The 127,221-nt window shown below is 42.3% G+C and overlaps 1 protein-coding gene and 1 long non-coding RNA gene across 6 annotated transcripts; one reads left to right on the top strand and one right to left on the bottom strand.

The window, feature by feature from the left end:
• Positions 1 to 34,196: 34,196 nt before the first annotated feature.
• Positions 34,197 to 100,987, bottom strand: NDFIP2 (Nedd4 family interacting protein 2). 4 transcript variants are annotated; one of them, XR_010597737.1, is made up of 10 exons: positions 100,697 to 100,927; positions 72,353 to 72,506; positions 70,965 to 71,098; positions 65,672 to 65,759; positions 65,508 to 65,537; positions 46,375 to 46,499; positions 42,932 to 42,998; positions 37,975 to 38,080; positions 36,905 to 37,099; positions 34,197 to 35,973 (listed from the first exon to the last, which is right to left on the bottom strand). XR_010597737.1 is itself a non-coding variant. In XM_042861667.2 (9 exons), exons 1-8 carry the CDS (start codon positions 100,730 to 100,732, stop codon positions 37,977 to 37,979), a joined length of 738 nt encoding a protein of 245 aa, XP_042717601.2. In that variant the 5' UTR covers positions 100,733 to 100,927; the 3' UTR covers positions 34,197 to 35,973; positions 37,975 to 37,976. The 4 variants fall into 4 exon arrangements, 2 of the variants coding, with proteins under 2 accessions (XP_042717601.2, XP_005307720.2); XR_010597738.1 differs by lacking the exon at positions 65,508 to 65,537; XM_042861667.2 differs by lacking the exon at positions 36,905 to 37,099.
• Positions 100,838 to 120,236, top strand: LOC135980842 (uncharacterized). 2 transcript variants are annotated; one of them, XR_010597739.1, is made up of 8 exons: positions 100,838 to 100,973; positions 107,085 to 107,308; positions 109,074 to 109,173; positions 110,974 to 111,069; positions 112,240 to 112,353; positions 118,180 to 118,285; positions 118,495 to 118,590; positions 119,195 to 120,236. It is a non-coding gene; the product is annotated as an uncharacterized LOC135980842 (long non-coding RNA). The 2 variants fall into 2 exon arrangements; XR_010597740.1 differs by lacking the exons at positions 100,838 to 100,973; positions 119,195 to 120,236 and adding an exon at positions 118,724 to 118,820 and having other exon boundaries at positions 107,168 to 107,308.
• Positions 120,237 to 127,221: the final 6,985 nt, after the last annotated feature.

Here is a 127,221-nt window from a genome sequence, read left to right on the forward strand (position 1 = left end):
CAGTCTCTCAGATGCTCTTGCTTTTATTTTGTATTTCTGGCTGTGGTAACTTTTTATCCTACATCATCAAAGTGTGGCTTAAACAACATTCACTTTGCCAGTGCCAGATCTCTCACTTGCCTCTGTTCAGATTAACTTCTTTGAGAAATCCAAAACATTCTGGCACAAACATTTACTGCTGCTTGCAAAAATGCATGATAACCCCTTTCTACACATTCATTCGACCTAAATTTGTGTGCTTGTCACATGACAAAAAATGGGAACCACTTTTTATTGCAATATAAATTAAATTAATTGGACTTCTCATAATAGCCATGATATACAACCCAATACTAATTCAAATACTGGGATAGATTCTCAGCTGAAACCACTCAATGCTTGATATAGTTGAAGTAGGGAGATGGTTACAGCTACCTGATTCTGGGGGCCACTTCTATGCCAGCCCTGACCATGGTATAAAACTAGAGCAGCCTAAGATTGGCAGTAAAGTACCACAGTTAGCTAGTGGAGGAGCAGCTGAAATGTGGTAGCACTGAAGTCATACTCTCCATTACTCAAACACATCTCTTGCACCAAAGGGCTGCAGGAGGAGATGGTACAGACAACTAACAGCCAGAATGGGACTCCCGATCACCCAGGGAAATCCAATGGCCTTCCATCTCCTTTCCTGTGCTTCAACAGCACAAAGAACGTCATGATATTTTTCTGTTTTTTTACTCCTGACAGCCAACCACCCTTGATTACATCCAATTCTTTGGCTCTCACCATCTTGGTGAGCAATAGGATACATGCCAAGAAAATCAAAATTCCCACAAAACACAGGTTAACGTATGCTTCTGGATTATAGTGACTATTGATTTTTAAAAGATGTGACTAATATACACTAATTGACTGTGTGCACAGCTAAAAATGGGCCACAGGAAATCCACCTGAAAGCTAATGATGCAGAATTTTTTAATGTGGCTCTGCAAGAGGGTTGTGAGTTGTAGGGAACAAACACAGTTAATGATCATTTTCTAGGAACAGACATCTATTAATAGTGCATACACCAAAATAGTTTTTCCACTTTGTTTAAAGAACCATTGTGGTTTCAAGTCCCCTTTTTGTCAACAGAAGGGCTGTGTAATGCAAAGAAACCAACTCTATAGACAATGCTAACTGGAGGTAAGAAAGGGCTTTGTTATTTAGAGCTGTATTTTTAAATCTTATGCACTTATGTTTTGTGTCTGTTTTAAAATTAACAATTTAGCACCACACATACTCTTCTGTAGCAGTCATTACTATATTCAAAGACAATCATGTATAAATAGTATCAATGGTTTATTTTGGGGGTTAAAGATTCTGTTAATCTGATTCCCCAGTGTCTGTACAAATGCATAAAAATAGGAAGACTAAATAAATGTTTGTTGTTTTTTTAAAAAAGATTGAACTATTGTACATAATTTTGCTTTCAAGCCATAGATGTCTGCAGTATTGGGCCTGACTCTCCTCCCAGTTAGACTGGTGTAAATCCGGAGTAGTTCTATTGAACTCAGTAGAGTTTTACCAGTGTGAGTGAAAAGAGAGTAAGGCTCTTTGTGCTTTTGATTTTGTTTAATGTAAACTAGAGGGGAGAAAATTGTTTTTAGCCTTGATCCTTTTTTCTCATACATGTCATTGGTGAAGTTTCATCCCTTGGAGAATTGGTGAATGTGGGAATACAGACTCTAATACAAAACACTTGGCCTGTTTTCAGTTCCTAACACATACTCCAGAGTTCATGTTATGGTTATCAGAAAGAATCTATGAAAAATGAAGCTGCACACAACTGCAGATCATCAGCATGGCTTAACCTTGTCAAGTGGGGATGAAACAGGAAGTGCTTTGTGACACTGACTGGCAGAAATACAAACTGATGAAGAAAACACACTGCAGGAAAGAGGATCTCAGACAGTGAGTTAAAGCACAGGATGTTAACTGGAGCAATAGTCTACCGTGGCCAAGATCAGAGAAAGTTGACACACTTGTTAGATGTTTCAGCAAAAGAATCAGTTCCAGCAATTTTTTAAAATCTTTCTTACAACACAATTTATCAAAAGGTGGCAGAGGGCAACAGGGGTTGCCCTGAGCGATAACATTTTTAATTGTACAAATGCCATTCTTAATGTCATAATCCAAAGGTCAATGCAGCTGCAGGCCTTAACAGATGTGCCCTACATCTGCTAAGTAATATGGAGAAGTGGGTGTATGGTCCAAGTAAGGTTAAAAACATTGGAAGATCAGTGGTGCCACTCATGTGGGTATTTGCCTCCTTTCCTTCCAACATCTTCCATGTATTTCTATCCTTCATTAAGAAACCATAGCAAAACAAACAAAAAAGCCCATATGCACAGTTTATTGCTGAACAAGGGCCAATGTCCAGATGAAGTCATTGTGTGAAGAAAAATATCCCATGTCTTCAAACTAAGGGCAAAATCTTGCCCTTCTTTGCACTGGCTGTGAAAGTGACTGGGAGCAGAATGGGTACCAATCACTCAATCAGTCCCTGAACCTGAGCTTCAAAACACCTTCAAATTCAAACAGTTGTACTGCATCATCGTATTGTTAAAAAATGCTGAGATGTCCTGTTAAAATTTAAATTCAATTGATAGATCTGTTTGCATAGGTCATATTTCCACATGCAAACATGAAGAAGAATTTGTGGTAGGTCAAGTGGTTTTCAGCTTTTCTTGCAATCAGCGCATTCTTTTTTGAGTAAGAAGAAACATTTTCTTAGGAAATTTCACAATAGGTGCAACGAGCAAAGTCATCTTCAGCTTTAAATAGAATACTGTTTTATTCTATGTGCTAAACCACTGTTCATACAGAGTGTTCAAAATGAGTGTTACACCTTACTTACTCTTTTCCTGTTTGTCTGATAAACTATGCTGTGAGATTTAACACAATGATAAAAGTATACTAACGTGCTGACCACAAAAATATTAGCCCCAAGGTTATACTTTGTATTAAAGAATGTTTTCAGGTATTTCTTGTTTCCTAAATTGACATCATTGTTTCAAATATCAACATGGCTTCATTGCAAAGGAGTCTGTGGTCATGATACACATTGGTGCCAATGACAGAGGGAGGGGTAAAAGAGAGGTCAAGGAAGCTACACTTAGATTATTAGGAGAAAGGCTTAAGTCCAGGGTCTCTTCAATCCTTCCAGATCCCCATGCAGAGTCAACTGGAAAGCGGGAACTTCAGGGTCTTGGGCCTCATCTACATTAGAAAGGGTTTGCTGATATCACTGTACTGACAAACCCTTCTTGTGGAGACATGGCTTACACTGGCAATTTTATTTGCTGGTATAGCCTATATCAGTTCCCTGAATGAAGCAAGTTATACTGTCAAAAGGACTTTTTTGCTAGTGTAACTGTGTCGACTCTGGGGCTCTTGGCAGTGCAGAAAGGTTGCCAAAAAATCATTCCCCACAACCAACATTGTTATACCAGCAAAAACCTCTAATGTCGACTTGGCGCTAGTGTGTGGATAGGAAGATATTGTAAAGAGAAGGGGGTTACGTGCACTGAAGAATTTTTTGGGAAGCAAAAAGCTCATACAAAAGGAATGGTTCTAAACATAGTGGAGCCAGGCTGCTGGTCCAGAAACTGACAACTTTTAGGGGGAATACTAGGACTAGGACCTGGGGAAAAAGCTGACAGGTGCTGAGGAGTACACAGGTCAGACAAAGACATCTGCTAGAGATGTTGATAATGCAAAGGTAACTCTGTATCTGATAGTAAAGGGTATGACAGAAATGACAACTGAACAGAAGGAGAGAAAGACAGATTACAGAGGTGCATTCCAGAAAAGTAGCAAGGAGTAAAGCACAAATAGGCAAATGAGCAAAAATAAAAACTATGCATGTCTGTAACATACTGTGGGAAGCATAAAGCAAAACACCAAGGTATTATAATGCCTGGCAATGGAAGAGAGTGGTGACAATCAACACTTCTGAAACACGGTGGAATGGTTAAAATGAAAGTAATAGTGTACTGCATTTAAACAATGTCAGTCAAGCCTGGATGTTTTGCTAAAAGATGTGCTCTAGCTCATTTAGAGACTATGGGCCTGGTGCAAGAACCACTTGCTGATGTTCTATGGCCTGTGTTACACAGCCGGTCAGCGGGAAGGATCATAATCTCCTGGGGGAAAAAAAAATCAATGCATGACCGAGGTATAAATTATCCTGAAAGGACAGATTTACTCATACAGATGAGGAAGTAGCCGTTTACCTAAAAGATTCCACAGAATCTAATGCTTTACCAAATTTTCTGGTCAGTTTATTCAACTTTTATTATAACATATTGCAACACCACCTAGTGTTAATTTACTTATATGAGCAACTCAGAAAATATTAGAATAAGTTAAAAAAACCCACTAAAGTCTTTGTGCAATATATTTTTGCTCTAATACAACATGTACAGAACCCTTCCAGTTAATTGTATGTTTGATAATCAATTTCCTGTCTTTCGCAAGTAAATACTCCCACACAGGAAACACAAATATAATACTTTTGAGTATAGTAGCTTTCAACCACTTTTAGTTTATTTTGTGGTCATTCTACATGCTTGTGTTGGTCTCTCTTCTCATAACGGGACCTTAAACCAATCATCTTAATGAGCTTTAATAAAAGGCAATAAACAGTGCTAACAATATAAATTGAAAGTAAACACATAATATGAGATATACAATACTGTTCACCACTCTATCAAGAGCAACAATTGATTAGATTTCTGTTTACAAACTATCAATGCCTACATTGAGTGAACATGTGAGTGAACATTACCAAATTTCCAGATTTCTACAGAAGTGGCTCAGGCCTATTCCATAGTGTTCTGCAAAGAAATCTTAGCATGCTACTGAGCGAGGGTCTGATCCAACTCCAATACAATTCAATAGCAAAACTCCCATTGACTTCAGTGGTGAAGGATTGAGCTCCTGAAGATGTTAGATACTTACCAGAGGCTCCCCACCCCCTCAAAAGCGTTAGAAATCTCCTGCTTAAGCAGTTTTGTCAAAACCCATCTTAACTGGATTCAATAAAAAATGGACAATAACTTGGACACAACAGAACCTCTAGATCTTAAGCAGGAAATTTCTGTATCTGTCTATCTATATATATGATTGGATGTTTAATTTCAGGGATTTTTGCTCACAATAATACAATAGAATAAAATAACATCCGAGCAGTAAGAAATTTCCCCCTGCTTGTCTCAGGTCATACTGGGAGGGATTTTGGCTTAATCTATATCACTATGACCAGGTAGGTATAAAATCAGATAATTACTGTGACTGCAGAGTCTAGGCACTGGGGAAGCTCAAATCTACCCATGTACTATATGTTCCAAATCAATGTTACATAAGACTTTTCAGTCACAAACAATGAATATTGCAATCTCAAGAGCCTGTGCAATTTGGAGCCAAGCACTGACAACATTTGAAGTCAAGGACAAAAATACAGCCAGTGTCCAGATTCCAAACAAGGCATACCACAATCATAGATGGTTGTATGGGGCTCAGTAGCAGGGCTACAGGTACGTACGTATGTACGTACACACACACACACACACACACACACAGTGAGACAATGGAATACAATCCTTTGGTTTCATGGAAATAGCAGCTAATCCACTTCAGCTCATTTCCTCAAATTTCTTATTAAAATTTTTTTTACATTCTTTCTAAATGATCTATATTATAGAGCTGGCACCAAGGAATGCTACAGCTTGCACTACAAAGGGCCTGGCTCACCAATGCATTACTTCAGTTTTATGCCAGGTAACTCCATTGATTTAAGAGGAGTTATTCCACTGAATAATGAGTAAAACAGTGGTGATTTCAGATGTCCCATTATAACCCCCCATTTGCACTCAGTTTTGTGAAGAATTTTCTTTTGGGGCTTAGTCTGTGACCTCTGTCCACAAGTGAATTTTTTCCCAAGAGTTTGAAGATAATCTGGTCAGCCATTTCTGAGGGCCGTGCAAAGGCTTCTGGGATTTTCTGTTCCAGTAAGTAGCACAAGCAGTGGGAAGCAGATTATGCTGTTATCCCCACTCTCCATGGCCCATAAGTAAGGCTCCGTGTTTGCCAAGGAGGTCACAGATTCTGAGACTTTCTGTGACCACCGGGACTTCTTCAGTGGCCCGTGCAGCTGCCCCAGGAGCCACCTGAGTAGCTCGAACAGCCCCTGGGCCAATCACATTGGCTGCTGCAGGGGCAGTCTCAGGCCCTCCCCACCCCCCAGCAGCAGGAGCTTGGGTGGGTGGGTGGGGGCTCAGGGCTGAGATTGGGTGTGGGGCAGAGCTTACCTGGAAGGGCGACAGGAAATCCCCTCCCTCAGCTCCTAGCTCCACATGCTGCATCCGCAGGCACTGCCTCTGCAGCTCCCATTGGTCGCGGTTCCCAGCTAATGGGAGCTGCAGAACCGGGGCTTGGGATGGAGCGGAGGCAGCACGAGATAGGAGCTGGAGGTCGCCGCTTCCCAGGAGCCGGGTAGGGAACTTGCTCCGGCCCTGCCACACACACCCCAGCACCTGCAACCCCCCCCCCCCCGCCCCCCACGAGCACCCCCAGGCCTCCGTGGCACCCCCTGGGCTGCCCCCTCAGCACCCCCAAGCCACACACCCCCCCCCGAGCTACCATCCCCATGTTTTAGTCAGGGGTATATAGTAAAAGTCATGGACAGGTCACAGGCTGTGAATTTTTGTGACCTGTCCATGACTTACTAAAAATACCTGTGACTAAAACACAGCCCTATCCATAAGTACATGCTGGACTTACTAACACCTATGAAAGCCCTTTGAATTAGGAGATGGGAAGGTCTGAATGGAAAGTCCAACTGAACAACCAGTTGGAAAGGGCACCTCTCGAGATACCCAGACGGTTGATGGATGGCTGTGGACCTGACCCTCAAAAGACAACAAAGGTTGGGATGAGGGAACAAGGGATAGGAAGGGTGCTGAAGGAAAGGAGAAATAAGGGACCTCATCAGAAAAATGTGTTCTCATTAATTTTTCACCATTTTGGTTCACAGACTAGACCTGCATTTGAAACTGGCCCACTGTCAGGATTCAGATAAAAATTAACCCTCCTTGTTTTGATAGCATCTGGTTCCAGACATCAGCCTATCTCTGCTCTTTCAACTGAACACAAGACTCAATTCTGGGGCAGAGTTGCTTCCTGGGAACCAGGCATTGGTATTTGGCTGTGATTTATGAAAGGGAGGATTTGCCCTGCATTCCCTTTTGGGACCACTTCTGTTCCAGGACTGTTGTATGTGTGTAAATAAAACAACTCATGCTAAGCAAAGACAGAGCCTCTGTTTCCCTGATTGCTCCTTGAATGAGAAGCCAACTTGCAGGGCCTTGCTACCACTCAGCAGATGGGTGACAATATTAATAAGTTCTCTTAATGCTTTTTTCCTATTTGTGTTCTTAACTTGGGCAAAACTAGAGCTGTTTGACTCAGCCTCATATCAATGGCTACACATTTTATGTACCTACCTTGCAGAGACTTTTGAGGCTTAATTAATGCTTTTGCATTGCTTTGAAAATGTAAGATACTATGTCAGTGCTAAGTATTATAATTAGGATCTGAATTCAGTCTAACTGCAAGACGATGAACAATTTTGCAAGAATTCTTCACATTGAGCCACTAGTTCAACCAAGACATATACAGGGTTTAAAGGGCCTGATACCAAACCCATTGGTAAGGCCTAAAGTGAATTGACTTATGGTGGGTCACAGACCTAGGAAATATTTGTCCAATCTGAGGCAAGGCTTAAAAGGAAGCGCATGCTGCACTCGGGAGAAGAGGGGGAGAGTAGCAGAACTCCCCGAGGGCCCCAGAGGGATGGTGGTTGAGTCAATCAGCACACTTCTTGGGGCTCCTTCTGCACAGTAGTCCCCTCTGCATTCCCTTAACTTAACTTACTGCAGAGCTATGCCTTAAAGGAATAGGCCAGCCCTGAGGAAGGATTTGAGAGTCTGGCTCTGTGGAAATATGAGGAAAGTTAAAAAAAAAATAAAGAGAAGAGACACAAATGTGTGATAAAAAATATAAATAAATGTAAAATGAACAAAGAACTGATCTCCTAAGAAACTTGAAGCACAAAGAAATGAAGTCAGCAGAGTCTTTCACAAGGGAAGTCCTTCACTTCCCCAATAAGTTGGAACATGCACAGAAAGCAAAACAATTCCACAAGGCCTACGTATATGGGTTTCTAATCCAGTGAAAGTAATACATGCTCTGTTTTCAAATCCAGAGTCAACAGTGTTTTCCCTTAACAGACCCAGCACAGTTAAACTATTTGTCTAACACTGATAAGGTTATCACCCAGGAATTTTTTTCAGAAAGGGTCATGTTTCCTTTGCAGAATTAAAACGCATGTTCAAAAAAAAAAAAGTATGTTTAATTGGGTTCTCTCTCTTTCCACTTAATTTACAGGATACAGTGTAGATGATACTTAAAGTTAATATGCTGGCAGCCCTGAGGGACAACAAATATGATGACCCTAAATTGTATCTGCTTTGGAATCATTGGTCATAGCAAGCCATGCACTGTAAATTACCGGAATTAAGACAACAGGACATTTGCAGAACTTCCCTTATTCACTGCAGTGAAATACTAGCAGGATCTGTATTAATTGCTAGGTACAGTTCTTGTTTTTCAGCCAATCTCTTACAAAACAAGATATACGGGATCAGACTTTCTGGGTTGTCATAATTCTTCTAACAGCTCCAACCTCTTAGAAAGTATGTGGGAAATAAAAATTAATGAGCCATTGATCTTGAGCCAGAGGGCCCAGAGAAATAAATAAATAAAGCAGAAAGCTGATCTTCCCATTTGTTATAACTTCAGGTCAAGAATGAAACGATACCTGCCTAGAGCTAATTTTACATTTTTTTGACGCGGGAGCATACCTGTTTTTGACAGCTGCAAATGCAGGCATATGCTGAGGAAGAAAGGAGAAAGGAACTACAATTCCCAATGCGGGAATGTCAAGCTCATTCAGTGGAAGGAGTGGAGTTCCATTTTTAATTATGGTCAGTGGCCAGTGCAGGATTGCATAGTATCTTCAATGCAAAGCTGAGCCCCCACTGGCAACAATGGGAGGTTTGCACAAATATCAAGTGTTGAATCTGGCCTTTAACTAAATGTTCAATTTGTATTGTTTACACTGTACTTTATTGTCATATGATATCTTGCTGAGAAGATATGCCAACCTTTAGGACCAGCACTACTTTTGCCCTTTGTTTCTGTTCCTTCCCCATCCTTCTTTGTCTGTTTCTGTCCAATTCCATGCTACTCAGCACGGTCCCCTCTCAGTCCTCATTCAGCAGTTCCTGCCAACTGTAGTGGTCAGTGATTAGTCAGTGCTTAATGTGCTTGCAAGAGATCTGCTTTACTCGGCTTCTGGTTTAAAGTTGCTGGCTGGGCATAACAAGTGCTTCACAGCGTCCTGCCCAAACTCACCATCTGGGATGCTCTGTCCTTAAAGGTACACTCCCTAATACCAGGCCTAGTACTAGGTTTGTCTGTCTACCTATTTCTAGTAAGAGCAATCGCACTGGAATCTCAGCACTGTTATGCTACCTAGGCCAACTCCTCTCCATCTGAGGCTAGGTCTACACTACGGGGTGGGGGAGGTCGACCTAAGATACGCAACTTCAGCTACGTGAATAGCGTAGCTGAAGTTGCATATTTTAGGTCGACTTACCTGGCTGTGAGGACGGCAGCGAGTCGACCGCTGCCACGCTGCCGTCGACTCCACTTCCGCCTCTTGCTGCGGTGGATTTCCGGAGTCGATGGCAGAGCCATTGGGGATCGATTTTATCGCATCTTCACTAGACGCGATAAGTCGATCCCCAATAGATTGATTGCTAACTGCCGATCCAGCGGGTAGCGAAGACGTGCCCTGAGCATCCAAGAAGAAAGCCACTGATCCCATCTGGCCTTCTTTCCCCTTTCTGCCCCCCGCCCTCCCCAAGTGACTCCTGAGGTCCTGCTAGCATCCTCCAGAGCCTGGACCGTCTCCTGGAGCAGCAGCAGTGGAGAGACCCTGTGAAGGTCCCCAAATTATTATCTCATGAGCCAGATTGGAGTGAGAGCTGCTTCACATTCTATGTGCAGGGTAAAGAGTTTTGCCTGTGGCGGACATGAGGATAACATGCTGGGATGGGAGAGTGAAAGCTGAATGAGTGTGGAGAATAATTCACCCCCTCAGCGTAGGTGGAAAACAATAAAACACAAACATACCAGAGTTTTGTAACTTGCCCCAGCAGCCACATGAGAAATGATACATATGGCATTCTCTCCCACCCCACATACATACACCTCACTGTATATTTTACCATCTGGCATAATATACCGTCCCAAAAACTACAGGAAGGAAACTCAACAAGTATTCTTTTCTTCAGAAAGGATGTGCATATTTCTTTAAGTGGAAAAAGAAAAAAGGATCTAAGTCTTTTTTTCCACACTTCGCTTCTGAAGGGTTAACATCAATGCTTTTTTTTTTTTTTTAAACTAAAATAAAAGCTCTCAGCTCCCAAGATATTATCAGTCTGCTAAACATAGGTAAGAATATGAGAGGGAAAGAGAAAGGAACAGATATATATGTAAGGAAAATTAAAACTCAGCATGTTGGGTGTGGGGGGAATGTGCTTTGAAGTACAAAAGATCCATTGTTAATGTGGGACAAAACCTCCCCAGTATGGGACAGAGATAAAAAGGAGGGAGTTTCTAGCAGATCAAGGTCAACCAAGATATATGAATAACATAAATGCTATTAATCTCGTGCAGCATGAATCAGAGAATTGCAACAGGGTAGAGTTGTGTGGTGGGGTTCATGGCATGAGTGTTCTATGCCACTTTGTATTAGATAATGAATGTATTCATCACAGACTCCTACATACCATCCAAACTGGCAGAGAAGTAGCTTTAAGGAGCTTGAGAGAACAAATCAAAGAGCTGGCTCGACAGCTCAGAAAGGTAATAGGGATGTTCAAATGCTGCCCCACGTTTAGATATTTGCGGCTATCCATACAATCTCACTCTGCAGGAAATAGCGTGAGAAAGGAGTTCTGAGTTGGACAGCTTGCCGCTTATTATGTCTGATGCCGCCTCTGTCATTATAGCTATTTTAACCGTTAGAAAAGATGCAGAGTAATGCATGAAAAGACCGTACACTGGAAAATGTCACTTTTTTTTCTTCTCATGACTAATTCCAAGTACAAAATGAACCATTGCAGAGGGCTAAATCTAAACATGGCAGAGCAGCAAGAGACTGAGTCACATGTGAGTCAAAACATTCATAACCAAATGCAATACTGAAATCCCAGCTCCAACTAATTCCCTCCCTCTAAAGTTCCCAAGGGTTTCTCAAAGTGAACCTAGATTTGTATTCCGATCTGTAGCTCAGTGCTGTGCAATTAGTGGAATAGGGCAACCTTCACAATGGGCCAAACTCCCCAACTAGGAGTACATCCAACTTTTTAAATTTAGGGTGTTTCAATCTCTAGATCTTGCAGCCTGGGCTCATCTCTAAATTATTTGTTATTATTTGTATTACAGTAACACCTAGAGGGTATGACAGATGTGGAGCTGCTCTGAAAGAGTTTGTGAATACCTCCTATTGACCTGGTTATAGGGCTATTTTGCTGTATGAATATATTGATTTAGTTTGTGGGAGAGTGCTCAAGAAAAACAAGCAGGAAAGAAATAATGGTTCAAAATAAGCCACCCACAGCAAACACTCGAGGGCTGTTAAGGGACAATACCAGGACTATTAACTTAGGAGATTTTGCCTCCTGTGCAGCTAACCTACAAAACTGGTTTGAACTAGGACATGAAGAGGGCCACACTCACAGGAAATTTTAAAAAACCATGGCAGGTTTAAAAAAGGAACACTCACTCAAGGGATGGGGGGGAGGGGAGGGGAGGGGAGTGTTTGGGGAAAAGTAGACAGACACAGAGACCTGACAAGGGTGACTGCAGAAGTTGGGATTGCCAAGGTTATAATCACCAATTTCAAGATAAAAAAAATCATGAGCTGAACCCCCCCCCCCCCCCCCCCAAATCATGAGATTAATAAGAACATGACTTTTTGGCCAAAGGCTAGACTTTCTATTATAATTTTTGAACTCCTCCGTGCACGCATGAGAGAGAGAGAGACTGGGAAAGAGACAGACTTATGCCCACTCTCCAAATGTATTAGGTAGGGTTATTTTGGCCCCCTGCTGAAGGAGTTCTCAACCCCGCACATCCCCTGCTCAGCAATTAATTCTGCCTCCATCCAACCCCTGCCTCCTCATCAATTTAGCCCTCCAGCAGCCCCAATTCCACCCCAACACAGCACCCATCAGTTCAGTCCCCCAGTCTCCCTTCTGCTCCTGCTGGGGTTCTTCAGCCTCCTTCCAAGCCTGGAGTGGCTACAGCAAGATTCTTTCTCCTCCTTCCCAGGCTGGAGGAGGCATCTCCAAGGGCTCTTTGCATCAGGAGAGGTAAAGGCATAAGGCCAGACACCTGAGGGGATCCATTCAAAGAGACCACAAAGAAAATGTAGGCACAGCTGCCCTGTAACTGTGACAGAGGGCCCAACCACGATCTAGGTACCATTGTTCTATATAAGCCTAGCAAAAGGTACACCTTGCCTCAAATTACTCACAATCTAAATAGACAAGACAGAAAAAGAAAAAGAGGAAGTGACTTGCCCATGATCAGACACCAGGTTAGTGGCAAAACCAGGAATAAAACCCAGGTGTTCTCACTCCCAGGTGCCTTATCCAGTGGTCCACACAGCCTCTCCCCAGGTGAAAAGTAAAATATTAATGATATCCTAAATATAGAAAGTCATGTTACACAACCATTTGAGTGCTGCAAAATGAACTATTTAGGTTCATATGTTCCTGTGGTTCATGTACAGATTATTTCTAAATTACTCTCAATGTTTCCATACCTGTACCATAAGATGGACCCCCAAATCAAACCTAGAGATGGTGATGCCACTATAGACTAGCTGAAAAAACAAAATCTAATGGAGATGTGGCCTAAGAGAAAGAGGAAGGCATGATGGGAAAACACACATACTATGCAACATTTGATTCCCTATATGAAACCTACTATAATATACTATATTACAAGTTCACAAGTTAGGATCATCTTAAGCACTAGCTTGCCATAGGCTACCAATGTAAGTCAAAGGTGGCCCCCATAACAGTACTACCTCCCCACAGAGAAGTTAAGAATAGGAAAGACTGTTTCTTACCTCTCCGTGCTGCAAAGAACCAGTTCAACCTATTGCTGTGTGCCTTTTTCTGAGTTACTTCTTAGGCTTGGTCTACACTAAACCCCCAAATCGAACTAAGGTACGCAACTTCAGCTACGTGAATAACGTAGCTGAAGTAGACGTACCTTAGTTCGAACTTACCGCGGTCCAGACCCGGCAGGCAGGCTCCCCCGTCGACTCCGCGTACTCCTCGCGGCGAGCAGGATTACCGGAGTCGACGGGGAGCACTTCTGAGTTCAATTTATCGCGTCCAGACAAGACGCGATAAATCGAACCCAGAAGTTCGATTGTCTGCCGCCGAACCAGCGCGTAAGTATAGACAAGCCCTTAGGCATAGGGTTAATAGGTACCTCCAAGAATGCTTCACTTAATGGTATGAAATCCTGGGGACAATGTAGGAAGAGACTCCACAGAGTAGGCTGAAGTTCTCCTCTGTATGTTTTGATCTCAGTTTACCTTCTTTACCAATGCAAGGAGCCTAGGGAACAAAATGGAGGAACTAGAATTACTGGTGCAGGAAGTGAAACCGGATATTATAGGGATAACAGAAACATGGTGGAATAGTAGTCATGACTGGAGTACAGGTATTGAAGGGTATGTGCTGTTTAGGAAAGACAGAAATAAAGGCAAAGGTGGTGAAGTAGCATTGTATATCAATGATGAGATAGACTGTAAAGAAATAAGAAGGGATGGACTGGATAAGACAGAGTCTGTCTGGACAAAAATCACACTGGGGAAGAAACCTACTAGAGCCTCCCCTGAGATAGTGCTTGGGGTGTGCTATAGACCACCGGGATCTGATTTGGATATGGATAGAGACCTTTTTAATGTTTTTAATGAAGTAAATACTAATGGGAGACTAACTTCCCAGATATAGACTGGAGGAAAAGTGCTACTAATAGTAATAGGACTCATTTTCCTAGATGCAGTAGCCAGGGCCGGCTCCAGGCACCAGCCCACCAAGCATGTGCTTGGGGCGGCACCTGCAGGGGGGCAGCGCGACGCTCTGGCCCGAGAGCGGGACTGCAACTGTGCTCGCCGCCCTCCCCCCGGTGTTCCAGCCGGTCAGGGAAGAGCGGGCCCACGGCCGGGCTCGGCGCCCTCCCCTGCCGCGCTCCCCGCGGGGGGGGGGGGGGGGGGAGGGGGGCGGGGGGGGCGGCGGGAGGCTTTTTTTGCCTGGGGCAGCAAAAAAGCCAGAGATGGCCCTGGCAGTAGCTGATGGATTCCTTCACCAAGTAGTTGAAGAACCAACAAGAGGGGATGCCATTTTAGATTTGGTTTTGGTGAGTAGTGAGGACCTCATAGAAGAAATGGTTGTTGTAGGGTACAACCTTGGTTTGAGCGATCATGAGCCAATTCAGTTTAAACTAAACGGAAGGATAAACAAAAAATAGATCTGTGACTAGGGTTTTTTATTTCAAAAGGACTAACTTTAAAAAATTAAGGAAATTAGTTAGGGAAGTGGATTGGACTGAAGAACTTGGGGATCTAAAGGCGGAGGAGGCCTGGAATTACTTTAAGTCAAAGTTGCAGAAACTATTAGAAGCCTGCATCCCAAGAAAGGGGAAAAAATTCAGAGGCAGGAGTTGTAGACCAAGCTGGAAGAGCAAGCATCTCAGAGAGGGGATTAAGAAAAAGCAGAAAGCCTACAAGGAGCGGAAGATGGGAGTGATCACCAAGGAAAGCTACCTTATTGAGGTCAGAACATGTAGGGATAAAGTGAGAAAGGCCAAAAGCCATGTAGAGTTGGACCTTGCAAAGGGAATTAAAACCAATAGTAAAAGGTTCTATAGCCATATAAATAAGAAGAAAACCAAGAAAGAAGAAGTGGGACCGCTAACCATGGAGGATGGAGTGGAGGTTAAGGATAATCTAGGCATGGCCCAATATCTAAACAAATACTTTGCCTCAGTCTTTAATGAGGCTAATGAGGAGCTTAGGGATAATGGTAGGATGACAAATGGGAATGAGGATATGGAGGTAGATATTACCACATCCGAGGTAGAAGCCAAACTCGAACAGTTTAATGGGACTAAATCGGGGGGCCCAGATAATCTTCATCCAAGAATATTAAAGGAACTGGCACATGAAATTGCAAGCCTATTAGCAAGAATTTTTAATGAATCTGTAAACTCACGGGTTGTATCGTATCACTGGAGAATTGCTAACATAATTCCTGTCTTTAAGAAAGGGAAAAAAGTGATCCAGGCAACTATAGGCCTGTTAGTTTGACATCTGTAGTATGCAAGGTCTTGGAAAAAATTTTGAAAGAGAAAGTAGTTAAGGACATTGAGGTCAATGGTAATTGGGACAAAATACAACATGGTTTTACAAAAGGTAGATTGTGCCAAACCAACCTGATCTCCTTCTTTGAGAAGGTAACAGATTATGGGGAGGGATAGCTCAGTGGTTTGAGCATTGGCCTGCTAAACCCAGGGTTGTGAGTTCAATCCTTGAGGAGGCCATTTAGGGATCTGGGGCAAAATCAGTACTTGGTCCTGCTAGTGGAGGCAGGGGGCTGGACTCGATGACCTTTCGGGGTCCCTTCCAGCTCTATGAGATAGGTATATCTCCATATATTATTATTTTTTATTAGATAAAGGAAACACAGTGGGTCTAATTTACCTCGATTTCAGTAAGGCATTTGATACAGTTCCACTTGGGGAATTATTAGCTAAATTGGAAAAGATGGGGATCAATATGAAAATTGAAAGGTGGATAAGGAACTTGTTAAAGGGGAGACTACAACGGATTGTACTGAAAAGTGAACTGTCAGGCTGGAAGGAGGTTACTAGTGGAGTTCCTCAGGGATCAGTTTTGGGACCAATCTTATTTAATCTTTTTATTACTGACTTTGGCACAAAAAGTGGGAATGTGCTAATAAAGTTTGCAGATGACACGAAGCTGGGAGGTATTGCCAATACAGAGAAGGACCAGGATATCATACAGGAAGATCTGGATGACCTTGTAAACTGGAGTAATGGTAATAGGATGAAATTTAATAGCGAAAAGTGCAAGGTCGTGCATTTAGGGATTAATAAGAATTATTGTTATAAGCTAGGGACACATCAGTTGGAAGTAACAGAGGAGGAGAAGGACCTTGGAGTATTGGTTGATCACAGGAGGACTATGAGCTGCCAATGGAATCATGAGTAAGTTTGTTTATAGTAATATTAAGTCCACTGGTGCTGGTTGGTGCAACATTTCAGTCTTCTCCTCCAAGTCTGCATCATTTTGTTGCGACTTCAAAGTGATGTATGCTTACTTAATTAGTGCTAGATGTAGGCCAAATGAGAGCCCAGTTGTTGGCAAACAGGAGTTAACTCAAGGCTTTGTGTATTCCATGAGTCCCCAAAATTCACCCCTTGTTGCAGAACTATGCTCCAGAACCTCAGATTACATTGAAAACAACATTGTTTTTCTAGCCTTTCTGGTGGCAGAGAGAAGCTTGAAAACATGAACTTGGTGTAAAACTGCTGTAGTGATGTCTGCCTGTGCCTGCAGACAGCCTGAAACAATAGCTCTTAGACATATGAACTTCTCCACTCAGCTCCTTCAGGGTCACATCGGGTCTGTGATTCTACAACCATGACATTTGGCATTTTTCCAAGATCACAAGGAATTCACCAATTTGCTGCAAGCAGTTCACAATATTTAATTTTCAATCTCCCTTTCTCATGGGGAAATGCCTGCAGCTGCCTCTCACTCTCTGGCTTTCCTCTGCTCCCTGCATTGTTTCATGGAGCCAGGCAGTAGGGGTCTGGGGAACCAAAGCTAGCCTCCAGCTTGTAACCAGTGAGTGGAAGAAGCCAGAAGTATAGGCTGGCCAGCTGAGGCCCAGGGAGCTGGGGAGATGAGCTGCTGAAGCCAACTACAAGCTTCCCCACATGACGGGAAAGAGCGTCTGAGCTGTTCTGTCTGGACAACATCACTGCTCCCTTCTGGGGAGCCAGAACCATTGGAGAATAGTGGGGGGGAGACATCCACAGTAGAAAGCATTGTTGCAAAAAAGACATCAAGGAATTTTACATCCCATGAGTGTTTTTAGCTATAAGCTATAGCTATGAATGCTTCTATGGGAGGGAAGATGGTTACAAAGAGTAGGTCAAGGTGATGAAATAATGTTGTATAATTTAGGAGTTCCTGCAGCAGAATGTGGTCCCATCATGTCATGGAGTGTACAGGCCCCTGCTCATGGTAAGTTTTGCTCTGACCTTTGGAGCCTGGAAAGTTGCCATCAGTTCTCACTTGACAAAAACTAATTTTACCTTTTCCATTTATTATAAACTGTTTTCAAGTTATGTCGGCTCAAAATGTGTAGAGTGCAACAGTTAATTTCTCCAGCCAGCTAATGCTAATAACATATGGAAAGAAGGGTCTGCCGGGCCAGCTCTATAAATCTAGTTTTGCCCCCTTAGTTTTCTCACCGAACCGCCACTCTATTACCTCATGTTCCTGCAGAGAACTTCACGAAGGCTTTTGACAGCAAAGCTCCAGAAGACCTTACCTGAGTCCAAATACATGCACACAGCAGGACAGAAAGGGACTGAAAAGGCTGAGTCTCTCCCTCTCTAATCCCCAGATGATTGATAAACCACATCTTCCTTTGCAGTTTCATATAAACGTTTACGAAGTTGCTGGGGTTTTCTTTATTTTGTTTTTTTATTTGTGGGTGCAGAATTTCTTGTTCATGACAGTAAGGGACTATTGGTACTGACTAGAGCCAGAAACTCTGTGGGGAGGTATTGTGCAAGCTTCCTCACAGCTCTGCCAATTGACCTCGATTCTTGACCTGCAAAATCTCAGCTATTCATGACCTGTGCCAAATTATGCAGTGGTTTTGAGAGGCACACAACTAAACCAGCAAACTCTTTCTGACATGTGACCAAACTAGTATTTGAACTCAAGTTTAAAGGTGACAGACGGCTATGCAAACCCCAGCATTACATAGCCACCAAAAAGTTGGCATTTTAGGGCCAAACTTTCAAAAACAATCTAATTTTGTGCCTGAAGTCAACTGCTGAAGGAATATTCAGACACAATCAACTGCACGTGCAAATCATCATTTAATACTCCCAGAGTAAATATTTTTATATTGTACTTCTGAACTGCTGATGTACGCACAGGGCGGCTGACTGGCAGGAACTAGATACTAAGAGTGTCTCAGTGGATATTTAAAACAGGCACTTTACACTCATTGTGTAAGTAGAACCTCAAGGCAAGTCTGGATGTCTTCTTCCCTATTTCCTGTCCATGATATCAAAGCACTTAATTGTAAGCACTTGTGCAGTGATGCTCTTCTTGCAATATTTGATGGAGTGCCATAGGATATGTTGGCTGTTCCATTAGAAACTACTTCTACCATAGAGACTAACAAATTTATTTCGGCATAAGCCCACAAAAGCTTATGCCCAAATAAATTTGTTAGTCTCTAAGGTTCCACAAGTACTCGTTCTTTTTGCTAATACAGACTAACACGGCTATCACTCTGAAGCCTACTTCTATCATGGTTTCCTGCATAGTCTGAAGCCAGGGCAACTCAACTACTTTTTAAAAGTCACTTTTTATCCATTATTCTAGTCCTTTTTTTAAAATTTATGGTCCACAATACCCATTTAAGCAATTAATATACTACGTCTGAAGAATTTAAGTGTACAGTAAACAGTACCACAGGTAAAGAGCCTTTTCTTTGTATGGACAAACTAAAAAAAAAGTTTCCTATGTTTGCAGCAAGAAAAAGAAAGACTGTTTTTAAACATTGTTATCCCTATCAAGATGAACACTAGTGCTTTCCTTTTAAAGAAGGCATTCCAGCTCCAAATCCATTGCTCTTTTAGTTCCAGGAGTCACTACACCTTTTTTTTAAAAAGGAATCGAGCACTGAAAGAAAACACTGTACTCTATGAATGCTGCTTTATCGTTATAATCAACAATTGCACAGGGCCCAGCATTTAGCAAGAGCTATTTACTTTCAGCCTAAAAACTTCCACATAGACCAAAGCAGACAGCACACACAACATCAGGATCAATACAATGTGCCTAATTTGCTGCACAGTGAGAGCAAAGTGCAGAAATGCTGTGGACAGCTGTTGTCAGCACTATATTTCATTGCTGTTAAGTTTACTTTATGCTATTCCTGCCTTGGTCATGTTCCAGCCAGAGGGGAAAGAGAGGAAAGGGAGGTTACAAAACAAAAGGCATTAAAAGTTCCATATCAACTCTTATTTGCCAATCCGGAAAAGAGTTTCGCAAATAGGTCACTCATTAAAAGTTTATATAGCTGAATTCAGGAAGGCCACCTCTAAGTTGAACAACCGTAAAGAAAAAAGGGTTTTATTGAGCCTTCTGGGTGGGCACAACCATCAGGCAGAATCCAAAGCTTACATAAAACATTACCTTTCAGATACTTATCTAGCCACTCAGTAAGCATTCAGTTATTATTTACCCTTATGCAAACAACTCAGTAATCATTTTTGTTCCTTTTTACGGAAACCTTAAGTAGTAAAACTTGGCTACAATATTAAGCAAGTCACCTTCATGCTGCTTCTTACCAATAAGGGAATGTTATAAAGCAACCGGAAAAACAAAGGAAGGACCCTAACAAATTAGGCCCCAATCCTACAAACACCTACCCTTGTGCTTAACTCTATGCACACAAGTAGTCTCACTGACATCAATAGAACTACTCGCACGTATAACGCTAAGCATGCAAGTGTTTGTACGACGGGGGCCTTAGAATTTGTGAAACTAGTTATACAGTCTCACACTGGAATTTGAAACTTTCCTTATTTGAAAACAATCAAAACACAAGTTACTCTACATAGCCCCCAAAACAATGGCCCAAGTATTAGTGTTGCCCCACTGACTTCAATGGGGCTATGACAAATTTACACCACCTAAAGTTCTACTCTGAGAATACTGGTTAGGAATTGATACTACAGAAAAAGATTTGGGGCCTGATAGTAAATAAAATGTGAATGCCTATCAATCTAGACTGCACAATGTGCATCTCCAGCTACCTGACTTGCATTTTGCAAACTTAATGGTTTTGGAGGTTTTAAAATATTCTATAATCCTGGATCCCATATACTGACCTTTGTGGAGTACTGCTTGACATCTCTCCATATTTTATTACAGTATTAGTAATTTCCGTCTTCATGCTCCTTGACCTTGTTCTCATTTCACAAATAAATAAAAAAATGTTCAGATTTAGTCATTACAATACACAAAAGAATCTGAAGAAATACCTTAAAGAAATCTCTCTTTTATTAGTGCTGGTTGTATTCAGCTCGATATTGAATTGGCTCCCAGTAGCTCAGAAAGACAGGTTTAAAAGTTTTATTGTTACCTATTTAATGCTTGTATGGCCTTGCTCCAGGATTACCTGCCTGAACTTGCAACTGAGTAAATTCACAGAATAAATTTACGGTAAGTAGACAAGGGTCTAAAAAAGTCCCCCAAAACACATGCGAAAACAAGTTTTACTAGTAACAAACTGAACATCTCATACCTTCCTAAACCTTGCTCATACACTGTTTACTAATATTTTCAGAGCAACCCTTTTTCACTGGGATTCAACAATCCTTATATGACAAGCTGCATTTTAGGACTTATCACTGGCAGAGCCCTTGCCTTTTTTTGCGGTGAGATTAATTCAGGAATGTAAGGGACCTGCATCATTTTAGATCTTAAATTTATCCAGCAAGTGATCAGCTGATAAATACATTACAAATAGGGCTGTCAAGTAATTGCAGTTAACTCACGCGATTAACTTAAAAAAAAATTAACTACGATTAAAAATTTTTATTGTGATTAATCACACTATTAAACAATAGAACACCAATTGAAATGTATTAAATATTTTTGGATGTTTTTCTACATTTTCAAATATATTGATTTCTATTACAACACAGAGTACAAAGTGTACAGTGCTCACATTATTTTTGATTACAAATATTTGCACTGTAAAAATGATAAAATAGTATTATTCAATTCACCTCATACACATACTGTAGTGCAATCTCTATCATGAAAGTGTAACTTACAAATGTAGATTTTTTTTACATAACTGCACTCAAAAACAAAATGTACAATATTAGAGCCTACAAGTCCACTCAGTCATACATCTTGTTCAAGTTTGTTTACATTTACAGAAGATACTGCTGCCTGCTTCTTATTTACAATGTACCCTGAGAGAGAGAGAGAGAGAGAGAGAGAGAACAGGAGTTCGCATGGGACTTTTGTAGCCAGCGTTGCAAGGTATTTATGTGCCAGATATGCTAAACATTCGTGTACCCCTTCATGCTTCGACCACCATTCCAGAGGACATGCTTCCCTGCTGATGATACACATTAATTAAATTTGTGACTGAATTCCTTGGGGGAGAACTGTATGTCTTCTGTTCTGTTTTACTCACATTCTGCCATATATTTCATGTTATAGCAGTCTCGGATGATGACTCAGCACATGTTGTTCATTTTAAGAACATTTTCACTGCAGTTTTCACAAAAAAATGCAAAGAAGGTACCAATGCGAGATTTCTAAAAATAGCCATAGAACTCGACCCAAGGTTTAAGAATCTGAAGTGCTGTCCAAAATCTAAGAGGGACAAGGTGTGGAGCATGCTTCAGAAGTCTTAGAAGAGCAACACTCAGATGTGGAAACTACAAAACCTGAACCACCAAAAAAGAAAATCAACCTTCTGCTGGTGGCATCTGACTCAGATGATGAAAATGAACATGCATCAGTCCGCTTTGCTTTGGATTGTTATCGAGCAGAACCCATCATCAGCATGGATGCATGTCCTCTGAAATGGTGGTTGAAGCATGAAGGGACATATGAATCTTTAACGCATCTGGCACGTAAATATCTTGTGTTGCCAGCTACAACAGTGCCACATGAACGCCTGTTCTCACGTTCAGGTGACATTGTAAACAAGAAGCAGGCAGCATTATCTCCTGCAAATTGTAACCAAACTGGTTTGTCTGAGCGATTAGGTGAAGTAGGACTGAGTAGACTGGTAGGCTCTAAAGTTTTACATTGTTTTATTTCTGAATGCAGTTATTTTTTTGAATATAATTCTACATTTGTAAGTTCAACTTTCATGATAAAGAGATTGCACTACAGTATTCACATTAGGTGAATTGAAATATACTATTTCTTTTGTTTTTTACAGTGCAAATATTTGTAATCAAAAATAAATATAAAGTGAGCACTGTACACTTTGTATTCTGTTATAATTGAAATCAATATATTTGAAAATGTAGAAAACATTCACAAATATTTAAATAAATGTTATTCTATTATTGTTTAGCAGTGTGATTAATCGCGATTATTTTTTTTCATGGCTTGACCGCCCTAATTACAAATACCATCCAAAAATTGGGTAGGAGTCTTGTGAGATGATAAATTCTTAGCAGAATCTGAGCATCAAAGTAGTTATCAGTGGTTCACAGTCAAGCTAGTAAATGACAGTAAATAAACACAACTATGACATAGTTGGCATCACGGAAATTTGGTGGGATAATACGCTTGACTGGAATATTGGTATAGAAGGGTACAGCTTGCTCAGGAAGGACAGGCAGGGAAAAAAGGGAGGTGGTGTTGCCTTATATATTAAAAATGTATACACTTGGACAGAGGTTGAGATAGAAATAAGAGACAGACTTGTTGAAAATCTCTGGGTAAGGATAAAAGGGGTAAAAATACAAGGGTGATATCGTGGTAGGGATACTACAGACCACCAAACCAGGAAGAAGAGGTGGATGAGGCTTTTTTTAAACAACCAACAAAATCATCCCAAGCACAGGACATGGTGGTGATGGGGGGCTTCAACTACCCAGACATCTGTTGGGAAAATAACACAGGAGGGCGTAGATTATCCAACAAGTTCTTGGAATGTATTGGAGACAATTTTTTATTTCAGAAAGCTACTGGGGGGAGGCTGTTCTAGATTTGTTTTTGACAAATAGGGAGGAACTGGTTGAGAATTTGAATGTGGAAGGCAACTTGAGTGAAAGTGATCATGAAATGGTAGAGTTCATGTTTCTAAAGAATGGTAGGAGGGAGAACAGCAAAATAAAGACAATGGATTTCAAGAAGGCAGACACTAGCAAACTCGGGGAGTTGGTAAGTAAAATCCCATGGGAACCAAGTCTAAGGGGAAAAACAATTGAAGACAGTTGGCAGTTTTTCAAAGAGACATTATTAAGGGCACAAGAGTAAACTATCCCACTCTGTAGGAAAGATAGGAAGGATGGCAAGAGTCCATGCAGGCTTATCCAGGAGATCTTCAATGATCTAAAACTCAAAAACGAGTCCTACAAAAAGTGGAAAGTTGGTCAAATTACAAAGGATGAATATAAACAAACAACACAAGTATGTAGGGACAAAATTAGAAGGGCCAAGGCACAAAATGAGATCAAACTAGCTAGGGACATAAAGGGTAACAAGAAAACATTCTACAAATATATAAGAAGCAAGAGAAAGACCAAGGAGACAGTAGGCCTGTTACTCAATGAGGAGGAAAGACAATAAGATAAAATGTGGAAATGGCAGAGGTGCCTAATGACTTTTGTTTCAGCTTTCACCAAGAAGGTTGGTGGCAATTGGATATCTAACGTAGTGAATGCCAGTGAAAATGGGAGAGGAATAGATCCGAAAATAGGGAAAGAACAAGTCAAAAATTACTTAGGGAATGTCTACACTACCCGCCAGATTGGCAGGCAGCGATCGATCCACCGGGGATCGTCTAGATTAGACGCAATAAATCGACCCCCGAGCGCTCTCCTGTCGACTCCTGTACTCCACCGCGGCGAGAGGTGCAGGCAGAGTCGATGGGGGAGTGGCAGCAGTCGACTCACAGCAGTGAAGACACCACGGTGCGTGGATCTAAGTACATCGATTTCAGCTATGTAGCTGAAGTTATTCATGTAGCTGAAGTTGCGTAACTTAGATCCATTCTTTCCCCCTTTCTTCCCCCACCCACCCCAGTGTAGACCAGGCCTTAGACAAGTTAGATGTATTCAAATCACCAGGGCCTGATGAAATGCATCCTAGAATACTCAAGGAGCTGACTGAGGAGATATCTGAGCCATTAGCAATTATCTCTGAAAAGTCATGGAAGATAGGAGACATTCCAGAAGACTGGAAAAGGGCAAATATAGTGCCCATCTATAAAAATAAGGACAACCTGGAGAATTACTGATCAGTCAGCTTAACTTCTGTACCTGGAAAGATAATGGAGCAAATAATTAAGAAATCAATTTTCAAACACCTAGAAGATAATGTGGTGATAAGTAACAGTCAGCATGGATTTGTCAAGAACAAATTGTGTCAAGCCAACCGGATAGCTTTCTTTGACAGGGTAACAAGCCTTGTGGATGGGGGGGGAAGCGGTAAATGTGGTATATCATGACTTTAGTAAGGCTTTTGATACTGTCTCGCATGACCTTCTCATAAACAAACTAGGGAAATGCAACCTAGATGAATCTACTATAAGGTGGGTGCATAACCGGTTGGAAAATCTTTCCCAGAGAGTAGTTATCAGTGGTTCACAGTAATGCTAGAAGGCATAACACGTGGAGTCCTGCAGGGATCAACTCTGTTCAATATCTTCATCAATTATTTAGATAATGACATACAGAGTATACTTATAAAGTTTGCAGATGTACCAAGCTGGGAGGGGTTGCAAATGCTTTGGAGGATAGGATTAAAATTCAAAATGATCTGGGCAAACTGAAGAAATGGTCTGAAGTAAATAGAATGAAATTCAATAAGGACAAATGCAAAGTACTTGACTTAGGAAGGAACAATCAGTTGCACACCTACAAAATGGGAAATGACTGCCCAGGAAGGAATATTGTGGGAAAGGGACCTGGGGGTCATAATGGACTGCAAGCTAAATATGAGTCAACAGTGTAACACTGTTGTAAAAAAAGCAAACATCATTCTGGGATATATTAGCAGGCGTGTTGTAAGCAAGACACAAGAAGTAATTCTTCCGCTGTATTCTGCACTGAGGAGGCCTCAGCTGGAGTCTTGCATCAAGTTCTGAGCGCCACATTTCAAGAAAGATGTGGACAAATTGGAGAAAGTCCAGAGAAGAGCCACAAAAATTATTTAAAGTCTAGAAAACACGACCTATGAGGGAAGATTGAAAAAATTGGTTTGTTTAGTCTGGAAAAGAAAACAGAGGGGACATAACAGTTTTCAAGTACATAAAAGGTTGTTACAAGGAGGAGGGAGAAGAATTGTTCTTCTTAACCTTTGAGGATAGGACAAGAAGCAATGAGCTTAAACTGCAGCAAAGGAGGTTTAGGTTGAACATTAGGAAAAACTTCCTGTCAAGATAGTTAAACCCTGGGATAAATTGCATAGGGAGGTTGTGGAATCTCCATCATTGGAGATTTTAAGAGCAGGTTAAACAAAAACCTGTCAGGGATGGTCTAGATAATACTTAATTCTGCCTTGAATGAAGGGGACTGGACTAGAAGACATCCCGAGGTCCCTTCAAATCCTGTGATTCTGGGCTAGGTTCACAAGGGGGATTTAGGCATCCGAGTCCAACATTTAGGTACTTCTGGCACTCACAAAACCACTGGCTCAGCTGCTGTCTAATCCTGTAGGCACCTAAAGACATGTTAGAATTTGGTGTGATAGAGGATAGAACATTGAACAGAGCACCTTGGAGGAGAGGACTCAGAGTTGACCCCATTGGATGGGATTAAAATGAGGAAGACAAGAACTAGTATCTAGCAGCCCCAAAGTAAGACCAGGGACCGATTATGCTAAATATTGTACAAAACACATAGGCTTTGCTGCAAAGAGCTTTTAGCCTAAATAGTGAAAACATAAAAATGGTGGGAGAAAGGGAGTATTATTCCCATCTTAGAGATGGGGAAGAGAGGCAGAGAGAGAGATCACATGGCCTGTTGAAGTTCACACAGGAAGTCTGGAAATGAACCCAGATTTCGTAAGCCCCCATCTTGTGTCAGACAAAGGCCTCTCTCTCATAAGCTACAGTTTAGTCCTTTTCCACACACACACACACACACACACACACACACCCCAGTTTTTACTGATTTTTACTTTAAAATTCCCAGATTTTACTAAAGCTATTTGGTTTTTACTGATTTTCACCTGAATTTTGGACCACTTACATACATGAAAATGCTGATTATGTTATGAAAATCCAATACTTTACATTACATACATGTGTGTATGTTAATAAACCAGTCCAAGTGCAAATGTGAGGCTGTATCCTAAGGTAAGGCAATGTAGTGGAAGATACACACATGTACATACACACATACATGTACTGTTATGTACAATCCATGAAATAAACCATAGTATTAAACTACTTTTACTTTCACGCTTACTTAGCTGTTTTTATCTCCATCCTTCCATCCCCAGATATTGACCCCAAGATTAACTATGAAGTTAATTTTTTGCACTGGCTCATCTGTTTTTTAATTTTTGTAATAAGCACTGAAATTCCCAGGAAACTTTAATTGTGATTAATCACAAGATTAAAAAAGTAACCATGCTTAGTCGCAGTTTTAATTGCGCTGTTAAAGAATAATAAAATACCACTTATTTAAATATTTTTGGATGGGGGGGGGAAGCATGTGTGTGGGAGAGAGACGGTTAGTGGCTGAGAGAGAGGGAGAGAGAGAGAGAGAGTGTGTGTGTGGGGGTTGGGGGCATGTATGAGAGACAGAGTGTGTGCTGGGGGAAGTGAGCGTGTCAGCATGCTGCCTCTTTAAACAGAGCACTACGTTTGCGCCACAGCACCTGAAGGCTTGTTCAGACAGCAGCAGCTCCCACTTCTGAACCACAGGCAGCAGCACACAGGTTCCTTGTCCCTCCATCCCAGCTCAGTGGAGTTCGTCTCTAAGGTGCCACAAGGACTCCTCACTGTTTTTGCTGATACAGACTAACACTGCTACCCCTCTGAAACCTGTCACTTTGCTAATATAGTTATACTTGGCTATCTATACCAGCAGAGGCAACGTGTGCAGGAACATGTGCCACCCAGATTTGGTGCTTGGCTTGCACGGCGCATGCTCAGTAACACTCCTGAAGCCAGCTGCCTTCACTCTGCCACCCCACTATTTGCAGGCCTGGGTTGTCTCTATATACTAGCAAATGCTGTCTAGTGTAGACAAAGCCTCAGAGTATTACTGGGCAACAAATGGGAAGCCTCCCTCAGTGTCCAGAATGCAGGGAAGGTTGTTCCATAGCTGCTGGTCTCCAGCAAGTCAAAATTACTGCTAGTTATTTATTTTGCACACTTCTCTGACAAAATAATGGAAAATAAACTAACGGCAATATCTCAGGTTTGCAATACCCTAACATATCCAGGATGTGTAATGTGGCAAACTTAACACTACATGAAAAACAATGTGCCAAATAGGGACCTGATGTAATTCCACCAGGTCTGAATTTGGTCCCTTAACTGGGTTTCCTGAATACCTATACTTGGATTCCTCAACTACAGCATTACATTAGCATTCCAAAAGTATGTATTAAATGAAAAAAGTAAGTCCAAATGTTATGGACTTCATTAAACAGGGTTACAGTGCTGAGCACCAAGGTAAGAAACCTAGATAGATATTTTGAATGGATGCTCTAACCAGCAAATTTGAACACTTGACTCTCCAGCACGCTAACGGCAAAAGTGACACCACTTCAAAAATGTAGGGAAATAGAATGTTAGCTAGCTAGTAACAAGATAATTATTTATAAACGCAAATTCCAGTTCGCATTGAATCACAGACCAAGACCATGCTCTGAAATAGTTTGGGACCTAGAACAGACTTCATTCTAAATCTACCACAAATAAATGTCTTTGGGTTGTCAATGAGATGCACAATGACTTTGAAAAGCAAGAAGTATACAGAAAATTAACACATTGGTCCAAATTCAGCAGTAATATATTGCCACTGATTTAACTGGAATTACATAAGGGATTAATTTGATCCAGGCAAAATAATTAGCTCTCCCTTCCTTCATTCATATAGATCAGGGGTGGGCAAAATACAGCCTGGATCCAGCCCGTCTAACATTTCTGTCCGGCCCACCAGGCTCTTTGGCTGCCCCCTCACGATCTCCAGGCCGCTAAAAGTCCCCCATGGCCCCAAGCTGCTCCCAGCAGTGGTCGACTACTGCTAGAATGTCTGTGCGCGCCCTTGGTGGGGGAGAGTGGGGGGGGGGGTAAGGCAGCTCTGTGCGCTGCCCTGCCCCCAGCACCGTCATCACAGCTCCCATTGGCCAGAAAACGGCCAATGGGAGCTGCAGGGGTGGTGCTTGCGGGCATGGGCAGCACACAGAGACCCGCTGTCCCCCTGCCCCTAAGGAGCATGCAGAGACATGCCAGCAGCAGCACAGCTGCTTCCAGGAGCAGTATGGGGCCATGGCATGCAGGCAGCCTGCCTGAGCCCTGCTGCGCCGCCAGCCGGGAGCCCTCTGTGGTAAGCACCTCCCAGCCAGAGTCTGCATCTCGCACCCCCTCCTGCACCCCAATCCAAAACCCTCCTGCACCCCAACTCCCTCCCAGACCCTGCACCCCCCTCCTGCACCCGAATCCCCTGCCCCAGGTCAGAACCCCCTCCTGCACCCAATTCCCTCCCAGACCCCACACTCCCTCCATTAATATAGTAGAAATGTGCAGCCCGTGATGACTTACCAAAATTCGTGGAGTGGCCCTCCTGTGAAAATTATTGCCCACCCCTGATGTAATTATAAAATAAATCTGCACATTAAGCTTCTAAGGAAATTGCAGAAGACATTCTCAAATGCAGGGGTAAATAAGTTAAAGAAAAAATCTTGGAAGACAAAAACTAGCTGCAGACTGATCCCACAGACATTCCCATCAGTAGTTTTACAATAGTTAAGCAGCGACTTCTTCCAATAGATGCCCCAGAAAGGCCTGCCAACTTAGCTCTGCAACACCCAGACACCACTGAAAAATATAATACACACTTCAGAATGTGGATTGTGAAGCAGCCAAGAACACTACAGTGGCTGCAGCACCTGCTGACTGATACTACAGCAGACAGAAGGAAGAAAGGGAGCACATTTAACAAAGCCAGCAATGGGGAAATGCCAAATGAGTATTGCAGATGAAGGTGTATGTGTGCCAATTTGCTTTATAGCTATGTTATTTTTAAACAGAACAAATTATGCCAGCAACAGTCTGTATTTATGAGGCCACATCTGGACATTTGCAAATCACAGTATGATACCAATCTACAAGACTACAAGCAAGAGGGACATGCGTCTGAGTAGTCATGTATAATGAGGAACCAATGAGTAACTGCTCATTTGTTTAAGGGTCCCACCCAAAACAGACAGGTTTTTAGGCCACAGGAAAAGAAAAAATCAACAACAAAAACAGGCAGATAGAAGAAGAGGTATAAGGTTGCTATATCCAACCAAAAATAGTTTAAAATGTGGTCTTTAATCAGGTATCCATTCTCATTTTAAGTGAGATGGATATTAACTAGAGCCGTCAAGCAATTAAAAAATTAATCACAATTAATCACATTATTAAACAATAAAAGAATACCATTTATTTAAATATTTTTGGACGTTTTCTACATCTTCAAACGTATTAATTTCAATTACAAGGTGTACAGTGCTCACTTTATTTTTGATTAGTATTTGCACTGTAAAAAATAGTATATTTCAAATCACCTAATACAAGTACTGTAGTGCAATCTCTATCATGAAGGTTGAACTTACTAACGTAGAATTATGTACAAAAAACAGCATTCAAAAATAAAACTATATAAAATTTTAGAGCCTCCAAGTCCACTCAGTCCTACTTCTTGTTCAGCAAATCATTCAAACATGTTTGCTTACATTTGCAGGAGATAATGCTGCCTGCTTCTTGTTTACAATGTCACATGAAAGTGAGAAGAGGCATTCTCATGACACTGTTGTAGCCAGCGTCACAGATATTTATGTGCCAGATGCACTAAAGATTCATATGTCCCTGGATGTTTCAACCATCATTCCAGAGGACGAGTCCATACTGATGACGGGTTCTGCTCGATCACAATCCAAAGCAGCATGGACCGACGCATGTTCATTTTCATTATCTGAGTCAGATGCCACCAGCAGAAGGTTGATTTTCTTTTTTGGTGGTTCGGGTTCTGTAGTTTCCGTACTGGAGTGTTGTTCTTTTAAGACTTCTGAAAACATGCTCCACACCTCATCCCTCTCAGATTTTGGAAGGCACTTCAGATTCTTAAACCTTGGGTTGAGTGCTGTAGTTATCTTTAGAAATCTCCATTGGTACCTTCTTTGCGTTTTGTCAAATCTGCAGTGAAAGTCTTCTTAAAATGAAGAACAGTCATCATCCGAGATTTCTAGAACATGAAATATATGGTAGAATATATAGAGCATCATTAGCATGATAGCATGTCCTCTAGAATGGTGACATGAAGCATGAAGGGACATATGAATCTTTAGTGCATCTGGCACGTAAATATCTTGCAACATCGGCTACAACGTCATGCAAATGCCTGTTCTCACTTTCTGATGCTGTAAATAAGAAGAGGATAGCATTATCTCCTGTAAATGTAAACAAACTTGTTTGTCTTAGCGATTGGCTGAACAAGGAAGTAGGACTGAGTGGACTTGCAGGCTCTGAATTTTTTCATTGTTGTGTTTTTGAGTGCAGTTGTGTAACCAAAACAATTCTACATTTGTAAATTGCACTTTCACGCCAAAAAGAGATTGCACTGCAGTACCTGTATGAGGTGAACTGAAAAATACTATTTCTTGTGTATCATTTTTACAGTGCAAATATTGATAATCAAAAATATACACTTTGATTTCAATTACAACACAGAATAGAATATATGAAAATGTAGAAAAACATCCAAAACATTTAATAAATTTAAATTGGTATTCTATTCTTCAACAGTGTGATTAAAACTGTGATTCATTTTTTTAATCCCGATTCTTTTTTTGAGTTAATAGTGTGAGTTACCTGTGATTAATCGACAGACCTAATATTAACCACTGCTGCACAGCCTTTGCTATTTGTAATAGTCTAACATCTCACTGGTAACTAGTTTGCTAATGTAGAAAGAGGTTACAAACAGGGAGCACAAGATACAGAAAAGGAGTATGAGATTGTCACCGTTTAATTGTTCTTTCTTGTGTGATATCAGAAGGCATGATGTTGACCATGCAGCAGAAGCAAAGGAAAACCCACCCAAACCATAATTCAAGCCGGTTCGGACTTGCAGTATTGTGTGGTCACTCACAGATGTAACAATTCTAGGAGGTGGAGAATGGCAACCACACGGTGGCTATGTGTAAAATTTCCACTAGTTCAAAAGTCACTGGTTTGAGAGAGTTCCCTTTATAAATAAGGGTCTATGCATAAAGAATAAGCAATACCAATAATGTTAGTAAAAACTATCAAACTGGTGGAAAAATGTTTAACTGCAACCACGGTATTACACCTACCCATGTACCATCACACAAATTATGTTTGAAAATATCTGCATGGATACAAGCCTGACATTGCTATCTGACAACTGCTTTCTGTTGGTATTACAGAACAGAGATCCATTAGACTAGCTGTCAAGCCAGGAATAGATATATTAGTGCTTGATTAATATATTTTAAACGGTTTAACTTTCTATAGTGAAAAATACATAAACATGTGACGAGAGTTTCCTAGATTACTTTGTGGAGTAATATAGTCTGTCACACTTTAGGTGAAAAGAAACATACAATAAAAAATAAAATAAAAAAATAATCAGATTGTGGACCAGAGTTCATTTGTGTGAAGGGTTTCCCCCTTAAAAGCTTAGGCAAAATTTTCAGTAGTAGAAGTAAGTTAAAATTAAGCTCCCAAATACATATGTAGGCCCCTAAGTAGTCTGCTTTTCAAGTGTGCTGATGGACCTAGGAGACTTTAGCTACCCATATTTAGTATTCGCTTCAATATGTATTAAAACCAAATCAGCTAGAAATTGGTAAAAAAACAAAACAAAAAAAAAACCCACAAAAAACAAAAAACACACACACCAATCCAGCCATTTATAAATATCAAAACAATGCAGCACAATGGCTGACAGTGAGTAGGCTCCTACTGTAGTTACATTATCAGAATACCCTAAGTATTATCCAAGACAGATTTGCCATATGGCTAAAATTCTCTCCACTCCAAACTTCAGGGGTGGGGAAACTGTCTGGGTCAGTAGGGGGAAAGAAAACTCTAGTGCACCTTTAAGGATTGCTCCCCTCCCCTTCCACTCCTTGTGGGAGCTCAGCTTTGTTATGGGCATCTGGGGGTTCCTAATGAACTGGCTGGATGGAAGGGCATATCAGAAGCCCACTGGCTCCCGTGCATCCAGGAAGGTGGTTTTCTTCATTTTTATATGCCCTTTCCCCTGCTTGGGGACCATTCTGTAGTGGGGAGCAATAGCTACCATCCTTTCACCCTTTGGGATTAGTTGTCCTTACAGTGGGCACCACACTAGTTGCTTTTGCCTGGAAAGAATATTTCCCTCACTGCCTGATTGGCCTGCAGCAACCCAGGAGCCAGTGGCTAGGGTCAGTTGTAAAGTTCATGTTCTGGCAATCTGGTAGATGTCCAGAACAAGTCTGGTCCCTCGATAAACCAGAACTGGATTAGGGGAAGGCATTTCTAAAAGAATGTGGAGAATGGGGCCGAGGTTCCTAATGACTGGTACAACGAGGGGTCAACCCCTCTACGTCCATCTCATTAACTTGTGTACATGGCAAGGGCAGTATAGGTCCCAGCAACAGCAGTGGGACCAGCTTAAATGGGTTGAGGAGGATGGGTGAAGGGAGCCCTCACCAGGTGGTACGGATTACGAAAGGATGATCTGCATCTGACAGGTTATTGCCAGATTGTTTCCCAGATGCATTAATAAACTGTGGCCTAGCTGAACCACATTCCTGGTGGACAAAGGAAACAGGCAAGAAGAAAGCTATATAAATAGGGTTTGTGCAAGTTACTCAAAAATTTAATGTTTTTTCCCCTCAAACATCAAAACCCTATTCTGCATTTATGCAAAACTGTTTACAGCTAACCTCACTCTATCTGTTTATTTTCTAACTGTAAGGCACAAAGCAAAGCTGGCCAAATTTCTCCCAACCATGGAGACAGCTGCTCCTACCCAAGTTCACAGGAAATAGCAAGAAAAGTACACAGCATTTGACACATCTGGAAGAGATTGCATAGTCTTTGAAAATATTGTCCTAATTCCTTTCCTCCTGCTGATGAGATTTCAGGCTACTAAAGTGCTACATCAACTACAGAGGATTAGATAACATGTAGGCTTTAACTCTACCCATTCTTTTTGTCAGAACAAAGGAGAATTTTTTCAAGCTAGCCTGGAAATAACAAACATTCTGATTCAGAAGAAAGAATATTGTAAAATGTACTGGCGTAAACAGAGAAATGAACTGGAAGGTTGATATTTAACTTGGGAAAATTGGTATTTACTGCACTAGGTGATCAAGGTAAATTTAAAAAGGAAATCAGCATTACGTGCTTTTCATGTTTGTACTAAGTAGTGAAAAGAAATGTCAATATAGTAGTTTTAAGTAAGAAAGCATGGAATGAAGGGGAGAATAAGTATAGAAGGCTGGGATTTGTACTCATTTAGCCAGAAATTTACTTGTAATTGCATGCTAACTGACATGCGTGAATACTGCAAATATGTAAATCTCTAATGTAAGGTGCAAAATCCAAAAGCAATCATCATAATTAGCAAAACAAAACGTAATGCTTTATTTGCGCGCTCTCTCTCTCTCTCTCTCTCGCTCTCTCACATAAGGACAATGAATGCAAAAAAATACAGATGAAATTCAAAGGGAAATGCAAATCAACTATTAAACATAATGAATTTTATTTTTTTTCAGGAAAGACTGGAAAGAGGAGTTTTACCCTGAAGTGTTAGTCCATGATCATTTACCTTATGTAGTTTTGAAAGATTAAGAATAATGAACAATGTGACCAGTTTACATATGCATTTTTTAAAACATTCAGTATAGATACAAAATTGAATATAGCACTAACTTAAGACAACATAAATCTCATTCTTTTAATGTTAGCATTAAAGCAAAGTTCCAATAAAAAAACAGAAAGAAAATAAATGTTTTTCAAAGATGCAAAATATATTGATTACTGGCTGCAACTGAGATTCCAGTTGTAGTAAAGAATTAAGAGGTCTAATTCTCCCATTGTGTCAGAATCATAAGTCTCACAGACATTATTGGGAGTTATGTATGTGTATGAACAGGAGAATGCACCCTTCTAGAGATGATATATTTTAGAGTAATACCTCTATTTTAAGTAAATACTATCAAGAGCCCACTGTTCCTATTTTTGCTAATAGAGCCTTAAATAAAAACACCCATGAAGAAAAAAATGTTATTTCCAAAGTGACAAAAATGTACTCATCAGCTTCATTCTTATGTAACACTGGAGTATTTATTCTAAACAAGCATGATAAGACAGCTATAAAAGCCCTTTTGAGAAATTTAAATAAAACAGATTGCCTTTATATAACACAAACCTTCTTAAGTAAGATGATCAATGTTACAAACCAAGTAACTGATCTGCAATTGCACCTGTGCAGAAGCAGAGGCCCAATACACAGATCCAATTGCAGGATCAGGGCCTGATGGCCCAATGCTTGCTTGTGAAAGTAGCACCATCCCTTTTAATGGGACTTTCCATGTGAGTAAGGGTTTTCAGGATCAGGCCCAAATTAGTTATTCAAATCATACTGTGAGGAAACTAAATTGTTCAGATGGACATTTAAAAGCTTTTGCCCTCTTTTAGAATTATACCCAAAATAAAATTATACTTTAACATCCAAATTAGCAAAAAATAGTGTGTATATATATTGTCCATATAAGATTAAACAAAATTTACAGTGAATGAGAAAATACTGTGGTTACAAATATATTTTGACATAATTCCTAAGAAGCAATCTAAACAGTAATCTAGGCATAGTTATTTACACAGGAGCTAGAAGGGGTATTTCATTTTTAAATCAATTGATATTTTGGTCAGAGTTTGATAAAAGCTGATCGATACAGGTTTATAATAATCAGGAGCTGTAGGTTTTAGTAAACTTTATAACAAAAAGGTTGTATGTTGCACAATCATTAGATGAACCTAAATTACATAAAAAACTAACTACAAGTCTGACCTGGTTAATCTGAATCATTTAGTATATCCCATTTTTACTCTCAATTTAACTTCAGATCAACAAGACAATGGTACATACATGCTATGAGACAAACCGCCACTTAAATCTTTCACAAACAACAAGCACAGATTAACCAAGTCTGACTGTACTTAAGCTCTATCATCAGACTGTATGTATGGTTTGTTCTCATTTCAATCCTATCCTTTAGTTAGCACATATGCAAATGTGCAAAAACAAAGGCAATACTTAATATAAATATTTACTAGAATGAACAGAACTGGCACTTAAGCAAAAACCACCCTGTCATTCATTTTAGAAGCTGTATCTTTTCTTCACAAATTTGTCTTCTGTTTTTAGTAGTCTTCTATCCTATTAACTTGGAGGGCTACCGATCATCTGGAAATTTCACATTGGTAAAGGAAAGGAATGTCTGGTTGATGCAGTCTGGAGATAAAGAAAGAATCATACTTCAGTTCATCAGACTGATTACCTGTAAGTAACACTGATAATTGAGTTAAGATTTACAGAGGGGGAGCAGTTACTCCCCAAATCAGGATAACAGAAGAAAGTGACAGGATTAAAAAAAACCCAACCTTTAACTTTCAAAAATATTCTATAGTTTTTCTCTTGAAAGATGTGTGTGTGTCATGTTATTTTAGAGCTGCTAACATTGACAGGTAAGTAACTTTCTGTCCAGTGCAATTATTCCTTGTATTAAATTAATAAAATACATTATTTTATGCTTGTTGGCATTTGCTTGGAGTGTATTATTTCAATTTAATACTTAAAACATCTGAACAAATATAAACTCTCTCCAGCTCTTGAAGAGCGTTTTTCCCCACAGCCCTCACTGTGATTAGGTCAGAAGTCTGGGGCCCAACCCAGCACCCACTGAAGTCAATAAGTTGACTTCAGTGGGTGCTGCATAAATCCCTCATCTTCCATCCTATACCAGATTTCAGTCTCAGATGAAAGAATCACAGATCAAACCATCACAGGTTCTCCTAGTTCTTCCTTAAAGCCACTGTGTTCAGATACAATGTATGCAGTTAATTTTTAGTACCCCTGAGTTTTAAAAGTTTTATGCCTGCACATATATTTTGTTCATCACCATAACTTAATTATTTAGCAAATAGTTACTAGATGTTTTCATGCAGTGTTTACTGAACTTTTCCTTACTATGTAGAGCCACTGTTCTGCTTGGAAAATGAAAGATGTTATTGCTATAAAAAGAATAAAATACTGCAGTGTGGACACCACTAACTTAGACTAATTTTTAAACGACATATTTCTTTATTATTAGGAGTTTACCTTACTGCATAGTTTTGACAAAATGGCACAAAGTAAAAACATAGTACATTGCAATTTCGCTCACTTAGATTTATTTCTTGATCAAGATCTGTAAAGCACAGCACAAGTAATTATTTTTCATATTTTATCTGTAGGTGTCTGAGTGGATGCCACCATCTTAAATAAAAGACCCATCATTTCTAGACTAAGTGTCTCAGTTTTTCCCCCCAGACTTCCAATACTGTGTTGCTGGTTACTTCATACTGATCCTGCGGCCAATCTTGAAAAAAAAAAAAAGTTAAGAAAATCATCTTTATTAAATTAAATATAGTTTCTAAATGAAATAAAATTAAGAACCAATACCAAACATTTCAAGTTGTTCATGAAATAAGGAAAATGCTACAATAGTTACTTATGGACATGAAGATAGTGTTTAGTAATGCTAAAGGCAAAGGAATCTCCCTGTATTAAGCAAAATCCAAAAGATCTACCTAATGGATAAAAAGTCTACAGGAGCCTAAAAGTGGACATGTGCCAAACTGATTAGTCAGCTAACTTAAGGTTATACAGAGCACACTGTGAGATACATAACAAAAATCATGGCTCACAAGTGGCTTAAAACTGTCATGTACAGAGTCAATACATGTCAATCAGATTGAATATTGAGATTGCCAGTAAGGAAGCATTGATCTGACTGATGAGCCAAATCAGTTCACATTTGCTAATGACTATCCTGATTGGCTGTAGATTGATTATGCAAGATGAACAATTTTCACCTTAACGTCTAAGTTTGTTTTAGCTTTAGAATCCTAGTTTCAAAAGAAAACAATAGTTTTACTTTCAAAATGTAGAGTTATAAAAAGCATCATACTTCTAAAGTACTTTCAGAATGCATGGCACAACACAATTCTTTTTTTGGTGACCAAGATTTAATGTTCCTTGAAATAAATCTTGATATCAGCTTCTTTGTGCTCAGCATTTACCTCTAGAGCAGTGGTTCTCAACCTATTTACCATTGTGCGCCGCATGCAATACTACCTGTATGGCCCCAGGGAGGTCATGTGGGCAGCAGCTGTGTGCTGATTGGGCCACAGGTTGAGAACCACTGTTCTAGAGACATAAGTTTTAATATTAAATATTTACAAAATTGCTTACCTCTAATACAAGAAGAAAAATCTTGTTCTATGAGCAGCTGCCATGCTTTCAGACATGTTTCTGACTTTAAGGTAATTGACAAACCCTCGGAAGAACAGGAGGAGACCTGAAAATATTTAAAATACACATCATGAGAAGTGCTAAAGGTACTTAGTCATATTAATAGTTTAGATTATTTTAATTTAATAATGTAATAAGTCAGTATTATTTGTATAACCCTGATCTTCCACAAATCAACCCATGAGTTATGAGTCTCATAAATTTAGTGTCTCGTCCCATTATATCTAGATATATAAATTATATGAATATGATAGTTCTAACATCAGGAAAGAATTTAAAATGAATTTCAGGGTTTTAGGTTACTAAACATGTAAAGTATCAACATACAAAACAATTTTTTTTGAAGTACACAAAGGATGTTTGCAATACAGTTTTACAGCATTGCTCTAGGTTTCTTCCTTTTTTTTAAATATAGCTTTTAATTCAGAACAATAAAACTGCTGCTGTGTCAGAAGACCATCTGAATTCTAAAACATAACCAGAAATATATAGATGATGTAGGAGAGTAAATGTACTTCCAGCCAAATAAATAAATAGAATGCTCTGGCAGGAAGATAATAAATGGCAGTAGATGACCACTTGATGTTTGGACAGGTGAAGTTTTTTGGCTGGCTAAAAGAAGAGGCAGAGTGTTGACTGATTAACACAAGATTTGTTGAGCATTAGTTGTAAACATGTGCTTTTTTGGTGTAAGTCATTTAGAAATTAACACCACACTTTCTCGAAATTATTAGAGCTGAAAGATGAGGGAGTTACTTATAACAGTAGGTAGAAACTGGTCAGGTGGAAGTTATTTTTCAAGTTTCAATGCATAATTAGATGAACTCACTTTCATATGATGATGATGACAATTTAGCAATTCAATGACAGACTGGACATTTTTTGACTAAAAAGACTATCAAGGAGTATAAGTCAGGTAGTATGGCCTAGGGGATAAACAATACTGGGACTCAGGAAACCTTGGTTCTATTCCCAGCTCTGCTACTCCCCTGCTGGGTGACCTTGAGCAACTCACTTTACCTCCCTGTGCTTCAATTTCCCCATCTGTGAGATGTGGATAATGATATAAAGGAGGTAAGTAAAACATTTTGAAATCTACTGATGAAAAGGGCTATTTAAGAGCTGGGTGGTATTATTAATTATTATTATTACAGTAAATACTGAAAAAAGTAGTTGTAGAAGGTACCATTCTGGTTTTAAAGCAATCTCTAACTTTTAGGCATTAAGAGGACACTAATACTACATCTGCCTATTGTGAGGGTTTTTTTGCAATTTCTTCCATGCTACTGGCCATTGTCAGAGACAGTATAATGGACTAGATGGATTCTGGGTATGATCTAGCACAGCAACTCCTACGTTCAAGTTGATGGTGCCCCTTTAGGGCTAGCAAGCTTCTTTTAGAATATTGAAAAATTAATTTCACCAGCCCATGTAGATATTTCTCACTAGTATAGCTAAGCTTACATGGGGCAAGTCTACACTATAAAATTAAGTCAACCTAAGTTACGTCGACGTACCACCAGCACAGTAATTCAATTGATTTTACACATCCACACTATGCCTCGTGTTAGTGGTGCACATCCTCACCAGGAATGTTTGTACCAATTTAACTGCTAGTGTAGGGCATTGTGGGAGAACTCTTTTGCTTTTTGTTGTGTAGAAATTTAGTTTACTAAAGTAGTAAACTCATTCACCCAGCCACCACCAAATGGTGCCAGGGGCTATGGAAAGTTTTGTGGATTGTTGACTTAGAGTAATGTGAATAACTCATTTTTTGGTTCATTGGCAGTTCCAAAAACATCTGGAAAATAATTAATTTCAGATCAACCCAAAACCAAAATTTTCCTGAGTTTTCAGCCAACAGAAAAAAAAATAGTTTAGGGTCAAATTAAACATTTGTTTGACTTGAAATTAAATGTTTCATGTCTGGGCATTTTTAACCTTTTAAAACAAAAACAAAAAAAATTTGGAAACAAAAAGGCTAAGTTCACAAGGGAACTTCGGTACCATTTACAAGATTGAGTAGGTAGAGATGCCCTCCACATGCCTAATAACCCAGTGATCAGGGCACTCACCCCTTGGGATGTGGAAGATCCAGATTCAAATTCCCATTCTAGAGCAAGGACTTGAACCAAGTCTCCCACCTCCAGGTGAGAGTGCCCTAACCACCAGCCTATTCTGTGGTGGTCTCTCTCCCATTGCAGCTGTTCTGCTTTGTATAAATTAAATATTCATTCAAGTAGGGACTGGAACCTAGGTGTCTCCCTACCAATCCCTAAAGTGCGTACCTTGTTAACTGGACTAAAAAAAATAAAATAAAATTGTCACGTACTCTTTCTGGCCCAATGAACATTTAATTTTTTCAACTGAAACAATTCACCAAAATCAACATGAATTCATGAAATATTTCGGTTGACCCGATTCTGCATTTTCCGGTGAAAAAAAGTTTTAGCTAAAATATTTCACCCAGCTCTACCCAAGATCAGGTCATATGTTTTTGTGATTAAGTTGAATGCTGTGGGAACAGAAAAGAGAAGTTTAGACTGGTATTCTACTGCATGAACCTGCAACCATGAACACAAACTGCTTCCATGTCCAGCTGTAGGGGTTGTGCAAGAGCAGGAAGGGAAGACAGGTGGCTTTCAAGGAGCCACAGCTGAAAGCTCTTTTTTGCATAGCATGTATATTGAGCAGCAGATCCAAGCTCAATCAACTTTCTGCATTTCTCCCAGTTGGGAAACTTAGCCAGCAGTGCATTTTATATATATATATATTGGGGGGGAGGAGGGAGGAAGAGAAGAAACAAAGCAACTTTTTTTAAAATTAGTATTTTCTCTTTTTTTCAGTGTGTTTACTTTGTGCATTTGACAGTACTTCGTGAGCAGCCAGTCTGACTCTTTTGGGGTAATACACCCCTCTCTTCAGACCCTAAAAAAGAGAAGTATGCATGCAACAGGCATCTAACCATGAAAAAAAGAAAAGGGAGATGATGAGTGAGCTTGAGCATGTTTGATGGTGCTACTCAAAGTATTGTCCAAAAGATCCTTCTGAATATAAGCAGGACAGCAGAAAAAATTTCCGTTTTTCCTTTTTAAAAAGGATTTAAAAAAAAAAAAGGACAGATCATGCCCTTTAAACCATGTTCCAACCAGAAAGGTTTTTTTTTGAAGTAATAATAAATCAATAAAAATAAACATTTCTATGTCCCTTCAAGCTCAGAGTATTCTTTTCTATGTTCTGTTAAGAGTATCTACTTGACAAAAAAATTACAGGGTCAGAATGTAGCCAATGTAACACATAGCCCAAGATGTTAAAAAAAGACTGTACTTTTAAAATATTCACATAAATTAATATTTGGACTGATGTAGCTATCTTTAGAAAGTGTGAATTCTAATTATTCAATACATCTAAATGCCAGGTAGTGCCTTTCATCCCAAAAGGATTCCAAAAAATATTATAAATATTACAGATTAAGGTCAAAATTTTCAAACTTGAGAGACTGTACTTAAGCTTCTTAATTTGTATCTGGCATCTAAACAAAAGTGGCCTGATTTTTTATTTTTTTTTTTTTTGGAGGTCCTGAGTACCCACAAGATGTTACTGAAATTAATGGGAGTTGCAGGTGCACAGAACCTCTGAAAAGCACCCTCCTTTTATATAGGTGGGCAAAGATGAGTTAAGAGTCCTTACTTTAGGAACCCAAGTTTGAAAATTTTGGCTTAAAATTATTTTATATGTATGCACGGAATCCTTTCATCCACTGCGGAAATGTAGTCACCTCTGGCATAAAACATTAAAGCTATTTAAAGACCTGTTGCTAAGAGGTTTTCAGCAACTGCAATTCCCATTGATTTCTGGCCCCAACAGTGCACCGCAACAGAACAAAAGCAAGTTGAGGATAAAAAGTGAAGAATACCCCTCATAGGCAACTGAAAGCGAAAGGGGAAATGTTAGGTTGCTAGAGTGTTCCAAGGATCTTTAATGATCATAAACAGTCAATATCTGGGTTTTACATCTCGCCAACAGCGTAAGGCCCTAACATACTGTTGCTAGGTCCCTTACATCTCAGAGGAAAGAGTGCCACCTACTGATTCAGCAACATCACATTTTAATGCATTTCTCCAGTTAGAAAATGGCAGGAATTAAAATAAATTAATGGTATAGACTGAACTCTCACGTAAGGAAAAAGCTACAATGGTACTATGTTTATACATCATAATTATTTAACTAAAGCAGAGACAAAAGGAGCAAAAATTAGAAGTCTATGAAAACTTATCAGAAGTCTGTTTAGCTTCATGCTCAAGAAAAAACAGACTGAACGGAAGTACTGTGATCAAAAAGCATGACGCCTTTCCCCTTGCCTGACTGAATAATGATTAATGTAATATGCATTTCAAAGGCAAAAAAGGATACTTTCATGACTCAAAGACTGATTTTGGATGGTAGTATCTGTCATATCCCTTAAAATCTTCTGAGAACTTTAACGTACAAGTTACACATGTAGATATTGAAAATTAACGCCTATAGCTAACATGTTTTTTAATTTAAAGTTTATAGTTTTAACTGCGTAACTCTATAATCTTATCAGCCATGTTTGTTTATTTTTGTTTTAAAACACAAGTTACAAATCAAACGTCTGCATAATTATAATATTTCCAGCATAGAACTCTGAACTAAAGAGCAATACAGCAATCAGAAATTCACACAGGAATAGGACGGCAACCAAGACTTTGGTGAAAGCAATGGAAAAAGTACGAAAGAAGATTTTTAATAGATGGAGAAAAAACATACAGCTTTCTAGTATTTACTGTAATGTTTTGATTTTTTTAAACATATACTCAACTCATCTTTAAGAAATTCTCCACCAAAATAAGATGTGTTTTGAATTATAACTTACCAAGTACAAGAAATATCCACCAAAGCCAGTACTGTCCATTGAAATATCCAGTAAAGTAGTCTGAGAACTAAAACAGACAAGGATTAGCCACAGTAATACACAAAATAAATTACATTTAATATTTTAAATGCATCTAGGACAAAAGAAAAAAACAGTGAACTAGCACATTTAAATATAAAATAATGCATTGGAGTAGAAAAGCAAAAATATTTGAAGAAGCTGTAAAATACACAAATAGCTTCAGTGTTGTGTTTTTCAAACAAAGAATTTCCAGGCTCTCTTGTGAAAAAGTATCATATTACTCATTTGAATCATCTGACATTTTCTATTATAATGAATTACTGTCAGCTCTTTTTCAATTTCTGCCATCCCAAACACACTACAGCAGCCTGCTGCTTTAGATATTAACACTAAAAGCCACATTTGTTTAATCTTATCAGACGGGGATGTTCTGCTGACCCTTCAAAAGAAGAGCTTTTGACCTTCTGTACACCCCCTACTGTTAATCGCTGCCAAGAATACCAGTCCCATAAAGACCCCCAACTCATTAAAAAGTCTTTTCATTTTCAAGCTAGATGCTCCAGCATTCAGTTCCCAGCAGTGAACTGAACACAGCTAAATGAACCTTGAAGTGGCATTTCAACTGTTCCTGTTAGTGACTATGGTAGACAGTCTTGTCCTCTCTGTGATGTGGAAATATGAACAGGCAGCTGGAGGGCAGGGTGTGATGGTATTGGAGACCGGTATCTTTTCCTTTACCAGACTGCATGCTTCACTGATAAAAAAAGGCTAATCAAATGCCTCCAGAGCTCACTTCAGATCTCTCGCTACTCCTACTTCCAACTCTAACTCTTCCCTAAAAATTATTAAAACAAATAAAAATAGTTTGTTTAGTTGCAGCAATTCAATAATTTTCTGTACATTTCCTGTCCTACCACTACTCAACATGTTGTGACAGTATGCGTCAAGAGGTTGCCTAGGTCGTCATTTCTGGCACATTTTGTAAAATATGTTTAAGTCCAGACAACACTTGTACTAAAATGAAGATAGTGCTCAGATCCTCACTTGAAGTAAATCAATGGAATTCTATAGATTTAGACCAGTGAGGATTTGGTTTATGATCTTTATTTTCACTCTGAAAAAACTATGAATGATTTTCTTTCTTTATTTAATTACAAAAGGTTTCTGTTTCTAACAGCATTCACTCACTCCAAGCAACTTCTTTTAAATAAATAAATAAATAAATAAATAAATAAATCAAGTATTCACGTAGGGAAGAGTCCGTGTTGGAATTGGGAGTTGAGACATTTTTATAATTGTTTCAGTTATCAAATTCATATCTCATGGATTCCTAGATTGTTAGCATCAGTTGCTTCAGACACACAGAATCATAGAAATGCAGGCTGGAAGGGACCTTAAAAGGTCACAAATCCAGCCCCCTGCACTGAGGCAGGACCAAGTAAACAGACCATCCGTACACAAGAAACCCCATAGTAGGCTTATTTTGAATAATCTCAGGAGAGCCTCCTTCTAATTTCTAACAAGGGTGAGATTCTGACCCCCCCATCCACCCTGGCCTTTGTACACTAGGTAAAAAGGACCAAAGTAGCATAAAGAGACTCTAAAAGTCCCGAATCAGCCAAGAGAAAATTCCCTTGGCACAGAAACTGAGGAAACAGCTATAGGCTGTCTTTCTGAGAAGCCCCTGCTCACAAGTACTGGAGAGGAGGCATGGCTGGGAGGGGTGGGACATATTAGGCAGAGGCCACAGCACATAGTGCTACAGAGATTCTTGGCAACGATGCCGCATTCAAGGCAGCCAAATGAGGTTGTCATAAATTAGACAATCCTCCAAGGCTGAATTACATCAATAGCTGCTGCAGCCCCTTGAACAGTCCAGAATTGGGAGGGCACAAAAGATGGCTTAATGCCTTAGCCTCCACCTTCCTTGGATTGGGCTGAAAGTTCTGTGCTGTGCCTCTAAAAAGGTGCTTCAGTTTCACAGATTCATAGAGTTTAAGCCCAGAATTGACTATTAGGTTATCTAGTCTGCCCTGTATATCACAAAATATTAAATTGCTCCCAGTTAATCCTGCATCGAGCCTGGTAACTTGTGCTGTGCTAAAACCTATCTCCCAGAATGGCATCCAGAGAAGACAACAAGAGAAGGAGAATCTCCCATTTCCTTTGGTAGTTTGCTCCAGTGGTGAATAAGCCTCACTGTTAAAAACGTGCCTTTTTTCTATTTTAAATTTGTATGGCTTCAGTTTCCAACTTCTTGTTATGCCTTTTCCCACTACATTAAAAAGACCTTTCATAGGTGTCATTCCCCCCCCATGAAGATATTTATACGCTAATCAAGGTACCTCTCAATCTTCTTTTTGAGAAACTAAAGAGATTGAGCTCTTTAAGTCTCTCACTGTAAGGCATTTTCTCCAGTCCAGTGAATCATTTTTTGCATCTCTTTTTTGCACACACTTGAATTTTTAAAAATCCTTTTAAAAAAGATTAACAGAACTGGATATAGTATTCCAGTATCATTCTAGATATTCTTGTTATCCATATAAGGTGTCCAAATCTTTTTTGAATCTTGACAAATTCTTGGCTTCAACAGACTGTGGTAATGAGTTCCATAGTTGGGTTTTGTTGTTGTTGTTGTTGTTGTTTTTTTTGAAGTGTTTCTTTTTAGTTTTAAATTTTCCACTTTTCAGTTTCATTTAATGCCTCCTTGTTCTTGTATTATCTCCTCATTATTATTAATTATTTTATATACTTTAACATATTGTCTCCTCTTAGTCTATTTTCTTCTAAAATAAATAATCCCTGGGGGAAATCTAAAAAGAGAGAGGTATAAGCAAATATCCTAGTGGGAAAACAAAGGTCTGCTGGTGGAGTCACTGTGTTGACAGATTCGGGGAATGTCACAGAAAACAGCAATGGAGCTATTCAGAAAGAGGACAGAGCCTTAAAATGCCTTCACCTCCCAAAAGGTCAAAGGAGGCCCTGAACCATTTTTAAAAGTCCCCTATTATATTTCTACATAGGCTCTTGAACCGATAGATTTGATGGCAGATAAGAAGCCAAGCTTATTATGCATCTTTATGATTTGTTTTTTGTATCTTTCACAGTTGAATCCTTTTTGACAGAAACAGGCATGTAGCAAGGTAAAATTATTACAGCAGATAAAAAAGTAACATTAAAGAATCTACATATTACAAGACAGTAAAAGCTGTTAAGGGAATTAAAATAATCAAGTTCACTGACAAAACGTTGCAATTTCCATATTAGTAAATATTTATCGCATTAACTTAAAATATTAGAACATCTAATAAAAGTCAATACACTAGTTTAAACTGCATTTTAAAGAAACTAGACACCATGAATCATTTTTCTATTTTCATTCCATAAAAACACAGGCACAAAATATCCATCAAGAACCTTACCCGTACAATGAGAATCCATTTGATCAGCGATAGGCCAAATCCACAGATTGCACCATACCTTCCTGCTATGGTGTTAGTTATACAGAAGGATAAACAAAATCCAATCCAGTTGAAAATAAATGCCACTAAGACCAAGAGAAACAGTAGTTGTGTTAGTGACAGTGCACTCGTGTTTAGCCATATAAAATAAATATAACTAATTTACTTTAATGTACTAATAAGTATATTTACAAGATTAGAGGTCTGTATTAGTATTTCAGATAAAAATAGTATCCTTCAGAAATGTAGGTGTTCCTAATGGTATATACGCCTTAAAGTACACTAGCTAATATCTATCACCCAGCTACTTTGAACAGAGAAGAAAACTAAATAAAAGTAGATTCCCTCTTAAAAAAAAAAAAAGAAGTGTTCTATCCTCCACAGAACTCTGACTGGAAGCTACAGAACCACAGGAATAAACATCGAATAAGCACTATGAATTAGATAAATACATGAAGTGATACATTTGTCTTAGAACTATGAAAATCGTAGTAAGATTAACAATAAGGAAAATGCAATTACAAACATTTGACTGATTCTATGCAGAGATTTGCCGAGTCTGGATAAAAAAAAATATATATTTATTTTGCGCTATAAATTGATAAGGTGAAAATATCTATCGAGAGGCTGACATATTACAAGAACAGGACTCTGTATGATTTGGTATCAATGAAATCTGATACCAGGACTTGGTGGTATAATACAATCTGCAATATTTTATTCAGGTAAATGGGATACATTTTGATAACATCTATTTTCATGGGAAGTCTCACAAAAATACCACTGTGCTTAAAATTTTCATACTGCTCTAACAGACCAATCTCATTCTTCATACAAGTTCTTAATGATTGGCCTTTTACAGTTTTAGCAGCAGTCAGCAAGTGAGAATGATAATGTCTGGTCTGTACTGACATCAGCTTGTAGGTGATGGACAAAACGTGCGAATTCTCAATAAAATGGTCTCCAAGCAGTGGGAGTAACTGGAAGCTTTTGGCCTTTTTCTTTTTTTAAAGGGACCAGAACCCTTGGGAGAGAGAAGTAGGACAAGAAAGATTAAAAGAGTTCTGGAGTGGATGAGACAGTGGGAAACTGAAGAGATCAAAGGGTATTGGCTACACTGCAGCTGGGAGCATAATTTCCCAGCCTGGGCAGACAGATACATGTAACCTCTGCTCAAGCTTGTGTGTGAAAAAGAATAGTGCGGATGGTGCAGCATAAGCTATTTGCCAGAGTATAAACCTGCCTAAGCCCATGGGTATGTACCTAGGTGGATAGCCTGTGCGACTGCCTGCGCTGCAGCATCCTCATAGCTATTTTAGCATGTTAGCGCAAACAAAGGTAGTACATGTCTGTCTACCTGGGCTGAGAGGCATGGCCCTATCTGCAGTGCAGACATACTGTGTCTTACTTCCTGATTTGTCAACCACTTGGGAGAGACTATAGTCGGTCTGCCAGAATTCTTGCTTAGCTTAGAGAAAGGGAGATCAATAAAGTCTCCTTACATATTTCTAGCTGTAAGCTTCAATGACTTATCCATACAGGGTTGATGTAAGCTGAGCTTGCCCCCTCCTGATTACTGTCTAGTACATTTATATTCCAAAGGGAGCTGTCTTTCAGTAGTCAGAATTTCTAGCCATAAATGAAATCCAGTGTAAAACAATATACTTTGCACCGTAACTTAGCTGACTGGAGCTACAGTTAATGTTTGTCAGGAAAGCAGCACTCCAAATACTTGGTTTCTGGATATTTGAATACATTGGAGGTAATTGCATATGCTTTTTTCCCTACTTTTAGTCCCCCGCATCCCAATGTTCCAGATATACAGTATCCCAAGATCCAGGAAGGGTCTGTGACCTCTGCTCGCCCTTTCCACAAGGCAGGCCCTTGCACCCCCAGTCCAGGGTTAGATTAAGGTTCCTTTACCCAGGAGTCCCCGCCTTCCCCAATACTGAGACCCCTCATGGGGCTCTTTCCTTCTCCAGTCCCCCCTTAATTGCTTCTTGTTCCTCCACCCCTCAGACAGATTCAGTGGCAAAACTGGCTCCTGTCCTGTAAGGGTTAAATCAACCTCCTGCATAGGGACAACAGGCAAGGAGTACTCTCTGCCCTGAACAGGGCATGGTCACAAGGCAAAGGTGAGTTGATGAGTCGCAGGTGCTATCTTTGTTAAACAGAATCCTTTCAAGCATTTGCTGTGACATACGTTACAATTGCAGTAACTTTATTGGCAGGACGGTGTAAAAGCACATCAGGGTGACTCTTCCCCACAGAATCCCCCAGGGCAATAAAGGGGTACAGCTAGAAGAGCAAGTCTAGGCCATGTGCTGGACAGTGGGAAACAGCTGCCCATTATGCTGTGCAATGGGAGTGCCTGTTATGGGTACCAACCAGACATGTGCCAGGCCCCACTGTCAAGGGACCAGCTCTCCCCACTAGCACAGCAGGCCCCATTGGCACCTCCTTGCCTGCCAGTTGCACTGCCCTCTTTGGTGCATCACAGTACAGTAGTGGGTCCATGACAGGCAAAAGTTGACGGAGCAGCTGCTGCATGCTCCTTCTCAAGGCCTTCGGCTTCAGGAACATTGCCCAGGTGTTCCTGCATTGGGTGCTCTCATTGAAAAATCAAATAACTCTACAATACAGACCACTCCCTGTTTCAGTTAGTTCAGCTACTCTCTCACTAATGCATTTATATCCTGCTTTCTTTATAGGCTGGTGCCATTAATTTTAGCACTATATCACTTGTGCAGTCAATCGCGCTAGTTTGCCGCAATTTGTACTCTGAACACAATTGTGAAACACGAAAGGTGCTTTACAAAATAAAATTTTGTGCACTCACTCTTACAACTACATTGATCAAAGCCCTTTTACTTTATTACTCATTCTTGAAAAGAATAGGTTTTTCAATGGGAGGAGTTAGACAGCAAATTATTTGGTATGAAGTGCAGACTCTTACACTCAATAGTGAACAATAATAAATAAATAGAACTGCTATAGTATAGTATGATAGAGCTAGATATCAGTACATCTTGGAATTCTTAATAGCTTTTTTTTAAAAACTGGTCTAAAGAATTGTATAAAAAAATCTCTATAGGGAAAATAGTTTAACTGACAAAATAAATATTAAGTTGTGGATGTTCTACTTCAAAAATATAGAGCTTACTTTCAAGCTATTACAAACTTCTGTGCACTCACTTGGGAAAACTCAAGTGAAACTTAAGTATGACAAAATTTTTCCTCTTGATGTAGAGCCGCCTAAATATTTTGAAGGGAAAATGACAGAAGTCCAAAGTTATTTTATCAAACATGCATCAAAGTTAAAGAATCTCCCAAGCATACCAATGAAGGGGGGGGACCCCTTAATTTTATTATATAAAGCACTCTTGCTATCTACTATAGTGGAACCTATTTATCATTACGTTTTGTTTACTTTATATTTGAAGTGCACACATGAAGTGAAATGGAATTCAACCCAGAAATTTGTCTTGAAAGCCCTCAAGTCTTTACCAAGCTTATAACAAGGCTGTGGAAACAGCTTTCAATGTATATGATTACCATTTAAAAACTTGCAAGTTAAAAAAAAAAAAAACCACCAAACTTACTTCTGCACACAGAGCCCTCTCCTGATTAGAGGCAGTGTTCAGCATACATTTCCTAACTAAGTGCAATTTACTTTTTACCTTATGTAGTCTTCACTTCTTGCCAGTTTTCATTTCTAAAATGACATTCCTCTTAGACTTCAGCTAATATGAAATTTTCAAGTAAGATATCGTAAGATGGATTTCTGAAATTTGGCAACATCTGTTGCCTTTCTTCCACTAATTCTGTAGTTTGATTTAAAAAAGAGTAAGTTTTTGTCTGGCATTACTAGTGCTATATAAAGCCCATGCTGTTTCTCACTTACGGTTTAGTTACCCTCTAGGGTTGTACCTCCCAACTGCCATGTCTTGCACAAAGAGGATTTGTGTACAAAATTAAGTTGATGGGAAAGATGGAATTACTCTACCCTCTGCCAATCTGGGGACAGGCTGCAATGCAGCCCCTCCTTGGTCCTCTGTATAGAATACACCATCTTGTGGGCTAGCAGGCACCACTGTGTAAGGGACAAAAAGGAGGAGTTCTAGGTTCCTTGCTCTCCGTAGAAGGATTGTTCCAAAATATGATTGAAGCCTATTAGAGCAGCTGTCACTGCTGCTGCTCATACTGTACTGTACCATGGAAAGATTTCAGTCTCCAGGACTATCCATCCGGGATCTGCCAAAAACACTACCACTTTACTCAGTATTGAAACAGCTGAAAATACCTTAAGAACTCAGAGTCAGCAACATAAGTTGCCACATTTAAAAAAACCTTTACAAGTAACATCTCTCGCTCTTAAGAAAAATTATAAAGAAAAAACTTTTTTGCCATTTCCTATTATGATCCTATTTGGGTCAAACATGGCCTTCTGTGTCTTAAGCCTTAAAGGCAGGGGAACAGGACAACTTCACTCAGAGGAACTGCATGCAACAGAGGATGCAGGTTAAAAAAAGAAAAAAAAATCATAAGCCTCAAAGAGTCTCAGCAGTTAAAATACCACTAATATTTTCGGTGCCAAAGGAGCTCTACTCTACTCCCTTTCCATTCTGTTCTACACTGATGGTTATACTGCCCCCACCACCATCTGAGTCTCTTTCAGTAGGGATACCATACGTCCGGTTTTTCCCGGACATGTCCGGCTTTTCGGCAATCAAAACCCCGTCCGGGGGGAATTGCCAAAAAGCCGAACATGTCCGGGAAAATGCCGGCCGGGCACTTCCCCTCCCGCGGCTGCTCTGCTCCTCCCCTGACTCTTCGGCTCTGTTTAAGAGCCGAGCGCTACGGGCTTCGGGCAGCCCCCATGCCTCCGGACCCTGCGCCGCCGGAGCCCGGGAGGGGAAGTGCCCGGCCGGGGGCGCAGCGTCCGGAGGCATAGGGGCTGCCCGAAGCCCAAGCGCTACTGGCTTCACGGTTTGCCGGGCAGCCTCCAGACCCTGCACCCCCGGCTGGGCGCTTCCCCTCCCGGGCTCCAGCTGCGCTGGGGAAGCACCGGCCAGGGGCGCAGGGTCTGGGGGCTGCCCGGCAAACCGTGAAGCCGGTAGCGCTCGGGCAGCCCTTTTCGCATGGCTGGGAGTGGGAGGGAGGAAGGGGCGGAGTCAGGGTGGGGCTGGGAAATGGGCGGGGCCAAGGCCCCGTAGAGCTTCCTCTTTTTTTATTTGTTAAATATGGTAACCCTACTTTCAGCAGCACACAATCACCAGGCTAACATCTGATACATGTTTATTCTCTCTCTCAGACCCTCTTCCCAGGGGGAAAATTGTGGGTTTAGTGTTTTGGTTTGGTAGGATAGTGGGGGTTTTTTTTTTGTTTGTTTGTTTTTTTAAATTGCACATGCTCAAATCTCAATATCATCAAAATTGACAGAAGGGAGAAGTGTGATGGATTCTGGCGGTGAAGCTGTCAGACTCAATGGCCCACAAAAAGCTGGAACTTATACTTATCAATACTAACAATACAACTCTTTCTCTTTAAGAAAGTTTGGCTGTTGATCTGAGAATCTGAGGCTCAGAAGCTCCTAAAAAATCATAAAGGTAATGTAGTCGCTCTCTCTAATATAGATTTTCTGAGAAAATCAGGCAAGAGTAAGATTTGTAAGCATTAGTGGTATGATTATCCCTCATCTTTAAAACAGCTTTGATGACAACTTAACTTTTATCTATGTTGGTGGGGGGGGAGGGAGACACATTTTGAAGAAAAAAATCTAATATCAAAGAAAACTAAAAATTAAAAAACAATTCAATGATCTGAACTGCAAAAACATTAAAGAACCAACAGTAATATCAACCACTGAAAGGTTAAGCTTTAAAAGAATATACACAAGCACAATCTAGATGGAAACAACATTTGTAGAGTAGAACACAAGAAGTGAGATTAAGTGATACACAACTGCAGAACACAAATATTTATACCTTTAGTGCATATTCAGGAGCTTGTATCCAGGGCCCAAAGTCTACTTGGAAAATGAGTTCTGGATTCATATTCAGATGAGTATACAGAATCCAAAAGTCATGATTTATAAAGAAATGCATACTAGCTTTATAAAGATTGGACAGACAAATTTTACAGTAATACAGAAATGACAGGGATACTATGCCAGTTGAAACCAGGAGACAGATCAGCCACTGAAAATGAAATGGAAAAATAATAGTACGTAAGAACTTAGTAGAAAACAGGAAAGGCCAGAGGCAGGCCTTGTGTTTTTCCCCTGGCCCCTCTTACTCTGAAGAAGAAGTTACTCACCTTGTGCAGTAATGATGATTCTTCAAGCTGTATCCCTACAGGTGCTCCACTGTACGTGCATTTGTGTCCCTATGCTATTTATTGGAGAACTTCAGTAGCAGTGTCTGTTGGGCCCGCGCATGCGTTGTCTTTGTGCTGCGCCACAAGGCTAGCCAGCGTGCATGGGCTAATCCCCATTAGTTCCTTCTGTACCACAGAGTCATAAATGAGAACTCTCAAGTAGGGGGAGGAGGGCGGGTTGTGGAGCACCCATAGGGGGACAACTTGAAGAACCATTGTTACTATCTGAAATTTGTGCCCCAAGTCAGGAGCAAAAAACTTGTAGGGAAAGGCTCCAGACCCAACTGGATGAATAATCAGTCTAAAAAGGTTATCAGGAGTAAGCAGAAAGCCTATATGGAATGGAAAAAAGGGACTGATCAGCAAAGAAAGCTACATCATGGAGGTTAGAAAACGTATGAATGAAGTAAGAATTGCCCAAAGTCAAGCTGAATTAGCTCTTGTCAAACATTTATTTTAATTTAAGATTTTGTTATATAAATAAAAAGGATGGATGGATATGGCTGGGCTGCTGTGCAGTGTGGATGGGGAAGAGTTTAAAAAATAATCTCTACAGCCCCAAAACTAAATTAATACATTACCACTGTGTTCAATAATTGCAAGATGGAACCTGGATATGAAGGCAGGACGGCTGATGGAAATGTGTGTATAGAAATAGCAATTACTACTGCACTCAAATCTGGGGTGGGGGAGGAGGGGGGGACACCTAATATTTTTCATCCCAGAATACTGAAAAAACTGGCACACGAGATTGCTAGCTCATTCGCAAGGATTTTTGATAATTCTATCTATTTGGGGTTAGTTATTCTCCAGGCATACTGAACTAACCTTGTATCTATATTTAAGAAAGGCAGAAAAAGTCATCCAAACAATTACAGACCTGTTAGTCTGACCGCAGTAGTATGCAAAGCTTTAGAACAAATGATGAAGAAAAGAAAATTAAATTCATGGAGGCAAATGGAAAAGCAGATGTAATGCAACATTGGTTTCCTAAAAGTAGAGCATGCCCAACTAACCTGCCTTCCCTCTGAGAAGGTAAAACTGATTTAAAAACAATTCCAATCCCCACTGCCAGTATATTCTGTTTTTTTGTTGTTTGTTTGTTTTGTCTCCTTGCTCTGAAGGATCAGAGGTTGCAACAGGTAGAGACAGAACACTCGATAGACTGGATGAGTGCTCTGAAGTGGCACCAGTTCCCCCCACACACACCTCCTCTGGGGCTTAGCTGACTGGTTCTTGCCCACATGTTCAGGGTCTAACTGATCACTATATGCGGGACTGGCAGTGACCTTGGAAGGTTTTCACCTTCTTGCAGCATGGAATTCGGATAGTTGTTCCTGATCATCTGGGTATATCTCAATTAATTCCTGCCATTGCAGGGGGCTCAGGCATTGGTGCACCATGGTCCCTCCTAGTCTCTTCATTGAGCACACAATATTTTAGTCTCCTTTGGGCTGTAACACTTTGGTCTAGTTTTGTTTGTTCAGTTTAGTGAGAGGGTTTAGGGTGGTTTTGGTGGCCTGTGATATACAGGAGGTCAGTCTAGATGATATAGGGGTCTCTCCTGGCCTTATACTATTACTTTAGCTAAGGTCTCTGCAGCAGTTTTAAAGTCATTTTCCCCAAAAATAGTTTTGGCTATTTATAAAACATGAATAAAATCTATTAAGGTGTAATTGTCTACTAAATTTGCACTATTAAAAAAAAGTTAAAATAAAACTTTTTGTATTAATGTTTAAAACTCCCTGTAAGTAGGGTAAGAACACCATTAGACTTAAGAGCAATATGCTGAAATTATCCATATAGCAAGTGGCAAGGCAGCACTCAGCTGACTTCAAGACATAGCTGCATGTTAATGTCCTCTGAACTCCTCACACTCCTGCAGACACTGCCTCTGTGACATTAAAGTTAAGTACAGACTGCCTGCCATATTTGAATTTCTTGGCTTTCATTAAAGTCACGCTCTCAGAATTAAACATTTTTTAATTTACCTGCAGTGACAACACTGGAATCCGGTTTGTTTTTGAAATCAACAGCAGCAGCCTTCAAGGAGCATGATGCATCACTACAATGCACAACTGCTTCATTCAACACTGAAGAGCTGAAGCAAAACTAAAGCTGCCTTCCTGGATATCTGACATTTAAGGTTTTCTTTTAGCCAATTCACATGTCAATATGCCCACTGTTAATACATACAAATATGATATTCCAGTATTTACATCCAAGAGTTGATACTTGGCAGGTGTATACATTAACTTTTTATACTGTTTAAATTTTTGAATGGTAGATCTTTATCTTTAGAATAAATAGATAACAGCTAGAACTTTCACTTAAAGCTCCTACAAAATTAACACCTACCGAAGTCTTTGGATTTCAAAATGAAAACTAAAGATATTCCACTCTACTGCCTATTGAACACCAGATATATTAGCGCTCAATTCCAAGCCCAGGCTTATGAAATTGTAGTAGTATAATACTGAACCATCCTAAGAGGATTCTCACAAAAAAAGATGTAAAAGATTTATATGTAAAAAAATATCCCAACACAGAGCAATGGGTTAAGATTGCCATTTGTATCTGCATCATTCTTTGAAATAGTACATTAGTAGACATTTACATTAGAGGTGTGCCATATGGTTAGGTTAAATAGTGATACATTAACCTATGAGCCAAAGCCCAGGCTAAAAATATCAAGAGATCACATCCGGCAGTCAAAAGAGAAAAGGGATATCAGCAATTTTTCATGAAGTGGTTTCATTTTTTTTACTCTTCTGTGTATACTTCAGTATCCTATATAAAAATCCTTGCTGTATGAAGAAACTTTATAGAATTGCTCAAGGAGAAATGAGCACATAAAAAAAAAAAAAAAAAAAAATACACCATTACTTGGATTCCCAACCACTCCTTCTCATTACTACTGTACTAATGAATGTAGGGGCCCAAATTAGGACAAAAGTCTTCCTAAGCAACTTCAGCAGGGTGGGAGAAATGGTAAAGAAACAGATCAGACAGGTTTCTCTTGAAAAAACAAAAGAAAGTTACTTACCCTCCCATAACAGTTGTTCTTCGAGATGTGTTATACATGTCCATTCCACTGCGAGTGTGCGCATACTCCAGTTCACAGTTCTTTCCCTTTAGCAGTACTAGTTGGGGTGGCTTGAGCACTCTCTGGTGCCTTCTGCACAGAGCTCAGGCGTAAAGGGTGGAGCCATCTCCAATCCCCCCCACCACCCCAGTTCCTTCCTAGTGGAAGACTCCGATAAAAAGGGGAAGGAGGGCAGGTTGTAGAATGGACATATGCAACATCCCAAAAAACAGTTATAGAAAGGTTAGTAACAGTTTCTTCTTTGAGTGACTGAACATGTCCATTCCACTATAAGGAGCTGCTCGCAAGCAGTCCCAATTGGAGTGGGTTCAGAGTCTATTTTAAAGAGGGACTGGAGAACCATTTGTCCAAATTTAGCATCATTTCTAGGTCGTTGAGAGGTAGTGTAGTGAAAGCCAAAGCATGACATGATGACCAGGTTGCCGCTTTGCCAATGTCCAGAACGCTGGCCAAAAAAGTCATGGAGGTTGCCTTGGACTTAGTCGATTGACCCAACGCTAGCTGGCAGATTCACGTTAGCCAACTTGTGACTGACAAGTTCAACTGGATATCCAAGAAGAAATCCAGTGAGTGGAAACAGGACTGGCCTGCATTCTGTCCGCAAATGCAATGAACAATTGAGTTGAAGACATAAAAGGTTTAGTCCATTCCAGATAAAACAGTAAAGCTCTTTGAACATCCAGAGTATAAAGTTTCTCCTCCCCCGTATTATCACGAGTCTTTGGGAAGAAGGTCATTACGAAGATTGCTTAGTTAATGTGAAAAGTGGAGACCATTTGGATGATGACAAAACATACTTCTCTGCATAGAAAATCATATATGCCGGATCTGATATTAGAGTCCTCAACTCAACCACTCTCCTGGGTGACATAATGGCTATTAAAAATGTCAGCTTCATCAAAAGGTGCAACAGAGAGGTCACTGGGGACGAGGGGGGGGTGCAGGGCAGGGGGGAGACACCCATTAGCTTTGTTAAGACTAGATTCATGCTCCATGAAGGAACAGGGTTCTATACCTGTGGAAATAGTCTGTCCAAACTCTTTAAAAATCTTACAGCCATCGGGTTGGAAAAGAACGGTTATCAACAGGTGGATAAAATGCTGATATAGCCTCTAGATGTTGACCAAGCTAACTGCCCATCCTTGATGTTTTAGAGACAGAAGATAGTCCAGCACATGCTGAATAGAAGCAAGAACCAGCAAACCCCTTCCAGTCTGGACCAGACTGAAAATCTGTTCCATTTAGCCAGGTTCTAGTTGACTATTTTCCACTATTCAGCAGCACATCTTGAACTTCTCTGCTAAATATTAAACACGAAGATTTCAGGTCGTCAGATGGAGGGCCTGACGACTGGGGTGGAGGGGATGACCACAATTCTGTGAAATCAAGTCTGTGTGAAGCAGGAGTGACAATGGTGGACTGATGGAGAAGTCCAAGAGCTCTGAAAAACAATGCTGATGGGCCATACCAAAATGATCAGTATAACCTGGGCCTTGTCCTGCTTGACCTGGCACAGAACTCTGTACAGAAGAAAGGGGGGTGGGGGCAGGAGAGAAGAAGCGTACAGTAGACCCTCTGACCACTGCAGTGAAAAAATATTCATTAATGAACCTGCCCAGGAGCAAAACTGGTGACGTTTTCTGTCGTCTTCTTGTAAACAGATCCACTTGGGGTGTTCCAGAGCTGGAAAATGGACCTTACTACATCTGGGTGAAGGGAACACTCGTGGTGATAAACAACGCTAACGCAATCTGCAATCCTGTTCTGAGCCCCTGGGAGGTAGGCTGCTTTCAGAAGTATAGAGCTGGCAATGCAGACAAAGCAGAATAACTTTGGGGCAAAGTAATGAGGACTGGATGTCCCACCATCCATTTACATAAAATAGGACCATACTATTGTCAGTCAGCACCAACATGTCCCTTTCGCTGATGCACAGAAGGAACACCATGCAAACTAATCAGATAGCTACACATAAATATCAGAGTGGAGACACAAATCTGGGAGAGACCAGAAACCTTGTATCTGCAGGGATCCCAATTGAGCTCCCCATCCCAGGTCTGAGGCATCTGTGACTAAGGTAAAAGATAGCTGAGACAGGACAAAGGGAAATTCCTCATAAATATGGGCTGGATCCATCCTCCAATCTAAGGCAGATTGGATCCAATTTGGAATGTGCACTAACATGTCTATGTGGTGCCTCATTGATGAGCGCACCTCAGCCAACCAGCCTTGAGAAGTCTGAAAGGCAGTCTGGCGTATTGGACTACCCAAGTGCACTCTGACATGTTACTGAGTAGCCTTGAACAGTTTTGCATTGTGGTGAGCGAATGAGCCTTTAAGTCTAGAATAAAGCTTTGCATTGTATGAAACCTCACCTGAGGTAGGAAAGCTCTGGCCGTTGTTGAGTCCAGGACTGTGCCAATTAATTACATTATCTGTACTGGAGACTGACCTTCTGTCACAGGGAGGAAATGATGGGAAGCATCTTACAGGCCTGAGCTCCAGAAAGTTAATAGGTAGGGCAGACTCCTTGGTGGACCATGTGCCCTGGACAGTGTGGACCTGTAGATGAGCTCCCATCCTAGAAGTGACGCATCCAAAACTATTGTGAAAGCGGGAGAGGGGGGTGGCTGAAGGGAACTCCTCAGCATACCTTGTTTGGATTCTTCCACTACTTGAAAGAAATTTGCACATGGTTGAGAATCGAGAGCAACTTGTTCAGAGTGTCTCTGTTAAGGGTATAAACTATCCTGAAAGCACAGTAAATGTAAACAAGCATGTACTGTGACAAAAGCTCATGCTGCCATGTGCCTGAGGAGCTGCAGGCATGAATTGGCAGTGACCCATGGGCTCATTTAGACTCGTGCAATAAAGTGCAACAGAGTCCCCCCTCACTTGAAAGATGTCCCTCAATGTCTAGACAGAGACCACTCCTGGTGAGAGAAGAAGGGTCTGCTGAGGCAATTTGCTAGCTGGTTGTGAGTCCTGGGAAGGCAAGATGCCCCTAGATTGATAGAGTGATTGATAGAGAGCTCCCACAGGCTGATTGCTTAATGGTGGTGGTGGTGGGGGAGGTGAGGAGAAGAACGCACAGAACGCCCTGCCTGTTTATGTAGAACATAGCAGTCATATTGTCCAGGAGGATCGAAATAGAGGTGTGTGACAGGTGGGGTAGAAATGCCTGGCAGGCCCTGAGCTCCCTGACATTGATGTGCAGGAAAAGCTCTTCTTGGAGTCCAAAGACCTAGAGATCTGAGGGACCCCAGGTGGGCTCCCCAGCTAAGGGCTGATGTGTTGCATACCAGAAACAAGGATGGCTAGAGAAGGCCACACCTGCATATACCATGAGGCTGTGCAGCCACCATGTCGGCAACTTGAGGACCTGTACCAGAACCATGAGCACAGAATCCAGGTGATGGCAAGAGAGGGAGTAGACCGTGGCTAGCCAGGCTTGTAGAGGCCTGAGTCTTAGTCTCGCATGTTGCACTATGTATGTGCATGACTCCACGTAACCTATAAGACTCAGGCACTTTTGCACAGTCATCATCTGATGACTTTGGAGAGATCTTATCAGGGACACAATCAAGAGGAGCCATTTGTCCAGAAGCAGAGCCCTTGCTTACATCGAGTCGAGTACTGCCCCCATGATCTCTATCCTTTGAACAGGGATCAGGGAAGACTGCTGGACATGTCTTCCCTAGTGCCCAAGAAAAAACGATCGATACCAGGAGACATAGGATGATGGAGGAGCGCGCTGAACCGAGGTCAAGGCACTTGGTGCTGACTCCGAGCACAGCTCCAAGGCCAGTCTTAGGGACGCCTCCATGAGGAAGACCTTCAAATCAAGCAACTCAGTCCTTCTGGGTCTGGGGCTTGAACTCCTTGCAAATTTGGCAGTGGACTTTCCTATGAGCTTCCCCTAAGCACTTGAGGCAGGTCAAGTGCAGGTTGCTCAAAGGCATAGACTTATTGTATGAAGCTCAAGGCTTGAACCACAGTGAACAAGGCAAGCCTCGGCACCAGGACAGTGGACAGCTCCACGATCTAAGAGCGGAGGAGCCCAAACCATATAGAACTATTAAAACTCCATTAATTACTAAAAACTGTAATAACTATTTACACTAAAATTGACAGAAAATCCACTAAGAGAGGAACTGCCTAGGCAATGAAGGTGCCAGCAACCGTCATGGGCAGTAAGGAGGAATTGAAGGGGAGTGGGCTTGGCAGGGGCCGTCATACAGATGCTGTGAGTGTGTAACACCAGGGGGTGCTAGAGCAGACCCAAAGGATACCACTACGGGAAAAATTTCCAGCAACTATCTAGGGAAGCACACACCCCTACACTGGAATGGACACATGCAAGCACTCAAAGAAGATTATTACTCACCATTGGTGAAGCTGTGTAGGGACAGTAGAGAATACAAGGAAGGAGTCTATACTGATAGGATCCTAAAAAAAATGGATGGAAAAGCCCAATGTTATGACCCCCAAAATCCATTTGCTGGAGATAATTTGATGATCCCCAAAAGTGAGAGGATTGAGGGGGCAGGAATGTACAGCATCAGGTCTGGATAATGGACATGTTTGTGGTCAGAATGAAAACTTTGTAGATGAAGGCTACTGCATCAATTCAGGTGGAATGATCAAGAACTTTCACCTCTCCATTCTGGATTTCTTTTTAGGTGTCTCCAGCACCCTATGGTAGAGATAGGAAACTGAGCTGTCTGAAATCAAACTAAATCTCCCTGTTTACAGGCCTATATACACCCAACAACCAAAGGGTGGCCCTATACTCCTTCAACAAATGCAGGAAATCATTGCGGACTTGACTAAGTTAAGACCACCATGGGGGAGGTCCTCTAGAGTGTTCTGGACTTCATGTGGCTGCCGTCTTCGGGATTTCCACAACACTGGACACAGAACTACAGCTGTGAAGATAGAGTGGGCTGCTGCTGTGTGGAAGAATCAAGAGAAGTTCCCAAAGATGTCCTTGCAAGAAGTTTTCCCTCTGTGATGAGAGCCTGAAGATGTTCCCTCAGCTCTTGCAGAAGATGTTCAATAGGGAATTAAATTTTGAATAGTTAATGTCATTATGTTTTGTCAAAATCATCTGGCAATTAGCAATTTTGCATTGCAGGGTGGCAGACAACTAACTTTTGCAACCAAAGTCTTTGCACTTTTGGTCTTTATCATTTGGGACTGTGGATTCATTACTGAATCCACACCTAAGGAGTTTGGTGCAGAATGGGAAAATAGTCTGAACCACTAGCCATAATGTAGTACTGTGTCTGCTCTCTCAGCTGTTCAGGGAGCCAGTAGCGGGGGGGGTCTGCCAAATTGTCTTGGCGGGATCTAACAAAACTTGGTTTACCGGAAGGACTACTTGTGTTGAAGATGGTGTGTGAAGAACATCCAGCAATTTGTGCTGGTTTCCTGTAATCCTTCTAATGGGATATGAAGAGCATCTGCTACTCTTTGTATCAACTCCTGAAATTATTTCAAGTCATCTATGGAACAGAGAAGGCATAACAACTTCATCTCGGGAGGATGATGAAATAATAGTCTCTGGGGTTGCCTCTTTATCAGCTCTCTTTTCTTGATCCTTAACCTTCTCCACCAATGGTGTAGATTGTTGTGGAGGAACGGAGGGAACTGATTGAGTGCTGACACTGGCATTCCCTGCAACCCTGGAGAACTGTTGGTGATAAAAGCCCAAGGGTCCTAATATGGCCAGAGAGGGACAACAATGGAACAGGAAAGGTATCCAGGACTAATTGTACCAAAGAGGGTGCTGAGCACATAGAGGTCTCCCAAACTTACAAGTACCCCTCAATTAAGCAAATTCAGGAGACCGTGGTCTAGGCAGGAATCTTAAGAGCCCTGAACAAAATCTGAGAGTCTGAAGAGCTCTCATCCACACAGTCTCATGGAGGCACAAACAAAGGAGGAATGATGGTTTGTCTCTCCGTATGCATGGGTATTGGGGAATCAGGTAGTACCAGTCATATATGAGGTACTGGAGATAGTGGAGGTTGCAGTACTGGGGGCCTGATTGAGATCAATAAAGGAGACAAGTTCATTGAAGACAAGCAAATCCCTGGAAAACCTGAACTCCTGCAGCACTGGGTACAGTTGTGTGGGAACCTGGTGGGCTGCACATGTGGAGGCCTCCAGCACCGAGGAAGGTATTGGAGGCACCAATGCCTGCTTGAATGTCTGCTGCGGTACCAAAGATGCAGTCAAAGATGCCGGAGGTGCCAACTTCTTCTATGTGAAGTCCCTGGAATCTCTATCAGCAGAGTCATGTTTCTATGGTACCGAAGTCTTCAGTTGGTACTGTGGAATTTAGATGTGCTTGAGGACTTTGATTTAGAGCTCTTGGTACCAAGAGTACTTGAAGCTTCTGTGGAAGCCTTTGAGGGGCATGGGGTCTTTGTTACAATGCATCTCAGAGGTATGCTCTTTGAGAAGATTCAGTACTCCTCTAGGGAGAAGTCTTTCCCCATGTCATTTGTAGGTCTCCCAGAGACTGATGGGGAACAATGGTTGCTTGGAAACCACTGTACTGGGTGGGGTGGGGGATGTGGTCTCCAGGGCTGGATTGGACACTGGACAAAAGGAACGTCTCATCATAAGGAGATGAAGTTAATCTCCCTGCCCCTCCTGGAGCAGCTCTTAAAACTAATGCAGATTTTGCACTTTGAAAGCAGGTGTGAATCTCTGAAGACAGAAGACAGTGCAAGTTGCCATCGCTAACTGGGAAGGACTCCCAGCAAGTGAGGCAACGTTAGAAACCTGGGGACTTAGGCATGCCCCAAAAATAAATACAGATTTCTTCAAACAAGGGGGCATGAAGGTAGGAGGCAAAAGCCTCAACCAATGGAAAAAAGACCCCCAAAAAGAAACACCACACTAACTAAGAGAAAAGCTATTATAAAAAGAAAATATTAAGAACAAGTATTGAGTACTATGCACATTCCATCTTTGGCCAGCATGGTTGAGAAGGAACTCAAGGCAGTTCAGCTGTCGCAGTTCTAAATACCCTCAGTACAGGGCAAGAGGATGCCTGGGGTGCATGGGCAGACCGAACGAGTACTGCTGCCAAAAAACTCTGATCGAAGGCACATGAGGTGCATGTGCACCTCAAGTGGAGCACCCACAGGGACACTACTCGAACAAGAACTAGCCACTCTTCTTAAGCTTTAAGATACCAGAAATACACACCTAAGAACAATTAGGAATCTCTCTCTTGGCATCCTCACAATTTCTACCATGTGCCATAAAGCCTCATTGCATGGCACTTTTTTCTTGTTATTCGTTTATACTCCTTAACCTCAGCATTTCCCTTTACAACTATGTCCAAATATTGGTAGAAAATTGGCATAATCTGCTCTGATGGATTAATTTATTGTTCTAAACTACTGCCATGTTCTTCAACATTACTAAACCTGGCTCTCTCTCATATTTATTCATTTCTATCCTTATACTATCTGATTTTTGGATAATCTCTTTGAATGTATATTCAACGCGTAATCAGTCTACATTAAGATGTGATCCTGAAGAGGGCTCAGCTAAAGACACATACAGTTTTGCTATATATTTTGGATGAAGAAAAAATAAATTATGTTCAATATTTTTAGTTTTAATCATTTAATTTATGTCCAGATTTGCTGTTCAGCTATAATGCTTCTGAAACAAATATTTTACAGCATAAAAATAAGATGCTACTGAACTCCCATGTCTCATTTTTTACATGACGTGAAGGCAGCTAATGTCAGCAATAGCTTCTACTAAAGATGTATTTACTATTCATTCTGCTGTTTTTAATCGATATGAATCACTATTTTACTCCTACAATGTACCACTTCCAGCACATGCTATACTTATATTTCTATAAGGAAACATATTTGCTTATATAGAACTCTAGATTATAGGATTTTTTTTTTTTTTAATTAAATGTACCAGCACTGAGGTTTCCCCTCCCGTTTGTAAAATACAGACATGGCCACTAGATGGCTTAAAAACATGACTTTCAATGCAATTTAGAGTTTTACCACTAGATGGTAGCTACAGATCATAAACGGATTCTGAACACCAGCTGGACAGTAGAAGTTTGTCTGATTCTCTTTCAGTTGAGCTAAAACAAGTTTAGATAATGAATGACCCCTTTGCTGATTTACACAATTAAAACTAAAAGCGGCAAATCTGGTTTTAGGGGATCTTTGGTTTCAAAAATCACAATGTAAAGCTGGAAGCTAGTCAGGCAATCATAGGGTGTGTCTACACCGCACACTCCTTTCAGCGGCATGTACAGCACATGCACTACACGAACCCTACCAATAGCAGTGCAGATGGTAAGGCAATGCTTAGGCAAATAGAGTAAGGACACATCTGAACCCTACTCGCTCAAGCAGTGTCTCCACATCAACTATTTTTAGCAGTGTAGTTTCCCCAGTGCTCAAACAGCTCCCCACTGCTGAGCCTTTCCTTGCTGCCTCTCCTCACCAGTGCCTTTCACAGAAGCATGTAGCTACACAGTGCAGCGCGAACACTACCTGCTTTTCACTGTGGTGTGTACCAAAACATACCTTACACACCACTGCCAGTAATGTGCAGTGTAGACATAGCAACAGAAAATGAGTTATGTCTCTCTTAGGGCAAACCACAAGAAAATGTACTGTAGGGAATAGGTCAGAATTATCTAGTTTTACATACCCCAAGGAATGGGGACAATTCTCCAAACTCTTACCGATCTCACCCTCTGGAAAGTGTGTAGTTTTTATTTCCATGCTGAAGTACCCCTTTCATTATTTCATCCCATTTCTCTTTAACATAACCACTTGCAGAACTTTAAATCATTTCCTTCTTCCCTGTTGGTGTTTTAAACCCAAGCGTTGGCTGGGAGGTAGCACCTGCGAGCAGAGGCAGTTGCCTAGCCATGCCTTCGCCTAGGAGCAGCAGGGACAGGTAGCCGCTTACGCAGAGCTGTCCAAGGTGAGTACTGCCTGGATCCGGCACCCCCTCCCGCATCCCCTCCCACATCCAAACTCCTTCCCTCTTAGTTAACCAGAATTTTTCCACTTACCAGCACTGCGCCCCCCCCCCCCCCCGATTCCCCTAACATGCCAGATAAAGCTTTTACTGTATATCTGTTAGAAAAGAAATGGTGCACAGCACACAGTTTCAGTGAATGTAAGTGCTAAGGCAGTGTTGGTGGCAATCCAAAGATTATCTGGAGACAGTGCTTTACATTATTAAACTGATCATAATTTAAAGTTATATTTTACATACCTAAGTTTGTTCAACTGAAAAGAATTAATACTATGTAGGTCTGAACAAATCCCTCCATAGCTATTTAGTCTGTAAGCCGCGCATATACGTGTATTACGGGTAGACTTTCAGGTAGAAGAGTAATCAATCACATTTCTGGCATCCAAATTTTTTAATTCAAGTTAGCAGTTCTGCAGCTGTTAGAACTTTATGATGCAGTCCACCGTATAATCTTGATATTCCTGAGGCTATTAACTGAGGATTTGTTCAGACCTGTGACAGGTGTAAGTTAGTTTTAACACCATTCTCAGAAGTGACTGAAAAAACACAGCATACTTGCTTTTTCTGAGTAACAGGTACTGTTTTACATCTGTATATAAGTAAAAAGATTCCATTTGTTACAGTGTGTTCATGCAGTTTACTATGGCTATCTTTCATATTCTGCTGTTCCAATGGAAATCTAAACTATACACATCAAATATCTGGGATGTAAAAATAACTTACTGAAAAATGCCAACATGAAGATGCCATCATTGCCAACTCTAAGTTGATCTGCATCACTGAAGTCATCCCGAGGTGGATATTCTTCTTCCTGGATTTATAGTGAAGGAAAGTTAACTTTAGGCTAATGCATCATCTTGCAGATTTAAACTATTAATTGTGATTTTCAAAACATCAGACTCCCATTTGATGGCAGATCTACATAAATGAACCTCAAAAGAACAAAATACTATTAAATCTATTAAGCTATAGACAAATGAAGTTTATTGCTTTACTATGATAAAGCCCAGTTATCAATGAAACTCAAATGAACTTTGGAGAAAGAAACTGGAACACATACATTGGAATTGATATATTCAGTTTAAATTGAGCTACAGACCATTGGAATAAGAAAAGTCAGTTTAATATAGCACACAGTGAAATACCTAGTTTCTTAAGATGCTAAACTTGCAGGCTTACATAATCCCAAATATATACACACTTATTAAATAATCTAAGTTTAAATAAAATGATTTATTTAAATATGAATGCACTATAACACTATACCACATCCAATCAAACCTAAGTAGTACATTTTATATTAGAGCTGTCATTTCCTCTGACAAAATATTTTTCTTTTCAAGCCCTAACTACTCTGCTTAGGACTTCCCGATGTACATTTTGGGAAATTCTAGCATGAACTACTGTCATGGGCACAAAATAAGCTCCTGTTACAGTAATGATTGCCATCCTAGACAATCTCATGTGGTAGCACACTTCAAAATAATGTATCAAAGCAAATCAAAAGCTTCACTAACATGGTACCACCAGGGGGCACAATTTAGATCTTTGCAACTCAACAGGCGCCTGCACCCAACAAGAGCCAATTACAAGTGTTAGGTTTGGGTGTGCACACTGAGGAGTGAGTGTGCTGATGAATCTGAGTGCCAGTCACTCAGCATGCCATACGGTGCAGTGAGGTGTAGATGGGCAGGAATGGGACATACAGCTGCTGCTGCACCAACCCCATGGGCAAGAGGCAGCTAGAGACAGCTCACAGGCACATAAAGTCCCCACCAGGCAGAGCCCAAAAGAAGAGATGGTAGTGCAGACAGATTCCAGGTGGGTGGGAAATCCAGGTTGGGCTTCAAAATATGGCCCTAGCAGACCTCTAGCACAACTGTAAACCAGTGGTCAGGATAAGCATCACAGTTTATTTTCTACCTTCTTTAAGAAGTCAAGTCACATATGAGGAGACACCTACAAGGTGTCCTCAGTGATGTTAAAACACTGAAATACCTAATCCTTGCTTTGTTTTAATGATTTAAATGTCTCATCTCAATCTTCGATTTTGATAAGAGGTAAGATGTATACGTAGTTTGGCATTTGTCTTGCCTACACACAGAATTTTAGGTGTCATGATACAGTTAGAGAAAAAAATATATTCATTTAATTTGATAATTATGAATTTACATGGCAAAAATGCAAAGTTGTAACTGACCAAAAAATAGTGTACAACAGTCCTCTTTAAAGTACCAAAAATATAAATATTTTAAAGCCACTTCATGTAACTTTGGACACCCAAACACTGACCCTTTCACTGTTATTTGATCTTATTCCAGGTCCAATTTTAAACGCTAAACTAGAAACAGCAACTTTCACACAATAAAATTCTTATCCATACATGTGAAATCTGTATTATCTGTTTAGAGGAATTTTAACAGAAGGTTTGAAAATGTGTATTTAAGATGTGTACTTAAGACTAAGTGCATAAGGTGATGAAAAGCTAAAAAATAATGATGCCGTTGTTTAAAAGTGGCAAGACAGGCTTCCTCTTGCTGCAAACAGCATAATGGTCAGGAGAGAAAAAATAAATTCTTTTAGCTTCTTAAAGAGTCTCCCCCCCCCACCCATCAGCCCTAATTTTATATTAATATTATTTTAGTTCATCTACATTAAGGGGAAAACAGACATATAATACCAAACTAGCAAGATTATTTATTTGCTTATTTACTGTTTTTAGCCACAGCAAAATATAAAACTTATAATTTTACAAATGAAGTAATATTTCAGCAGGTATGACCAAAAATACGTGTACGTGTGAGAGAGATGCGCATTGCCCCTTTAAGTACGCCGACTCCACTCTAAGTACATTGCCTTTTTAAGTAGATCAGCAAGTTGAGACAGCCCCCGCTGCCAGCACGCTCCCTCCGTCCTGAGCCCTGTCGTGTCCCCTCCCTCCCCGCTCTATGAAAATGGGGTAAGCGAGGGGCAGGAGCAGGGAGGGGAAGGGGACACACTGACATTAGCCCCGCTCTTCCCCCTCTCCCCCGCACAGCAAGCAGGAGGCTCCCAGGAGCCTCCAAGGCAGAGGGCAGCAGCAGCACATGGCAGTGGGGGGGGGGGGGGGGAGGGACAGCTGAACTGCCGGAAATTGATAGCCTGCTGGGCGGCTGCTGCACAGGGAACTTAGGGGAGCGGGGAGCTGATGGGGGGCTGTCGGTCCACCCTGATTCCAAGCCCCCACCAGCTAGCTCCAACACTGCTCTTTCTGCAAGCAGTGGACAAAGCAGGCGGCTGCCAAACAACGTTATAAGGGAGCATTGAGCAACTTTAAATAAGTATGCTCCCCAACTGATAAGCAACGTAACAACGAAACAACATTAACCTGGACGACTAAGTGAGGAGTTACTGTACAGAAAATCTTGTTTTGTAGTTTTGTTTTAGATGTTTCAGTCTTTCTTGAAAAGTAAATACCCCCAGCCTCCTACTGGTGTTTTTAATGGGGGTCTCTGAATTTTTTAATTTTTTGGACATGTGGTGACCAGAACTGAATCCCCATTATTGCTTAATATCTTGTTATAAAGATTTTTTTTTAAAATAGGTGGAAACTGCTACAAACACATAATGTTACATAAGAACAGCCGTACTGGGTCAGACCAAAGGTCCATCTAGCCCAATATCCTGTCAACCGACAGTGGCCAATGCCAGGTGCCCCAGAGGGAGTGAACCTAACAGGTAATGATCAAGTGATCTCTCTCCTGCCATCCAGCTCCACCCTCTGACAAACAGAGGCCAGGGACACCATTCCTTACCCATCCTGGCTAATAGCCATTAATGGACGTAACCTCCATGAATTTATCCAGTTCTCTTTTAAACGCTGTTACAGTTATGTTGATTCAATAGCATTCTATAAAAATTAAAGACCTGTCTCTGCTTCCCAACTGTAAGCCCTTGATGCCTTTAGAGAGCTAAACAAAAAAACTTGAATTCACTTAACCCCTTTTATTGTATAGTTCATATAGTGGATTATGCAGCCCAAATAGGATGACCAGACAGCAAGTGTGAAAAATCAGGACAGGGAGTGGGGAGGTGATAAGAGCCTATATAAGAAAAAGACCCTATAAAACCGGGACACCTGGTCACTCTAAGCCCGAAAAATTCATACATATTTTTTGTAACTGTTACAGATCTTATGATATACTTGTGTCTATACAACTGATTTGTTTTTGAAGAGCAGAACTAAAAGGTTGTTAATGCGTTTTACCGCCTTAAATGTTGCAATCTGGTAAGTATCACAAATACAATAGCATATCCTGTAAACAGAAAGGCACTAACTTTCCAGTATCTTCCATTTTAGTGGCACCTGTTACTGCCACTATGAATAAGGTTCTATCATCAGCTCCATTATGAACGTTTTTCAGGGGTTTATAACTTTCTTGTAACTGAAACTTGGCATGTAGGGTCTACCCTAAGAAAAATTGGCTAGTCAATTAAGAGAGGAGAGTCTTAAGGAACCCGTTTGACAGTTAGCTGGTGCAGTTCTATATAACGCAAATGGTTTTCAGAATACATTTTTTAATTGTATTTATAATCCCCTGAAAAAAGGGTTGATATAAATATTAGCATAATTCAAATACAGATTCTAAAATGGCACATATTTAGCATATGCAACAATTCTGAGATTTCAATGGTGATAAGATAATTCTGAAGTGGGTAAGGGAACCCATCATTGTTTACCAGCAGGAAAATTCACAGCAATTTCTAAACTAGATAGAACTGTACCATACCTCTGGTGGACTGAGGAATATTTCATCAAACAGACTCCTAGACTCCCTAAACTGGCCGTGCTAAGCATGTAAAACAAACATAAGACAAAAGAACTAAAGAACAGTGTTAAGAGAAAGCCATTTATTACAGACAAACAAACCATTTCATTATTTTAAATATTCTGTTTTCACTTAAATGACTTTTTAAATGTGTCACTTAGTTTAGAATTTAAATGTATAATGAAAACCAGGAAAGTGCGATTAGAATCTTTCAAAAGAAATGAATTAACAAGGGGAAACTTGGGGCTGGAGAGGGTGGAAGAGCACATATACCGATATTATATAAAACAGATTACATACAAAAATGCTACATGAAAAACAGTAAGGTTGAAAAGTCAAGCACTCAAAAGTTAGGAAATACCATAATTAAGGTTGCCAGTGCAACATTATCATCCTTAACATGCTAACACAGGGGTTGGCAACCTCTGGCACATGGCTTGCTGCACCCTGGCAGGCCAGGCCGGTTTGTTTACCTGCCGCGTCTGCAGGTTCGGCCGATTGCGGCTCCCACTGGCCGCGGTTCGCCGCTCCAGGCCAATGGGGGTGGCGGCCAACACATTCCTCAGCCTGCGCCACTTCCTGCAGCCCCCATTGGCCTGGGCTGGCGAACCGCAGCCAGTGGGAGCCGCGATCGGCCGAACCTGCAGACTCGGCAAGTAAACAAACCGACCCGGCCCTGGTGAGCCGCATGCCAGAGGTTGCCGACCCCCGCGCTAAAAGAACAAAAATATTTGTTTCAATGTGTCCATTTTTTCTTTGCCAGCAATAAAAAGCAACATACCTCTCTGACTTAAGTTACCTCTTTGCTACCATCAGAAGCCATTCATAATATCACAGCACTATCCCAGGAATTGTAATTGTTAACTCAATGAATCTGCTTCCTCCTCTCCCTCCAGATATGTACTAGCTATAGAATCAAAATCTAACAGAGAATGTAGCTTTTTAAAGTGATAAGCAAACGGATGTATTTCAAAGAAATGCTCTGCAGTTCTATAGCACTTCACATCTTCAGAATGCCTTGCAAATATCTAACTATAATTTAAAAGCTATTTAGCATCCAAAAGACATCTCTCAATAACAATTATTATAAAAAAGGTTAAAGTGTGGGCCTAAATGCTGTTTAAAACACTACTTTAGAGTACTATACATTATCAAAATCAACCTGGTTTACAGATTTCCCAAAAGATTTTTAGAGATATTTCACTTACTCTTTGGGCAGCATCTGCTGCAGCAGCTGCCATTGCTGCAGCTTTGGCTTTCTCTGCTTCATCGTAAGTAGGAAGAGAGGTAGCTACACTATATGGAGGTGGTACAGGGTAAAATTCATTATGTGTTTCTGTTTCTGTTAAAAACAAAAAATGAGTTTCATGCTTTGTATCTCAGAAAAATATCAACAAGAACCATAGACTACAGCCATCTTAAAGAATGCGCACTAAAGTAACAGCAAGGCTGGTGACATTTAAACTGTACAGTCATTAATTTCAGTCTCTTTGTTCTACAGCAACTTGACCTATAAGTGTTTACAGACATTGTGAGAAGTTTTTCGGTTTTTTTATTTATTTATTTTTTTAAAGAACAGGAAAGAGTGAATCACAAATTTAAAGATGCCTAGTGCTGCAGCTCAAAAGTAATTAATTTAAAGTTTGACCTAGATACTGCAAAAGGGCAAAGAGTTTTGGAACTAAGATTACATTCTGCTAAAAAGCAAATGCAAGTGTTCCACTCATATGCAAATTATTGTATCTGATGGTGGAAGAAGGGTGCAAAGAAACATCCTAAAAGAAGAGTTTCAGATTCTTTAATAAAAAAAAAAAAAAAATTAGTGAACTGAGGCCTCTCCTGGTCATGTCACATCTCATCAACTGCAGAGCCCTGCTGCAAACTGAAGTTGGTCTACCGAGGCAGGACAATTGCTTATTCTTGGAATGGCTCGATTTTGCTAAGTTAGTATGTAAAATATTGCTTTTAAAAAAGTAACAAAAACAAATTTTGTTCTAGGACATTTTACTTATGTGTACAAAATATTAATACATTGCAAAGCCAAGCAATATTAACTAGTGTCTAGTACTTGGCTTCCCTTTATACCCCGGCATCAGCATATAACCGGTTTCTGCAGCTGATTAAATGACGCCAGCAGAGGTGCTTCTTTTGCAAATACTTCATATGTGTGGACATTTATTCATGGTATCCACATGGGAAATGTATGCATTGTGGCCCTGATCCTGCGGACTACTCTGAATAAGAGCCAAAGATTGACTGTGGAGTTAAAGTACACAGAACTTCAAAAGAAAAAATAAAAAAAAATTAAGGGATATCTTGAGCTAATAATACGCTATTTGCACAGTATGGTAATTTGGGCAGTCAGCACAATTCCAAAAGTGGCCTGGGTTTTGGTTTAAAAACAAACAAAAAAACACACACACAAAAAAGAGAAACATGCTTGATTAAAGGTGACCCACGGATGTAACAGTAAGTATTAAAAAAAAAAAAAAAAAAAAAAAAAGGCGGCATCATACGCCCCCAAATCAGTAGCTGACTCATGATCCTCTCCAACAGTAATACTACCTAGAGCTGTTCTATAATAAAGGAAAAATACCTGAGGTTGCAGCTGCTTCTACAGCAATACTACAATAAGGTGGAGGAGAAACATCTGCTTCAGATAAAGCTGCTGGCTGAGAATTTTGTGCAGTCTCTGTAGAAGTGGATGGCTCCTCAACAGTTGCCTCTGGAGGATCATCTTCATTGTGAAGCTTAAAAACACAAACATTTCAAAACACATTTAGGGAATTCTTTATATACAAGTAAAATGTTGACATTAACCCCTTCAGATGTTACCAAAGAACAGAAATTTAGCACTATTTTTAGCTTACTGGAATAATTTAAAACTTCTGCTAATAAATTCAGGGACTAAGCTAATATACACAACAGTTAAGATTTAATAGACACAAGAGACTTTTATCGAAGTACTTCTAACAGCAACCTTTAAGCAATCACTTCAAAAGTACCTCAAGGTGTTCAGTACAATTCCATTCCATTTTAAAACCTCCTCTGCTATCAAAATGATTCTGATGCTTAAAATGGGTTTCACTGAAACAAAAAGCTTTTTTTAAAAAGTATTGACGATCCTAAACCATTAAAGAATATATGGTATGTATGTGTAGATGAACAAAATGAATCCATTTAAAAATCAAAACAGATGAACAACTCTTACCCTTTCACTGTATTAATCCAAAGGCAGGTAATACACCCTAGTCTGTTTATCTAATTATCTGATATTTGTACCCATGCATGTTCTGTTTTATGGTCTCCTCAATTCAAATTCTGAGACAGTCTATATTCTTATTAAAGCCCCTGCTTCTACCAATAATCTCTTTCCCACATACTTTTATAGTAATCAGTTACGGTATTGCAGGTTTTCTTTTTTTAAACTTTGTGTTTTAGAGATATTTTACAGTGAAGTATACAAGTAAACATGATCTATAGGAGAAGAATTTGGATAGGCAAGTATACGGATTTAAAAGAAAAATAAAACAAAACCTCATTTGGCATGATGCTGCACTAACACCCTTAAGTACATAAAATCCTCGTGGTTATTTGAGCCAAAACAAATAACCTTCAGAAAATAAAATCCAATCTAACAAATTCAAAAGAAAGGAGCACAAGCTATGGCAGGTAGAAAGTACTGGTATTAGGAAGGCTAAAAGATTTGAAGAGCAAAAAGCAAAGCAAAGAAAACATATGAAATTAAGCATATGAAGACTAGTGGTTTCTTTGGATTAATAGAATTAAGGAAGATAAAGACATTACAGAAAAGATAACTTAAGTTATTTCTTTACATCAACCTTCACTATAAGAGATATTGGTGAGATACCCAGCTCAGTCTTACTCTGTTTAAAAAAGAAAAGATAAAGTGCTATTGGAGATTGATATGTCAAAAGAGAGGTTGTTGAATAAATTTGGTAAGGGATAAAGTCCCCAAACAGATGGCAAACATTTGGAGGAACTTTAAAAATAAAGACAGGTTTCAGAGTAGCAGCCGTGTTAGTCTGTATCCGCAAAAAGAACAGGAGTACTTGTGGCACCTTAGAGACTAACAAATTTATTAGAGCATAAGCTTTCGTGGACTACAGCCCACTTCTTCGGATACATGGGCTGTAGTCCACGAAAGCTTATGCTCTAATAAATGTGTTAGTCTCTAAGGTGCCACAAGTACTCCTGTTTTTTAAAAAATAAAACAGATTACCTAATATGACAGAGAGGACCAAAAAGTTGTAAATATTGTCCCAGTGCCTATCATTTTAAAAAAGGTACTAGGAAATATTGTGGGAAATGACAGACCAATAAACTTAGTTCCACTGCAGATACATTGTTTGAAAAGACAGTTACTAAGTAATTATAAAACACCTTGAGAAAAATGATATAAGAAGATAGCATAGTTTCTGTAAAGGAAACAGTTCCTCTTTAACCTACTAGAAATCTTTAAATGTTTCACAAAATAAAGTATATTTTATCTGCTATTTGGACTTTCAAAAAAGTCTTCGTCAAGAATCCCTCACAAGATGTTATTCAAGGAACTAACTATGCATCAGAGGAGAGGTAAAAATACCATCAGGAAGTGGGTAAAACAGAAAATCAGTAGGAATAAGTGATCAACTTTCATTATGACAAAGGGTTAATAATGGGGTACCACAAGGATCTGTTCCAGGACCTGTAGTATCCTATTACTGATCCAGACGAGTGGATGAATGAACATTAATGTGAAAAATATACAGATGACAAAAAATGATTTCGCTTAGTGAAGACTAGAGAAAACGCTGCGGAACCTCAGAATGACCTAACAATTTAGTCACAGGGGTAGCAAACAAAGACAAAATTCGATCATGACTATCAAGGCAAAGTGGAACAAAAAACAGACTGCACTAATGCAAACTGCTGGGTTCTGAATTAACTATAAGTCTTCAATAAAACACCCAAATGTTTCTTCTGGAGACAGCTCAAGTGTTGGGATGCCGAACATAGGAAATATGTTTTATAGAAGCTGATGGTACACCTTCATTTGGAATATCATCTGCAGTTCTGGCTACCCTATCTCAAAAAAGAACAAAAATAGAAGGAGGTCCAAAAGAAAGATAGCAAAGAAAGAGACAAGGAAAAACTCCCATATGAAGAGACTGAAAAGACTGCAGCTGTTTAGTGTAGTGAGGAGGCATAACAGAGGTATACAAAATAATTCTTTTATCATTCAACACATTTACCTTCTCTTGTATTACAAAAGCAAGGGGTCATTCTATGAAATGGAAAAACAAGTTATATAAGGCAACACTTAAATAAGCAATACCTATGGAACTCATTGCCACAAGATATGATGGAGGCCAGAGCTTAGTATGATCAAAAAGATCAGCCAGTTATGTTGGACAGAAAATCAGAAGGGATATAACCACCCCCACGGTCCAAGACATGAACCAATCTTTAACTGATGACAATTAGGAAGAAGTCCAAGTCTACAGGTTTTTCCATGATCCTTCACCACAGGATTTCTTGGGCCTTCTCTGAAGCACCTGATGCTATCATTGGCAGACACAGTATCCTCCTGGACTAAATGATCTGATATGGTATGCCAATTCCTCTTTCGGCTATGTCACTACATTCTGATAAGCTGATATTTAATAGTAACATTTTCAAAAAAATACATCAGGATACTGCTTTAAAACAGTATTCTGATTTATGCCATTCCATTAAGAGAAAACAGATTTTGTTTATTTTTGCCATCATAACAAGTGAATTGCTGCCAAGCAGTTAAGAAGACTTTATGTGCTAACCACTGTGTGTCAAGGAGTCTCCTACGACTAATTGAACAACTTGAGGAAAAACTCTCTCAGTTACCAGATTTTTTTCATGCATTTTAAGTACAGGTTTCGAACAGTAGTATGTTCCTCTCTTTTCATGTTTACAATTTTCTGTTAGTTAAAGGCAGCAGAAAATAGAACATCTTTTTGTTTTCCTAACCTTAATTCAGTTTGCCATCTCTAGCACAAATCAATTTGCTTGACAGCAGTTAACTGACATTCTATGGCAGGCCACATACTTATCAAGATATCTTGCTGACTGTACAAAGCTTTACTGTTAAACAGAGGATGCCTCTATCAGCAGGTTTAGATTCCCCTTGAATTATTTATGCATGACTATATGATGCCTGATTTCCCATCCCCCTTTCAAAGCTGCCACACGCTGCCGGCTCAGGAGGCATCAAGGTCACATTACATTAACTAAATTCTTTGGATTTCTAAATGGGTCTTGAGTTAGGTATAACAATGATTCTTCTGAAATCAAAGGTTCAAAGACATATGGAGATCACTGGAGATCACTGGAGAACAAACAATACAGTCCAAATCATTCATTTCTATCACACACAATTTTTAAACACAAATAGTTTCTTTTTTCTGAATAGTTGTAAGTTATGTTATAAAGAATTTGTATCTCAGACAACTTACAATTATCAGACATACTCAATTCCAGGACAGGCTGTTTTTTCAGTGGCAGAATCTGCAATTCTTTCAGTTCTTTTCAATCTTTTAGGATGAAAGGCACTATATAAAATGCATGATAGGACTATTACCTGTGATTTTCACACTTCACTTCTGATTACCATAACCATGTGTCTTTAAAAAGACAACACTGCATCTCCTTCTATAGTTTATTCCCTAACTGAAGTACTCATTTTCTATTTGTGACGCATCATTTCCACAGCAACCAGATGTGATGTCAAATGATGTACGACTTCAAATAGAACATTAAACTCACAATATGGCATCTGCTTACTCCTGCAAAAGTCTTCGGAGTGGGGGGGTGAAGGAAGAAGAGGAAATGGCTGCAGGTGGCCTGCTTCCCCCCTCCCGCCCCCGCCCCATTATATTTCTAAATCTAAATACAAACCAAAAAAATCTGTATCATATACTCTGTCTATACCTTTCATTTTACCTTCAAAGGTTGTGTGTGTTTTGCATAAATCTCATTACTTGCGTAAGTTGAGTCTGCCTCTCCTCTGTTGTAATGCTGACTGACTGCTGAAAGAACAACTCAGTTGAATAAGGATCTCATTCAAATATGTCGAAGTCTCAGCTTGTTGAAATAGTGGTGACATTTTGCTGATCTCTTTAAGCACAGTTACATCCCATGACAGTCAAAAATGCAAAGAAACTATACGAGAGAATTGCACATATCCTGTGACACATTCAGCCCAGTTCATCCCTGTTGTTACTTCACTAGAGCTGGCAGTTACTACAGAGATGAATTTCGTCATTGACATTTATTGGTTTCCAGTCACTTAACATATTTTTGCTATCTTCATAACTAATCATGCAGCCATACAGGATGTGGTTGTCACTTGTCAACCCTTTCCTCAAACTATCTGCTTCTATGTGATTTCAAACATTATTTTGTTATTGTCATAATGTAATACTGTATTTTACCACCTTTGCTAATCTCATGGAGTAGTGGCTTAAAACTGGATTGGCCAACTCTTGGTGCATTTCGGCCACAATAAGCTACTAAATACAAACAATTAAAAATAAGATACGGATAATGAGACTATCCTCTTACACTAGATAAATTTTATCCGAAGGGATACTGTGCCATATAACAGTACCAACAACCTTCACATAGGAAATGCTTTATAAGAAATAATTCTCTTTCAAGACAGTCACCACAAAACAGTCTTTCCGAGAGTCTTTTTGGGCTCTTCGGTCTAGCAGACAAAAGGTTTAATAAAATCTAATGGCTGGAAGTTGAAACTACATCAATTGAGACTAGAAATAAGGTGTACATTTTTAACAGTGAGAATAGTTAGCCACAAACAGTTTACCAATTCTCCATCACTGGCAACTTTTAAGTCAAGAATGGATTTGTTTTAAAGAAACATATTTTAGTTCAAATAGGAAGTAATTCAGGGAGTTCTATGGCCTGTGTTGTACAAGAGGTTAGAGCAGGTGATCATAACTATCCCTTCTGGCCTTGAAATCTATGAAGCTCCACAGCAACAGCTGCCAACATCAACCAGAACAGCAACTATAGAACTGGGTTCATCTGTCCTGCCTTCTTCCTTGTGGACTCCCATGAGACCTTGACTGGGACCTAGATTCCCACCTCCCATCAAGCACTACCCCCTTTTACTATGGTATCACCCAGCACAGACAAACCCTTCAGCTTCATGGTTTCAAGCACAATGGGTAACATCTAAACAAAAACTGGGACAGACTTCCCAGCCTGGGCGGGCAGACAGACACTCAAGCCAGTCTGCTAAAAATAGCAGTGTGATCACAGCAGCATCAGCTAACTACCTAAGTACATATCCATGACATCAGGGGAATTTGCACCCAGATGGCTCTCCTGAGCTGCCGCTTGTACCACTATGGCCACAATGCTGTATTCAGCATACTAGCTGGAGCAGAGCTAGCATATCGGTCTACCCATGATGGGAAACACCCTTCCAGCTGCAGTGTAGACTATCCCTAACTGACAGGAGTTAGGAAGCAACCTCCCCCTTCGATAGTTTATTTCATAACTGTCCAATGCACTTCTTTCTGAAACATCTAGTACCGTCTACTGTTAGAGACCCCCGGTCTGTTCTACTATGGCAAATCCTATATTCTCATAGTTGTTCTGTTACCAAAGAGAACAATCCAGTATCCAGGGATGTTGGTCTTGGACCTTTCCAAAGCACTAATTCCCTACTAATACACTGATCAAAGAGATCTTTGATAGCTAAAGCATTTCAATGAGTACAGAAAAAACCCTTCACCAAAGCACATCGGCTCCTGCCAAGTTGGTGCATTCACTGCTTTGTGCATATGTATCATGCAACAAAATTACTAAATAAAAAGTTGCAAAGTGTATTAAGATGTGTAAAACTGATACACAATCTTTTGGTTCTGGGAGCAGAACTACTAGCTTCAAATGGTTGATGCAAGTTTTCCTCTGATCCCCTCCCCTATCATTCTACAAGTATTTGCCATTACTTATATCTGGATTTGGTATGCCTGTGCTGACAGTTTGTTTTTTGTTTTTTAGATACTGCTCTGACGGAGGGTATCAGTAGTAGCCAGTACCATTATACCATCATAGGTGCAATGTCTACACAAGCAAGGAAACAGAACAGAAAGCCAGTGCTAGTATTCCACAGCTGTGTAGAAATACCAAATGCGTCAGCTAAGTAAGTATTAGGTGCCACAGAAACTTATCTGTTCTATATACTCCAAAGGGATATTTGACTGAATATGGCTGAAAGTGTGTTGCAACAAAAGCTTTTCTGCTGAAATTAAGTAAATTTCACACAAACAACAGGTGTCACATTGTGATATGCTGTCCTAAAAATCCACGGGGTGTATTAGCACTTAGACAGGGAGAGAAACCATGAAAATAAATTTCAGACATACTCAAATAAGGAGACCCCAATGTCTGTGTGTCTAATAACAATTAAATGTATATCCCATTTTATCCATCCATAAAAGGGGAGGGGGGGAGAGAAAGTCAATATTTAGAAGTAAAGGTCATGTACCCATTCCTTTCTTAAGGTTACTTACCCCTCCTCACAAATACTTTTGCATATCAACATTCAAAATGGATTTTCAGAAAACAATATTTCTAGTCTGAATGACAAGGGCAAATATCTTTAGTTACCATTATTTTTTTCTCTTTTCTAACTGTTCCCTTTCCTCTCCTTCATTTTACTCAGAATGTCTCTTTCCTAGCCATTATAGTTAGTCAATGTTAACTCTCGATTTCCCCAAAAATTCCAATTTTCAAGTATCAAACATATCAATATGTTGCTGGGTATCTATCAAGAAATATATAATATATAATTGTCAGACCAATAACTATTCTTTATTGCAAATTCATTCCCATGACCATAATCAATAAATCTGTCAGAGTCAAACAGTAAGCCACTATTTTTAATCATTTATATTAAAAAAGGCTGTTTGTGCTGAAACATCTCATATTTTAATCTGTCTGAAGAAATATTTCTGGTAAATTTGTGGAGTTATGCTGCAATTAAAAAAAGTTTGCAGTTAAAACAAGCTTGCTTTAAAAAAAAAAAAAAAAAAAAAAAAAAAAAAAAAAAAAAAAAAAGCATTTTATGTTTTCCAGTTAACACAAAATTCACCACCTAGTTGGAACTCAATGAGGGCATATGCCTTTGACAGGTAGAAAATCTGGATAAAATTAAGAAAAATAATTATAAATACCAACTCATTTTAGACGCAGGAGTTCCACATTAAAAAATAATTATGTTTGCCAATAAGCATCTCTATGGTGCTGGGGTTCAAAATTTCTCTTAGACTATTACAAGTAAACTTTTGTAAAATCAATTATCAGGGCGGGGACAAAACTTTTGTAAAATCCGGGGGGTGTATGGTAGCTTAAGACTGGGGAACACACAGATACTTTGGGCTAAAAACAATTTTGAAACACCTGGAGTTTGCAAGAGACACGGTTTGCCTGTATGGGCTTCATTAGTAGCAAACTTTATAGTTAATATTGAGTTCCAGGTTCTATTTTAAACTCGACTTATTTTCCCCCCATCCAAATTAATTTGGGCTGAAGTTCTCAGTGTCTCATCTGAGCCAAAAAATGAAGTATTTATTAAGTTTCAGCAAAATTCCCAGAAATGGTGGGGAAAAATACACAGGAGACATTTTTTCCACATCATCTAGGTGGCCTTTTGCTTAAGACAATGAGGGATGATATCCAATGTCAAATTTGATTTATTTCATATTCCTCACATAGGATGGAGAAAGAATCCAAGTCTGATTAAAAGTTGGTTCATTATTTTAAAATTTCATACACACTTTAAAATGTGTAAGTCTGTACATTACAGCCTTTTCCATGCATTTGGAGCAGGGACCTGAAATTGAGTCCTCCACTTCCCAAATGACAACAGAATGTGTGTTTCCAGCCAGGGCAATTTAGAACCTATTCAGGATTTCCAATCGTTTGTATGTATTATCAAGGTCTGAAAATTTACCTGACTCTCCTAGTTAGCCCAAGAACTGTGCCTACTGGCCAGGATGAAAAATATTTAAGCAGTCAAGACCCTTGCAATTTAAAGGAATAAAATTGTGCACCATTTCTTCAGGGGGTTTCAAACTGGGGGTTGGGACCACTCAGGGGGTCATGAGGTTATTACATAGGGTGTTGCAAGCTGTCAACCTACACCCCAAATCCCGCTTTGCTTCCAGCATTTATAATGGTCTTAAATATATTAAGAAATGTTTTTAAATTTGTAGGGGGGGGGTTGCTCTCAGAGGCTTGCTATGTGATGGGGTCACCAGTACAAAATTTGAGAACCACTGTTGCATACTGTATTTAATGCCAACTGTCAAACTTTTTATTTAGTAACTTAAAAGTGTAACTTCTTATATTTCTCATTTTTGTTATCCCCTCTTTTCCATTGTGGCTTCACTCCTCTATTCCCTTCTTTCCTGAAACAGATCTTGGAATCTCTCCCCTTCTCTTTTCCTTAGTGTCTGTTTCTTTCTCTATCTCCCCCTCTTTATAGCTGTCTTCTCCCCCCCCCACCCCGTCTTACTGTATTGTCTACTTCTGACCTATGTTTTTTCTCTCCACTTTTCACTCTCAAATCTCTCAATACTTTACTTTTTAACTTGTTATATACTCTCTTCCACCTGTCCCCTCACATGCCTTCACATTCATCTACTCAAACATATGCATTTAATGTTTTACCACTCTCCAAACAACCTGAAGACTAAACCTGCTATTCTGTGAGAAATACAAAATATTGGGATCTTTAGTCTCTAGCATTGGTCCCCACATAAGAAGCCAACTCCCCTCCCCTCTTAAGTTCCCTCTAAGCCACACAGCCATGCAGCAAGCTGTCAAGGGCCGTGCAGATGCACCTCTCCCCCAGTCCCGGGCTGCTACGGTATGAGAGTCATGGAAAGTATTCTGTGACAGACACACAGCCTTCGACATTTGTAAACAAATCCTCCTTATGCTCTTCAGTGGATCATCTTTGCTGCCTGAAGGCTGGGTTCCCTGAGCAGAACTTCCTGCTACTCCCAACTCCAGCTTACAGCTACCATGTGTGTTCATATACAATGGTGGTTCTCAACCTATTTACCATTGTAGGCTGCATATGCAGCTCTCTCTGTGTAATGTGGGTGGCATCCACACAATATATATACTACCTGTATGCCAATGAGGTCACATGGACTGTAGCTGTGTGCTGATTTGGCTGCAAGTGGCTCGCGAGCTGCAGGTTGAGAACCAATGATATACAAGAACACCTCATACATGCATGCACACAGCTCAACTTTTTGCTAATCTTTGCATACGCAAACTAACCGAGAGGAGGAACAGTTTTTATAAAATGGTCTGTAGATGTTTCAGTATACAGAGTAATAAGGTGGACATTAGATGTAAATTACATATGGGATAAAAATGTACTTTTATTATTTTAAAATTTGATGTGTATATATATTAGCTTAAATCACATGCAAATTTATAACATTTAAATCTTAAATTCTATTATTTAACATGCTAACTTTGAAATTAAAACTACTTATAGAAAAGGTACCTTCCTGAAGCTGCCTTGTGTATGCTTGCTGATGTACACAGAAATAATTGTATGAAGCTATTGCTTAAGGGAAAAAAGGCAAACTGAATTAACTTCAACCATTCAATTTTCTGACTTTTCAATTACTTGTGTTTCTCGGTTCAATACTTACCAGTAATAGGTAGTTGACTACAGTTACATCGCATGTAGCTTTGTGAGTCTGCTGTGACCTGTACAAAGTACAGCCCTTTCCTAGATCAGAATTATATGCAACGGTGAGTCAAAGATCAGACTCTTCCTTAAAATAAATCTGTAATGAAGTGTGATGACATGGAGATGCTTTTGAATAGTTTAAGATCTGATATGTAACCTAATTACTGAAATAGACTAACTTATTCTACTGCCCCAATATGTTTATTATTCACCTATAATGCTTGAATGTAATGGGGACTGTTTAGGCAAATCAATTGCTCCTCAGATAAGACTATCGCAGCACACACTTGAAAGACAACAGGTGAAACTACCGACTTCCACAATCCTATATCCTATCTCCAGCAAATAAACAAGTCTTAATATTTCCAGGCTGGGAGTGTGGAGATCAAAAGGATACTGACCAGCTAAAAGCCCTCTGACAATAGGGGGGTGATTGTCAGTTGCCAGGGGCTGGAAGCTGTCAGTGACCTCAGACAGCCACATCTCCTGCAGAAGTGTAAACAAGCCTGAGCCTTCCCCAGTTCCAGGGAATGGTAAGCCTTCGAAAGAAGCAAGCATGCAGGCAGAGTGTTTATTGTTTTAAAATGTTTTCACTGAGATATTTTTGTTCTAAGTAAATAATATTTTACTTTGAGAAGGATGTTTGGTCACTAGTTACCACTGTCATTGCTGCCAGAGGAAACAGATTTTAGGTGCTGGGCAAACGTCAGACCAGCAGAGGTAATCACAATTGATACCCAGAGGACTACTCCCAGAACCCAGTACAAGAGTGGGGGAAATCACATGATTCTATCCTGAGAAAGGTGACAGCTAGCAGCCTAACAAAGTACACTCAAGGAGACCAAAAGCAGTCAGAGGTGTGGTTAGCCTAGGAACTGTGACAATCAGTAATGCTAGGAGTACGCAGACTAATGAAGATAACTTTAGTAATGCCTATGCAATAATAAAGGTTTGTGACGTTAACTTTAAAAGCCACATATCATTAGACCATTCTATAAGTTCAAAAAAGGCTTCATTTAAAATTATTAAATTATATTCAAGAACTGATTCCACATTCCATAATGTTCTCATTTAGAAAAAAGTGTTGAGACACCAAAGAGCATATTAGAGACCTTTGAAATGCTCACCAATTTCTTAATTTTATCCTAAGAACTATAGGACTAGAGTACACAACACTACAGTGAGCCCACCATTCAAGACATTTGGAGAAAAATACACTAGTGTCATGGGAACACCTGTTCTCACTTTCAGGTGACATTGTAAACAAGAAGCAGGCAACAGTATCTCCCATAAATGTAAACAAAATTGTTTGTTTTGTTTTTGAGTACAGTTATGTAAAACTTTAGAGCCTACAAGTCCACTCAGTCCTACTTCTTGTTCAGTCATTTGCCAAGACAATGTAATAACAAAATTCTACATTTTAAGTTACACTTTCACGATAAAGGGATTGTAATACAGTACTTGGACGTGAATTGAAAAATACTATTTCTTTAGTTTATCATTTTTACAGTGCAAATATTTGTAATAAATATAAAGTGAGCACTGTACACTTTGTATTGTGTTATAATGGAAATCAATATATTTCAAAAAGTAGAAAAACTATACAAAAAGATTTTAATACATCCACGAAAGCTTATGCTCAAATAAATTTGTTAGTTTCTAAGGTGCCACAAGTACTCCTGTTCTTTTTGCGGATACAGACTAACACGGCTGCTACTCTGAAACCTGTAATAAATTTCAATTGGTATTCAATTGCTTAACAGTGCGATTAATAGAGATTAACTTTTTTAATCACGATTAATTTTTTTTAGTTAACTGCAATTAATCGACAGCCCTAGTCAAAACATTAGTATTTCACTGCCCTGAAACATTAATTCCAGCATGTGATGACAGGCTATGAACACTTAAGAAGTGACTTAATACCTCCTTAGTACTACTTCTCTTTTCCTGCTAAACCCATGCTTAAATGATACCTTTATAAAAAACAAAAAACAAAAAAAACCACACACACACACACTTTTGGGAGGTGAACATGCCAATTATTATTAAATATACTAATGACTTCCAAAACCCTGTTAATAATCTGCTCTGGCACACTAAAAATTGTGACATATATTGTACATCAACCTTGCAAAAGGGTCACAAAATCTACTCATCCAGCTTTTAGCACCGGAGAGAGACCAAATAGTATTTTTAAAAAATGCCTGTCAAAAAAAGAAATTAAATATACTACTGAGTGAGGAAGTGAAATTTTGCAAGAATGCTGCACATAGCCTTGTTCGGATTAAGACTGAACAGCTTAATAGTTCCTTAAGCTCACTCTCTTTACTTTCACTCAATTTCTGTGACTAATCAATAGGACCACTCATAAAGTTAAGATACTCATAAGGCTGGTAGAACAGGCCTTAGACAGGTAAGCATGGGGAGCGGGGAGAGGAAGGAAGGGGTTTTTTTTTGTTGTTTTTTTTTTTTATTTATTTTTTTGAAGTGGTCTGCTGGCTTGACTTATTTTCCTTAAAATGCATTCACAAATTTTTATTGTGATCCAATTTCTCTAGTGGTATACTGCTTGCAGTAAGACCATTATTCTACTTTATGAATAAATGTAGTATTATTCTATTACAAATATTAATGGCATTACATAATTATATTTAATATATTTGTAGAAATATTTATTCACTATATAATCTGTGATTTACAAATAAAAAAGGAGACAGGTCTCCGGCAACCTAAAATGACACAAAAAGAGAGGAATGGGATTGCAAACAGAAACAAATTGACAGATTTTTGCACATCTTGTTAGGTCCATAACATTCAAAGTTAGTGTTTTATTTTTCTAAATCAGAGTCTTTGCCTGTCCCACGAAGACCTGCACAAAAGACTGTGATATGGGGTGAGCTAAGACAGAGCAAGGGTTGAGTCACTTGCTGCTTCCACTGTTAATTTATAGAGGTGTAGTCCCATTTCAGATATGGGATTAGTAAAGTAAATAGAAGTTAATTTATTTGCCAATGTTCTCACAAATCCACTAACCACAAATCCAACCAGGGAAATCAAATTTGTGTCCATTTTCACATTTATGAAACGGAAATAGCAGCACTTATTTCTAGGTTTAAAAAGCACTTTCTAAAGTAGCACTAATAAGTAGCATCATTTTACAGGTGAGAGGAAAAGATTTAAAAGAGAAAAATTAAGTGACCTGTCCAAGCTTGCATGCACATGGCAAAGTGCAATATTTAAAATGTGCAATCAATGATATTCACTACACAGCTAAGTTTGCTCACCCCACATGCACAACACAGCATACTTTCACTCAAATATTGATTAGATGGCCTGTTGATTTCACACCCAGTGGTTATGCCTATTGCCAAGTTTTTCTAAAACAGTTTAAAAGTTGAGTACAGATTTAGGGGTAGAGTGGGAAACTCCTAATTATCTTGTCAGAAAATCATTGGAACTTGCACACCTAAATGACTTAGGCATTTCTGAGAATCTCACTTAAGGGCCTAATTTTATACCTCTATTTTTTAAATTCTTGCCCTCAATCCCTGGTTTTCCCACTCCAAATCTGGAAAACACAGAGTTCATGACAGTCTGCATTTACATTGTGTTTTTTCAATTGAGGATTTAAGAGCATTGCAACACTAGCCACCACATCTTTCAAATATCAAGGCCAAGCACAGAGATGCAATACTTTTTTGTTTGAGATATGAGAGCATAATGGAGCAGACTTGGATCTACCACATCAGAAACCCTGGGTGTAGTCTCAATTCTCCCCAAAACTTCCTTTAACCTTGGGCCACCTCTATCCTCAGTTATTCATCTGCAAAGCATAGATGACATTATATTTGTCTTAGAGGTGTGAGGCCTTGCTAAATATGGGCTGTGAGCATTCAGCTTTATGAAACCCAGTTACGTTTGTAACTCATGTTCTAGGCTCTGAGCCAGGAGAACGCCTTTCCTTATACTGCTTCAATTGCAGTTTCTTACCCCCACGCCATTTTGGTGGGGAAAGTAGCTGTGCAGAATCATTTTCCCTAGATTTGTTCTCTCAATGCTCTCTCTCTCCCCCCTCCCCCCCGCAAGGCATGAATGCAAGTCTCAATACTAGTGGTGCTTCTTTCACTCAGCACAGAGAAATGCACAACTCTGCCCATGAACTTCCCATGGTTGGCTCTGCACATGTACACCTGTCCCAAGAACCTCACTACCAACTTGCAAGGAGGTTACAGCAATCTTCTGATTTTGGTATGTACATTCAGGTTCACCAAAGAATACCATGTGAAGTCTCAAATGAAATCCAGTGTGTCACTGGTTATTCATATTATTGTGAAATGTATGTACAAATACTATGTAAGGAATTATGTATATATACTGAAAATACGACCTTAAAGTCTGTTTTAAGGTATTAGTCACCAGCAAAGGTGCCAAACAGGTTCTATCAGACAAGAAATGTCCATGCAAACTGAATATTGACTGATTCACAACAGGTCTCGCATCATAAACCTTAACTGAATGCAAATGAAGAATTGTGGAGACTTCAAAAAGAATCAAACAGGAAGAAAAAAAAACAGCAGGGGGAGAAAATCCTACCTGGTGGGTGCACTCCAAAGGTTTGCTTTACTATTTGGAGGCAAGACAACATGCTGGCACCCTTCACTCGAGGGGGGGGGGGGGGAAGAGAGGGAAGGATGACAGTGCTTTTGCTTCATGAAAAAGGAGCCTCAACCAGGCATCTTTGAAAACAAGGAAGAGAACTGTGTGATATTAACAAAACAAATATACCTAAGTGCTGTAGTGGTAAGCAAAGTGCTGGTCATGGGGTGAATCTTACAAGCTGGTGTATAGTGTTACTTTGAGAATAGCAGGCCTGGTAATTCTGTGAGTGTTCAGGGGATAAGGGACTGGACGCTGTATGGAATGCTCCAACAACACGGGGCTTGGTGCGTGTCTATCGCTACCAGTACGGAAAGAGTGAGCCCGGAAAGTAGCGCTTTGTGCTGCCAGAGGCTGGTGGTTTCAGCGAGCTGATCCACAGCAGGCAGAAACAAGACTGCTTCACACTAAGTGCAGGTTGTGATGACGTGCCGCAGATGATTCAAAAGGTTCCGCCACAACCTAAGAACTGTCTCCTAGCCAAATTTCAAATCTATCACCTAAAGCTGGTGTAAAAATATTGTTGCTTTTTTAAAATGGGAAAATAATTTTTCACCATCAAAAACATCTGATTTTGCATAAATAACACACACACCCCAGGGATAAGAACATATCTGCTAAATTTTAGCCCCAAGGGTAGAATAGTGACAAAGTTTAAGCAGCTAAAAATGGAAAAGCCTGTGCAACCTTAACCGTAGATGTCATTACATGCTCTGTGTATAAGATTCTTTGCTTTGACACACAGTTAGTTGATACTTTTAATGTAAATTTCTATTAAAGGAGTTAAAAATAAAAGTATAATAAAATGAGCCAATAATAAAAATGTTACATTACCTTAATTAACCCATCTTACTAATAAGATGATAAAAGAATTAAATTAGTTTCAAGCACTGAAGATGACAGATTTATGATAGTCCTTTACAGTTCTTACAACTGAGAAGATGTGACATCTCGGAAAGCCCACAAGAGAAAATAACTTCTAAGTGTTTATATAAATATACTAACTACTTTCAAGTACAGGCTGAGTAAGAGGATCTTTTTTCCCCCCCCTCAAACACTGAGACAAACACAAATCCCAGAGCAAAAATGGTATTACTTACCCAGAAAACAAGTAATGAGTGAAAAAATGCATAGAACCAGGGTGGATAAAAATCAATGGTTTAAAAAAAAAAAAATCGGATTTTTTTTTAGGGAAAAAAAAACAGATGCATTATAGCTCAAAGAGATCATCATGGAATAGGGATTATAAACTCTAACTCTATAGTATGAGACAATATATTCACATAATATCTAAGAAAAGTTTTGTAAATGAGTTCCAGTAGTTCATGGATTAGGGACCCAACCATATGGGGTTCCAGGGGCTTCTTTACAGAAGATTTAGGTTAATCTTTCTATCTATCCAATGGGACTCAGTGCTCAGTCTAGAACAGTGGTTCTCAAAGCCAGTCCACCGCTTGTTCAGGGCCAATGGGGGCTGCGGGAAGGGCGGCAGCATACCCCTCGGCTCGCGCCGCTTCCCGCAGCCCCCATTGGCCTGGAGCGGAGAACGGTGGCTAGTGGGAGCCACGATCGGCCGAACCCGCGGACGTGGCAGGTAAACAAACCGGCCCGGCCTGCCAGGGGCTTTCCCTGAACAAGCGACGGACCGGCTTTGAGAACCATTGGTCTAGAAGATACCGTCAGAGATACTTGTTTTGCAGTTCTCAGACTGTGGATTTGTCTCTCCAGAAATAACATGCTCAGGAGGAAGCTGGGTTGAAGATGATGAGAGGAACATGTCTGAACATGCAGGATCTTCGGGTTGCTAAACTTTTTTATTTCATACTTCTTTCCTAAGGACTGCCTATCTTCCTTCTGGACTATTCTTGAATTCTCATGTTTGAGCAAAAAAAATAGCTGTTACTCTATGGTACTATCATTTTAGATGCAGTTGTGAGAAAAAATAAATAAATAGCTGAAATAGGCAGATCTTCCTTTTACAATTTCACCTTTAAAGTAATACTGAGTGTCAGTGAATGCAATGAGTAATACTAAATGAGCAGTACGGTAATAATAATTAAATAACTGCATTGACTTATTTTGTTTAGGAGAATCCATCCTCAACATACAGGATTCTGAAGACTATCCACTTTCAAGATCACCATCATTTTCTATAGTTTCAGCGTTATCTGCCAATGATAGCATTTCAGTCACATCATGTATGTCACATAGCCACAGTATATCCTGTAGCAAAAAAACCCAAAACACTCCATCTTCATAGAGAAGTTTGTGATAAGAACCAGATTACAAAGAAGAGGTAATTGATGGAAAAATTGCCCAGTTTGTTTATGCAACACACTCTCCTTTCCGTATAATTGAAAACCTACACTTCATTAACATGGTTCAGTCATTAAGACCAGGATACAGTCCCACGCAACAGAGCAGATGTCACAGGCAAATTGCTGGATAAAGTATATGAAAGAGAAATTGAGTAGTGTGCAAAAGGTCTAGAGCAGAGGTGGGCAAACTTTTTGGCCCAAGGGCCACATCTGGGTATGGAAATTGTATGGTGGGCTATGAATGCTCATGGAATTGGGGGTTAGGGTGCAGGAAGGGGTGAGAGCTTTGGCTGAGGGTGTTAGTTCTAGGGTGGGTCTGGGGATGAGTTGGGGGTGCAGGAGGGTGCTCCAGGCTGGGACCAAGGGGTTCAGAGGGCAGGACGGGGATCATGGCTGGGGCCTAATCTGATGACAGTTTGTGAACAAAATCCTGAAATAAATAAACACAGTAACTCCTCACTTAACATTGTAGTTATGTTCCTGAAAAATGTGACTAACAAACTATGTTAAGAGAATCCAATTTCCCCATAAGAATGAAAGTAAATGGGAGGGTTTTGTTCCAGGGAATTTTTTTGCCATACAGTACAGTACTATAGTTGGGTGGTGCCCCCGCCTTACCCCACACAGGCACAGCCCACTGGCACTGGAGACAATGAGGCAGGCAAGGAGGCTGAAGGTGCTGTAGGGTAGGAGAAGCACGTTGCACAGCTTCCCCTACTCTGCAAGCACCAGGGATGGGGGGAGGGGGGCTCAACCCTCGGCCCACCCACGCCACCCCTTCCCCCAAACCCCCACCCTTAACCTGCCTCTTCTTCCCCTCCCCCCCTTTACTCCGCACACCGTCCTCCCCCTCCCTCCTGAACGCTGCAAGCCAGCTGACTGCTGTGGGCAGGGGGGAACTGCGCCGAGTCTTTGCTCCTGCCCACGGCAATCAGCTGGCTTGTGGCGTTCGGGAGGCAGGGGAGGGAGGGGAAGCCTGCACGCCAAGTCCTGCTTCTCCCCCCTGCCTCCTGAACATCGCAAGCCAGTTGATTGCTGTGGGCAGGAGGCCGGGGGAAGAGGGGTAAGGGGCTGATCCGCGGGTTGTGCCAGCGGGTGGGAGGTGGGGGGGGCATAGGGGAGCTGATAGGTGGGCTGCCAACTGAGGACAAACCAGGCAGCCAAACTGTTATAGTGAAGCATTGCACAACTTTAAATGGAGCATGTTCTATAATTGAGCAGGGACATAAGATCGAAACAACATTAAGTGAGAGGAAGTTAAGTGGAGAGTTACTGTAGATGGCACTGTCACAGCCAAAGTTCTCAACATTGGGCTTAAGAGAAATGCTCAACACATGCTGAGTACCCTGAAGCCTATTTCTGTAGCCTAGAACAAAATGCAGGGAAATAGCTGTTTTATTGCTGACGCTGTTGAAATTTGGAAGGAACTGAGTGAGATTGTGACGGTTGGGTCACAGAGACCCCCTTGGGACTGCCATCTGATGTGCTGAGACTACCTCTGAGCCCGTTTTCTCTGCCAGCTTGGGACTTCAGTACCTTAATTAACAATTTTAAAATCAGGTTTGTTTTTGTTAAACTTGAATGTTTAACTAAATTAAAAATAAATTATATATCATATGCTTGTTTTGTTAAAATATTATGTTTGCTGTTGAAGAAAAAAAAGTCCAGAATACATAATGTTGTTTCAGTTAAATAAAACAATTTAAATGTCTGTCTGGTGATGTTCGCCTCCTAATACAGCAGGACAAGAAAATCCTCCAAATATTAAAAATTAACCTGTTGAATTGGAGCTAGTTTACCTCCCAAGGACTTCATAAAATCTGCTTCAATTTCCTTTGGTAAATGAAATAACCAAACAATCAGTCATTTTCTGATATAGCTGTAAAACTAATGTGAAAAGTTTTCAAAATAAATCACTTAAAAAATATAGTGTGTACCTTCTAAAAATGAAACCTACATCTGTGAGTTGTGAAGAATATGTATTAAGGTTATAACAACCATCAAGAATGCACTTTTATGCAGAAATCCATGATTAAATTGCGTCTGACTAGTGATTTCAATCATGATTTAAATCAATTTGATTTCAATCAAATCCACCCTGCATAGAACCATTACCTTTGAAAAAATACTAATAATTAAGAAAAATATATGGTATGTCACAATGTTACACTTTACCATTTTTAGCCGACGGGTTTGCCAGTCAGTATTAAGAATTCTTAATCACCAGAAAATAATTTGGAAGAAGAATAATTCAAGCCTTTGACAATTATTCACTGGCGTTACTCTTTTAGGTCCATTCATACCTGATTGTGACATATTAGATTGTAAGCTGTTTGGGGCAGGAACTGTCTTTTTGTTCTGCATTTGTACATCTAGCACAATGGATACTGGTCCATGACTGGGATTTCTAGGCGCTACGATAACACCAAAAATAAGGTATGATGCAAACATAAGAAAGTAGTTGACCTTATCTTTCACAATGACCCAAGACATACATTGGCTTGTTAATGAACAGCTCAGCAATTCAAAAAGGAACTGGAGGTCAATGAGCACTTGCATTTCACAATTAAATTTGGGGAACATGAAGGTGAGAAACCCAGAACAGTGGAGGAACTCAGATTTATTTTGTTTCTTTGTTTATATTGCTCAATTTACTGATTAGTCAAAGTAAAAGTGTACCACTCCATTTTGCCTGATCTGTCAGGTGTACATGGCCAAGCTAAGACATGTATTACCTCACGAACATAAACTAATATAAGTTTACCACGTATATAAAAACCATGTACTTTAATTTTAGCCTGCAAATGAAATTATGTACACATAGAATCTGCTGTTTATATATATATTTTTAAAAGATTTAAAAACAGCACCACCCTATCTGAGGTTATATCAAGAGGAAATTTGATAGCTATCTTCCTTCATTCACTAATGAAAGGGTAAAAAACTGATTAAAGTTACTCAAATGAAAATGTACCTACTCGGGACATTAAACCAAAAAAAAAAAAAAAAAGTGCTTTTACTTGCAGCTGAAAGTATTGTCCATTCATGATTACATCAACTTATTTTCTCATTTTTAATAAGTTACTCTATATATTTCAGTACAGTACTAAATTTCAGACTGAGTTAGTATGCAAGAGGCCGGTTCTTTGAGGGTACAGCTCATCTCACTACAGTAGTTCTTCTGTGCTATATAACATGGAGCTTAAGGAGGACAAAGTCTTGCACAAGCCCACTGCATTGGGGAAAATTTTAACCTTCAATGGACAGTGGATTTATACTCATTAAAAATGTCAGTATGACTGTCTTAGGCATTACAGTGAAGACTGTAAAGGTTGTCACTGGGATGTGGCAATGTTTCATTGTTTTTAAACAGATGTTTAAAAGCAAAACAGTATCTTCAATTTTCGGTACCTTGTATCTACTGTATCACAATTGCTTAAATGGGGGAAAAAAACCAAACAAACAATGGAATATTGTTATATAAATTAGTTTGATCTATTCAGTGATACCAGTCATCAGAAGGTTCTCCAAGATTAACAGGATCAGAATTTCTAATGTAAACAATCTCAGTCTCTCTCTCTCTACATACATCATAAAGCAATAAAAATGGAAAACCAATATCTTTGTCAGTCAAATTTTAGGCTCAGTGCCATGGGGAGCCGGGGTGAGGGAGGGAAAAAAGAGGAGACTTAACTAAAGCGTTTTCCAAGTTTCCTGAGTAGGTTCAATTTAATTTGAATGCTTGCATGGTGACAACTGAAGAAGCTGAACTAACTTTGATGTATTTTATTATTTCTAGCATGTGGTACTTTAATTAGTTGCAAATATAGCCAGAGTTTGCACTGGATGCATGTTTTATAAACTAAAAACCCTACAAGCACTCAACATACTGTAATGATACAGAAAAAAGCACAATTTCACAAAATGGAAAAGACGACTGAGAAAATTTAGCATGTGAAGAAGTATGAAAAAGTTTGTTTAGATTGATATCACAAATAACTGCATCACAATGTATACCCGCGTGTAAAGCGAAAGAACAATATTTTTTATCTTTTAATGCACTATGTACCGTGTTAGGTTTTCTAAATCACACCTGCCTCTACTGTAACATCGAGGTCCAGACACGTGTACCTTGCAGAACAATGATCTTACATTTTCTAAATAACTTATCTATCTTGATTAGAGCGTAATGAATGTGCCTACCACTAGGGTAAAACACAGCAATCATCAGTAGACTACACCCTGCATAGCATCCATTACTTAGAGCCTGACATCTCTCACACACACACACACACACACCCCCGTGACCTAGCAGCCAGAGCATCCTCCCTAATTCCCATACGTGGTTTTATGTGACTCAGAGATGGCAGATTGCAACAGGTTTTATAAGCAAAATGGGACCTTCCTAATAGAGGGTTATTGTTTGGTTACATCTCCTGGTTTTCCACTGTGTGTGTTGCAAGTGGGAAGGGATGTTCATCAGGGACCACTGAATTTCATAACTGAGGGGTCCTCATGGGAAGGCAGGGGGTGTAACTGTACATGAACATGGTTGATTTACTCAGAGGAAGGCAGAATGAACCACGTTACTTTGCCTTGGGTCCCACAATAACGTTGTTCTGGATCTTATGGCAACTTTTCAGTACTGAAAAAACATTGCTTGCTGAAAGATCATCAAGGACCTTAGTCAAGTACTATGGGTAAAAATTGTTAAAGATTCCTTAAGCGACTTAAGCACTTGTGTCGCACTGACTTTCAATAGGACTTAGATACCCAAAGCACTCTGGTGCTTTTGAAAATTTTACCCTGGAATTTATTAGTAATGCAAAACAACATATTTCCTAGAAAGACACAAACATGAACACTATCCCAAACTTTAAAACTTAATGGTTTACAAGTTTCTATAAGGGCTATCGATTAATCGCAGTTTAATTGCACTGTTAAACAACAGAAAACCAACGGAAATTTATTAAATAATGTGGATGTTTTTCTACATTTTCATATATATTGTATTCTGTGTTGTAATTGAAATCAAAGTATAGATTATTTTTATTACAAATATTTGCACTGTACAAAGGATCAATGAGAGATAGTATTTTTCAATTCACCTCATACAAGTACTATAGTGCAATCTCTTGGTCATGAAAAATTCAACTTACAAATATTGATATTTTTGTGTTACATAACTACACTCAAAAACAAAACAATGTAAAACTTCAGAGCCTACTGGTTTACTCAGTCCTACTTCTTGTTCAGCCAATCACTAAGATAAACAAGTTTGTTTACATTTACAGGAGATAATCCTGCCCTCTTCTTATTTACGTCACCTGAAAGTGAGAACAGGCGTTTCATGGCACTGTTGTAGCTGGCATCACCAGGTATTTACTTGCCAGATGTGCTAAAGATGTATATGTTCCTTCATGCTTCAGCCACCATTCCAGGGGACATGCTTCCATGCTGATGATGCTCATTAAAAAAATAATGCATTAATTAAAATTTGTGACTGAACTCCTGGGGGGAGAATTGTACATCTCCTGCTCTGTTTTACTCGCATTTTGCCACATATTTCATGTTATAGCAGTCTTGGATGATGACCCAGCACATGTTGTTCGTTTTAAGAACACTTTCACTGCAGATTTCACAAAACACAAAGTAGGTACCAATGTGAAATTTCTAAAGATAGCTACAGCACTCAAACCAAGGTTTAAGAACCTGAAGTACCTTCCAAAATCGGAGAGAGAGGCGAGGAGTGGAGCATGATTTCAGAAGTCTTAAAAGACCAACAGTCCGATATGGAAACTACAGAACCCAAAACACCAAAAAAGAAATATCAACCTTCTACTGGTGGCATCTGACTCAGATAATGAAAATGAACATGCGACAGACAGCCTGTACTGCTTTGGATTGTTATCGAGCAGAACCTGTCATCAGCATGGATGCATGTCCCCTGGAATGGTGGTTGAAGCATGAAAGGACATATGAATCTTTAGCGCATCTGGCAAGCAAATACCTGGCGACGCCAGCTACAACTGTGCCAAGAGAATGCCTGTTCTCACTTTCAGGTGACATTGTAAACAAGAAGCGGGCAACATTATCTCCTGCAAATGTAAACAAAATTGTTTGTCTGAGCGATTGGCTGAACAAGAAGTAGGACTGAGTAGACTTGGAGGCTCTAAAGTTCCGCGTTGTTTTATTTTTGAGTGCATTTTTTTTTAAATATAATTTGACATTTGTAAATTCAACTTTCATGATAAAAAGATTGCACTACAGTACCTGTATTAGGTGAATTGAAATATACTATTTCTTTAGTTTTTTACGGTGAAAATACTTGCAATCAAAAAATATAAAAAGTGAGCACTGTACACTTTGTATTCTGTGTTGTAATTGAAATCAATATATTTGAAAAACGTAGAAAACATCCAAAAATATTTAAATGGTATTCTATTATGGTTTAATTGTGCCATTAATTTTTTTTAATTGCACGATTAATTACAATTTTTTTAATTGCTTGACAGCCCTAGCTTCTATATATTTGCAGTTAACTACTCTATTGCTAGTGTTCTACTCCAATAGTGACCAACATATCAATTAAAAAAAAATAAAACCAGATTTTTCTGCAGACATGCTTGAATAAAAAAATTAAAACAATTAGACACCAGAATAATACTATCCTAATTAAAGAAGAAAACGAGCATACAAATAAGAAGCTGTGGGGAAAACTGATTACTGAAGAAATATCTCTCTGCTGTTACAATTCCACTAGGGTTGATGTCTCCCTTCAATTACCTGACAATGAACCGAGCAGGAAAAAGGAGACAAAGGGGCGAAACAGAAAAGGGCATAGCAGCACTGTTCACGTTCATAATGAGATTTTCGAATTGTAAAGCACTTGAACCAATAAGACTTCAGTTTACAAGTTACTGAGGGGAAAAGGAAGAAAATATGAAAAAAGGGTGACAATTGTCATATCCCAATAGGATGAGGATGACAAAATTCTACCCAGTTGTTCACAGCACAGCAGAAGTTCAACAGAAAAGGAGGTATAGAGAGCATTATCAATTACACATGTCCTAGGAGAGAGAAAGTTACATAACACTCTGATCTACTTATGGGTCTTAGTTTGCAACTCTCCCCCTCCCCTGATACATTTGCAAATACAACCATTAAAACACTGCAATTTAACATATTAAAAATATATTTGTATTTTTATCCAAAAATGGTAGAGAAAGTTTTGTTCTTTTAATATTTTGAATCTTCAATAAATTCTGTCAAAGAAATAAAGCAAGGAAATGTTGGAGTCAAAGTTCTTATGCAGAACAGTGTGTGTTGAGTTAAAATTGTAACTTAATGTTCATTAAACTGAACAAAAATGATCTTTTTGAAAAACTTTTTACGGGAAGTTGATGATCTACTTCCTCAAAAGCCACAGAAGTATTAATTATTCAGTCAACAATAGTAGGAGAATTAATTCATCATCCTGATGTATTTACCAGAAAAAATATCCTGGAGTCACAGCAAGAGGAAAGGTTGGGGAGAAAACAGCTCAAAGAGCTGGAGAGAGAGAAAAGAAAAGAAATCCATATTTGCTATTATCATACCAGAAAAAAGAAAAAAAGATACACACAATGCAGTTATGGTACTGGTTGGATTTAATGAGCTTAGCAATAGGGAGTGGGAGGCTCACAAAACCAAGTATTAGAAACGCCTATTACCATCTTCAAAATAAGATTATGTGCTGTCATGGCAAGGTGCTAATATTGTACAGTGAATCTAAAACAGTTTTGGTTCTTCCACCCTTTGGAGCCATTACAGTATGTGCACAATTGTATTTGATACAGTTGATAGTGTCAGGTCTGCATGCTGATGGACAGGATAAAATATGACTGAAACAGTCATGGTCCTTCCTATGATACAACAATAGCCCTTTCAAAATGAGCTCTTGTTGGCATATACTGTAAATTAAGCATGTTATTCTCACTGTGACCTAATCCAAGTTCAGTGCACACTATTTTAATGTAAAAAAGTTGAATGAAGTTAATAGCAAAAATTGCTATAATTACAAAATTCATTTACATTAACCTTTATGTAGTCATTTTCAGGTAATTTATGTGGTGAGCTATTTGAACTACCTCTTGCATTTATTTCAATTGCACTTGTAGGAACTCCACCCACAAGGGCACTCATCCAAAAATCTGGGCACCTTATTCATATTTAAAAAACAAAAGGACATGCAAAACAAGCTGACTAATGCTTCTTCCTTCCATCATGCACACATCAATCAAATGAATTAAAAATTTTATTAAGATGATGTTAAAAAAAAGTGAACAGTTTGAGCATAGAAGTTTCTGGTTACTAGGGAATAACGTACAGATTATCGAGGGTGCAAAGTTTGGTTTAAGATCACGTGGCATAAGGAATACATAATCTGCAATATCCCCGATTGGGGGTAAAAGGTTGATGGGTCAAAGTACAGGTATTGAGATATGAGGGTATGAAGTTCATAGAGTGGCTATGTTTGGGTGTGGGGTATAATGAGTGGATATGATGATGAGGATGGATTGACCCTCATTTGGTGAGATTTAATGTTCAGGGAGTTTATGGTACCAATTCATATGATCCAACGGAGAAGGTAACTTGGTCCCTTTCTCGTAGTGGGAGAACGATGTCACTCTGGCTTAATATAACTTCAAACTCCTACCATACGAATTACTCTTTCAACAATGTCCGCCCTCTGCCAATTCTGCTCAGATGGGCTTTACAGTATGCCAAGAAGGCTGTTTCAGACCATGGAGACCTTGGAGCAATGGGGTATTTCAGAAGGAAGAACTCTCTACCAGCAGCCCTCTCCCCTTTTTATAACTAGGTGGATCAAAATGCAAGGTCTTTGTTGACTATAAAAAAAGGCCATAGTGGGTCAAACCAAAGGTCCATTTAGTCAAGTAGCCGGTCTTCTGACAGTGGCCCATGCTAGACCAATTAATTCCCTTTGACACAATAGGGCAATCATCAAGTGATCCAACCCAAAATCCAGTCCCAGCATCAAGGGCTTAGGGACATTCAGAGCAGGATATTGCACCCCGACCATCCTGGCTAATAGCCATTGATGGACCTATCCTCCATGAATTTACGTAATTCTTTTTTTAATCCAGTTATAGTTTTGGCCTTCATGACATCCCCTGGCAACAAGTTCCACAGGTTGACTGTGCATTGCGTAAAGACTTCCTTTTGTTTGTTTTAAACCTGCTGTCTATTAGTTTCACTGGGTAATCCCTGGTTCTTATGTTACATGGAGGGGTAACTAACACTTCATTATTCACTTTTTCCACACCATTTGTGATTTTAGACCTCTATGATATACCCCCCTTAGTCCTTTCTTTTCCAAGAAGAATAGTCCCAGTCTTTTTAATCTCTCCTTGTAATGTTCTATAGATCAAAGATAAAACCTTGAATTCCACCTGAAAACCAAGAGGCAGCCAGTGCAAATCAAAGAGCACTGTTAACATAGTGCCTCTTGGTTGCAGTGTATGTAAGCAAGCAGGCTGCCACAATTTGGGCCATGTCAAATTCTTTAGAATGATTTAAGGTGTAGCCATGGAATACACTGCAATAATCCAGTCTCGACGTGACAAAGGCATCAATCACAGAAGCAAGGCCTATGTCAGAAAGAAATAGGCTGCTGGCAAAGTACAGGTGGTAAAAACGTTCCAGGACACTGCTGCAGTGTGATTATCCAAGAGCAGATGGGGATCCAGCACTGTCCCCAAGTTAAGCACTCAAGTAACACGTGAAAGACATCCCATCTATCAAAGGGAGAGTTAACAACTACCCCATTGTGGGTTCTGAAAAAAGAGGTTTTTAGGACTCTAAAAATGTTATCTCAACACAAATATCTACATTTATTTTGGATTGCAAACAATGCAGCAGAAATGTTTACATCCAAATAGGTTCTGAGATCCAGAAAGACTAGGAAATGGACTAAATATAAGTGAAACTGACTAGTTTGTTTTCATTATTTACTTCTGAGTTTGGACAACAAGTGAATTAGTTACAATTCATATTAATAAAATATAATTATGACTCATCACACAAATTAACCTTTTTTAACATTATGGTCCTTTAAAAATATGATTAAAAGCCACAAAAAATAAAGAAGTTATTGAGTAAGGCTAAAACTTCAGGCTTGCTCTAACTCACTCTTGCGACTATTGCTGAGCCTACATTTTACAAACATAATGTATGTGATGTTAAATATAGGTAGTGGGACTAGAGACATAATACAATCAATTCAGGATGGAGTGTCACCATTGACAATGTACTGTTTTGGGGAAGGGAGAAACACCACAGTGAGAAAGGTGTATTTAATCTAGAAGCAACTGAACGTGATTCTTTGAAAATCTCCCAATGAGACTATATACAAGAAATCATATCCCCGAACCAGGTAACTACAGATTACCCAGAAAAGGATTTAAGAAAAAAAAACACGAATTCACTCCAGCCCACATATGAAGGAAGGAAGGCCGGACTGGGGAAATTCCCCTGCCCCTCTTCATTTCCCTTCCATGTTTTCAATGCCAGGCAGATATAAAAATAAGTCATTAATTTGAGATTCACTCCTTTGGATAAATCTTTGTCGAGCAATGACTGGAGACATCGGTCTGTGATTTAACTTTCAGAAGCGCTGAAGCCTCCCTCCCCTTCCCCTCAACTCTCCAAAAATAAGGCTGTTCAGGAGCCAGGAGAAGGGTTGGGCGAGGACGACCTACGTGCCAGGCACTCGGCCGCCGGGACACGAAAGGGGATCAAGGTTAAGCGCTACGGAGCCATTTCGCTAAGGCCTCCAAGCGTCCCACCCTCGCGGAAGCTGTGAAGTAACCACCCCTGACCCCGATACAGCCACCACAACAAGCCGGGCTCCCCGGCTCCCCTCCCGCGTCAGCAAAACAACACAGCAACGAGACTGACCCAGGCCGGCTCCTCCGTGACAGCCATGGGGCGGAAGCTCCACGTCCCGCCACGCCCGGGGCAGAGAGGCTCGGGCAGGGTGCGAGCTCTCCGGCTCCGGCCACAGGCCCCGCCGCCGGGGAAGTGGCCGCGGTGAGTTCCCCCCGCGCCGGCCCCGCAGAGCCGCCTGGGCCGCAGCGGGGATCCCCGCGCGGCGGAAGGAGCCGGGCCGGTCACTCACCACTTGGTAGCGGCTGGCGGGCTGGTGGTGATCCATCCCGGCCGCCCGCGGACAGACAGTGGCGCGGCCCAACCCCGGCTCCTCCGCGCCCGCTCGCTGGCTCGTTCTCCCCTCGCGGCTACCGCCCTGGTTCAGCGGCTGGGCCCTGCCTTCCCCCTCCGGATGCGGCTGCCTCTGAACCGGAGCCGGCCCCCTCGCTCCGTCACCGCCCCCCGGCCTCGGACCCGCCTTCCGGGGGCGGGGCGCGACAGCCACTTCCCTGCGGAGGAGCACGAAGGTGAGGGCGCCGCCCGTGACGCATATAATAAAGCGGGGGGTGCACGTCGGGGCCCAGCCCGTGTTACACACCAACACACCTATGCGCCTCACACCCCTGTACCCGGTGGGCCCCTCACACGTCCCTGTGCCCTTCCCAGTCCCTTACACGCCACTGGGCTCCCCCTTACACACACTCCCCACTGGGCCCCAGGCCAGCTCCCATTGTAGGACTGATTTCTTTCTCTTAACTTCTCTAAAAGAAAGCCCTGTTCCAGACATTTTAACTTTTACATTTTACCCCAGTGTAGGATTCTTCTGGGATGTCTGCTTTAAAAATAATAATAATTAATAAAAACACAGAAGGGGAGTTTTAAACTGATGTTTTGAAAATTAACAAGGAGTCTGGTGGCACCTTAAAGACTAACAGATTTATTTGGGCATAAGCTTTTGTGAGTAAAAACCTCACTTCTTCAGATGCAGAGTGAAAGTTACAGATGCAGGCATTATATACTGACACATGGAGAGCAGGGAGTTACTTCACAAGTGGAGAACCAGTGTTGACAGGGCCAATTCAATCAGGGTGGATGTAGTCCACTCCCAGTAATAGATGAGGAGGTGTCAATTCCAGGAGAGGAAAAACTGCTTCTGTAGTGAGCCAGCCACTCCCAGTCCCTATTCAAGCCCAGATTAATGGTGTTGAATTTGCAAATGAATTTTAGTTCTGCTGTTTCTCTTTGAAGTCTGTTTCTGAAGTTTTTTTGTTCAATGATAGTGACTTTTAAATCTGTAATAGAATGACCAGGGAGATTGAAGTGTTCACTTACTGGCTTGTGTATGTTACCATTCCTGATATCCGATTTGTGTCCATTTATTCTTTTGCGGAGGGACTGTCCGGTTTGGCCAATGTACATGGCAGAGGGGCATTGCTGGCACATGATGGCATATATGACATTAGTGGATGTGCAGGTGAATGAGCCCCTGATGGTGTGGCTGATGTGGTTGGGTCTTCTGATGCTGTTGTTGCCAGAGTAGATATGGGGACAGAGTAGGCAACGAGGTTTGCTACAGGGATAGGTTCCTGGGTTGGTGTTTCTGTGGTGTGGTGTGTAGTTGAGTATTTGCTTCAGGTTGGGGGGTTGTCTGTAAGCGAGGACTGGCCTGCCTCCCAAGGTCTGTGAGAGTGAGGGATCATTTTCCAGGATAGGTTGTAGATCGTGGATAATGCGCTGGAGAGGTTTTAGCTGGGGGCTGTATGTGATGGCCAGTGGTGTTCTGTTATTGTCCTTGTTGGGCCTGTCCTGTAGTAGGTGATTTCTGGGTACCCGTCTTGCTCTGTCAATCTGTTTCCTCACTTCCCCAAGTGGGTATTGTAGTTTTACGAATGCTTGATAAAGATCTTGTAGGTGTTTGTCTCTGTTTGAGGGGTTGGAGCAAATTCGGTTGTATCTTAGGGCTTGGCTGTAGACAATGGATCGTGTGATGTGTCTTGGATGGAAGCTGGAGGCATGTAGGTATGTGTAGCGGTCAGTAGGTTTCCGGTATAGGGTGGTGTTTATGTGACCATCACTTATTTGTACTGTAGTGTCCAGGAAGTGGATCTCCTGTGTGGACTGGTCCAGGCTGAGGTTGATGGTGGGGTGGAAGTTGTTGAAGTCCAGGTGGAATTCTTCAAGGGCCTCCTTTCCGTGGGTCCATATGATGAAGATGTCATCAATGTAGCGCAAGTAGAGGAGGGGCACTAGGGGACGAGAGCTGAGGAAGCGTTGTTCTAAGTCAGCCATAAAAATGTTGGCATACTGTGGGGCCATGCGGGTACCCATAGCAGTGCCACTGACTTGAAGGTATAAGTTGTCCCCAAATCTGAAGTGGTTGTGGGTGAGGACAAAGTCACAAAGCTCAGCCACCAGGCTTGCTGTGGCCTCATCAGGGATACTGTTCCTGACAGCTTGTAGTCCATCCTCATGTGGAATATTGGTATAAAGTGCTTCTACATCCATGGTGGCCAGGATGGTGTTTTCAGGAAGAACATCAATGCACTGTAGTTTCCTCAGGAAGTCAGTGGTGTCTCGAAGATAGCTGGGAGTGCTGGTAGCATAGGGTCTGAGGAGAGAGTCCAAATAGCCAGATAATCCTGCTGTCAGAGTGCCAATGCCTGAGATGATGGGCCGTCCAGGGTTTCCGGGTTTATGGATCTTGGGTAGCAGATAGAATACCCCTGGTCGGGGTTCTGGGGGTGTGTCCATGTAGATTTGTTCCCGTACTGTAGCTGGGAGTTTCTTGAGCAATTTTGAAAATTGTATCTGAACTTCACTTTTGACATTTTTTCTAACTCTTTTGTAGGGTTGTCAAGCGATTAAAAAATAATTGTGATTAACTGCACTGTTAATAATAAAATACCATTTATTTAAATATTTTTGGATGTTTTCTACATTTTCAAATATAATTACCAGTATTTCAATAACAACACAGAATAAAAAGTGTACAGTGCTCACTTTATATTTATTTTCTATTACAAGTGTTTGCACTGTAAAAAAAAAATGAATAGTATTTTTCAATCTCTTTATCATGAAAGTTGAACAAATGTAGAATTATGTACCTAAAAAACTGCATTCAAAAATAAAACAATGTAAAATTTTAGAGCCTACAAGTCCACTCAGTCCTACTTCTTGTTCAGCCAATCACTCAGACAAACAAGTTTGTTTGCATTTACAGGAGATAATGTTGCCCTCTTCTTGTTTACAATGTCACCTGAAAGTGAGAACAGGCATTCTCATGGCACTGTTGCAGCCGGTGTCACCAGGTATTTACGTGCCAGATGTGCTAAAGATTCACATGTCCCTTCATCCTTTAACCACCATTCCAGGGGACATGCATCCATGCTGATGACAGGTTCCGCTTGATAACAATCCAAAGCAGTGCACACTGTCGCATGTTCATTTTCATTATCTGAGTTGATGTCACCAGCAGAAGGTTGATTTTCTTTTTTGGTGGTGTGAAAGTTACTAGTGACCCCCCCTTAACAGAGCAGCCTTTATGTCAACCAGTGGCCATTAGGGGGAAGCAGACATTTCAAGTACACAGTAGCCTGAACTTTTCAACTGTGTTCCCTTCAAGGCCTTAAAGTAGTTGGAGCTGGTCCCAAGCCGGTTTTCACTGACCAGATAGCAAAAGCACGGGTCTAACAACCACCAATCAAGTGTTAACACTGCAAGGACCTTTGTTTAAATGTGTATAAAGAATCTGTAAAATGTGTGTAAGACAGAGTTTTTGTACTAAAGTGCAAAGCTCTCCTTTCTTCTGCAGAATAAAGCAACTCCTCCTTATCCCTGTCTGGCTGTTATTGGCTCTCAGCTAGGTGGACCCGATATTTCGGTCACAGTTTCTGGCGACTCCGCCGGGACTCTCCTAGCTCGGACATTGGACTCCGGACGGCTGCGGCGAATTGAGAACGGCGCCAACAAGGTGTTTCGCCCCTTTTCTCTGCTTCACCGCAGCCCCTAGGGTTCGTGCTCCGATAAGGTGAGTCCTAATAAAATAAGAAGACACTATCTAGTTCTGGTCTGGTTAACCGGTTAATAAATTTCTGTCTTATACATTTGGGCGTTAGGTGTGTGGACGGAACTGAGCCTCTCATTCGTAATTCCTCAGAGTGGAAGCCATCACGTGCGATGAAGCTCTAAAGTCGAATTGAGATCCTTCTGTCCCGTCCCCTGTAGCAGTCAGTATTAGTAAAAATTCCTGTAATAGAATCCTATTAGGCCATAATTCCCTCTGTTCTCTGTGTAATTCTCTGTTAAAGTGTCAGCAGGCAAATAAGTGAGTCTCTGGTAATTAAACCATAATTCCCTCTGTTCTCTGTGTAATTCTCTGTTAGAGTGTCAGCAGGCAGATAGGTAAGTCTCTGGTCTCTGGTAAAACCCTCTGAAAATAGCCCTTTAAATTATATGTTAAGTAAATAGTCTTTACCCGGTGTTTAAAAAAAAATAGTTACACCTTGTGTAAAAATTAATGTAGCTAGTGTTGTAAAAATTAAATTGTAAAGAAAATGTGCATTTTCCCCAAAACATGTGCAGTGTATATTGTATCAAAAGTAAAAAAAATGCAAACCCAGCATCCGAGACTGCTATAACATGAAATATAAGGCAGAATGCAGGTAAAATAGAGTCAGAGACATACAATTCTCCCCCAAGGAGTTCAGTCACAAATTTAATTAACACATTATTTTTTTAATGAGTGTCATCAGCATGGAAGCATGTCCTCAGGAATGGTGGTCAAAGCATGAAGGGGCATATGAATGTTTAGCATATCTGGTACGTGAATAATTTGCAACGCCAGCTACAACAGTGCCATGCGAATGCCTGTTCTCATTTTCTGGTGACATTGTAAATAAGAAGAGGGCAGGATTATCTCCTGTAAATGTAAACAAACTTGTTTGTCTGAGCGATTGACTGAAGAAGAAGTAAGACTGAGTGGACTTGTAGGCGCTGAAGTTTTACATTGTTTTGTTTTTGAATGCAGTTATATAACAAAAAAAAATCTATTTTTGTAAGTTGCAATTTCACAACAAAGAGATTGCACTACAGTACTTGTATGAGGTGAATTAAAAAATACTATTTCTTTTGTTTATCATTTTTACAGTGCAAATATTTGTAATAAAATAATATGAACTTTGATTTCAATAACAACACACAATACACTATATATGAAAATGTAGATAAACATCCACAATATTTAATAAATTTCAATTGGTATTTTATCAACAGTGCGATTAAAAGTACAATTAATCGCAATTAATTTTTTTGAGTTAATTGTGTGAGTTAATTGTGATTAATCGACAACCCTACTCTTTTGGCTTCTTTATATCTCTAAAGCAGCATGGCCTAGAAACTCCAAATATGGGGCCCAATTCTGCACACTGCTTCCATGGAGCATCGCTATTACTTCAGTGGGGCTCTGTGTGGTGGAAGGGTCCACTCAAGCAGAGCTGCTTACAGGATCAGTTGGGGCTTTGTTGTGTTGGCCTTGGTGAGAATTGACTTTTAGTATTCTTATGTTGGTTTTGCAGGGAGGAGGGGACAATAGAGCAGAACCCGGGGGTGTTTCCTGGGGAAATTCAAAAGTAATATATAAAAAATTTAGATACATACACACACAGTGTAAAATTTATATTAAAATGTGTGATACCCTAAGCCAGTGGTTTTCAAACTTTTTTTCTGGCAACCTAGTTGAAGAAAATTGTTGATGCCCGCGACCCAAAGGAGCTGGGAATGAGGGATTTGGGCTGTGGGAGGGGCTCAGGGCTAGGGCAGAGGGTTGGGGTTATGGGGGTGAGGGCTACAGGGTGGGGACAGGAATGAGGTGTTTGGGGTGCAGAAGGGGGTTCTGGGTGTGACGGTGCACCCCATAAGGCTTTATGGAAATATGCTTATGAATGTATATATGACATAACTGGAATATGTTTTATGCTACATATGCCATGTAACATATCTCTGTAAAGGTTATGATCTACTGAATCTATTCATCCTCTTTGTATGTATGTGTCATTGTTGTATTCAAAGTTATGAATATTGGCTGTGTACTTGCTTGATTTCTAAGGCCTTGGCTACACTGGCGTTTTACAGCGCTGCAACTTTCTCGCTCAGGGGTGTGAAAAAACACCCCCCTAAGCGCAGCAAGTTACAGCACTGTAAAGCGCCAGTGTAAACAGTGCCCCAGTGCTGGGAGCCGCCCTCCCAGCGCTGTAAGCTAAACCCCTTGGGGAGGTGGAGTACCTGCAGCGTTGGGAGAGCTCTCTCCCAGCATTGGCGCCGTGACCACACTCGCACTTCAAAGCGCTGCTGTAGGAGCGCTCCCGCGGCAGCGCTTTGGAGTTTCGAGTGTAGCCAAGCCCTAAGTAGCCTTAGTAAAGCATTTGGTCAGCTTCTTGAGAAAGGAATGTGCAAATTAAGTGCCCAATCAAGAAATACTTAATGGACGATGAATCTTGGAAGGCTCCAATCAACATAAGAAGTCTACCTGAGGACGTTCAGGGTAGCATGTAAACAATGGCTGCTGCCTGTAAAAACTGAGTCATTCATGGACATGTGACTTGCCCTTGTGACTCCAAAACTCCATCTTGCATTTTGCATAGGAGAGAGGAGGGGGTCTCTACCCACAAGCGAAAGTCTATTTAAGCCCCTGGGAGACCCCTCCTTTTTGTCTTCAGCTGGCTAAAGAGGTAGCCTCTCCACCCCCAAGGATACCTGAAAGAAACTGGAACAAAGGACAGTAACTACAGGGGGTGTGAGTGATTGCTGGACCCAGAGTAGAAGGAGACTAGTCTGTAAAAGGAAGCTTACTGGAATTCCTCTGAGGGTGAGTTTTTTATCTGTATTCAGTTTTCTTACTGTATTAGACATAGACTTGCGTATTCTATTTTATTTTGCGTGGTAGTTCACCATGTTCTGTCTGCTATTACTTGGAACCACTTAAATCCTACTTTTTGTATTTAGTAAAATCACTTTTTACTTATTAATTAACCCAGAGTATGTATTAATATCTGGGGGGGGCAAACAGCTGTGCATATCTCTCTATCAGTGTTATAGAGGGCGAACAATTTATGAGTTTACCCTTATACTTATACAGAGTAAAACAGATTTATTTCGGGTTTGGACCGCATTGGGAGTTGGGCATCTGAGTGTTTAAGAAAGGAGCACTTCTTAAACTGCTTTCAGTTTAAGCCTACAGCTGTTAGGGAACGTGGTTCAGACCTGGGTCTGGGTTTGCAGCAGGCTAGCGGGTCTGACTCAAACCAGGCAGGGCATTGAAGTCCCAAGCTGGGAGGGCAGGGTAAGCAGGGGCAGAAGTAGTCTTCGCACATCAGTTGGCAGCCGAAGGGGGTTTCTGTGATCCAACCTGTCACACTGGGTATGTGGGGGGCTCAGCGCTGGGGCAGAGGCACGGGCTTACCTCGGGCGACTCCCGGTCAGCGGCACAGCGGGGGTGCTTCCTGCCTGACCTGGCACCGCAGACCGTGCTGTGTCCCGGAAATGGCTAGCAGCAGGTCCAGATTTTAGGTGGAGGCATGCAAGCGGCTCCGTGCAGCTGTCGCCCACAGGCACCTCCCCACCCAGCGGCCAATGTGAGTGCAGAGCCGGTGCTTGGTGCAAGGGCCACACGCGGAGCCCCGTGGCCCCCCCGCCTAGGAGCTGGACCTGCTGTTGGCCGCTTCTGGGGCGCAGCGCAGTATGAGAACAAGTAGGGACTAGCTGCCTTAGCCAAGCAGCACCGCCGACGGGACTTTTAACAGCCCGGTTGGCGGTGCTGACCAGAGCCACCGTGACCCAGTGCCTTACATTCCGACCCGCAGTTTGAAAACCACTGCCCTATGATAAGGTAGATAGGGAAAGGTTTAATTAGAAGCTCATTGCATATATTTTTGCACTTTTAAGGGACAAAGTTAAGTTTAGGTGGATGATATAAATAGGATGGAGTGAGAGATACCCATTGACTTCCTGGGGCTATGGATCAAATCCTAATGGCGTTACTCTTTTAGCTCTGTGCATTAGTACCGAAGTTCGTGAATTCAAACCTTGCTGATGACTCATGAGAGGTGGCTGTTACACAACACAAAGAGACAAATTAACCTCTGATGTAACTCCACTATATTCAAAATCAATTTAGGATGAAACAGGAGGAAATTATTCTAGTAGGGACTGACTCAAATAACACAGTTGTCACTTATGCTATGGTATACTGAATTTTGGACTATTTATTATTGCCTCAGAAGGGGAAGAGACTATAACCAAAGAGAGGAGAAAGAAGTACATCTGAAGTACGTGTCTCACATAGATAGCCTATACATTGAGTCAGAACAAACCCTTTTCATATATACCATACTAAATAACTAAACATATAGCCTATCTAGCTAGATGTTTCATAGTCATTAAATGAGATGGGCTAAAGAGTAACTCCAGTGACGTATATTGAGTTATAGTAGGGATTAATTTGACCTACTAAGGTTTACACTCTGCTTAATGTTTACTGTGTTGATTTTTCTTCTTTGTTTCTACTGCATGCCAAAACACAAAACAAAACAAACAAACAAACAAAAACCCCACACACTTTGTTTCTCTTAAAGATAACTAGATTTGGATCTGATGACTTGTGACAGAGTTATCCTTTTGGTACCACAGAGGAAAGGAAATTGCACCTAAATTTCAGAGGATGCTGAGTCAAGAGTAAGTACAAGTCATGTAATAACTTGTAATAACAAGTAATAAAAGGGCAGAAAGCATTCTGTATGATGCTGTGAGGATGTTAGCCAAAGGTCACTGGGAACTTAGGAGCAAGGCTGCCAGACTAGGTTACAACATTTATTTATTTTTTGGAAGCTATGAGGAATGCAGTACAAAAGACATGCCACTTCTCCAGATTGGATCCAAATTGTAGATGGCACTTGCTGCTCACAGAAACCAAACAAACAGACAACTGAGTATTACTATAAAGGATGTATGTTCTCAAAGTAGTATCTCTTAAAGCTTTTTAATTAAGCTTCCATCACTATTGTACTACAAGCCATGTTTGTCAGATGACATGGAAGGTTTTCCCCCCCGAGACTTCTTTTGTTTTGATTATTTAAAAAAAAATCAACTTGTTTTTAGTTAAGCTACAAATGCAAGGAAAATTCAGAGTCAAAGCTTAAACTCCAGGCTGTTTCTTGATAAATCACTTAACCTTTTGTATCCAACTAACATAACACAACACATACTGTGTGGGTGTTTCCACTGCAAGAAGCAAGTTGCCCGGTCATATGTTAAATGGCTTTTCAGTGTTTTAGCAGATCCACAGAGCTATTTCTGCCCTTTCCCTCCCAGAATGATTTTGTTGCTTCCCTACATAGTACCTCTTACAACCATGGTTATAGTAGCGCATTCTGAGACAGCTATGCCAGAGTGTCCAAAAGTGTTGTTTGGAGCATGGATTTTTCAGAAAATTGCCAGAGGAGAGGGACTGAATTATGGGATGGAGCCAGAAGGACCCGTGGAACCAGTGAAGCTAGGGTTACCATATTTTGTGCCTCCAAATGGAGGACACTCCACGGCCCCGCCCCCAGCCCCGCCCCCAGCCCCGCCCAACCCCGCCCCCTCCCCAAAGTCTCCGTCCCCTCCCCTGCTTCCCGCGAATATTTGATTCGCGGGAAGCCTGAAGCAGGTAAGGAGGGTGTGGGGGGAGGAGGCGCGGCCCAGGCTGGCCCCCCGGCGTTTCCAGCCTGGGTCAGCTCGGGCCCTGGGGTGCCGGCCCCGGCCGACCACCCCCGGCCCGCCCAGCACTGCCGGCCCCCGGCGGCCCGGCGCACCCCCCCGGCTCCCGGCCCCCCGCGGGCCCGGCTCCCCGCCGGCCCAGCTGACCGGCTCCCCGCGGGCCCGGCTGACCCGGCTCCCCGCGGGCCTGGCGGACCCGGCTCCCCGCCGGCCCGGCTCCCCGCGGGCCCGGCTCCCCGCGGGCCCGGCCGACCCAGCTCCCCGCGGGCCCGGCCGACCCGGCTCCCCGCCGGCCCGGCTCCCCGCGGGCCCGGCCGACCCGGCTCCCCGCCGGCCCGGCTCCCCGCCGGCCCGGCCGACCCGGCTCCCCACCGGCCCGGCTCCCCGCCGGCCCGGCTGACCGGCTCCCCGCGGGCCGGCTGACCTCCCGATTTTCCCAGACATGCCCGGCTTTTGGGGATTTCCCCCCGGACGGGGATTTGAGCCCCCAAAAGCCGGACATGTCCGGGAAAATCCGGACGTATGGTAACCCTACGGGTGGGGGTGTGGGGTCTGGGAGGGATTAGGGTACAGGAGGGGATTCCGACCTGGGGCAGGGGGTTGGGGTGCCGGGTGTGAGGTCTGGGAGGGAATTTGGGTGTGGGAGGGGGTTCCAACCTGGGGCAGGGTTTCTGGGTGCGAGCTCCAGCCAGGCGGCACTTACCTCAGCCAGCTCCTGATCAATGGCACACGGGTGCTAATGCAGGCTCCTGACCCCTGGTCTCCCTCCGCTGGCAGGCTCTGAGCAAGGCCTGCGCCGAGAACATGGATGACGAGCTCTCGATCCTGCTGACAGCACCCCCCAGCACAGACAAACTCCAGCACATCTTGGAGGTGAGCAGAATGGGGAGGGGCAGCAGGGGTTTTACCTTAGCCCTGGGGACTCCTAGAAAGAAGAGACTGGAAAATCCATGTTTCTATTGGATCCTTCCGAGTATGCATTCGTGATATAAACTCACTGGGTGACCTTGGGGTAACTCACTTCCCCCTTACGGCATCAGTCTTCTCCACTATCAAATCTACACTGGGGAAGAAGGACAGAAGCCCCGACAATCACCTTCACCTCTGGGTGTCTGGTCCTGGGAGCCGAAACCAACTGGACTATCTGCCCCATCTCCTAAACTGCCCTGTCTTTCCCTCCTAGGGCCTGGTCCTTAGTGCTCAACCTGGCCCCTTCCCAGCTTGTCCCTGACCTTTAAAGGACTCTCCAAGCCCCTCCCATGCCTGCTTCCCTTGGGGTCTCTCTCCTGGCTGAGCACAGGCTGCCCTTCTATCTCTCAGCAGGCCTGGGTCCTAATCACAGGCTGCGTCTTGTCACGTGACCCCCACACTTATTCCCTTCACCCTAGGGAGCTGCATCACCTGGGCCAGGTGCAGTTGAGCTCCAACCCCTTTCCTGGCCATCTCACCCTGGGACAGGTTGAAACTGGAAACCTGTGGGTAACAGTAACTGGTTGCTCGCAAAAGTGCTGAAGACACAATGGAAGAGGAAATCCTTTGGCCTGGATTGAAATTATTCCGACTAAAAGTGAATGAGAGAAAATAGGTCCAGAGTTCTCTTCCTAGCAGCAGAAAATGTAGCGATTGATAGAGGTTCAGGTCAGAAAGGACCATTATGTGCATCTAGTCGCCCCTCCTGTATAACTCAGGGCCTAGAATGTGACCAAGTGGTTCCTTCAGCCAACCATAGCATGGGACTGAGCCAGAGCATGTCTTTTGGAACGACATCCACATGCAGGAGAGCCAGCTGGCTACCAGAAAATCTCTCTTCTGCAGTGACGTGGGGTTAAGGGACACGGGGGAAAAGACATGGAGGCTGTGACTAAACTTAGAGCAGCAAGGCCAGGAAAACCAGGGTTAGGTCCCAGGCCTGGCTATCAGATCTACTGTTTTCTATTCCTGGCTTTGGGACCATGAGCGAGTCTCTGCACCGCTGGGTGCCTCGGTTTCCCCAGCTATCAAATGGAGCTAATCAAGGTTTTGTTTGTTCTCGTCATTTTACAGGGTGGGAAACCGAGACACAGTTGGGACCTGTCTACACTACAGGTCTGTCGTGCGTTTGTAATCTGCTGACCCCCACATGTTGTTCAGAGCCTATGGACAACACAGCTCCTAAAGGTACGTTTGTTCTGTGCTTATCCCCTATGTACCAGCAGGGCTGGACAGCATTTCTCACTGTGCTCTGGGGAGCAGGTCCTGGGTACTAAGGGTCTGAAGAAGCTCTCAAGGACTAATTTTTTAAAAGAATTGTTATCAATGAATTGGGAGAAAACATACAATCACTGCGGATAAGATTGGGGGGTGACAAAATACAGGCAGAGTGGTAATTCCTGATGGGGAGAGGGCAGTGATACAGAGCGATCTGGCTCATTCGGCCAGCTGGACCCATTCAAAGAAAACAAGTTTGAGCAGAGCCCAATGCAAGGTCCTATGCGTGGCAACAAGGCACGCCGGCCACACCTCCAGAATGGGGACGTGTATCCAGGAAAGCAGTGACTCTGAAAAGGATTTAGGGGCCAGAGTGGAGAAGCCACTCAACATGAGCTCCCAGTGTGATGCTGTGGTGAACAGGGCTAAAGCCATCATTAGACGAAGGAGCAGAGCCGTGAGTAGGATAGGGAGGTGACACAGCAGCAGTGAGACTGCTATTGGAATACTGCCTCCAGTGTTGGTGTCCTCCTTTGAAAAAGATGGTCCTAGAAATTGGAGCTGGGGCAGCAAAGAGCCACCAAATGTTCTGAGGGCTGGAGAAAAATGCCTTCTAGTGAGCTATTGAAAGAGCTCAACCTGTTTAGCTTATCAAAAGAAGATTGAAGGGGACTTCATTGAAGTGTTGATGTGCCTTAATGGAGAGAAAATACTGGGGATTAAAGGGCTCTCTAGTCTAGCAGAGAAAGGCAGAACAAGACCCAATGGCTGGAAGGTGAAAAGAGACAAATTCCTATGACAAATAAGGCACAAATATTCAACAGCGAGGATGATTGAACACAGGAAGAAGCTACCAAGGAAAGTGGTGGATTCTCCATCTCTTGATGTCATTAATAAAGACTAGATGCCTTTCCGGAATGTGTTTGCCCCAAAAGTAGCTATTGTGATAGACAGGAGGCCTGTGATATGCAGGGGGTCAGATTAGATGCTCTAACTGTCTCTTCTGGCCATAAAGTCTACTCATTTCTGAGAAACCGAGTGTAGCATTGGGAGCAGCTTGTGATGTTTTACTGTCTAGCCGGCTTGCTTCCTAGAATGAACACTCATTGAGCGGGGTGATCCCCAGAGAGTAGCTCAAACCTCCAAAGTGTCTGCCCTGTGGCAGGACATTAACACTGCAGGGGAGGGGTGGGTGTGGCAGTGACATCACAAAGGCCTTTTGCAGGACCTCGGCCTATTGGCCAAAGGTGCAGGGGAGGTGGTGACCTCACAGAGGGATGCTGACATCAGCCAGGCAGGACAGGGGCGCAGGGCCAAGGAAACCTCAGAGACCCCTGTGGCTTTGCTTCAGCAAGTCTCCTCTCGAGATCTCTCTTTGAGGTCTGAGAGAGTATTTGGGTTCGTGTATGTGAGCACCAGGAGGAACCTCTTTTGAGTTTTCTCCTTTCTTTTTCCTGATTTCATTAGAAATCTGACGTCCCTGTTTAGAAGGTAAGAGCCTCCGAGAGGTTTGGAACCTGTTCAGTCTGCTGCATCTGGCTCCAGCTGAATTTTAGGCATGGAAAACACTAGCTTAAGGTGGCCAAATTTTATTCCCCACCTGGGATTTTGTCCCTTAGAATCTCTGGGGACATTAAGGTTTGTCCTTTTTCTTTTACCTTTTCCTCTATCCCTCCCTCCTTTCTTTTCATCTCTTACTTCTTTTGTCCTTTCCCTGTTCCCCTCCCACCACCAGGAGGGGTGTGTGTGTGTCATGGGGGTTGCTCTACAACTCCCATTGTGGGAGGTCCACCGAAAAATGTGGGGCTGAAATAGTGCTCAGACAGTGATCCTCAGCGGTGACCTGGGCCATCCTTTGGGCTCTCTGGTGAGAACCCTCATCCTCCCGCCCCTCGGTCTCTACCCTGATTGGCTGAGCAGGGGGTTATTGACAGGGAGGAGACTCAGGTCCCTGTTGTTTTCTTTTAAGACCAAGTAAATAGTCATAACCAGTCATATGTTCGACAAATTTTGCTGCGTCTCTGCAGTTCATTATTTTCTCTAACATTCCAGTTCTCCTAAAATACTTGCTGAATAATTACTATGAACTCTTGCTGGTCTGGAACTCACTTGAGAGCACTTTATTCAGGTCATTCAATGTCTGAAATTCAAGATCCGATGGTTAGTTTGAAAATCAGGGCTCTTGGGTCCTATTCCCAACTCTGCCACGGACTGGCTGTGTGACCTAAGACAAGTCAATTCTCCTTTCTCAGCCTCAGCTTCTCCCTCTTTCAAGTAGGGATAACAATCCGCCCTATTTACCTCCCGGCAGGTGGAGAATGGGGATCTATTGGAGAGTGTCACTAGGAGCAGTGCATAAGATGAGGTGTCCTATCCTGTTTACTCAGATCAGATTAGGACATAATAGAATGGCTGAAATAGTCTATTTTATTTGTATTTTATTATGTTGCAATTGTTAAAAGCAGCACCTACTTAGCTCAGACTGAAACATCTTATCTAATTTTTGAGATCTAAGTATCTCCTCTTTGTGTAGCTCAAACCTCCAAAGTGTCTGCCCTGTGGCAGGACATTAACACTGCAGGGGAGGGGTGGGTGTGGCAGTGACATCACAAAGGCCTTTTGCAGGACCTCGGCCTATTGGCCAAAGGTGCAGGGGAGGTGGTGACCTCACAGAGGGATGCTGACATCAGCCAGGCAGGACAGGGGCGCAGGGCCAAGGAAACCTCAGAGACCCCTGTGGCTTTGCTTCAGCAAGTCTCCTCTCGAGATCTCTCTTTGAGGTCTGAGAGAGTATTTGGGTTCGTGTATGTGAGCACCAGGAGGAACCTCTTTTGAGTTTTCTCTTTTCTTTTTCCTGATTTCATTAGAAATCTGACGTCCCTGTTTAGAAGGTAAGAGCCTCCGAGAGGTTTGGAACCTGTTCAGTCTGCTGCATCTGGCTCCAGCTGAATTTTAGGCATGGAAAACACTAGCTTAAGGTGGCCAAATTTTATTCCCCACCTGGGATTTTGTCCCTTAGAATCTCTGGGGACATTAAGGTTTGTCCTTTTTCTTTTACCTTTTCCTCTATCCCTCCCTCCTTTCTTTTCATCTCTTACTTCTTTTGTCCTTTCCCTGTTCCCCTCCCACCACCAGGAGGGGTGTGTGTGTGTCATGGGGGTTGCTCTACAACTCCCATTGTGGGAGGTCCACCGAAAAATGTGGGGCTGAAATAGTGCTCAGACAGTGATCCTCAGCGGTGACCTGGGCCATCCTTTGGGCTCTCTGGTGAGAACCCTCATCCTCCCGCCCCTCGGTCTCTACCCTGATTGGCTGAGCAGGGGGTTATTGACAGGGAGGAGACTCAGGTCCCTGTTGTTTTCTTTTAAGACCAAGTAAATAGTCATAACCAGTCATATGTTCGACAAATTTTGCTGCGTCTCTGCAGTTCATTATTTTCTCTAACATTCCAGTTCTCCTAAAATACTTGCTGAATAATTACTATGAACTCTTGCTGGTCTGGAACTCACTTGAGAGCACTTTATTCAGGTCATTCAATGTCTGAAATTCAAGATCCGATGGTTAGTTTGAAAATCAGGGCTCTTGGGTCCTATTCCCAACTCTGCCACGGACTGGCTGTGTGACCTAAGACAAGTCAATTCTCCTTTCTCAGCCTCAGCTTCTCCCTCTTTCAAGTAGGGATAACAATCCGCCCTATTTACCTCCCGGCAGGTGGAGAATGGGGATCTATTGGAGAGTGTCACTAGGAGCAGTGCATAAGATGAGGTGTCCTATCCTGTTTACTCAGATCAGATTAGGACATAATAGAATGGCTGAAATAGTCTATTTTATTTGTATTTTATTATGTTGCAATTGTTAAAAGCAGCACCTACTTAGCTCAGACTGAAACATCTTATCTAATTTTTGAGATCTAAGTATCTCCTCTTTGTGTAGCTCAAACCTCCAAAGTGTCTGCCCTGTGGCAGGACATTAACACTGCAGGGGAGGAGTGGGTGTGGCAGTGACATCACAAAGGCCTTTTGCAGGACCTCAGCCTATTGGTCAAAGGTGCTGGGGAGGTGGTGATCTCACAGAGAGATGCTGACATCAGCCAGGCAGGACAGGGGCGCAGGGCCAGGGAAACCTCAGAGTCCCCTGTAGCTTTGCTTCAGCAAGTCTCCTTCTCGAGGTCTCTCTTTGAGGACTGAGAGAGTATTTAGGTTCATGTACATGAGCGCCAGGAGGAACCTCTTTTGAGTTTTCTCTTTTCTTTTTCCTGATTTTACTAGAAAACAGACGTCCCTGTTTAGAAGGTAAGAGCCTCCGAGAGGTTTGGAACCTGTTCAGTCTGATGCATCTGGCGCCAGCTGAATTTTAGGCATGGAAAACACTAGCTTAAGGTGGTCGAATTTTATTCCTCACCTGGGATTTTGTCCCTTAGAATCACTGGGGACATTAGGGTTTGTTCTTTTTGTTTTACCTTTTCCTCCATCCCTTCCTCCTTTCTCTTCATCTCTTAAGTCTTCTGTCCTTTCCTCTGTTCCCCTCCCACCACCAGGAGGACTCTGTGTGTGTGTCGTGGGGGGTGCTCTGCAGTGGGAACAGGGACAATTCTCCAACTTTGGGCAGTCGAGAGCCTGGGTGAGATAAGGGGCGTTAAAGCCCTTTGTGAAGGAGAAAGGGGAGTTTCACGGTGTTGAGCACCAAGGAATTCTAAACTTTGCTAAAACATCTAGTCTGCAGAAACCAGAAATGGTTGGGGCCACATTGTAACCATTGTCTTTTTTAAGCCCATTGAGGGATGTGAGTCCCACCCTTTTAGGTATCTGGGGTGCTGGGAGAAGAGAAGAGGTGCCTGTCTCCATTTTATGGCCTCAACAAACTAAGTGCTGTGCCCCAGTTCTCGTCAGAGATCCCTGAAAAAGAACGTCTTCCCATCCATTAACATACCTGGAAAGATACTGGAACCCCTTATTAAACAATCAGTTTGTCAGCACCTACAGGACAATTTGGTTCTTAGGACTAGTGAGCATGGACTTGTCAAGAACAAATCATTCCAAACCAATCCTAGCTCCTTCTTTGGCAGGGTTACGGGCCTAGTGAAGTAAACAGTAGATGTGATCCATCTTGGTGTTAATAAGGACATTCTCACAAACAAACCAGGGAGATGTGGTCTAGATGCAATTAGTATAATATGTGTGCACAGATGGTTGCAAGCCCGTACTCCAACAGCCCAGAACCAAACACTCCTTCTCCTGGGCAGTGCGCTCCGACCTCTAATGGTCAGATGCTGCTTAGCACTGTCAGAGCAGCTTTTGCTGGGGGATTCTCCCAGCACTTTCCAATAGTGGGAAAGTATGAAATCCCCATTTGACTGCTGGGGACAGAGCCTAGAGCGGGGAGCAACTTACCCAAAGTCCCACAGGTCAATAGGAAACTCAGGCGCAGGGCTGGGAGTCACTGCCCCTCCCACTCCCAGGTCACCGCCCAAGGGTGGCTCCTCTGGCAGAGGTGCGGGGAAGGGTCACTCTCTCCTGGCTGGGCTGTTCTTTTCACTCCAGTAACATTGCAACGGCTTTGGGGAGAGGCTCACTCCCAGGATCAGATACAGGAGGGGCAGCAGGGTCCAGGGAACAGGGGCTATTCCTGCCCTGCCACTGTCTGTCTGAGAAACCTTGGCCTTGTCATTCCCTGGCTCGGTGCCTCAGTTTCCATTCTCGCCAGCCTGTGCCTATTTCCCTGCAGTTTCACCTGCGTGTTGGTGCCAGTCCCATCCCCGCACTGCACAGTCTAATACCGGCTCCTCTCTCTTGCCAGCACTATGACACCTGCCGTGGAGCCAGAGCTGGAGACCCACCTCCTCTGAGCTGCCCTGCATGCCGTCTTCACCCTGGGCATGGAGAAGGACACCACCCAAGTGCAGGTAGATCATGCTAAAGTCATGGATTGAAGAGCCAGCTGTCATCCTGCCATGAGTCCTTGCTAATTGCCTGCAGTGGGATGTGAATGAGAGAGGCCAGGATATGTGTTTGGGGGTCTCACCAGTGTTTCCCAGAGACCCCACTTCCCATCCTGTGGCAGGTGTAGCCCCACTTTCCCTAACTCTGACCCATGGCTCTCCCTTGCTTTCAGGATCCGCCTAGGGTCTTGCCAGACCTCCTGGATGCCATGCTGGGGAACCTGCTGGCAGAGTCCCCAGACACCGACAGGCTCCAGTACATCTTGGAGGTGAGCCCGATGAGAGAGGTGGGGACAATTTTACCTTCACTCTTAGATCCATTTTCCAGTCTGTCCTCCTAGCCGGGCCCCAAGTGGGCATCCTTGGTCAGGGCAGTCAGTGCAATGCCTCCTTTCCCCACAGCACATTAACTACTAGATCGTGTCCACGGTGCCGCGAGAGAGAGCCAGGGCCGTTAAGAGCAGCACTGCCCTGCTCAGATTCACCATCACCCTCCCTGAGTTTGACGTAAGTGACCTCTGACCCCAGCTTCCTGACTCCAGGCGTAGGTGATCTGGCTCCGACGGGCTGTAGGATCTGCTGCTGCAGGGGCTGTGGGTTAGGAGTGTTCCTCTTGGGGAGGCAGAGTCAGAGCAGAGAGTGAGCCTGGCTTGAGTCAAGTTCTTCTTGTCCTAGTTAAGTGGTGACTCTGGGCTTTTAAGGGGACTGTGCTCCAGGTTCATGCCTCCCTGTCATCCTGGAGCAGCTGGGGAAGCAAGTCCTCATGGAGGGCCCTGCAGAGGGGCTGAGGGGAAGGAGAGTCCTGGCCCGGGGGGGACTGGGAGCTGACAGGAAAATGCTGATGGAGTCCCCTCTCCCTCTCCCGTCCATTAGAACTCAGCGGAATTCCCCAGGATGGGTCACCACATGGCACAGCTAGCTCTGTCCGTCAGTGACCCAGCCAAGGACATCAGCCGGCAGGCCAGGGAGGGGGTTTACCGGCTCTACCAGCTGCTGCTGCACCAGAGGAGTAAGGAACCCAGCTGGGAAATGGCACCCGCTAGAAGAGTGAGACTGGGACCCCAGCCAATTTCTCTCAGATTGACCCCGGCTGGAGGATGAGTCTCTCTATCTCTTTCTGTGTTCCACACCACGCCCTGCAATTCTGTTGGGCCGGGCACGCAGCGAGGACTCTGCCCACTGTGCAGCCACCAATGGGATTGGAAGGACACAAGCCCTGCAACCAGAAGGACAAATGTGTGTGTGTGTGTCTCTCTCCCTGTCACCTACTCCCTCCTGGGGGAAACCCAGCAGCTGATGGGGGACAAGGTGAGCAGCTGCATTAGACTCAGGAGATTGGGGCGCGGCCCAGGCCTCATTCCCATCCTGTGGCCATTCGCTGGCCTGGCACAAGAAGCCTGGTGGGGAATGAAAGGGAGAGCAGGTGCTCCTGGGAAGGGAGATGAATTCACCTCCATGAGCAGGAGCGAGCCAGCTTGTCCCCGGAGCAGCTCCAGCCAGCTCTTTAGCCAGGCTAATTAATGACAAGCTTTGCCTCATCCCAGACTTATGTTCTTAGGACAGGGTGCTATCGCTCTTGGGAAGGGCAGGAGAGTCCCCCAAGTGCCCTCTGCGAGACTCTCCTGTCCCACAGGGCCGCACCCAATTCCTAGTGGTCTGGTGTCTGTGTCACCCGAGCCACCACCCAGAGTTGCTCCCATCACTGGCAGCCTGGGAGGCCAAGGACTGACGGGTGATGGCGTCTGACCAGGCAGGGCTGAGGCACATGGGCAGGGGACGCTTGCCCTGCTGCTGGCAAGGCTGGACCCGTTCTGGAGAGAACAGGAGGATTCAGTCAGCAGTAGGGTTACCATGTCTAATAAATAAAAAAAGAGGACCCTCCACGGGCCCTGGCCCCGCCCATTTTCCCACCCCTAGCCCCGCCCCAACTCCGCTCCTTCCCCGCCCTAACTCCGCCCCTCCTCCCTCCCACTCCCAGCCATGGGGAGAGGGCTGCCACAGCGCTACCGGCTTCACGGTTTGCCGTGCAGCCCCCAGACCCTGCGCCCCCGGCCGGCACTTCCCCAGCGCAGCTGGAGCACGGGAGGGGAAGCGCCCACCCGGTAGCGCTGGCTCGTGCAGCTCGGCTCTTAAAGTCTGAGAGGGGAGGAGCGGAGCAGCTCAGCTGGAGCCCGGGAAGGGAAGTGCCTGGCCGGCGGCTCGGGGTCTGGAGGAAGGGGGGGTGCTGCCCGAAGCAAGTAGCGCTGGCTCGGGCAGCTCGGCTCTTAAAGTCTGAGAGGGGAGGAGCGGAGCAGAGCAGCCGCGGGAGAGGAAGTACCCGGCCAGCATTTTCCCGGACATGTTTGGCTTTTCGGCAATTCCCCCCGGACGGGGGTTTGATTGCCGAAAAGCAGGACATGTCCGGGAAAAAACGGACGTATGGTAACCCTAGTCAGCAGGGGCTGCCGATCCGTCCCATTCACCAGGGCTGCCATCCTGCGGCTTCAGCATTACTGGCTGGGGTGACTTGAGGAAAGGTCTCAACCTCCCCACATCCCACTTCACTGCTGCCAGAATCCCTCCTGCCCCCCCCCCCGCTACAGTCCCCTCCCTACCCAACCTGCATGGGGCTGGAGGAGAGGGGTCTGAGAACTTGAGCTGTGGATTGGAGGTGGAACAGCTGTCAGGGGCACTGAGGGGGAAGTGGCAGGAGCTCCCCGTACAAGGAAGGGGGTTGCCACTGGAGGTCACTAGGAAGGACAACAAGACTCCATCCTGGGGGTCAGGAGGGGAAATCCATCCCTCAGAGGTGGGCGGAGGCTTGGTGGAAATGCTGCTGGTTCCAGGGGCCGTTAATCCCCCCTGATTCCTCGGAGGCGTCTGAGTCTCAGACAGGTTCTCATTCCCTTGCAGCAGGAGGACGTCACGGCCAATGTGATGCGCCAGCTCCGTATCATGCGGCACTTGCGCCAGGTGCCCGAGGAGCTGCAGGGCCTGTGCCTCCCAGGACACCAGCAACTCCCGCTCTCTGCTGCAGGTACTGCTCTGGCTCTCTGTAAATGGGGAGCTAGTGGAAGGGGAAATGGAGCCCCCTGGCACTCACAGAAACCCTCTCCCCTCTCTGTGGAGCAGGGTCCTTTCCTCTGCCCCCAAATTCCTTCATCTGGGACAGGAGCTCTTTCCCTCACACCCATTCCCCTCCCCTCTTTCCTTGATCTACCCCCATCCCATTCCCCCTGCGCCCAGGCAGAGCTCTGCCTGCCCCATATGGTGCAGAAAGGCCTGTGATATGTAGGGGATCAGATTAGGTGCTCTAACTGTCTCTTCTGCCCATAAATTCTACTCATTTCTGAGAAACCGAGTGTAGCATTGGGAGCAGCCTCTGCTGTTTTACTGTCTAGCCGGCTTGCTTCCTAGAATGAACACTCATTGAGTGGGGTGATCCACAGAGAGTAGCTCAAACCTCCAAAGGGTCTGGCCTGTGGCAGGACATTAGCACTGCAGGGGATGGGTGGGTGTGACAGTGACATCACAAAGGCCTTTTGCAGGACCTCCGCCTATTGGTCAAAGGTGGTGACCTCACAGAGAGATGCTGACATCAGCCAGGCAGGACAGGGGCTCAGGACCAGGGAAACCTCTGAGTCCCCTGTAGCTTTCCTTCAGCAAGTCTCCTTCTCGAGGTCTCTCTTTGAGGACTCAGAGAGTATTAGGGGTCACGTACGTGAGCGCCAGGAGGAACCTCTTTTGAGTTTTCTCCTTTCTTTTTCCTGATTTTACTAGAAAACTGACGTCCCTGTTTAGAAGGTAAGAGCCTCCGAGAGGTTTGGAACTTGTTCAGTCTGATCCATCTGTTCCACAAGTCCTTCAGTCCAATCCACTTCCCTAACTAATTTCCTTAATTTTTTAAAGTTAGCCCTTTTGAAAAAAAAAACCCTAGTCACAGATCTATTTTTGTTTACCCTTCCATTTAGTTTAAACTGAATTAGCTCACGATCGCTCAAATGAAGGCTGTCCCCTACAACCATTTCTTCTAAGAGATCCTCACTACTCACCAAAACCAAATCTAAAATGGCATCCCCTCTTGTTGGTTCAGCAACTACTTGGTGAAGGAATCCATCAGCTATCACATCTAGGAAAATCTGAGCCCTATTATATTACTAGCACTTGTCCTCCAGTCTATATCTGGGAAGTTAAAATCTCCCATGATCACACAATTCCCATTAGTATTTACTTCATTAAAAACATTGAAGAGGTCTCGATCCCTATCCAAATCAGACTCCAGTTCTAACAGACAGCAACCCCCCCCCCCCCCCCCCGAAAGGCAGAGATAGAGCCCAGGAATCGAGATGGTGGGGAAATTTCATTGAAACCGTTTCTGACCGAAAATCCTATTCAAACTAAACCAGTTTGTTTCTTGAAATCATAACAAGTGGCAATGAAAATTCTTTGTCACAATGTGTTAAATTGTCTCGTCGCACTCAAAGAGGAGACACTTAGATCTCAAAAATTAGATAAGATGCTTCAGTCTGAGCTAAGTAGATGCTGATCTTAACAATTGCAAAATAATACAATACAAATAAAATAAACTATTTCAGCCATTCTATTATGTCCTAATCTGATCTGAGTAAACATGATAGGACACCTCATCTTATGCACTGCTCCTAGTGACACTCTCCAATAGACCCAGCAGTCCTTATTTCCAGGCCCCTTAACTAACCACTGCTGCACACTCCCTCCCACAGCTGGCAATTACAACCAATCATGTCCGGTCCCCCTGCTTTGAGAGGGAGTGTGCTCCGCTGGAGAGACTTCCCTCACGGATCACAGGGGGAACTCAATCCTGCCAACGATGCCAATCATAAATGAATCTACTCATCGTTAGGTGCCCCCCGGCAGCCAGGCATGGCATCACAGCCCTCTCGCTGGGCTAGCGTCCCCCATCCATGGTCGCTCCAGCACCACGGCAGTTTCTCTGCCTGGTAACTCCGGCCAGGTCACCACCTTTAGTCCACCCTTCTGGAGCCCAGCTTGCCTCACACTAAAAGTCCAAAGAGGTCTTTCCACAGACAGAAGTCCTTCTGCCATCGCTGGGGCATTTGCTCTGCCTGTAGCCCCCTTGCTGGGCTTGGGAACCCTCTCCAGGTGCGTGTACGCCGCCTCCTCTGGGGCCGGTAGGGGAACCCAGTCCCACCCTGACATTGATAGCAGCTCAGGGCCCTGGACCCAACAGCTAGGTCTGCACCTTTCTCTTTGCTGCACTTTTCCAACCTCTCTTCTCAAGTTCCCCTCCAGGCTTTCCTTGCTGCTCTGAACTTCCTACCTCGTTCTTAATCCTGTTGCTACCCCAGCTGGGCTGTATCACCACTGAAGTCTGGCTCTTTACGGGGGCGGATATGGTGCCTCTCAGTTCGGGCTCATTCTATAATCAGCTTTCTGTGAGTGCCGGGGGGCTCCATTTCCCCTTCCACTAGCTCCCCATTTACAGAGAGCCAGAGCAGTACCTGCAGCAGGGAGCGGGAGTTGCTGGTGGCCGCAGAGGCACAGGCCCTGCAGTGCCTCGGGCACCTGGCACAAGTGCCGCATGATACGGAGCTGGCGCATCACATTGGCCGTGACGTCCTCCTGCTGCAAGGGAACGAGAACCTGTCTGAGACTCAGACGCCTCGGAGGAATCAGGGGGGATTAACGGCCCCTGGAACCAGCAGCATTTCCACCCAGCCCCTGCCCACCTCTGAGGGATGGATTTCCCCTCCTGATCCCCAGGATGGAGTCTTGTCCTTCCTAGTGACCTCCACTGGCAACCCCCCTCCTTGTACGGGGAGCTCCTGCCACCTCCCCCTCAGTGCCCCTGACAGCTGTTCCACCTCCAATCCACAGCTCAAGTTCTCAGACCCCTCTTCTCCAGCCCCACCCAGGTTGGGTAGGGAGGGGACTGTAGCGGGTGGGGGGGGGAAGGAGGGATTCTGGCAGCAGTGAAGTGGGATGTGGGGAGGTTGAGACCTTTCCCCAAGTCACCCCAGCCAGTAATGCTGAAGCCGCAGGATGGCAGCCCTGGTGAATGGGACGGATCGGCAGCCTCTGCTGACTGAATCCTCCTGTTCTCTCCAGCAGGGCCGGCTTTAGGAAGGGCGGGGCCCAATTCAAACATTTTTGGCGGGGCCCCGGCAGGGATGACAAAAAAAATAATGTAAAAAAAAGCCTTTCATTTCTTCCATGTATTATTTACTTTCCATAACTGTATAAATAATAAAATTATACATTAAGTACATTGCATCATATATGCTGTTGATCAGTTATTAATGAGCTCCGTTTCACATGTGTGGGTCCCCGCCACTCCCTGGGGTGTGCTAGGTTGACCAGATGTCCTGATTTTATAGGGACAGTCCCGATTTTTGGGTCTTTTTCTTATAGGATCCTATTATCCCCCACCACCTGTCCCGATTTTTCACACTTGCTGTCTGGTCACGCTAGTGGTGTGCACATGTGTGGGTCCCAGCTGCTCCCTGCCCTCCTCATTGAAGCAGGTGTGCAGGGTCACTGCCCTGGGAACTGCAGGGCACCAGTGGACATGGGGCTGGCTGGAGGCAGGGCAGGGGCTCACTGGAGGTAGGGTCTGGCTGCAGGCGCAGGGCAAGGGGTGCGGGGCTGGCTGGAAACGGGTGTGTGGGGCTGGCTGGCTTTGGGCAGGGCCGCAGGGGGGTTGCGGCAGGGGTTGCCTGGAGACAGGGCAGGGGGTGCGGCAGAGGCTGGCTGTGGGCAGGGGGTGCAGGGCTGGCTGGAGACGGGGCTGGCTGTGGGCAGGGCAGGGGGTGCAGGGCTGGTGCGGGGACGGGGTGCAGCAGAGGCAGCTTTAAATAGCCCCTGAGTCCCCCGCTATCCCAGGGCTCTGGGGGCTATTTAAAGGGCCCAGGCTCCCCTGCTTCTACCGACCCGGCCCTTTAAATAGCCGCGGGAGCCCTGGGGAAGCAGCGGGGCTCCAGTGGCTATTTAAAGGACCAGGGCGGTAGAGGCAACGGGAGCCCCGGACTTTTTAAATAGCCCCCAGAGCCCCGCAGCCCTACCCCAGGGCTCCAGCAGTGGGGGTCTGGTAGCAATTTAAAGAGCCTGGGGCTCCGGCCCCTGCTGGGAGCCCTAGGTCCTTTAAATTGCCCCCTGGGGAAGCCGGGCCACCCTGGTACAGCGCACCGGCTCTTGCCGGTACACCGTACTGGGGCTTGGGCCCGGGGCCCGATTCAGGGGAATTGGTTGAATTGGCCTAAAGCCGGCCCTGGTGGGGGTATGGCCACAGAGCCGCAGGGAGGGGAACCCTGAGGTGTGGCGGCTGGGTGGGTACTGGGAGTTCCTCCTGAAGGGACGGGGGTTGGCCAAGGTCACTCAGCCCCGGGGTCTGGGAGGGGGACAGGCTGAGGGCACTCAGAGCCCCATGAAGTGGGGGGGGGGGCTGAGGGGAGGGACTGGCCAGGGGCACTCAGAGCTCGGGGGGGGGGGCTGTCCGGGGGGGCACTCACAGCCCCAGGAGGTGGGTGGGGGAGGGCACACAGGATTTCAGGAATTCCCTGGCAGTGAAGAGCTGCTGGCGGCAGGGAGGAGCCAGCCGTGACAATCCCCACTTGGGATCCCTGGCTGGGCTAGTGGCTATGGGGGCCCGTGGCCAAGCTGCAGCGGAAGGTGACCTGAAGGAAATGCCTCGGCCTCGGCCTCCGGCTAGGAAGGGCCTGGGCCAGACAATGACCCACCGCGCAGTGTCCCAGTTCCTTGCCCCACACCTGCGGGGCACGGCCCCTCCTCTGTAGGGAGGTTGGCATGTACCTTAGTGCTGCTTCCTCCATCCCCAAAGGCCTCTCCTAGCCAGTCTCTGGCAACCCCTGCCGTTCAATACGCACATTACCCTGCTGTGACATACCCGGGTTGGGGGGGGAACCCCTCGGGGATGGGGGGGCTGTCACACAGCTGGGCAATTTAACCCAGCTGGGCAGGAGTGATTGTCTCCCTGGAGCTGGGGTCTCAGCCCAGGTGTCTCTCTGCCCTTCCCCCTAGTCGCCCCCGGGCGAGGTGGGAGTGCCCCACGTTGCGTTCCAGCCCCACATTCGCACCCACAAGTGCTGGTGGGTTCCAATCCCAGCTGAACACGCCCACCCGGCCCTAGTGCGGAGCAGAAGGGCCCAGCGCTGCCCCACAGACCCTCTGGCTCTCCGAGCCCGCTCTTACCCATCACCCCAGCACGTCTGGCCCAGGCTGAACGCTGCTGCTCTGTGCAGAGAGGCTGGCACTTCTCGCTCCTGCCGTACGAGGGGCTGCTACCGACTGCTCCCCCTAACCCCCGCCCTGCTGCGCTCTGGGGATGTTGCCCTGCTGTGGAGCTCTGAGGTGTCTTGAACTGGAATTTGTTTGGAAAGAAACTGCTAAGGAGCCTTATCAGCCCCGGTCAGAGAGTACCTGGGAGCCTGCCTGGGTCGGGCGGGTCTGGTACAGCCTCCCCGCAGATAAGGCTCTTCCCTGGACCTGCCACCCATTGGAATCTGGAACGATTCCCTCCGAGGTAACACCCGGGGCAGCCAGGGCAGGGCAGGGCATGGCCTGCTCCCCTGGAGCGTTAGGACTTTCAGGAGTCAGAGGTGTCAGCGGAGCAGGTTGTGATTGTACGTTAAAGCAGTGAAGAAAGTTGGGGGGACAGAGGAATTGGGTGCTGTGGCCCCCCCATGCCTGGGGCCTATTTGAAAGGCAGCTGTCACACTGTCCCCTTTATCGGGAGTGCCCACTACACCCATCTCACGCAGTCCTCGGCACGAGAAGGGGGAGCATGTTCCCAGCTGAACGGCGTTCGTCCAGGACTCACCGACCCCTATTCCAGGATGGGGGAGTGACCTGAGAGAGAGGTCACCATGTAGCCTGCAATTATCAGTGGCTTCTGGATTCCTCTG

Source organism: Chrysemys picta, chromosome 1 (assembly GCF_011386835.1).
Source record: "Chrysemys picta bellii isolate R12L10 chromosome 1, ASM1138683v2, whole genome shotgun sequence".
Lineage (NCBI taxonomy): Eukaryota > Metazoa > Chordata > Testudines > Emydidae > Chrysemys > Chrysemys picta.

Bases quoted from the DNA above. Each gene is read 5' to 3' on its own strand.
- NDFIP2 (XM_042861667.2), bottom strand. From the start codon at position 100,732: ATGGATCACCACCAGCCCGCCAGCCGCTACCAAGTG. The intron at 65,538-65,671 runs GTAAGTTATTTT...ACTTATATACAG, and splicing joins CTTCATGTTGGCATTTTTCA to ATGTAAAACAGTACCTGTTA. The intron at 42,999-46,374 runs GTAAGGTTCTTG...TGTCTGTTTTAG, and splicing joins AATGGATTCTCATTGTACGG to TTCTCAGACTACTTTACTGG.